This window comes from Zosterops lateralis (genome assembly GCF_965231275.1).
Source record: "Zosterops lateralis genome assembly, chromosome: 12".
In the NCBI taxonomy this organism is placed as follows: Eukaryota; Metazoa; Chordata; class Aves; order Passeriformes; family Zosteropidae; genus Zosterops; species Zosterops lateralis.
Window position 1 is genome coordinate 14,642,901 of NC_139772.1, and position 143,469 is coordinate 14,786,369.

Below are 143,469 nucleotides of genomic sequence, written 5' to 3' on the forward strand. Positions count from 1 at the left end.
TGAGCACAGGATGCCAACTCCATCCCACTGGATCATTCCATCACCTGCCACTGCTAGCAGTGTGTTGTTTTGGAAAGACTGAATTTAAATTGTGATATTAACTGGAGAATTGCAAATAAAAGTAACTGGATTCATAAAAATAGTATTTTTAAATGGATATAGTTTTTTTAAATGTTTAAGAAGTTGCAGTGTGTGCGATCTGCCTATGAAACTGAAACCCCACTGATTTGAGGCTTGGCCTTATGAAACTCTGACAAGGTTAGCAGTGCCCATTTACCACTCATTTCCATCTCCTGTTCACATCCCTGAAAAAGTGTCATCAAATGCTGAGAACAATCACTGCCCTGCACTGCACTGAATTACCAGAGGCAAATGGTACCTGCAGAAGTGAATTAATCAAATGCATACAACAGCAGCTTCTGACTTTAAAGTTTTACCATTTAAACCTTAACTTAAAGAAACCTCATCACACACATGGAGACAGACCTTTATTTTAGGCAAAAAAAATGAACTTGTCAGAGCAGTTTCACCTGTTTTTACATACAAAGAAGACACACCTGCACATTTTTCTCCCTACAAACTTAGGAGTGCCTTGAAACCCAGTGTGAGCAATGGCTGGGACACTGAGCACTCCAGTGTGAGCAGTGGCTGGGACACTGAGCACCCCAGTGTGAGCAATGGCTGGGACACTGAGCACCCCAGTGTGAGCAATGGCTGGGACACTGAGCACTCTGGCATTTGGTGCTCACAGCAATAATGGCACTGGCACATCAGCCCACCCACCAGCCCTGCTGCTGCCAACTGCTGGGTGCCCACTACAGGCCTGCCTGAGTTCTTAAAAGGGTTCATTTCCTTTAAAGCAACACAGAGATCACTGTCAGGCTTTTATGAATATTTTAATGAAAACAGAGGACCAGCTGTACAGACTGAGTCAAGAAATGACAATCTTAATCCTGGGGCTAATATCAAACTGGCAGATTCAGCTCCCCAGTTTTTAATGCTTGTCACACCCTCCCATTCCAGGGCACAGGACCTCGGTGAAAACTGAAAGTGTTCATAGTTTGTTTTCCTGTTACCTGAAATTTTGTTTAAGTATTTGCTTCATTTCTTATGCAAAAAGATAACTCAAAAACTACAATAAAAATGTGACAAAGCAAGCATGGATTGAGTTTGTTGAGTTCACAGTAGAATAATATACTTCCTTATAAAACTTTCCTTTGCAGGGCAGAAACAAACAGCAGGTAAAATTTTTCAAAGTGCCCCAGCTACCTTGGCACTTTACGTGTTATTTACAGGGAAAAAAAAAAATTCAAGCACTTAAACAGAATCAAGTCTCCTAAATAAAACAAGCTGTCTTTGAATATTTTCACAAGTGACACACTGGCCTAAGAACATCATGATTCCCTTCAGCAATTTGAGTTAGTCCTAGTGCAGAGCAATCCAAAATTACATAGCAAGTCAGTGTCATGATAATGCAGTTGTCTAATACTAACCTTACAAATCCACACAAAATAAAAATGATAATGAAAATTTAAAAAACCCCAGACACCAAAATCAAACACTCAAGAATTACTTAGATTGGCCTATATTTATAAATAGTACTGATAACTAGTAATTGTTGTGTTGAAGATTCACAGCTCTGGGAGTAAAATTCATTCCAGCATAAAAAACCTGCTCTATAGAGGATTATTCTCCATATCTTATTTGTGCTTTTAGCTCATTGGTAAGGTAAGTGGTCAGCACTCCTAACAGCTTGTCTGTGAGACTGGAATTTGCCATTACAAGAGCAATCAGGTGAGCAGCATCAATCCAGTTTAAGTTCCTGACAAGAGCCGTGGCTTCAGCACAGAGTTTCTGTTTCTCAGCAGCAGGCAATTCCACTAAAATCTGAGGGACTGACTTGAACTGTCCAGAAGTCATCCATCCAATCAATCCACCCAGTGCTCCTCCTAGGAAAGACAGTTAATCATTAGTCTTTACCAGTTAATGTTAAAGCCTGAAATTCTCTCCACAGCCTTCACCAACAATGTTCCCACCTTGATTAGAAATCAACCTAGAGTTGTATATGTGTCTGCTTTAACCAGATTTATACATGATATTCAAAGTACCAAAAAGGATTTTAAAAGCTCTTTACATCCACAGCAATCATAAATAAACCCTTTATACCATAAACAAAAATAGTTTCAAGCTAGAAACCAGAAACAAATACTCCCTGAGTCACTCTCTAAGAGTAAGGTCTACTACTAAATAAAACCTTGCCCAAGGAAAACAGCAGACCAACAACTGCCTTACCAGTGTTATATCAGAATTATATCAGAGTTCTGCCAACTCTCTCACAATGGTGAGGTGGCAGAACTCACCCTGCCACCCCCAGTGACTGTTCCTAAAAAGTCATCTCGGCACTCACAGGGATGCAGTTTTTCATTAGACAAAAATTCTTAATTTGCAGCCTCTACTCAATTAGCAATTTTTCCCATGAAAAGCCTACGATGGCTGAATTCATCTTCAAGGGACTTTTATGAGAACATCAATAACTGATTTAGGGGCACTTAATGCAAAAGCCACTACCAGTATTGATGTCTAAGCTCCTGGTCCATTGAGACAAGATTTGTTATACGATCACACTTTTCTCCCCAAGGAACAAAGTCCACTGTGCTCAGACCAGAAATTCCTTGGGAAGCAGGAGGACTGCAAGGTTCTCCAGCAGTGCTGCACATGGCAGGTAACTCATCCTCATTCCTGGGGCAGAGCAGCAAGAGGGACAAGCCCTGCCATGCAGTCCCACACCTATCCAGGATGTTTGAGCAAGTCAAGGTGCATTTGATTGTAAATGTCTCTCTAACTGTTTGGCTTACTTACTTTTCCAATTTAAAACGTTAAATAGGAAGGTTACGATTTAGTTGCACTGTAACTGAGTCATGGCTTTGAGTTTAGTTAATACTTATTACTCTTATTAAATATGCTTATTATTGTATACTTTCAATATGAGATAATAGGAATACTTGTTCCAGTGCCTTCCTCAGTGGCTGAAGAACATCTATAGAGACTGGGAGACACTGTGAAAGCTCAAACAAACACTTAAAAGAGGAAATACATCCACTTTATTTCTCTTCATCTCACTCAAGAATGAGGCCACTCTAGATGACTACCTTTACTTCAGCTTACAAAAGCTTAATTTCCCTTTTTTGTTCCTGATAACTGCAGTCATATATTTGTCTAAATACTATTCTGGCTATTAATTAAGTTCTGTACCTGTAATAGCAGCAAATACATAGCTTCAGTTTGCATTTTCTGTTATCACTCCTCACAAAAGCTTTGCTTGTTTTTGTAACCTGATGGAGGCACATTGCAGTTCACTCCAGAATCAGTAAGCCTGTGAAATTCCTGCACCTCAGGACATTCAAGGGCCAGGGCCCACATGCCTTCAGTCACAAGGCAGCTTCCAAACTAGACACCTCTTAATTCCAGAGTTACAGAGGAGAAATAATTCTTTATTACTAGACTTTGGCTTTCCTGTAAGAAGAAGAAAAGCAAAGTGACAGGGAATAATGAATCCCAGTGGAAAAAAACAAGTTCATGAGGATGTGGATATCAGGAACTTTGAAAATACAGAAATAAGCATCATTTTTAGCAAGACCATTTGGAAAATGATCCTGTCCCATGCAGAGGCTTCTTCATCCTTACCCCAAACTGCAGTAGAAAATCTCAGCACTGAATGTCCCTTTCCTTCAGCCCAAACCTCCTCATTTCTTCACTCAGTGATTTAACCTTTCTTTTGTTCCTAAAGCAAAGCACACTTACCTACAGCAATGCCAGGGGGGCCTCCCAGCACTCCTCCCACAAAGGCTGATGCTCCAGTCACCAGGGCTCCGCGCCCAGAATGTGCCACAGCAGCTTTCATGCCCCTCACCTTGGCCAGGTGGCTGAGCAGTGCCATCACGTCCTCGACAGGGATCGGCATCTCGCCCAGCCCAAGCCCTGCAAAAGATGTTTTGAGTTATCTTCTCACCACTGCAGCTGAGACTAAACCTAGCTACTAAATGAACTGGAGGGGAAAAAACCCCTAGCCTGCAAGGACAAACACAGGAAATTATATCTGCTTTCTCTTTCAGTTCTCATGGTGGAAAACCACCCCTCACAGTAATTGCTGAAGGTCACGAAAACTGCCAATGAGTTCTCAGGCTAGACCAGAAAATCAAAAACAACAACAACAACAACAACTATGACAAGTTCAGAGATTCTACAGTATCAAATTCTTCAGTACATTGCTTTCGGCCTGAACAATTCCCATGTGTGTTCAGCATCACACACAGCTCTGGGAAAAAGAGAGAGTTTCATTCTACCACAACTAGCAGATTATAAATGACAGATCTGTCAGGTATCTTCTCATTGTCCTAATTTTTATCACAGATCAGTCAATTATTTCCACATATCTGTTCTTCTCCCTGTTTTGTTACATGTTTAAACACATCCATGCTGATTTCTGAAGGCAGGAGGCTGCCTGTAGCACCAAGAAGTCCCTGAGGAAGTGTTGGAGGAAAGACCTGCTCCTGGGACATTTAGTGCTCAGGGTGCTGTGGAGTCAGGCCATCAGAAATGTAGGGGTGGAGGGATAAGGCAGTCAGGACTCAAAGCAGAGGTGCCAGAAGAGTCTCATGGAGGAGGGAGCAGATCTCACACAGGACAGACACCTGTCCCTGAGAACAAGCACTCTGGGACAAAGAAAAAGACTCTCCACCTCATTCACTTGCTGCTCATTACATAAAAACTTCCCCCTATGCACACCACCTGAGGAAAGGGCTTCCAGGGATAATTAAAAACAAACAAAAAAGCGTTCAATAGGATTAAAATCACATCTACACAAGTTGCAGATTTCTCGTTGTACATGTAATGTCAGCACTAGAGAACAGATGAGCATTTGGGGTTTTTTCAGAAAACCTCTTATCCCAGTGTGTGTGCAATCCTTTCTCAGCCCAAGCCGGGAGTGTTTTAGAATCTTTCCTGAATAGATCTCCTCCTCTGTGCAAAGTGGAAGTGGAGTGGTATCTCACTATTTTCCAGATTAAAAATTAACTACTGCACCAGAGAAATCTTTCTTTTGCACTAAAATGGCTGACTGCAAATCATCCATGTCACCACAGGATTCAAGCAGTGCTGACACTGAACAAAAGTCTGGGTTTTGGGAAGGGACCACGTGTGCTCCATAGCTGCAAAGAGGCAGAGTAGGAAATTAATCAAATAGTTGATTTCTCTCACTATTTCATTCATATTTGTGCCAGCCTAAAGAAAACATCCAAGTTCATCATTTTACCACTGTTGCTTTTAGGTTTTTGGCAGGCTGGTGACACAGGAGTGGCTCAGAAGGGCAGTGAGTGCTGGTTAGGGACAGCAGAACCTCCCACTCTGCTTCCAGAGTTACATATTATCTCACTCAATAGGGCTCAAGCTCCAAGTCATGAACAAATGGCTGCTCTGGCTGTCCCAGAGCAGTTGGGAAAAAAACCCCAAAATACACAACAGGTACAGCTCCCACTGCCAGGCCTGGGAATGATGGAAAATGAGACAATGAAGTGTTTGGTTTTACCTTTCTAACAAAAGGTGAGCAGCTTTCCTCTCCAAGTGACATTCACACCAGGCCTGAGCAGTCTGAAGTGCTGCAGGACTCATTCCCTCCTCTCAGACACTGATTTGTGCTTGTGCTTCACCTCCATGGCACGTCCTCGGACTAACCCAATGTGCTGGAAACAATTTGTATCTCCTCTCTGGGCTGAATTCAGTGAATGTCTCACACAAAGCCCTCCAGAGTAGGAGGGCTCTGCAGCAGGGGTGGGGCAACACAAGTTGGAGAGCTGATAACACAGGGCTCTCACTGACAGCAATGTCATCAGCTTTGCCCCCTCAGACTGAGGGAGTGCTCCAATTTCTTAAAGCAATCTAATTGCACCAGATGTGAAATGATGTTCCATGAGCAGACAGAGGTGCAGCTGAAGCAGGAGGCTCCTGCACTGGGTTGAAGCTGGGTGCCCAAAGTCACCTGCATTACCATCCTCCACATGGCCAATGTGCCAGGTGTCTCCTGGTGACACGGCAAAGGTGACACAGTGCAAAGGTGATCAGCCACCCTTGGTGTCTCCACGGAAATAAACCACCCTTTATTAAGTAGTTTCATAGTGTAGTTGACTTAAAGTTAAAAATCAGCCAGCCCATAACAAAAGCACTAATCACCCTGCTGTCTGGTGCTGTAGGAGTCTGTGTCAAGGAAATTTGTAACTCCTTAGTCAGGCTCAAGATAAAGCAGGAATTTTTTAGGACTCAGGAAACTGAAAGTAGTTTTCCCATACTAAATACTGACCATTTCACTCCCGTCACAACTTCCCCAAAAGGAAATTTCTACTTGCAAAATTTACATTTATTTGGGCATTTTTGGCTTGACTGAACAGGGTTCTTGGCGGAGCAGAGCTGTTCCTGCTTAATTCTGGATGTGAGCATCACACTCCAATCTCTCAGAGACTTCACAAGGAGCACTCATTTTCTCCAAACTCTTAGAAAAAGTTTTTCTGGAATCCCTTGTCCTGTTCACTATAATTTAAGTCCTGCAGAGAACATTACTGAGCACAGCACATACATGTTTGTTTTTTTTTTTACACTGTACATACAGAGCACTACTAGGATCATCTGAAACATAAACCAGGTCCTAACCGGTAAAGTAATCCCAGACCCCTACATATGGCACACAGAATTATGAATTCCTTGAAAAAATTCAATTAACTTCCATTAAAGAATCAAGATGATCAATCAGGCAATTGTCAGTGAGCAGGTATTTATTTAACCACACGGGCCCTTAAAGGATATTTTGACCATACACTAACAAGCTGCAGCACAGAGACACCACAAAAGCATTTAACCTGCAATTAGCATCAGCAGCCCCTACCAAAAAAATAACTAAATAACTGTCAGCAGCCAGTCAGCTTGCTCAGGAAATCAAAACAAGAGGCTTCTAAAGCTCTGCAGCTGCAAACCTCTAACACCTCTGTAAAAACCCAACTGCGACAATGTGGAGCACAAAGTTGTCTCTAATATCAACCTACTGATGAGAATCACAAGCGAGCAGAAGAGGAAGCCAGGCATGTTGCAAAACACCAGTGGTGCTACAAAGGAGCAAGGGTTCTACCCCAGAACAGCACAGAAGGAACTGTAAACTTTGTGTGTTAGAGGTGCAGTCACGATAGCAAAAAACATTTATAAACTCTGATGGTGTAACTGAAAGTAACTTCATGTGGAGTTTGATTCCAGCACCAAATTGTTCCCTACTGAATTCGCCCAGGCATTAGGAAACACCAGGATTGTAAAATACTGGATTTGGTCCAATGAAAGGATAGAAATGTCAACATCCCTAAAATTGTGGGCAGCCATCAAAGGTGCTAAGTCCCCACAGCTCCCACTGACTTCACACGGTACCAAGAACCTTCAGGACCTCAAGAAAAAACCCAAACCCAGGAGTTGTAGAACATGAAGTCCCTGAGAATCCAAGCTTTGTTCTGCAATGTTTTGTTCTACTGCACTTCAGTGGCTGCTTTCCTCGTGTCCTTATGGTTTTCCCAAATACTCATCCAATGTCTTTGATTCTGTATTTCAGTTGCTGCTCCCTCCCTCACTTCCACCCCAAGGACAGGGGAACAAAGTGAGCAAAGCTCCTGCTCTCCTTGCCCAAAGGGAATGGTAAGATCCTGTTACAACAGCTCAACTTTGAACCTACAACCAGCAGGCTTCCTTGAGAAGAAAAGTGCCATAGGAAGAGTGAAAACAACAACATTGTACCCAACTCACTGAAAGTCCTGCTAATACAAATAATTGAAGATGGTCCCTCATGGTGTGAACCTCATTTCAGCTCTTTCCAGTTTAACATTCCCATCCCATCACCCTACTGCCCCCTGGACCAAATGATGACTTCAAACAAGCCAAAGCCCTCCTGTCCCTGGGCTCACTGTCCCACTTAGGGAAAAACGAGCCTCTTCCCAAATGTCCACAGAGGAGACATTCTCAGCAACAGCCAGCCTGCCCCACCACCCAGCTGTCCTCACCTTACAGCTTCTTGCTGAGAGCACTGAGTGACCATCTCTGCCAGGGGCATGTAGCCAGCACAAAACCCCACCCACAGTGCACATCCCAAACACAGCAGGCCGTGAAGATACAGAGCTCAGTCCTCTTACCTGCAGCTGTCTGTATCATGGTGGACATCATATGGTGATGAACAAGAGGTGTGAGGTGAGAAATTCTTCTGTCTCAACTGTACAGCAACAGCTCTGCAACCTTTGATAAGAAACATGAGAACAGCACTGCAGCAAATCCAAGCACAAGGTACTCAGACACTGAGACAGACCAAAGAGCACAACTTCACAAACAACAGTGTGCAAGATGTCACCTGATTGATTAAACAGGCCAGGAGTCCATCAATTATTTCAATAACAGCTGGTGGACAGACAGGGACTCAAGATATTCCCATCTGCAAAGGAGGACTATCTCACCACTGGTCCTTACACATCCTGGAAGCACGAGCAGCATCTGGCTCCTAAATCATCACTTGCTGAAAATCCTACCTTTAGAGCCTGGTCTAGTACTTGAAACCTGCAAGGCTGGTGGTCTGTCTGATATAAATCATGATTGGCATCAGCAGCCAGTAAATATACCAGTTGTGAACCTGCTCTGCATTTGCAATCTTCATTGATTTAGCTAAGAGAGGGTTTACTCCTGCTTGATGGCATAAAGGTTAAAACATGCTTAATGCCCTTCTCACCTCAGTATTTGGTACTCCTCTTTCCTACAGTGAATAGGGATTCACTATATCTACAAACATTTACTGTAATATGTTACTATGTATTTACTCAGATTCCTTTTAGTTTCAATTACATGAGGAGATGGTAAGAAACTCTTGTATTTGCCAGACAACCTGAATTCAACTGAAATGCATAAAAGAGCATTTCAATATTGTTGTGTTAGAATTGAGACCTTAAGAGCATTGCTCTTCTTCTGTGTATTTATCAAAGCATGTAAGATAATCAAAGCACTGAACTGGTTTATTTGACACAAGAGGTAACAAATTTACTCATTAGATGAGCAAACTACTTGTAGGCACCTAGCAGCTGATTTTACAAGGTTCTTAGATGCCTAAAAATGCAGGCAAATATTCAATGGGAATGATCTCATGCCACTGAGGCAAAAGGAAATTTGGCACCCAACCTGTGTAGGCACTTGGGATACCCAACTTACCTGGTGTGCTACATTACAAAGCATCTGAGAAAGACTGGCCATAACTCCTTCCACCCTTGAGTTTTTATAGACCTATTCATTGTCCTTCTAATTATAAACTAAGAGTGATTTCCCCCCCCCCCCCCCATTTCTTAGCCAGATTCTCCATTTTGGAGGCTGTATTCAAAGAAGTTACTGGTCCCTTTCATTAGCTAGCTGATACTGAAGCCGATAATCAGACTTTCTGCTAAGAAAGTGAACAGAGCTGACAGTCAGGAACACAAACAGCAGAGCTGTTCCCCTGCAGAGGTACTCAGCACAGCACACCGTGGTGATATCTTCAAAATCTGAACTGAGCCTGAAAATTAAAGATGTTTTCCCTGACTCATTGCAAACCCATAAAACTTCATCTCGTTAAAATTAATCAGCACGTTCTGAATGTTTTAAAATTTATTAAAAATGTTATGACTAAAATAGGCTGAGCATAAAATGTAATTATGAATCCTTTCAAATAGCCGAAATTTAATTACACCGCAGCTATTTCTTTATTTATTTTCCTGTCAGTTTCAGGCTCACTACAGCTGCAGCGCTGCTCCAGCCGCACTGGGAGCACTGGGGCCGGGGAAGTCCTTTCGGAGCCCATCTGGCCGCGTTCCCTCTCACCCGCCCGGGGTGGCCGCGCCTGGGTTGTGGTGGGTGATCCCAGAGCTCCGTCCCCGCCATAATGACTCGGGGATTCTGTGGAGCTCAAGGGCGGTTCAGTGTGGCCTGGAGGCCTTTGGGGCCATTAGCGCCGCACCCAAAGCTCGGCCCGGTGTCCAGCCCGGCCGCAGGGCCCGGCGCGGCTCCCCCGGCCCGCGGACACACCACTCCCGCGGGCCGATGGCGCTGCCCGGGGAGCGGGGCCCGCACGGACAGCGCCAGCGCCGCGCTCCGCCGCCTCCTTCCTTCCCTCTTTCCCTCCTTCCCTCCCCCGCCTACCTCCGCCGGCAGCGCCCGGCTCCCGGTGGCCGGGCAGGACACAGCGGCGGCGGCGGAGGAGGAGCCCCGCGGAGCGCCGGGCGCGGCCCGCCCTCAGCTCGGCCGGCCGGGGAGCGGGGCCCGGGGGGCGCTGGGCCCAGTCCGCCCTCAGCTCGGCCGGCCGGGGAGCGGGGCCCGGGGAGCGGGGAGCCCAGTCCGCCCTCAGCTCGGCCGGCCGGGGAGCGGGGCCCGGGGAGCGGGGAGCCCAGTCCGCCCTCAGCTCGGCCGGCCGGGGAGCGGGGCCCGGGGAGCGGGGCCTGTCCGTCCGCCGCGGCCTCGGGGCCCCCGCGCCTGTCCCGCCGCCTCCGCCCGGCGTCACTGCTGTGCCGGAGACCCGCGGTGGTCAGAGCCGGTCTGCAGCCTGTGCTACAGGCAGCTGCTGGCGGAGGAGAAGAAGGAGGCAGAGGCGGATCGCGGGCAGGCGGAGCCGATCCGCTCCGCCGTGGGCTACGAACCCTCCAGCGGCGATGACAGCGACAAGTCTGACGACGAGAAAGCTGAGCAGTGGCCAGCAGACACTGAGTTTTATACCTCAGCAGTATCCTGGTCATCTTTCCACAGCTGACCTCCCTGGAAGGCGTTTAGACACTGGGAAGCCAAGCTCTGGCCTCCAGTGTGTCTCTCTGGATGTTTTCTCTGGAGGCCGTGCCTGGGAAGGTGGATCTTGGCCCCTGTGTGCGGTGTCAGAGCAGAGATGAGGGTACCAGCCCTCTGAGAACCCTCATACGATGTGAGCACAGAGAGAACAGCTCAGGAAGAGCATTGAGGCCTGGGGCAGAGCCCTGTGAGTCAGTCTTGGCCAAACGAGCTCACCTTTGGTGCCTTATTCTTCCTCTCTGCTAAAACACAGCAATGTGAACATCTCATTTGAAATGTTTTGAGATTGGCTCTTGGGAGAAAGAGGAGCAAGAAATCCCAGAGCTGAGCAAATTTGCCTGCTCACAGTGTGTTCCTCTGTCACAGCAAGGGACACTCTGGATGCTGCTTCCCATGAGCATTCTGAGATTGTCAGTGCAAGTGTGCCAGCCTGGGGGAACAGCTGCCCATCCCTGCACTGCAAGGCCAGCTCGGGCTTCCCTCTCTTCACCTGCTTCTCTCCAGGCTGGAAACACTTCAGAGAATGGTACTTTGAGTGCAGGGAGCTTGTGTGAGGCTCAGTGTGAGCAGCCCCAGCAAAGCACTGGAACATCCAGCTCTCTCCCATGGAAAGAGGCCGTGCCGGTGGTACTGGGCCAGGAGGAAGAAGGAGAGGGGAAAGGGAGAGGGAAAATGACACTGAGCAGTGAAATATGGAGGGGGAGAGGTACCGCGGCTCATTCAGTAACTAACTGCAGAGCCCAGGTCTCAAACACAGGCAGTTCTACCAGATTACTAGAAACTTGAAACACTGGTTTCCAATTTCTAAGGGTATAGTAAAAAGCATTTCAAAGAATACTCTTAGAGTATCACAGGAGAGCAGAGGATCAGAGTGAAATGATCTAAACTCCATCTACATTTCTTACAGTGATACAAGTGATAAAAATCCATTCATTACCAAAGTTTGGGCCCAGATTTATGAACATCTGTAAAATGGGGGTCTTGATATTGATGTCTGTGTCAGGGTCCGCAAATATACACGGGGAACCTGATGGTTTGTTTTAGGGATCTCAGAGCGCAAAAGACACAGCGGGGGACAACTCAGTTTACTTAAACAAAAATGCGCCTTTATTTAGTGCCAACAAATGCCATAGTGGGGAGAGAAAATAAAGAATAGTGAGAAAGATAGAGAAAGAGGGGAAGGGGATTATAGCTATCAATGTGGAGGGATGAGTCCTCGAGGCCTAGAATTGCCTATAGATGCGATCTTCTCCAGTGGGATGTACACAAAAGTGAGTGGGGGTCTCCAGGGTTTTTTTAGGAGGTCAAGGTGGGGACCAAAGCGAGGGGCACAGAGCCAAAGCAGGAACCACCTGTGTTGAGGTTTGGTGCTCAGGAACAAGCTGCAAGCTGTACCTCTGGTAAAGACTGACCAGTTTGGACAGGCAGCCTCGGCTCAGTCCATGGTGACCAGTTCCATTGTTCTTGCACTCCATTCTCATTGAGATGCAAACCAGTCCTCAAAGACTTGGCAAACATTCCACTCAGCCAGGCCAGGGCCTCCCTTCAGAGTCTGGAGTCCCAGTCCTCAACCATCGGAGACAGTTGTGAGGCATATCACATCCTTGGACAGACTCTGACAGTCTGAAACCACTGAAACTTGTAAAGGTCTGTTTAAATACTAAATACCATTAGAGATGAACAGGAACCCCCATTTTTCCTCCAGCCTGCTTTACAATCAGTTTCAGCTCTGTTCATTGTGGGTTTGAAGAGCTGAGCTCAGGATGCCAACTCCATCCCACTGGATCATTCCATCACCTGCCACTGCTAGCAGTGTGTTATTTTGGAAAGACTGAATTAAATTTGTGATATTAATTGGAAAATTGCAAATAAAAGTAACTGGATTCATAAAAATAGTATATTTAAACGGATATAGTTTTTTAAATGTTTAAGAAGTTGCAGTGTGTGTAATCTGCCAATGAAACTGAAACCCCACTGATGTGAGGCTTGGCCTTATGAAACTGTGACAAGGTTAGCAGTGCCTATTTACCACTCATTTCCATCTCCTGTTCACATCCCTGAAAAAGTGTTATCAAATGCTGAGAACAATCACTGCCCTGCACTGCACTGAATTACCAGAGGCCAATGGTACCTGAAGTGAATTAATCAAATGCATACAACAGCAGCTTCTGACTTTAAAGTTTTACCATTTAAACCTTAACTTAAAGAAACCTCATCACACACATGGAGATAGACCTTTATTTTAGGCAAAAAAAAAAATGAACTTGTCAGAGCAGTTTCACTTGTTTTTACATACAAAGAAGGCACATCTGCACATTCTTCTACCTACAAACTTGACTTAGGAGTGCCTTGAAACCGAGTGTGAGCAATGGCTGGGACACTGAGCACCCCAGTGTGAGCAATGGCTGGGACACTGAGCACCCCAGTGTGAGCAGTGGCTGGGACACTGAGCACCCCAGTGTGAGCAATGGCTGGGACACTGAGCACCCCAGTGTGAGCAATGGCTGGGACACTGAGCACCCCAGTGTGAGCAATGGCTGGGACACTGAGCACTCTGGCATTTGGTGCTCACAGCAATAATGGAACTGGCACATCAGCCCACCCCACCAGCCCTGCTGCTGCCAACTGCTGGGTGCCCACTACAGGCCTACCTGAGTTCTTAAAGGGTTCATTTCCTTTAAAGCAACACAGAGATCACTGTCAGGCTTTTATGAATATTTTAATGAAGACAGAGGACCAGCTGTCCAAACTCAGTCAAGAAATGACAACCTTAATCCTGGGGCTAATATCAAACTGGCAGATTCAGCTCCCCAGTTTTTTATGCTTGCCACACACCCTCCCATTCCAGGGCACAGGACCTTGGTGAAAACTGAAAGCATTCATAGTTTGTTTTCCTGTTACTTGAAATCTTGTTTAAATATTTGCTTCATTACTTACGCAAAAAGAGAACTCAAAAACTACAATAAAAATGTGACGAAGCAAGCATGGATTGAGTTTGTTGAGTTCACAGTAGAATAATATACTTCCTTATAAAACTTTCCTTTGCAGGCCTGGAGCAAAGAGCAGGTAAAATTCTTCGAAGTGCCCCAGCTACGTTGGCCCTTTATGTGTCATTCACAGGGGAAAAAAATTCAAGCACTTAAACAGTATCAAGTCTCCTAAATAAAACAAGCTGTCTTTGAAAATTTTCACAAGTAACACATTGGCCTGAGAACATCATGATTTCCTTCAGCAATTTGAGTTAGTCTTGTGCAGAGCAATCCAAAATTACACAGCAAGTCATTGTCATGATAATACAGTCATCTAATACTAACCTTACAAATCCACACAATATAAAAATGATAATAAAAATTTAAAACCCCTCAGACAGCAAAACCAAACACTCAAGAATTACTTAGATTGGCCTATATTTATAAATAGTACTGATAACTAGTAATTGTTGTGTTGAAGATTCACAGCTGTGGGAGTAAAATTCATTCCAGCATAAAAAACCTGCTCTGTAGAGGATTATTCACCATACTTTTGTTGTGCTTATAGCTATTTGCTTAAGTAACGGGCCACCACTCCTACCACCTGGCCTCTGATAGTAGGATTTGCCAATACAAGACAAATCAGCTGGGGAGCATCAGTCCAGTATAAGTCCTTGACAATAACCTCAATTTCAGCACAGAGTTTCTGTTTCTCAGCAGCAGGCAATTCCTTTAAAATCTCAGGGACTGACTTGAACTGTCCAGAAGTCATCCATCCAATAAATCCACCCAGTGCTCCTCCTAAGAAGGACAGTGAATCATTAGTCCTTACCAGTTAATGTTAAAGTCTGAAATCCTATCCACAGCCTTCACCAACCATGTTCCCACCTTGATTAGAAACCAACCTAGAGTTGTATAGGTGTCTGCTTTAAGTGGAATTATACAGGATATTCAAAGCACCAAAAAGGATTTTAAAAGCTTTTTACATCCACAGCAATCATAAAGAAACCCTTTATACAATAAACACTTCAAGCTAGAAACCAGAAACAAACACTCTCTGGCACACTCTCTTAGCATATTAATATATAAAATAGGAGTTATTCTTGTTCCAGTGCCTTCCTCAGTGGCTGAAGAACATCCATAGTGACTGGGAGACACTATGAAAGCTTAAACAAACACTTAAAAGAGGAAACACATCCAAGAATAACTTCATTTCTCTTCATCTCACTCAAGAATGAGGCTACTCTAGATGACTACCTTTACTTCAGCTTACAAATTTCTTACAAAAGCTTAATTTCCCTTCTTTGTTCCTGATAACTTCAGTCATATATTTGTCTAAATACTATTCTGGCTATTAATTGAGTTTTGTATTTGTAATAGGAGTAAACACAGAGCTTCACTTTGCATTTTTTGTTATCACTCCTCACAAATGCTTTGCTTGTTTTTGTAACTCAACCTGATGGAGGCACATTGCAGTTCACTCCAGAAACAGTAAGCCTGTGAAATTCCTGCACCTCAGGACATTCAAGGGCCAGGGCCCACATGCCTTCAGTCACAAGGCAGCTTCCAAACTAGACACCTCTTAATTCCAGAGTTACAGAGGAGAAATAATTCTTTATTGTTAGACTATGGCTTTCCTGTAAGAAGAAGAAGAAAAGCAAAGTGACAGGGAATAATGAATCCCAGTGGAAAAAAACAAGTTCATCAGGATGCAGATATCGGGAACTTTGAAAATATCTAAATAAGCATCATTTTTAGCAAGACCATTTGGAAAATGATCCTGTCCCATGCAGAGGCTCCTTCATCCTCACCCCCCATCGAAGCATGAAATCTCAGCATTGAATTTTCCTTTCCTTCAGCCCCCACCTCCTCATTTCTTCACTCAGGGATTTAACCCCCATCTTATTCCTTGTCACCCCTGACTTTCTTGCTTTCAAGTGTTAGAACCTTTGCAGCACCATTCTCACACTGCTTGATATAAACAATACGTATTTTTAGAATATATCTATGTGTTTTGCATAATTGTTCTCTGAGAGAGAATTTGACTGATGGTCATAGTGACCAATGGAGTCAGGAGGTTGTAACCTCCTTGGGCCAATCCTGGCCCTCTGTAAAAATTGCATATAAGTTGATTGGAGTCAGATAATAAAGGAGCCTTCCATGTTTGATCCTGCTGCTGCCTGCTGTCCTCAATGAGGGTCCACACCCACATCGCAACATGCTACCTCTCAAAGTGAAGGGGTAACAGTTCCTAAAGCAAAGAACACTTACCTATAAAGATTCCAGTGGGGCCTCCCAGCAGTCCCCCCACAAGGGCTGATGCACCTGTCACCAGTGCTCCCCGGTGAGAATATTTGATAGCAGCCTTCAGGTCCTTCACCAAGTCCGGGTGGCTGAGCAGAGCCATCACGTCCTCGTCACGGATCGGCATCTCGCCCAGCCCAAGTCCTGCAAAAGATGTTTTAAGTTATCTTTTCACCACTGCAGGTAAGACTAAAGCTAGGTGCTAAATAAATTCAAGGGGAACAAAACCCCAGTGTTCAAGGATACAAGCAGGAAATAGTACCTGCCTTCTCTTTTCATTCTTGGAAGACCACGCCTCACAGTAATTGCTGAAGGTCACTGAAACCAAACTGCCAATGAGATCTCAGGCTAGACCAGGAAAAAAAAAAAAAAAAAAAAAAAAAAGGATTTATGACAATTCAGAGATTCTACAGTATCAAATTCTTCAGTACATTGCTTTTGCCCCAGCAATGCCCATGTGCTCAGCATCGCACTCAGCTCTGGGAAAAAGAGAGAGTTTCATTCTACCACAACTAGCAGATTATAAATGACAGATCTGTCAGGTATCTTCTCATTGTCCTAATTTTTATCACAGATCAGTCAATTATTTCCACATATCAGTTCTTCTCCGTTTTGTTACATGTTTAAACACGTCCATGCTGATTTCTGAAGGCAAGAGGCTGTCTGTAGCAACCAAGAAGTCCCTGAGGAAGTGTTGGAGGAAAGACCTGCTCCTGGGACATTTAGTGCTCGGGGTGCTGTGGAGTCAGGCCATCAGAAATGTAGGGGTGGAGGGATAAGGCAGTCAGGACTCAAAGCAGAGGTGCCAGAAGAGTCTCATGGAGGAGGGAGCAGACCCCACACAGGACAGACACCTGTCCCTGAGAACAAGCACTCTGGGACAAAGAAAACCATCTCCACCTCATTCACTTGCTGCTCAATACATAAAAACTTCCCCCTATGCACACCAGCTGAGGAAAGGGCTTCCAGGGATACTTAAAAACAAACAAAAAAGTGTTCAATAGGATTAAAATCACATCTACACAAGTTGCAGATTTCTCGTTGTACATGTAATGTCAGCACTAGAGAACAGATGAGCATTTGGGGTTTTTTCAGAAAACCTCTTATCCCAGTGTGTGTGCAATCCTTTCTCAGCCCAAGCTGGGAGTGTTTTAGAATCTTTCCTGACTAGATCTCCTCCTCTGTGCAAAGTGGAAGTGGAGTGGTATCTCACTATTTTTCAGATTAAAAATTAACTACTGCACCAGAGAAATCTTTCTTTTGTACTAAAATGGCTGACTGCAAATCATCCATGTCACTACAGGATCCAAGCACTGCTGACACTGAACAAAAGTCTGGGTTTTGGGAAGGGACCACATGTGCTCCATAGCTGCAAAGAGGCAGAGTAGGAAATTAATCAAATAGTTGATTTCTCTCACTACTTCATTCATCTTTGTGCCAGCCTAAAGAAAACATCCAAGTTCATCATTTTACCACTGTTGCTTTTAGGTTTTTGGCAGGCTGATGACACAGGAGTGGCTCAGAAGGGCAGTGAGTGCTGGTTAGGGACAGCAGAACCTCCCACTCTGCTTCCAGAGTCACATATTATCTCACTCAACAGGGCTCAAGCTCCAAGTAATGAACAAATGGCTGCTCTGGCTGTCCTAGAGCAGTAGGGAAAAACCCCCAAAATACACAACAGGTACAGCTCCCACTGCCAGGCCTGGGAATGATGGAAAATGAGACAATGAAGCGTTTGGTTTTACCCTTCTAACTAAAGGTGAGCAGCTTTCCTCTCCAAGTGACATTCACACCAGCCCTGAGCAGTCGGAAGTGCTGCAGGACTCATTCCCTCCTCTCAGACACTGATTTGTGCTTGTGTTTCACCTCCATGGCACGTCCTCGGACTAACCCAATGTGCTGGAAACAATTTGTATCTCCTTTCTGGGCTGAATTCAGTGAATGTCTCACACAAAGCCCTCCAGAGTAGGAAGGCTCTGCAGCAGGGGTGGGGCAGCACATATTGGAGAGCTGATAACACAGGGCTCTCACTGACAGCAATGTCATCAGCTTTGCCCCCTCAGACTGAGGGAGTGCTCCGATTTCCTAAAGCAATCTAATTGCACCAGATGTGAAATGATGTTCCATGAGCAGACAGTGGTGCAGCTGAAGCAGGAGGCTCCTGCACTGGGTTGAAGCTGGGTGCCCAAAGTCACCTGCATTACCATCCTCCACATGGCCAATGTGCCAGGTGTCTCCTGGTGACACGGTAAAGGTGACACAGTGCAAAGGTGATCAGCCATCCTTGGTGTCTCCAGGGAAATAAAACACTCCTTAATAACCAGCTTCAAAGTGTAGTTGACTTAAAGTTAAAAATCAGCCAGCCCATAACAAAAGCACTAATCACACTGCTGTCTGGTGCTGTAGGAATCTGTGTCAAGGAAATTTGTAACTCCTTAGTCAGGCTCAAGATAAAGCAGGAATTTATTGGAACTCAGGAAACTGAAAGTAGTTTTCCCATACTAAATACTGACCATTTCACTCCCGTCACAACTTCCCTAAAAGGAAATTTCTACTTGCAAAATTTACATTTATTTGGGCATTTTTGGCTTGACTGAACAGGGTTCTTGGCAGAGCAGAGCTGTTCCTGCTTAATTCTGGATGTGAGCATCACACTCCAATCTCTCAGAGACTTCACAAGAGCACTCATTTTCTCCAAACTCTTAGAAGTTTTTCCTATGATCCCTTGTCATGTTCACTGTAATTTAAGCCCTGCAGAGAACATTACTGACTACAGTACCTGAGGCACAGCACGTACAGGGGGTTTTCTTTAAACTGTACATACAGAGCACTACTGGGATCCACTGAAACATAAACCAGGTCCTAACCGGTAAAGTAATCCCAGATCCCTACTTATGGCACACAGAATTTTGAATTCCTTGAAAATTATTGATTAAGTTCCATTTAAGAATCAAGATGATCAATCAGGCAATTGTCAGTGAGCAGGTATTTATTTAACCACACGGGCCCTTAAAGGATATTTTGACCATACACTAACAAGCTGCAGCACAGATACACCACAAAAGCATTTAACCTGCAATTAGCATCAGCAGCCCCTACCAAAAAAACAACTAAATAACTGTCAGCAGCCAGTCAGCTCGCTCAGGAAATCAAACAAGAGGCTTCTAAAGCTCTGCAGCTGCAAACCTCTAACACCTCTGTAAGAACCCAACTGCGACAATGTGGAGCACAAAGTTGTCTCTACTATCAACCTACTGATGAGAATCACAAGCAAGCAGAAGAGGAAGCCAGGCATGTTGCAAAACACCAGTGGTGCTACAAAGGAGCAAGGGTTCTACCCCAGAACAGCACAGAAGGAACTGTAAACTTTGTGTGTTAGAGGTGCAGTCACGATAGCCAAAAACATTTATAAACTCTGATGGTGTAACTGAATGTAACTTCATGTGGAGTTTGATTCCAGCACCAAATTGTTCCCTACTGAATTCGCCCAGGCATTAGGAAACACTAGAATTGTAAAATACTGGATTTGGTCCAATGAAGGGTTAGAAATGTCAACATCCCTAAAATTGTGGGCAGCCATCAAAGGTGCTAAGTCCCCACAGCTCCCACTGACTTCACACGGTACCAAGAACCTTCAGCACCTCAAGAAAAAACCCCAACCCAGGAGTTGTAGAATATGAAGTCCCTGAGAATCCAAGCTTTGTTGTGCAATGTTTTTGTTCTACTGCACTTCAGTGGCTGCTTTCCTTGTGTCCTTCTGGTTTTCCCAAATACTCATCCAATGTCTTTGATTCTGTATTTCAGTTGATGCTCCCTCCCTCACTTCCACCCCAAGGACAGGGGAACAAAGTGAGCAAAGCTCCTGCTCTCCCTGCCCAAAGGGAATGGTAAGATCCTGTTACAACAGCTCAACTTTGAACCTACAACCAGCAGGCTTCCTTGAGAAGAAAAGTGCCATAGGAAGAGTTAAAACAACAACATTGTACCCAACTCACTGAAAGTCCTGCTAATAGAAATAATTGAAGAGGGTCCCCCATGGTGTGAACCTCATTTCAGCTCTTTCCAGTTTAATATTCCCATCACCCTACTGCCCCCTGGACCAAATGATGACTTTAAAAAGCCAAAGCCCTCCTGTCCCTGGGTTCACTGTCCCACTTAGGGAAAAATGAGCCTCTTCCCAAATGTCCACAGAGGAGACATTCTCAGCAACAGCCAGCCTGCCCCACCACCCAGCTGTCCTCACCTTACAGCTTCTTGCTGAGGGGACTGGATGTAGGGTATCTGTCCTTTAATGCTGTACTCCCGTTGCCATCGCGCCCACTCTTACACAAACGCTGATTCCTCTGCAGTCTACGGACATCTGCTTCTTCCGGGAATTCTCCTGGGAATCTGGTTCTTCCGGGAATTCTTCCTGGAATGTGGTTTACGGGAATCTGGTTCTTCATGGGAATTTGATTCTTCGTTGGAATCTGGTTCCTTATGGGAATGTGGTTCTTGCACCTGCAGGCCAAGCCAGGGCTGTGCCCGCGGTTGGCAGCCGGGATGTGCCGGGATGTGCCCGTTGCTGTCCTGGTGAGCTCAGGGATGCCGTGTGTGGGCACAGCTCTCACTGGCTGGGCTTGGGCTGGATCCCGCTGCTGTTTCGGGTGTCCCCGCGATGGGTTTTCCGCGCCCCAGTCCCGCTGCCCGGCGGCTCCATCTGGCGGCAGCCGCGCCTGGGGAGAGCCCGGAGCTGCTCTGGGGGACCCGGGGAGAGCCTGGAGCTGCTCTGGGGGACCCGGGGAGAGCCCGGAGCTGCTCTGGGGGACCCGGGGAGAGCCCGGAGCTGCTCTGGGGGACCCGGGGAGAGCCCGGAGCTGCTCTGGGGGACCCAGGGAGAGCCTGGAGCTGCTCTCGGGGATCCAGGAAAACCCACAGTTCCTCTCATGGCTCTGGAAAACCCACAGCTCCGCACCTGCAGCTCGGGAAGAGCCTCCTCAGCACAAGCAGGGACAGCTTTGCTCCGGGTACAGACCTTCGTGGGCTTTTAATTCCAGGAGCTGGTGGAGTGAGAGCAGTTTAAAGCAGGCCTGATGCACGTCTGATCCTGTCAATAATCTCACTGTATTCTCTCTGTATTTGGGGACTGGAGCATCTCTCTCAGGAGGACTGGATTTATTCACACCATGATGTTAAAAATGGGCGGAGATAATATTTTTCTCCTTAAAATGCCTTTATTAATCAGCTCGTACAAGGGTGGCTTGAGGGCCCGGCAGCCGGGTTTGCCCTTGAGGAGGAGGGTCTTGGTCAGCTTTGCAGCCGGAAGTTCCTGCGGAGCTGGAGAACCCTTTCCTCAGCGGAGGTTTCCAAGGAGTTCTGATTTCTGTTTGTTTGCCTTGGGGTCTTGCTTCTTTTTGGGTATTTTTAAGTTACAGTGAGTTACAAAAAATTGTCTATAATACTCTAGGGTATACACGGTTTAGTACTGTCTTTTGTGGGTCTAAATCTTACATGTATTTAATTTTATAAAGTTTTTTTGGTGTTAAAAAGTGTCCCAGAGTGCACTGGGATTCTTAGTTTACATGTACTACGGGGTCGCCCCGGGGGGGGGGATATTTCGCAATCAGCGCTGCAGCTCATTACGGGAGGGGGCCGGGGTTTGACAGCAGCGAGACGGCCGCGCTACACGAGGAGCGGGCGCCTCGGGGGTCTTGCGGTTCCGATGAGGGGGTGTGTGTGTATGCTTTTGGCCGCTCTGCGGCGGGAGCGGTGTGGGAGGGGACAGCTGGTGTCTGTGCAGGCTCTCCCCGACGGCGGGCAGCCCACTCCGGTGTCTGTCTGGGGGGGGGTACAGGCTCTCCCTGACGGCAGGCGAGCCCGCTCCGGGGTCTGTGGGGGGTGCAGGCTTTTCCAACGGCGGGCAGCCCGCTCCGGGGTCTGTGGGGGGCTGCGGGAGGCCTCCAGTGACCAAGCAGCCCCCCCCCGCCACTGCCCCCCCCAAGGGGGACCAAAGAGGTGGCTCCTTACTGTTACATTACAATTCGAAATTATTAATATTTAAAATATTAATACACTTATTAAATGACAATCAAGGGTTTCAACTCTTCAAATCTCCAACATATATTTAGGAGCTTTCTAATTTTCACTCCTTTCAATGAGGGCTTTTAAATTTCTTTTTTTTAACTTTTTTGTCATGCATGGAAGACCAGCAGGAATAAGTGATTCCACAGAGTTTTCTTTGGTTCCTGCCTCAGCTCTGGCCCAGAATGGAGCTGTGGGGAGTGTGTGTGTCTGTAACCAATCCTTGAGAAACCAGGTGTGCAGTCAGAAATGAGGCTTCCTCTCAAGAGCCTTTTATGCAGATCTATGGATCTGTGGATCTGCATAAAATCAGGTTCAGACCAAGCAGTTTTCTTTTGTAAGGGCACAAAGGGAGACTGGTAAAAAGCACAACCAGGGAGACCCGGCTGTGCCTTCAAGGGCTTTCCATTGCTGCAAATTGAACCATCCCACTATAGGCTGGGCTGTTGAGAAATGAGGTCAGAAAGTTTGAAGATTTTATTTAGAAAGGTAACAAACCAAAGTGAGGAGTGCTGATGAGATCACCTGGACCCTCAGATTGCAAGTGTGCCAGCCTGGGGGAACAGCTGCCCATCCCTGCACTGCAAGGCAAGCTCGGGCTTCCCTCTTTCACCTGCTTCTCTCCAGGCTGGAAACATTTCAGAGAATGGTACTTTGAGTGCAGGGAGCTTGTGTGGGGCTCAGTGTGAGCAGCCCCAGCAAAGCAGTGGAGCATCCAGCTCTCTCAGATGGAAAGAGGCCGTGCCAGTGGTACTGGGCCAGGAGGAGGAAGGAGAGGGGAAAGGGAGAGGGAAAATGACACTGAGCAGTGAAATATGGAGGGGGAGAGGTACTGCAGCTCACCCAACCAACTGCAGAGCCCAGGTCTCAAACACAGGCAGTTCAGCCAGATTACTAGAAACTTGAAACACTGGTTTCCAATTTCTAAGGGTACAATAAAAAGCATTTCAAAGAATACTCTTAGAGCATCACAGGAGAGCAGAGGATCAGAGTGAAATGACCTAAACTCCATCCATATTTCTTACAGTGATACAAGTGATAATAATCCATTCATTACCTGTGCTTGGGCCCAAATTTATGAACACCTGTAAAATGGGGGGTCTTGATTTGGATGTCTGAAACCACTGAAACTTGTAAAGGTCTGTTTAAATACTAACTACTGTTACAGATGAACAGGACCCCCATTTTTCCTCCAGCCTGCTTTACAATCAGTTTCAGCTCTGTTCATTGTGGGTTTGAAGAGCTGAGCACAGGATGCCAACTCCATCCCACTGGATCATTCCATCACCTGCCACTGCTAGCAGTGTGTTGTTTTGGAAAGACTGAATTAAATTTGTGATATTAATTGGAAAATTGCAAATAAAAGTAACTGGATTCATAAAAATAGTATATTTAAGCGGATATAGTTTTTTAAATGTTTAAGAAGTTGCAGTGTGTGTAATCTGCCAATGAAACTGAAACCCCACTGATGTGAGGCTTGGCCTTATGAAACTGTGACAAGGTTAGCAGTGCCCATTTACCACTCATTTCCATCTCCTGTTCACATCCCTGAAATAGTGTTATCAAATGCTGAGAACAATCACTGCCCTGCACTGCACTGAATTACCAGAGGCAAATGGTACCTGCAGAAGAGAATTAATCAAATGCATACAACAGCAGCTTCTGAGTTTAAAGCTTAACTTACATAAATTTAAACCTTAACTTACATAAACCTCATTGCACACATGGAGATAGACCTTTATTTTAGGCAAAAAAATGAACTTGTCAGAGCAGTTTCACTTGTTTTTACATAGAAAGAAGGCACACCTGCACAATTGTATACCTACAAACTTGACTTAGGAGTGCCTTGAAACCCAGTGTGAGCAGTGGCTGGGACACTGAGCACCCCAGTGTGAGCAATGGCTGGGACACTGAGCACTCCAGTGTGAACAATGGCTGGGACACTGAGCACTCCAGTGTGAGCAATGGCTGGGACACTGAGCACCCCAGTGTGAGCAGTGGCTGGGACACTGAGCACTCTGGCATTTGGTGCTCACAGCAATAATGGAACTGGCACATCAGCCCACCCCACCAGCCCTGCTGCTGCCAACTGCTGGGTGCCCACTACAGGCCTGCCTGAGTCCTTAAAGGGTTCCTTTCCTTTAAAGCAACACAGAGATCACTGTCAGGCTTTTATGAATATTTTAATGAAAAGAGAGGACCAGCTGTACAGACTGAGTCAAGAAATGACAACCTTAATCCTGGGGCTAATATCAAACTGGCAGATTCAGCTCCCCAGTTTTTTAATGCTTGTCACACCCTCCCATTCCAGGGCACAGGAACTTTGTGGAAACTGAAAGTGTTCACAGTTTGTTTTCCTGTTATTTGAAATCTTGTTTAAATATTTGCTTCATTTCTTACACAAAAAGATAACTCAAGAATTACAATAAAAATGTGGCTAAGCAAGCATGGATTGAGTTTGTTGAGTTCACAGTAGAGTAATATACTTCCTTATAAAACTTTCCTTTGCAGGGCAGAAACAAACAGCAGGTACAATTCTTCAAAGTGCCCCAGCTACATTGGCACTTTACGTGTTATTTACAGGGAAAAAAAATTCAAGCACTTAAACAGAATCAAGTCTCCTAAATAAAACAAGCTGTCTTTGAATATTTTCACAAGTGACACATTGGCCTAAGAACATCATGATTCCCTTCAGCAATTTGAGTTAGTCCTAGTGCAGAGCAATCCAAAATTACACAGCAAGTCAGTGTCATGATAATACAGTCATCTAATACTAACCTTACAAATCCACACAAAATAAAATGATAATGAAAATTTAAAAACCCCCAGACACCAAAACCAAACACTCAAGAATTACTTAGATTGGCCTATATTTATAAATAGTACTGATAACTAGTAATTGTTGTGTTGAAGATTCACAGCTCTGGGAGTAAAATTCATTCCAGCATAAAAAACCTGCTCTGTAGAGGATTATTGTCCATATCTTATTTGTGCTTAAAACATTTTGTTTAAGTAACGGGCCAGCACTGCTACCACCTGGCCTCTGATAGTAGGATTTGCCAATACAAGACGAATCAGCTGGGGAGCATCCTTCCATTGTAAGTTCTTGACAATAGCCTTGACTTCAGCACAGAGTTTCTGTTTCTCAGCAGCAGGCAATTCCTTTAAAATCTCAGGGACTGACTTGAACCGCCGTCGAGAAGTCATCCATCCAATCAATCCACCCAGTGCTCCTCCTAGGAAAGACAGTGAATCATTAGTCTTTACCAGTTAATATTAAAGCCTGAAATTCCATCCACAGCCTTCACCAACAATGTTCCCACCTTGATTAGAAACCAACCTAGATTTGTATATATGTCTGCTTTAAGTGGAATTATACATGATATTCAAAGCACCAAAAAGGATTTTAAAAGCTTTTTACATCCACAGCAATCATAAAGAAACCCTTTATACCTTAAACAAAAATAGCTTCAAGCTAGAAATCAGAAAGAAACACTCCCTGGGACACCCTCTTAGGATAATAATATATAATAAGAGGTATAGTTGTTCCAGTGCCTTCACAGATGGCTGGAGAACGTCCATAGTGACTGGGAGACACTATGAAAGCTTAAACAAACACTTACAAGAGGAAATACATCCAAGAATAACTTCATTTCTCTTCATCTCTCTCAAGAATGAGGCCACTTACATTATTACCTTTACTTCAGGTTACAAATTTCTTACAAAAGCTTAATTTCCCTTCTTTGTTCCTGATAACTTCAGTCGTATATTTGTCTAAATACTATTCTGGCTATTAATTGAGTTTTGTATTTGTAATAGGAGTAAACACACAGCTTCACTTTTCATTTTCTGTTATCACTCCTCACAAAAGCTTTGCTTGTTTTTGTAACCTGATGAAGGCACATTGCAGTTCACTCCAGAATCAGTAAGCCTGTGAAATTCCTGCACCTCAGGACATTCAAGGGCCAGGGCCCACATGCCTTCAGTCACAAGGCAGCTTCCAAACTAGACACCTCTTAATTCCAGAGTTACAGAGGAAAAATAATTCTTTATTATTAGACTTTGGCTTTCCTGTAAGAAGAAGAAAAGCAAAGTGACAGGGAATAATGAATCCCAGTGGAAAAAACCAAGTTCATCAAGACAAGGATATCAGGAACTTTGAAAATATCTAAATAAGCATAATTTTTAGCAAGACCATTTGGAAAATGATCCTGTCCCATGCTAAAGCTCCTTCATCCTCACCCCCCATCGAAGCATGAAATCTCAGCACTGAATGTCCCTTCTCTTCAGCCCAACCTCCTCATTTCTTCACTCAGGGATTTAATTCCCTTCTTGTTCCTAAAGCAAAGGACACTTACCTATAAAGATTCCAGGGGGGCCTCCCAGCACTCCTCCCACAAAGGCTGATGCACCTGCCAGCACTGCTCCCCATTTAGAATATTTGTAAGTAGCTTCCAAGTCCTTCACCAAGTCCTGGTGGCTGAGCAGTGCCATCACATCCTTGACTTGGATCAGCATCTTGCTCTGCCCAAGTTCTACAAAAGATGTTTTGAGTTATCTTTCCACCACTGCAGGTAAGACTAAACCTAGCTGCTAAATGAATTGGAGGGGAACAAAACCCTAGCCTGCAAGGACACACATAGGAAATAGTACCTGCTTTCTCTGTGGATTCTCAGAAAACCAGCCCTTACAGTAATTGCTGAAGATCAATGAAACTGCCAATGAGATCTCAGAGTAAAAAAAAAAAAAGTGGGTTTATGACAAATTCAGAGATTCTGCAGTATCAAATTCTTCAGTACATTGCTTTTGGCCTGAGCAATTCCCATGTGTTTTCCCATCACACACAGCTCCGGGGAAAAAGAGTTTAACTTTACCACAACTAGCAGATAATAAATGACAATATAAATGTCAGGTATCTGTAGGAGAACGGGCATCCTAACTTATTAAGCATAGTCAAAGCTTGAACAAGACCTGGAGTAAGGAATGACGCTACATAAAGACCTGCATCAACACAACTTGTTAAATCTCATCATGTCACTGACACAGGGTCTTGCAGCATGAGGAAAATAAAAATGATATCCAATGTCTCTTGGGGAAATTGAGATAAATGACCATTGTTTAAAGTCCAAATAGTTGAGACTCAAGAGAAAGTCCATCAGCTGGAAATGTTGATCTTTTTTCATCACTGGATATCCTTTTGGGAACCTGGAACAGGAAATAGCTGAAGAAGGTTAGTAGGAACACTATACCACAATGTTGACATAAAGTTTTTGTTGACAAGTTTCTTCTGTAGAGTCACCAGGCACAGCCATGTTCTGGCAATCTTAATTTTGCTTCTGTTCTGATTGTGAAGGCTGGGTGGTGATGAAGTCATTTCTCTTCTCACTGAACCTCATTATTAATAACACATGTGAAATTAGGTAATTAGCAATCTCTGAAATACTCTACCATCATCCCAGAGTCTGTAACAGCTGATAAACCTCAAATCAATGCAGATTTGGACAATCATTCTCCAGATAATGGTTCGCCAAGCTCTTGTCAAAGACAGGTCCAGCTGTCACATTCATAGGGTCAAATGGCCAAGTCAAGGCAACTTGAATATTGTTTTGAGGCAGAAAACCCCTGGGTCTGTTGGCGAACTTCTCATCCACACAGAACTAAGGCCTGGCCACTGCCTGAGTTCTAACTGGAAGAGAATTCCCTTGACCTATTTTAAAATAAAGCTCTTAAGAATCTTAGGGTGAAAGACTAATTGAACCATCTAGTAGCCGGTTCCCTCCAAAATTCCCTCAGGATAGGGATGCATTAAACAGAGCAAATTGTTGCAGTGCTTCTGTAATGAGAACTAAAGGTCCAAATATCATCAGTTCAGAGGAGGCTTTCAATGAAGCTCAGGTATCATTTCTTGGAACTCTGAAAAATACTTAAAAATTATGAGACAGCACTGGGTCAAACCCCTGAGCTACTTCACAGACAATCTAGAGAGGTAGCCTGGTCTAAGAGATGTATAAGCAGCTAGAGAACAAACTCACAAATTTTTAAAACAAGGTCCTTAACAATAGCAGTTATGAAATGCTTAAAGCAATTAAAAAAATAAACTCTTGAAACAACATGTGTTTTTTAAGATGCCAACTATAAAACAATAATATCAATTTATGAATAATGTCTATGATAGTATCAGTAAGTTCACGCTATGGAATTAATATTCAGACCTCACGTTTGAGATAGAGATGGTCAAGCCACAGACTCTTGTCTAAAAATGTGAAAAGGTCCTGGTTTATTCTCCTTTATAATTCAGCTATCCTGATCTCAACTAGTCACTGACTTTTGACTGCAGTAAACTCCCCCTGTAGGGTTCTTTTTGCAGACTCTGACTGCTGGTTATTCCCTACTAGAATATGACTGTATTGAATTCTGACTGAATTCTGACTATGACAAGTGTCTCCTTGCCTCCTCTCACTGCAGGCTTCACCCAGCTCAGCTTTCACTGCAAACTCCTACTGCAGGGTCCAACTGAGACTCAGACTGACTTCATAGCAGATTCCTCACAGCAGCAAGTGCCTCTCCTATTTGGTCAGTCTTCTAGCCTTCCCAAACTGTTCTTGCCATACCTTCAATTCCTTCTTCCTCAGGATCTTCTCGTGACTAGCTATCTTTTTTTTTTTTACTCTCATAACACAGCTGTGACTTATCAGGGATGAAGCCATCCATAACCTTTTCTTGTAAAAATATATTGGTTGTAACTATTTGAAAAAGTTGAGATAATCTATTCTAAACATTCATGTATTTATAACAGTAAAACGAAACAAAAGGGAGGTAAAATGATGAGCTCTTTCACCAAATGAGCTGGAGTCTGAAAAACAGGATGGAAGCAAAAAGAGACTGCACAGATAAACCCAATCTAAAGCTAAGAAGAAACACAGCCTTCCACAGCAAGGATGGACAACAACACTCCATGAAGAAAAAAGGCTGGAGAGTCCATCCACCACGCAGAGCAAGGTCCCCAAGAGCCTCTACCTTTCTCTCAAGTTCAAAAATATCAACAGGCTCAGAGAGCCCCTAGAAAACACAGAATAACCCAAAAGCTCTGCCTCCAGCACAGCCTGCACGGCCACAACCCAAAGGTACTAAGAGGCATGAAAAAGAAAACACTGAACAATTTACCAGTAAAAGCTATAATAACTCAGATGAGACAACACTCAAACTCAATAGAAATTAGTCTAAAGAAAACTTAGCATCTGGATACTAAAACAATAACATATAACTTAACAGCACTCTGACTAAACATAGTAGCTTAATTGTGCTTAACTCTATCAATCCTTAATTAAATATAACCTTGAGTATAATTCATAGTAAGTGCAGCTTTACTAAATAAAAAGAGACAACAACCTAAAGTTTGGTAAACTGCTATTCAACTTTGCAGCATTTTATAGAAGTGTGTACAATATATTCATGCTTCTTCTATTTCCCTCTGCATTGCTGGGCAAGTTTCTGGGTTGTTGCGTTGCTGTTATTCTCTTCTTTGAGATTCCCGACAAGAGTTGGGTTTTGTTGGTTTTGTTGTTGTTGTTTTGTTTTCTTGCGTGGTTTTTTTTTTTTTTTTTTTTTTTTTTTTTTTTTTTTTTTTCATTTTGGTGTTGTGGTTTTTTTTTTTTTTTCCTTTTTTCTTTTAATTTATTTATTTATTAATTTTTTTATTATTATTATTTTTTTTTCCTCTTCTCCATGATCTTACACGGGCTGTCTTGGCGGTGGCTGTGTTCCCCATGGCTGTCCCCGGGAGGGACGCCGGGCAGGGGCCGGGCCGGGCTCTGCCCTGCTCCGGGGTCTCGGTGTCTGCGGACACCAAGGCGAGGGCTCTTTTTTGAATTTCCTGACAAGGCACAATTAAAAGCTGTTCATTTACTACATCGAAAACTCTCTCTTTAATAGCTTTCCATCTCACTTCAGTCCAATTAAATTGATTTCAAACCGTTTCCTGATATAAAAAACGTTGAGGGGTGGGGGGTGTGTGGGGATGGGTGTCCCTCCTCCTCCGCAAATACGCATCGCTGTCGGGGCACAGCGCCCCGCGCCGTTTTCACACTGGGTTCGCCCGCTCGCCCGGGGAACATCCCAAGGCGGGGGACCCCGCAAAAGGGTCTCCGGGACTGGGGCGGGCCGGCAGGACTACCTGCGGATTCTGCCGGGGAGCCAGTCGTGTGACTGCTCACTGGAGCCTCTGACTTGCCCATAACTTCATTAATATGCGGCACGCAGGGGGCAAAGAAGCTGTGAGTTTATCTGCCTTTATGTACCTTCCGGGAGACTTTTGGTTACCCCGAGCAATAAATCTTTTATTTCTTGCCTCAACTTGCAGAGTGATTCTTTTCTTCTTTTGGTGTCAATCTAGCGATTTCAACTTTGTTAGTCATTTTAAGACCGCCAGCTCATATTTAACTTCTCTCTCAGAGAGAATAATCGTGGGGACATTTAGCGGCGCCCGTTTTCCTTTCGACAGTGCCTCTCTCCATCCCCCAGCCCCGGTCACTCACCTGCATTTCGGTGTTTCCGCTGCAGCGTGTTGAGTATTTCCACCGGAGCCTTTTCCCAGGAGGGTTCTTGGCTCCCGAGTGGTATTGGACTCTCCCAAAGATTGCGGCTGTCTTCTCTGACCCAGCATTCTGCCTCTTCACTTCTCTGCCTGTCTTCATCATATGCAGGCTTGGTCTCCATCGCTGTCCCCACCCTTTGCATCTTGTTGTGGATTCACCGATATGCAGGAGATGGGAATCTCAGCCAGCCCAAATCCTGCAAAAGATGTCTGAAGTTATCTTTTGGCCACTGCAACTGAGACTAAACCTAACTGCTAAATGAATTCAAGGAGAACAAACCCCTAGTATTTAAGGACAAACACAGGAAATAGCATCTACTTTCTCTTTGTATTCCTGGAAAACCAGCCCTTACAGTAATTGTGGAAGGTTATGGAAACAGCCATTGAGATCTTTGAGCAAGAAAAATGGGTTAACAAGCAATTCAGAGATTCTACAGTATCAAAATCTTCAGTACATTGCTGGGAAAAGGGAGAGTTACATTCTACCACAACTAGCAGATTATAAATGACAGATCTGTCAGGTATCTTCTCACTGTCCTAATTTTTTATCACAAGTTAGTCAAATATTTCCACATATCAGTTCTTCTCCCTGTTGTGTTACATGTTTAAACACATCCATGCTGATTTCTGAAGGTAGGAGGCTGCCTGTAGCAACCAAGAAGTCCCTGAGGAAGTGTTGGAGGAAAGACCTGCTCCTGGGACATTAAGTGCTCGGGGTGCTGTGGAGTCAGGCCATCAGAAATGTAGGGGTGGATGGATAAGGCAGTCAGGACTCAAAGCAGAGGTGCCAGAAGAGTCTCATGGAGGAGGGAGCAGATCTCACACAGGACAGACACCTGTCCCTGAGAACAAGCACTCTGGGACAAAGAAAACCATCTCCACCTCATTCACTTGCTGCTCATTACATAAAAACTTCTCCCTATGCACACCACCTGAGGAAAAGGCTTCTGGGGATAATTAAAAACAAACAAAAAAGTGTTCAATAGGATCAAAAATAAAAGCACATCTACACAAGTTGCAGATTTCTAATTGTACATGTAATGTCAGCACTAGAGAACAGATGAGCATTTGGAGTTTTTTCAGAAAACCTCTTATCCCAGTGTGTGTGCAATCCTTTCTCAGCCCAAGCCAGGACTGTTCTAGAACCTGCACTGGGTTGAAGCTGGGTGCCCAAAGTCACCTGCATTACCATCCTCCACATGGCCAATGTGCCAGGTGTCTCCTGGTGACATGGCAAAGGTGACACAGTGCAAAGATGATCAGCCACCCTTGGTTTCTCCAGGTAAATAAAACACCATTATTAACAAGCTTCAAAGTGTAGTTAACTTAAAGTTAAAAAATAGCCAGACTATAACAAAGGCACTAATCATCCTGCTGTCTGGTGCTGTATGAATTTGTAGCAAGCAAATTCGTAACCCATTAATCAGCCTCAAGACAAAGCAGAAATTTATTGGGACTGAAGAAACTGAAAGTAGTTTTTCCATACTAAATTACTGACCATTTCGCTCCCCACACAACTTCCCCAAAAGGAAATTTCCACTTGCAAAATTAACATTTATTTGGGCATTTTTGGCTTAACTGAGCAAAGTTCTTAGCATAGTCTCTTCCCAAGTGTCCACACAGGAGACATTCTCAGCAACAGCCAGCCTGCCCCACCACCCAGCTGTCCTCACCTTACAGCTTCCTGCTGAGGGGACTGAGTGAGCATCTCTGCCAGGGGCATGTAGCCAGCACAAAACCCCACCCACAGTGCACATCCCAAACACAGCAGGCCGTGAAGATACAGAGCTCAGTCCTCTTACCTGCAGCTGTCTGTATCATGGTGGACATCATATGGTGATGAACAAGAGGTGTGAGGTGAGAAATTCTTCTGTCTCAACTGTACAGCAACAGCTCTGCAACCTTTGATAAGAAACATGAGAACAGCACTGCAGCAAATCCAAGCACAAGGTACTCAGACACTGAGACAGACCAAAGAACACAACTTCGCAAACAACAGTGTGCAAGGAGATGTCACCTGATTGATTAAACAGGCCAGGAGTCCATCAATTATTTCAATAACAGCTGGTGGACAGTCAGGGACTCAAGATATTCCCATCTGCAAAGGAGGACTATCTCACCACTGGTCCATACACATCCTGGAAGCACGAGCAGCATCTGGCTCCTAAATCATCACTTGCTGATAATCCTACCTTTAGAGCCTGGTCTAGTACTTGAAACCTGCAAGGCTGGTGGTCTGTCTGATATAAATCATGACTGGCATCAGTAGCCAGTAAATATACCAGTTTTGAACCTGCTCTGCATTTGCAATGTTCATTGATTTAGCTAAGAGAGGGTTTACTCCTGCTTGATGGCATAAAGGTTAAAACATGTTTAAGGCCATTCTCACCTCAGCATTTGGTACTCCTCTTTCCTACAGTGAATAGGGATTCACTATATCTACAAATATTTACTGTAATATGTTACCATGTATTTACTCAGATTCCTTTTAGTTTCAATTATATGAGGAGATGGTAAGAAACTCTTGTATTTGCCAGACAACCTGAATTCAACTGAAATGCATAAAAGAGCATTAAGAGAATAAGTTTTAAGATAATAAGTTAAGTTTTAAATTAAGTAAGTTAAAGTTAAGATAATAAATAAGTTAAAATAATAAGGTAATAAGTAAGATAAGTCGGTAAAATAAGTTTAAGATAAGTTTTAAATAATAAGTTCTGTGAATTTGTCAATTTTCTATATTTATAGCTGAGTTGTTATGTGCTTTAGCACTTCCTTTTAACTATCCATAAGACACGTGTCTCTTCAGGATCCTTCTCTGTGTTCTTTAGTTGCTTAAGCATTTAATAATTGTTGTTGTTAAGAGCTTTGTTCTGAAAATGTATTAAAGGATATTACTTTAGATAAGGCCAGGGTTTTGGCCACACTTTGACTTTAACTAGGGGAGAGATGTGTTCATCAACAAGCACAGATGTTGCATGTGAAACTTTTCCTGATGGATTTCAGGTTTGAACAAGAGTTGTGCATTTTCCATTAAAGTACAGTTTTTAACTAACTTACGGCAAAGAGCGTGCTTGTGTTTCTGCAGATACAGAGCACAAGTGAATTTCTGCAAAGAATGGGGAAATCATGTCAAGCGCAGAAGCTCTGATGGCTTCAAGAGTGGAGGAGAAAACATGCAAATGGGAACCAGTGTCAAGACTGCAGACATCTTTTGTTCTGCGTGCAAGGACTTATAGCTTGGGTTTTCTTTTCATTCTGTATTGCATGAATTGGTCAGATGGTTCAGAATCAATTCATGAGAGCACAGAGCGGTTGGGAAATGGAGTGAACAAACTCGGAGAAGAAACCGGATCACAGATGAATGGCATGTTTGATTTCTTCAACTTTTCGCGGTTGTGGAAGGAAATTTTGAAAACAATTGTATGTATTTTATTGAGACTTGTAATTCTTCTCATGATTGAGCTGTGTTTGCTTTACTGCATACTGCAAGCCATGGACAGAGCAGCCAAAGAGGTGTTTTTTGGTGAAAACAGAGGGGGAAGATGTTGGAGTCCAGGGCATCCCTCTGGGTGCCCTGGAAAGTCACAGATCCCAGTAGAGAGGCCTGGGACCCCAAAAAGAGGGTCTAGGGTCTGTGCAGGGGGGTTTGACTGGCACAGAGCCTAGAAAGACACAATCTTTGATTTTGGTCCATGTGAAAAACATCTAACAGAGAGAAGAATTGCAAGTCACAAAGATGTGACAGAGAGTAGTGTAGTTATCACTGTGCAGAAGATTTTGTAGTTTTGGATTTTTAGAATGTAGATACAAAGGGACAAGATGGAGATTTTAGGGCGATGCCCTGGGTTCTTCTTCTTCTCCCTTGGCATCCATTGTCTGCAGTGACGTGGGCACAAAGTAGTTTCAGTGGATTGGGGCAAAGTAGAAATGACCGTGTTAGTACAGATGATAGACATTGGCACAGAATTGTAAATAACGGGTACGTAGTTATCTGTATAAGAGGTAGTGACCTCCCATCACACAGGGGAGTCACCTCGTGTCCAGGCTGCTGTGAACACCTTGGCCGGACACACAGAATTGTAAGATAAGAACTAATAAACAATGCGAGAAACCAAGAAAACCAAGACCTTGAGACTCCCTTCATTCTCGCGCCGAACACCAAGCACCGAGCTCAGCACAGAACACAGAGACACAGAGTCAGACAGCAGACCCTAAATCCTTCAGGGGTCAAGAGGGAAAATCACTGCCTCAAGCCCACACGAACCACCAGCCTTGGAATCCCAAAAAAGAAGAACAATTAAAACCCGAGAATGATTAGCATCAGCGGCCAGTAAATATACGTTTTGAATCTGCTCTGCATTTGCAATTTTCATTGATTTTGCAAAGAGAGGGTTTACTCCTGCTTGATGGCATAAAGGTTAAAACATGCTTAATGCCCTTCTCACCTCAGCATTTGGTACTCCTCTTTCCTACAGTGAATAGGGATTCACTATATCTACAAATATTTACTGTAATATGTTACTATGTATTTACTCAGATTCCTTTTAGTTTCAATTATATGAGGAGATGGTAAGAAACTCTTGTATTTGCCAGACAACCTGAATTCAACTGAAATGCATAAAAGAGCATTTCAATATTGTTGTGTAAGAATTGAGACCTTAAGAGCATTGCTCTTCTTCTGTGTATTTATTAAAGCATGTAAGATAATCAAAGCACTGAACTGGTTTATTTAACACAAGAGGTAACAAATTTACTCATTAGATGAGCAAACTACTTGTAGGCACCTAGCAGCTGATTTTACAAGGTTCTTAGCTGCCTAAAAATGCAGGTAAATATTCAATGGGAATGATCTCATTCCACTGAGGCAAAAGGAAATTTGGCACCCAATATGTGTAGGCACTTGGGATACCCAACTTACCTGGTGTGCTACATTACAAAGCATCTGTGAAAGACTGGCCCTAACTCCTTCTGCCCCTGAATTTTTATAGACCTATTCATTGTCCTTCTAATTATAAACTAAGAGTGATTTTTTCCCCCCATTTCCTAGCCAGATTCTCCATTTTGAAGGCTGTATTCACAGAAGTTACAGGTCCCTTTCTTTAGCTTGCTGATACTGATGCCAAGGGGACAGGCATTGTGGCTGCCCCATCCCTGGAAATGTTCAAGGCCAGGCTGGACAGGGCTTGGAGAAACCTGGATTGTTGGAGGAGTCCTTGCCCATGGCAGGGGGTTGGAACCAGATGTTCCTCAAGGTCTCCTTCTAAACCAAACCATTCTATGATGCTCTGATTTTAGGTCTGTGGTTGTGGCACAGAACATCCCATTGCCATCTGGGCTGGGATGAGGGAGGAGGAAAGGGGCTGCCTGCCACAGAACAGTGTTAGGACATGCCTGGCCCTACTCGGACAATTTAATCTCAGAATATTTTTGCATGCTTGTCATGCAGGTTTGTTTCAGTCCCCAGCTCAGTAAAATGCAGCCTGCTGGTCTGACAGAGCACCAGGAGCAGTCAAAGGAGCATTAAAACAGCTGTGTCACATATGGCTCCTGAAATATCACACTGGTTCCTAGTACCAGTACAGTCTTGGAAAAGTTACTGCCCAATGTTAAAAATGCTGCCATTTCCTCAAGAATGGTTTAACAACAGAGGGTTTTGGCTTTGTAAACTAAGCCTTTGTTATGATTTAATTTCTGATTTAAGATAATCCATCTCCTATCAGTTCCTTGTTCAGAAATCGAAAATGCAGGATGAGCAAAGGAAGGAGAAATACAACTGACTATTTTTGTCCCTTTCCTGTGGCTGCACTGGGGACTTTTTAACCTCCCCATGCTTTATGTGACCACATAAAATAACTGTCTGTGTAACAACTCAAAATGTTACAGGTCTACTGATGCTCTTGATTTTTATGATTTGGATGTAAAGCACAAATGTAATTCCTAAAATGAGCAAAGAACCTAAATGCCATGTGCATTTTAAAAAGTAGCACCCCAAATTCCAGCTGCAAGCAGCTTTCCAAGGGGCAAAATTAAAAGCAGTGAAGTCTGCTATCCATCAAAGGAGTGATTTGTTATCACTGTGCTAAACTGAATCATTACTTCAGTACACACGGGATGTTAGGGCTACATCAGTAGGTATTTATTAGGGTTTTTAGTATGATAGAAATTACTAAACTCGAACTGTAAGGTAACAGTGTAGGCTATCTGTCCTTTAATGCTGTGCTCCTGTTGCCATCGCACCCACTCTTACACAAACGCTGATTCCTCTGCGGTCTACGGAAATCTGCTTCTTCCGGGAATTCTCCTGGGAATCTGGTTCCTTATGGGAATGTGGTTTACGGGAATCTGGTTCTTTATGGGAATCTGGTCGTTTACGGGAATCTGGTTCTTCATGGGAATTTGATTCTTCATGGGAATGTTGTTCTTGCACCTGCAGGCCAAGCCAGGGCTGTGCCCGCGGTTGGCAGCCGGGATGTGCCGGGATGTGCCCGTTGCTGTCCTGGTGAGCTCAGGGATGCCGTGTGTGGGCACAGCTCTCACTGGCTGGGCTCGGGCTGGATCCCGCTGCTGTTTCGGGTGTCCCCGCGATGGGTTTTCCGCGCCCCAGTCCCGCTGCCCGGCGGCTCCATCTGGCGGCAGCCGCGCCTGGGGAGAGCCCGGAGCTGCTCTGGGGGACCCGGGGAGAGCCCGGAGCTGCTCTGGGGGACCCGGGGAGAGCCCGGAGCTGCTCTGGGGGACCCGGGGAGAGCCCGGAGCTGCTCTCGGGGATCCAGGAAAACCCGCAGCTCCTCTCAGGGATGTGGAAAACCCGCAGCTCCGCACCTGCAGCTCGGGAAGAGCCTCCTCAGCACAAGCAGGGACAGCTTTGCTCCAGGTACAGACCTTCGTGGGCTTTTAATTCCAGGAGCTGGTGGAGTGAGAGCAGTTTAAAGCAGGCCTGCTGCACGTCTGATCCTGTCAATAATCTCACTGTATTCTCTCTGTATTTGGGGACTGGAGCATCTCTCTCAGGAGGACAGGCTGAGGGAACCGGGCCTGCTCAGCCTAGGGAAGAAATGACTGATAAGGGACCTCATCCCTGTCTGCCCGTGTCCAAAGGGAGGTGTCAGAACATGGGCCAGGCCCTGCTCCTGGGGCTCAGCAATGGGACAAGAGGAACAGGCAGGAACTGATGCCCGGGAAGTTCCACCTGAACATGAGGAAGAACTTTGCTGTGCAGTGACTGGGCACAGAACAGGCTGCCCAGGGAGGGTGTGGAGTCTCCCTCACTGGGGATATTCCTGAACTGTCTGGACACAATCCTGGGTCCCATGCTGTGGGATGACCCTGCTTGAGCAGGAGGTGGGGCCAGATGACGCACCGTGTTCCCTTCCAACCTGACCCATTCTGTGATTCTGTGTTCACTGCCGTGACCTGGGCTCTTCATAAAGACTAGATGTCATTGCTCTTCCCTCATCCCTTTTATCGGCACTATTTCATTTCCTGTATCAGGATGTTTTAGATATTTTTCCTCTTCAGGTTACTATGATCTCCATGCTTTAAAAATCAAGATAAAAACCATATTCCTTTTCACCCCCCAAAATTCCTTATTATGTGCCAAAACCAGGCATCAGAAATCAACCACAGCAGTGGTGCACTGGCATTCTGGTCTGATGAGCCACTTGGCAGATTTCTATCAAGGGCTTCCCTAACATACAGCAGAACCCAAAATGACTGCAAGCCCCTTCAGTCTGTCCTCAGCCTCATGTTTGCACAGCTTTTGACATACTAAGAGATAGGCCAAGGGGCACCATGAATTGTTTCAGTTGCAGATGGGCTGTTGCTACCAAAACAATGATTCATTCTGGCTTTCAGCCTGTCCTTTACTACATCTTGAGAAAATGCTCATCAGAAGCAGGCTCAGTCTGGAGAAACTGCCCAGAGACAACTGATCCAGTTATCTGAAACACCTATTACCTTCACAGGAAACTCTGACAGAGTCTTATTTTTTTTCAAGATGAGACACTTAATCTTGTTGCACAGAAGAAACATTTGTTTCTCTACATTTTATTCTGATAGAGAATCCCAGAGAAAACATGAAGATTAGGCAACTGTATGTGACAGAATTAGTTTCATCATTTCATCAAGTTGCACCTTTTTTTTTTTTCCCCTTAAAATATTTTAATTTTTATTATCACAGTGGCAGGACAAAACAATCATTCCAAGCTTGAGGCATGCATGAAGTAATATTGATGTTTGTCTAAGTTTGCAAAGCACCTAAAAATACTCTCAAGGTTTTCCTTTTGTGTCCATGCATTGCTTGGATATGGGTGAGGATGGTTGAATTTACAATGTTAGATCAAAGCAAAGAGAGGAGAGGAAAAAGGAAGAAATGTCATGTGTTCTCCAGAACATGTGGTGGGAGTGGAGAAGAAACAGGATGGAAGATGTAACAAAGCAAGTTTCTAATCACATCCCAGTTGAGGAAGGTATGAGATTCCTGTCATTTTCCCCCAAAGTCTAGAAAACACTGTGCTGCAGTGATGAAAAGCTGCTTTCCTTATCCCTCTCTCTGATGTCTCACCCTCTAGCTTCCATCTCTCCCTAGGTACTGTAATACCTGGTATGTTTGCTAATACAGGGTCACAGCAATCACAGCAGCTGTTCTGGAAGAGTCTGCCACTTCTGCTTCATATCACAGTGATCATTTGAACCTTCCCTTCTTGACAACACAACAGTTTTATAACTTCTGAGCTCCTCACAATATACTCAGGATTGCCAGGAGAATCGCAAGCCTTCACAGGATCAAACAAGGCACAACTCTATCAAAGAAGAAAATGAATATGGAAGTAATGCTACAGCATTTAAATCCTTAAACACAGCTACTTAGTAAGAGAAATTTGCAACTGCAAAATGGCTTTTTAAAAGGAAGGAGAAAAGGCAACATTTCTGAGAGCAGGAACATAACTCCAGTTGTCACCTATTAACACTCTGTACCCCTGAGCTGGAAGGTGTAAATAATGCAGTAGAAATGACCGAGTCACTGCAGGAAGACACAATAGCAGGTTACTGAGATCCACTATGAGCAAAGCATATGCTTGATGGCAAATCTTTTCCCCATTTCCTACATTAGATATTCATCGGGGTCTGACTTCTAATTGAATGCAAATAAAGAATAACAGGTTTTTGCATATGAAGTGAAGCTATAGAACATCTGCCTCTTCACAGCCTTTCAATGTACCTTATGTGATATTAAGCAAAGAAGAGGTTTGCCTCATCAGCTTGTAAGAAACGGTGAATTTGAAGAACAGTGTGAAGAACTAAATCATTCCACTGCTGCTGTAAAAGGTGTCTCTTTGATCTCCCCATGTACTCTCAGGTGATAAAATGCCAAGTTGGGCAAAATCATTTTCAATGCCAAAAAGATGGACTACTGGTGCAGAAGGTCACAAAACACTATTAATTGCCTTATATCATCTCAGTCTTGAAAGATGATCCAAAAATATAGGCTGGTGCTTTGGAACAGAGCATACATTGCTAGCTAGCACTATCCAAGCAAGCTGCTAAAGGTACTTTAGGCATGCTCTTACCTGCAAATGGAATAACCTATCTGCTGCTCTTTTAGCCTCTTTTACAGTAGTCATTTATGCTGGTTTTTTACTTCCTCAGCAACCTAATTCACTAATTTTGTTTACTGGTATAGTCATTTTGTGACCTTTTCAGAAAAAAGCTACAGTAATCTGAATGTAAAAGTCAGTGTCCTGAAATTAGCTTACATGTTTATAGGTTATAGCATGGACGAACACTGATGTGGAAATAAAAACCTGCTTAAAAAAGAGCTACATAAAATAGCAGAGAAGAGCTAGAAAGGTTCCTGGAGAGGAGCTAAAAAAATCCCCATCTCCTGCAGCCACTCTTTTTGCAGAGTATGTCTAAAATAGTGCACGTGAGGTTTTGTCAAGACTCTAATTAATGACATACATGAAGTAGATAAATGTAAAAATCAGATTTAAAATGTCTACTGTACATTCAGTTAAGGAACAACACATTTGAGTATCAAGGATAGATGACATTTGAAGGTGCCCGGAATAACATCAGCAATACATTTCTATGCTTGGTACTATTCTGTGGTGTGAGAGATGTACGCTGGTGCTTCTGGAGTCTGGGAACAGTAAGTGTCCAGCTGTGTGTAATTCTGGCCCCCAACACACATTACTTTGGAGAGATACTGAAAGTGCAAAGGAGCTGATTTCAGTCCCAAAAAAGCTGATTTCACAGCCAAGGGTCTTTGGCTGACTTGACTTCCAACCTTACACCCACTCCAGAGGTGCTGAATGAGTTTTTCAAAGGAACACAGAACCATTCTCTCCAGCATTCCTGGATATGAGTTCTGATAATGTGGCAGGCAGGAGGGGAAGTGGCAGGCAGCTGGGTACTAGAGTGAAAGAGGCCAGCTTGTACAGATTGCATTACCTGATTTTCTTTGATCTTGGTAAGTTGGAGGCAAAAAGATGAAAAGGTGAATTTGAATCACTCTCTACAATGATGGACCAGATTTGAGGCTTCCAGAAGTCACTGCAAATACTCAAATAAGTTAAAATGGGATTTTCAGACTTAGAGAGTTTAGCAGATTTTAATACTGTCTCCTGGGTCACCCCTCAGTGTCACATGCAAGCACAAAGGTGTCACCCTGTGGGATCACATAATGCCTATGTGGCTGCAACAGGGTTCTCTGAAGACCTAAGGTGAATGAGGAGTAGAGCACTGTTTATATAACATTGATATTGTCCTCTAACATGAGCTAGACTTTGGAAACAAAATGAACTTTGGAAAACAAAAGGAAACTTTGCAAACTACAAAGGGACCTTTTGGTGGCTTTCTGCAGCCCTCATTTTGGGAGCCACTGCTTTAAAAATGTCACAAATGACTGTGTCAGTAAATAATGCAATGCAAATGAGTAATGGGCATAATTTGTACAGAACAGCTAATGCTGAATGGCTTTATGGACAACACTGTGTGTATACACAAGGCAAATGCCACAGAGGAGAGGGCACTGCCCAGGCAGGTGACTGAATGCTAGAAAGGGAAAGAACTGGGCAGCTCTTTCTCTACAATAAGTTCCAGGAAATTCTTTATTTTTCCCTAAGCAGACAAGCATTAAGTTTTCAAAGTCTGTTGGAAAGACTCACAGCAGGATGTGCCAATTCAATCAATACCACAGAAGAATAAAAGGCCAAGACTTTGCTGCAGTTAGAATAAACAACTGTCCTAAATTTCTGACAAACAGTAGCAGTGTCTCTTTGCTAGTATTTGAGACGAGTATAGAATATTGTTAGGGTACACATCCACAGCCAGCATCATCACCCTTTTTTTTCAGCTGATATTCCCATCATGCCTCAGACGTGACAAAAAGAAATACTGAGTCCAAACCTGAGAACAGAATCTCACAACAGCAAGAAATTATGCAATCTACTGAAGAGATTTTCTTCAAGGAGATCACAGGTCTCATGCTTTAGTCATGGCCCATTCCTTTGGCAGCAGGTTCACTGCGAGCTAAGTGATTTCTTTCACGTAATCTGCTCACGACGACTACAGAAACCTCCAGGATTACAGTGCACAAACAATGGGAGAAAAGCTGCTTCCAATAATACACCCAGACAATGGAGTTGCCATTATGGTGGCAATGCAAAATATAGACAGGGATTTAAATGAAACGGGTGATATCTGTATACTTTGGAGGGCTCACGTGTGCCAAATTTGGCAGCGTGAGTGTTCATATTGCTTGTTGCTCCACCTCCTGAACAATGAGGCTAAACCCCATATGTGCAGGAGTTGGTAGAGCACAAGCAGTTTTGCTAATCACGCTGCATGCCAAAGCAAAAAGACAAAGGAAACTAGTAATGCTTAGACTAGCATTGGGGAAATAATTAAGCATGAATGAAATATTGTATGTGGATTTGAAATGAATGTTCTCGGAAACAATTGTGCTGTTTCAGTTGTGCTGCTTTCCCCCCTAAGTTTCACAAAGTAATTTGCATGTCATTTAAATAAATACCATAAATTATTGCAAACTTTTTGTTTTTATTTACATAAAACAAAATACTCATTTCCATTATTGTTTGGCTTACCTGACAGGAGTAAAATGCAGAGGTCTGAGAGGAACCCTGTCTCTCCCTAAAGTATTACAGATTTCTCATGCGTGAGAGAACCAGAAAGCAGGACCTCATATTCAGCTTTGCCTGACATAGACAAGGAATGCTCTGTACATGAAACAGAGATACGGGATCAGATCTTCCAGCTGAGCCAAGCTGGAGCTCATATTGCTTTCACTTTCTTTCAGTGTCATTCACATTTCACCTATTTGATTTCACCTCTGATAAATATTTGCCTTCCTTCTTGACTACCTAATTACACCTCTTTGTCAGATTCCTTCTCAAACCTTCTTTCTCCTCCCATCCCATCATGGGGTCAACAGCAGCCAATTCAAAACCCTTAACAGTCTGTGTGTTTAGACAAATCAGAAGAAAATAAATGACTGAAATACAGAAATCCAGGAAAAACTGAGCAGACGATAGCCTAAAAAGTTAGGAAGGTGCATACAACTCTGTAGGATCATATGGAGCCTGATGGCCACTCAAAATTAAATAAAGGTACCACCACCTGAAAAACCAAGTGACCTAACATCCTGTAAAAGGAGGAAATTAATACATAGCATAAATTTTAATTTTCTAAATAAGAGAGTAAATGATCATAAGGGGGTAAATAAGAGTAAATGATCATTTGTGCTTCTGGCCTATGAAATTTGCCTGCAGGTTTCTTCCACAATGCTTTTATTTATATCTAGTTGCTCTCTCGAGTCTAAATGGGAACCCAAGAGATATTTCTCTCTTCTCACATAACCTTGGGCTGCTTTTCCCCATGTTGTTAAACATGTCAAATATTATAGATTGCAAGCTAGATGAACTCATTATACAGATGTTCTTTTCACAGAGGACTAGCCTGTAGTCTCAGTTTCTAAGGCTGTTTTTTGCTTTATAAACCCACTTCCTATGTTGGATACAAAGGCATTTAGACATTTACTTTCCTGGACTTTTTGTATTGGAGTCCTAAGATGTGCTTCACCACAAAGGAAATAAAATTCACTGAGTGTAACTTCATGATTTCCAGATATCACTAGGGTGTGCTGTAGATCATGAAATTTCAGCAAAGCACCCTTAACAGGGAAAAATCTAGCTGCTATAATAAATATTTTAAATTAATTACAAACACAGAAGCAGCTCTCCACTGACTTGAATTCCTCTTAAAACAACATACACACACAAGAGAGGTAATGTAACATCTAAACTATTTAAAATATTTTTTACACAGGCTTGGTCATCACTCTAGCAGAAAACTAGAGTCAGGCAGATAATCACATACCTAAACTGCACATAGGCAACTAAAATTCAGGCATGCAGTCTGGTGGGAATTAAAAAACAGGACTGGAACCAATATCCATAACAAACCAGGTAACAAGCAATAACATTGAAGTTGAAAACTTTCACTAAAAAAAAAAAAAAAAAAAAAAAAAAAAAAAAGCGTCTGTGTAAGTCACCAAAACTCACAAAGGTAGTGCAGAGTGAGGGGATGAATGATGAATTGTAGTTATTTTTACATATTAATTAATTAATATAAACAATGGTGCTGAAATTTCCAGTGAGGATAACAGTAGGACTGAAGCAAACTCATCACAGGAGACTGCACCTCCTGGGTGTCAGCTCTGAGTGAAAGAGGAGGAGGCTGCAGCTTTGGGAGGAAGGAAGGCATCAGCTCCCAGCTCTGGGCTTCCACCCACTCAAGCCTCTGCAGAAGCTGGGAATCCCTGTTGCAAACTACACCCAGCAGATGCTCAGCACCTGGGACAAAGCACCTTCCTACTCTTGCACCTCCTACCTTCAGCCTGGGAAAGAAACACCCTGGCACCCCATCCTTCAGCACCCACCAGCTCCCAGTGCAGGCATGGAGTGGTGGTGGGACCATGAACCCAGCACAGTGAGGATGCTGAGTCAGAAGAGTTTTAAGCACAGCTGACTTCAAACATAGACATACACCAAAACCCCTCAAATGCAAATTTAAAAAGTAACACCTATTGAAACACGAACAAAAACTTAACTGGTTTGCTGCTGAGACCCCAACTATCAAGACACATCCAGAATGCTACAGTCAGTGGTAACAGCAAACAGAATTATCAAGTGATGCTTTCAAGCTCTATGAACTGAGTTTGGTAGTCTTACACCATGAACCATATATTCATTATTACAACAAATTGTATTACTATTTGTAGCATCTAGGGAACCCCAATCAGGGCTCTATTGTGTGACAGACTGTACAAGCACAGAAAAATAGGATGGCTTTTATAATGAGTACATCACAAGCCCCACTACCATAATTAACATTGATTAGCATCGATGCAAACAGCATGGGAAGACAAAGATTGAGCCAGTTTGGAAGATGAGGTATTCTCTCACCCTTTAAGGTGGCTCCTTTTGTTCCCAACTGCAGAACAGAGGGGAGGCTGTTTCAGTGGGGAAGGCTGCAGTCCCAGGAGCACATTCTAGGACATGGGATTCAAAGAGGCATCTTTGTCACTTACTAATTCACTTTCTATCACAGGCAAAGCCACATGGCAGGAGCACCATTAATTCTGATAAAAAAGGGTAGTTGGCCATATCCAGTCTACTCCGTGTACTAGAAGAGACCCCAAAAAGCCAAATTCACTTAAAACAAAATCTCAAAAGAGTGACATGGGATGTGTAGTTGCATGTAATAAACTTCCTGCAAAAAAACAGCCCTTGCCAGATCTGTAACTATCATATGCATCTCCTTATTCCAGTCTGTGGCATTTTCCCAGACTTGCTTTGGATACTAATGCAGTTTTTCTTTTTTAACTGTAGGAAAGACTTGACAGTTCTGTAGTGCCAGCAAAAAATGGATACTGTGAAATCATGGAGTTGAATATGTTGATTGTGTGTTAATGTAATTATCTTCACTAACCAAACAAGATTCCAGACCCAAAACCTTCCTATGAACTCTCCTCTCCCCCAAAATGTTTCTACACTTCTTTTACTGCATAACCTGACAAAATCCAGACACCTGGAATTTTTCTCCCACATTCAGCACCATGGAAAACATATAGACAGAAAATATAATCACATTAGAAATTTTGTTCAGTTCCCCATGCCATAACCTAGCCTGCAGTCTGCTGTCTTTTCAAGAGTTCTCATCCGCATTAAACTGAACATGTATGTAAATATTTGCAGGACTAAACTGTAGCCACAATTTCAATGCAATCAGGATATGTTGTGCTCAACTGTAGTTGGGGTCCAGTGTTTTTGCTATTTTTTGCTGTTCTGGTGAAGTTTCTTAATTTGTTTTTCTTCTAAGCTACTTCCTACAATTTCACTCACAGGGAAATGAAACATAATTCTATAAAGCCTAAAAATAAACTCAGATCTGCTAAAAAATTCATCATTTCACTCCCAGGCTTCCACCAGCTGGGCTTGTCTGCTTTAGGTTTGACACCCCTGAGAGCTACAAGCATGACTTACAAAGATGAGCAAGTTTACATGAGAATGATGAAAAGATCCATTTTTTAAATCCTTGCTTTGCCAAAATACCACACAGGGCATTTATTACTTGAAGACATTTATTTTTGGCAATTTCTCACTCCCTCTTAATACCGCACTTAGGTTATTGGCAAATTTGGAGTGGTAATACCCAAATCCATATTCTGCTTTCTGTGTAGTTCTTTCAGGCTTGCTCATTACATTCGTTAAACTATTTAATTCTCGAGGATCTACTAGAGATACAGTGAAGACCCCCTGAACACCAGTTAAGAATAAACCTGTAATGAGAATAAATTACACACGCATATCAATTGCTTGAAGTCCTGTAAGGAGTGAGACCTTTCTACATAAACATCTGCTGCGAAATTAAATCTGATACATTAATAAAAGCCCTCCCCACCCAAACCAAACAATGGATGTGTAACAGTTACTGCACCAGTTAAAAGAATAAACCTTTTAAATAAATAAATTTGCGCTTCACCAATTTATGTCACTGTGGTACTTAAGGCGAAACCTTTTAAAGGAATAGATTTACTGTGCACACAGATCTCCACTGGGTATGTGTAATTATGCAAAGGAAAGGCATTACTTTTAAAGTGGATGAATGGCTGATACTTTTTGATTTACTGCTAGAAACAGAAAAATGGTAATGGCATGAAATAAGCATTTGCAAAACCGTTTTGGCAGACGGAAAATGTTTGATTTACCTAGGGCATCTATCAGGTTCTATATTTTAGATCAAAGTAGATAAATGGAAAGGCAAATGGATATTTGGAAAAAAAAATCTACTGCTTTTCTGTCAGCCCTGCAAGTAAGTTAAATGTTTGAAAGAGGAAAAAGCCCAAGGCTCTTTGGATGGAAAGAAATCATGATTCATCACTGCTCTGGCAACTACAGCTTTCTGTATTTACCTGAAAAGGTGACATGGAAGTCATTGTCACTTTCTCATTCTAGGCTTGATTCTGAGAAGTGATTTTAATGGCAGCTGGCAGAACTCAGCATTTTCACCTGACACTTAAAGTAGACAATGCATACCCTGGGTCATATTTCCATCTCAACTCCACATTGTTCGCTCTCCTTTCTGGTTTGAATTCCCATTGGTGAAGAAATTACACTTTAGTTAAGACACACAGATGCAAAATCAAAAGCCTTCTCAGTTCCTTCTGAAATCTATGCCATAGGAAAGCACCCTGAAGACAGGGTAAGGCTGACTACACAATTACCTGTAACAAGTCAGGAGGCTGAAGAACCTGAAAAATCAGCTTCTTCCTAGGGCAGAATTCTTCCTAGGGGTTCCCAGTAAAAACCATGATTTCTGATTGTGCCATGATCCTGTTGTGAACTCTTCCTGCACTCAAATACATCCCCAGGAGCTGTGTGGTAGAAGCACAGTGTCCAACCCCACCAGCCCAGTGGTACATGTGCTGCACACATGGTCTGAACACGCAGAGTTAATCCAAAATGTTTGGATCACATCCAATTGGTTGTGTTTGTGGAAATCCACAGGAGGGCACACGCACAGGACCCCCAGCCACATCAGATGCAGAGGGAGTGTGCACACCACGTGCAGGGGCACTTCCAGGGAGTGTCAGGTTTGCTCTACAGGCACAGCAGGATTTGCTCGTGTGCTGAGAAAAGGCTGAGGTTACTTGACATCTGGAAATCCTGACAAACACATAACCTGTTGATAAAATGTCTGGTGTGGGAAGGACATGTCTGGAGAAATGCAGCATGTGTCCCTCTGCCTGCTCTGTCAGGAAAAGATGGAGAGTAGGGTCTGGCCTCTCCAGCTCTCTCCACAGCATTATGAACATGAGCAGCAAATCCATCAGCTACTTCTGCATGCATTTATTCTGTGAAAGGGCTGACCAGCTCTTGAAGGGCCAAAGTGCAAGCAAAACTCATATCTTTTGCCTAGACAGGTAAAAAGCCAGCAAGGCTTATAATTACACAGGGAGTTGGCTGCTCTCTGGGATGCAAAATAAACAGATACCTGGTCCTGCTGACTTACATGGCCTGTATTGTTAACTCAGTAGCTTACCCTTGACCACTGAAATACTGGAACAGGTTACCCAGAGAGGTTGTGTTAACACTATCTTTGCATTCTGACAAGATCCTGAGCAACCTGATCTCACTGACTGCGTTCTGAGCTGGTGGGTCAAAACAGATGCTCCTTCCAACGTCCACTGTTCTGTAATTCTGTGGTGAAGAACTCTCCCTTCAGTTTTGTAGATGCACTTCTCTTCTAAAAAGTAGCTGATTAATCAATCCTACCTCTACCTTAAGCTGTGGTTATCACTGTGGACAGAGTTCAAAGATGTTGTGTTTGTGGAACAGGCCAAATCCTCTGCAGTGATCAATCAAAAATGACCAAAAAATATGAAGTTTCACCAACAGGAGAGCAAGATGCATGATGTTGGCCCTCTGCTTCATTCCATTACCTGTGACTGCTAAACAGCCTGTATATGAAGGGTTTTACATGCACAGCTCCACAGATGAACAGAAAGCCAACACATCTTCACACCAGGCTCAGCAAGCAGCACCCAGACCTTTTGCGCCCACATGCCCTTCAATTTCCCCCCATCTCTCTCCCCAAGCTTTAGTTATGTCTCTCTGAATTAGCAATCCCCCTATACAGACTTTCACATACATAAACTCCTAAAATCAAGACTCATGACTCTAAAGCCACCAAAAGCCGGATGCTTGTACACCCATAAATCAATGTACCTCTGCGAGCTGAAGATTTGTGCCCATCCAGGGCTAGCTGGAAGTCTTACACTTTGTCTGTAGAAAAAGCTTCCATGCAAGGAATAAAATAAGTGTTAAAATACTGAGCCAGAAGTAAGGGCAGGTCATATTTTTCCTCCTGTAATAAATCAGCACTATATGTATATATTAAATCCAATCCCTTGATGTGTCCAGTTTCAGTAATAAAAACTTAGTGAGCAGGGCAAAAGTTATTGGGTAGAGATCAATATTCTTGCTTGTTGTCCTTGATTGGCAATAATGTGATGCTTTCTCCTTGACTGTAAGAGGTGCTTTTGTGATTTGGGAGCATAAAGAAATTCTGTACTTGACAGATTTATACAGTAGGAATACGCTAATGTCCTTTGACCCGCTTAAGAATAAATATGACCTACCAAATTGTCATTTTTATGGGTATTTACAACTGAGGCACTTTGTAAACCTTAGAACTAATATTTCCCAAAGGAAATCTGTGCTCTCGAATCTTGATAAATTATTGAAAAATATAAGCCACTACCAGCCCTACAAATTTCTTCTTCTCTTCCTCCTATATTTGGTTATATAGGAATTGTCAAAGCAGACTGGACCACTGATCCATTTTGCCAGGTATGCTGCTGCAGCCATGGTTAGTAATTCAGAGGAATCCTATAGATTTCTTTGCTATTTGATAAAGGTAGAGAAAAAAAAAATCCTAAAACTTGAAGGTTTTCAGTGCATGACTGAAATATTAGTTATAGAATTCTTTAAACTCTCAAATTACTGTTAGAAGAATATTACAAACTATAATTTCCACAGCCCAAATGCCACCAGCTGCATTTGCTCTCATAAATGCTTCAGCTGATAAACAAATAACACAAGGAGTAGAATAAACCAGCCCAATTCACCCAGATGCCAGTGCTCACAGCCTTGTGGGTGTAGTGCAGATATTCCTTAAATTTACTAATTGCTGCTAACCAACATCCCTATTTCCTTAACTCTGCAGGCCAAGTGACCTGGAGCCTTCACTTCATTGCTCTATCTCAGCTCCACTTCACCTCACCTCCCCACCCAACTTGCCACACAATTTTTTTCCACCACATTTATACTGTCCCTGCCCTCAAAGGTTTCAGAAAAGACAAATTATTTTCCCACAGAGATGCAAACTAGTGAGCTGAGGACCTCTGCCCTTCAGAACCCTCCTCTGAGGAGGAAGATGACAGCACATGACTATCTCTATAGCTTGGTCTTAAGGAAAGAGAAGTTTTTGACACAAAACTGAATATTAATAGCTCATCCATATCAGAGTTATGAAAGCTATTTCCTTTTATCCTTATTTGCCATCTGAAAACTGGAAAAGAGTCAGCACTGCTCAGGACAGTATCTAAGACATGAGACTTACAGAAGCTTCTTGCTTCACCTCTTGGTTACATGCCTGCACAACAGTACAGCAGCTCTCAAAGACTTGCAACACACCAGATTTTGAGTAAAGCATCCTGACGTGGCACTCAGCTCTACTTTTACTCCATTTCTAAGGGCAGCTGCTTTTCTGTTTTTCTTTGCGCATCTGTGGACAACAAAATCTTTTCTCTCTCACAAGAATGTCTTCATTAAGTCAGTTTCTGCCTTCAGCTCATTCTTGTGCATACTATAATCTGTGTATATGCACAAGAAAGGCTTAAGAAGCAGACTGAAAAAACAGGAAGCTGGAATAAACAATGAGGCAGGAACTGCAGGAAACTTAAGCATCTTTTCTTGCCCTTATTGTGCTGCCTTCCTTTTCATCTTTGTTTACTGCTGAATTTGGGATTCCTCCTACATTTGTATGAAACACGATTTCAATGGTCCCTGTTCTGTGACCTCTTTCTGAAGCAATATGACAGAGCACACCTAACACAGTGACCAAGCACGAAGGCAAACAATTTTGAGTTCAACTACTATCCTGAACACTTGGTTTCAGATCAGATTTGCCAAATTTAGATGTATAATTTTTTTTTCACTTAACTTGTATTTTTACACTTAATGCTGTTCACCGAGTAATAAAAAGGACCTAAATAACCACCAATTCAGCAGCTCCTACTCCCTACACTGAATATTCCATCTCCCTTTGCACAGGTGGCAGGGTAGAGGGAGAAATTGCATTTTAAAATATAAAACACCCAGTAACCCAGTAATCCATGCCCCAAACAGCATCTCTGTCCCACTCACGAACATCTCTCATTCATTCAGTACTCATTTTTAAAGGAGTGATATCATTTTAAGACAGAAATTATGAAATGGTAACATTTGCTGGCTGAAATTTACTTCATGAAACAATGAAAATTTAAGTGACAGGAAAGAGAGGAGTTAAACACAGATAGAGAGTAGTAGTTTAAGCCCAAATCAGCAAAATCCCTTTTTAGCACCTTGAAAAATACCTATTTAAGATGATCAAATTTTTTAATCAAGATAATTACCCTCACACATCTTTTCCTATCCTTAAGTGTTTAACAAGAAACATCTTAGGCTCTCCTTAGCTCTACTGCTTCTAAAGCTTCTAACTGTAAGCAAAGAAACAGATTATGCTGTGAACTGCAACCCCTTTACTTCGTATGAAAGGCTTTCCTGTTTGCACTGCAGAGGGACTTTTTTCTACCTTTAATTATCTGTGCTTTTAAAGATTAAAAAACCAAAAAATCTACCGCTCTCAAGATTTCACTAGAGACCACCTGGCCTTTTAGTTTGGCTGCACCAGGAGAGGTTTGGATATCAGGAAAAATATTTTGGACATTAGGAGAAACATCTTCACTGCAGGGGTGGTCAGTTCTACTACACACCATGGCACTTCTGCCCACAAAAAGAGTATCTCAGCCCAGTTCTCCATCCTTTCTGAAAAGACATCCTTTAGGTCACAGAGATAAGCACTGTAATCACACAAGAAAAAAGCCACAGTCAGTTCTATCCCTAAACTCAACTTCCTCAGCACAGCAAACACTGCCTGGATGTCAGGGCAAAGTAAGTGAAGGTTTAACTTAAGTCACCTTTAAAGGTTTTTTTTTTGAAGATACATGCTTCTAAATCTGCTCTTGAACCAAAGGGTTGTGAATTCCAAGCCTGGATTTCTCTACAGGCAGCACTCCCCATATCACCATAATTACCTTGCAAATTCTGCTTTCACTTAGGAAAAAATGTCTCCCTAAGCACAAATACAGCAAAGACAATCTTGGAAACATAACCTAGGTGCAAATTCACAAAGCCTTAACTGAAGAGGCTGCAAAAAACCTGAAAGTAGAGCAAACACCCCCTTCACCTCTCCCAGGAGAGCCATGCAATGTAGCAACTTGTCCAATATTCTGCTAAAGCCAAATATTTTGGTTTCATTTGCTCTTCCTGCTCTGCCAGGGCCTGGCTGTGAGTTCTCACATTCCTCAGTCTCCCCCTAGTGAGGAGTGTGCTGGGATAGGTGTGAGAAACAACAACTGGACTCCAACTTGTGATCAGGGAGTCTGTGGAGTCAAAATAATGGATGAAAGAACAGTCCAGCAGCTGGACCAGCTGCTAAAATGACACTAAATAAAATCTTATAAGTTTGTATATTTTCAATAGCAAAATAGAAAGAAAGATGGGTTTTGACTTAAGTCCACCTAAAAATATTTGTTTTATGGATGGAATGAGAGTTTATGAAGATTGATACATTGATTCAGACCACTATTATTAGTATCGTGTTTTATTCACCTATAATTTCACTGAAGAGACTCCATTTCACTATGTATCTTTCCTGGTCTAAAGGTGATACTGAATCTTCATATAAAATAATTTTCCTACACAAATGGAGACTTACATTCTCTGCTGGTTCACAGGTTAACAGCAGGACCCACCTGTGAAGTTTAGGTGGGCAATTGCTATTATATTTTCACAACCTATTGTCATTTTTCTTTCTGCTCAGCACAGAACAAACACGAGAACTGCAACTATGCAAGAGCAAAACCTGAGAGAAAGAAGAGATCCAACAAGAAATGGAGGCCACTATCTGACATTTTAAAAGGGCAAATCGAAAGCAATCAACACCCAACAAAACGCTCAGTGTAAGATGAGGTGATAGCTTAGGATATACTTAGGGTTGTGTAATGAGGCTAACAAGTGCTGTGTGTTTTAATGTAAATTAACACAAGATAATCTCTTCACATATTTAAGTGATGCACTTCAAGTTAATTAATACATATTTAATAGAAGTCTTCTTGAACAGCTGTTATTTACTTCTGGAGTTTCTACACATTAGCACTGGCTGCTTTGTTCTGCTCTGAAGTTGTTCATGCTCCAAAGTACTTTTAACTTGGGCTCTATAAAAATTGAACAGTCTTCCCAAAAGAGTCAGCCTTTCTGATAACTTAATATCGTCACGTTAAATATTCAAACACTTGCTGAACAAAAGGTCAAATTCTACTTACAGCATCTGTGTGAAACAGGCAAGCAGATGCTTAATGCTGCTAGACAAATACTTTTGGCACGAAGAATGATACAGAGCTGGTGATCAGTCACATTTTCAGGCTTGAAAATCAGCTTTCCTTTACTTCTGTTCCCCTAAATTCCTCACTTACCTTTTATATGTAGCAATACAGACCCAAATTATGACCTGTTCCTTCCACAAGTGCTGGTGTTCCTTACACAGTGGTGTGCTACATGAAATCCTGGCAGGGAAAGTGCTGTCTACAGTATTCACTGCATTATTATGAGTATTACACCAACTCATTGAGGTCTCTGTCTTAAACAACTACTGTGTATAACAGGACTGCCTTTAGACCTTGCATACAGCACTGAGGAAGTTCTCACTTACCCCTTCCTTTTACACAGATGAAAACCCTCGTGAGTTTCAGCCACTGCTGAGTTTTTAGGATGTAAGTAGAAACCAATTCAAGAAACACATTGGCAAACACAAATTTCTCATATAGTGGTGAATGTGACTTTGAACGTGACAAGTTGTTTTCTTTGAAAACAACTATCACCACTGAACAATCCTTATCAGTGTATCTGTTGTAGTTTTCAGCTGACTAAAGATTTTTATTCCTGTAGCATTAGAGCACCAGTGCTCACTGCTTGCATGTCAGCCTTTCAAGCTCACAGATTTACTGAAAATTACTTCCAAACCTGGTAACAATTGTCTTAGTGCATACCTGTTGGGACAACCTTCACTAAGTCTTCCCTGCAATGCTGTATGGAAACATACACAAAACACTCTTAAATGCACAAAGATCAAACATATGCAGTGATTTAAATAGACTGATATTACTGCTATCTAAGTGAATTTACCTTTATTTTAATTTAATATGGTGTTTTTCACAATACAGATGACATAAAATAACATTCATTACTCAGGCTAAGAATTGTAAGACTACCTGGCAAAGATGCTGTGGCTGTGTGGAATACAAATTCAAAAAGCATCTTCATGATCCTTAAAAAATTCTGCACTGCCTCCACCAACAGCCTGGAGTGAGAGGTGCAGATGCAAGGACTGAGTAAGATGACCTCAATTCTCCCCTCCCCACCCTCTGAGTGTGGCTGGTACAAGCTGGGTTAGGTTCCAACTAGAATCATTCTCCTGACTCCTGTAAGGCCAGCCACAAAGTGGTGCCAGCCACAACAACCAGTCATCTGGAAGGATTTCTGTGCACTGAAGCTGTGTCAGTGCATTTAGAAGAAAAAGGGAGAAAAAGCCATAGTTGTCACAGGGCCTAAAGAACCTCTTTTCCAGCAGGTCAACACACCAAAGAGATGTTGTGGCTTTTGATGGAAGTCATGTGGACAGAGCAGTCCAGAAAAAAGAAACCTGAGAAGACAATGTCATACTGTGATGTTCTGGAATCACTATTGTGTTAACAAAACTGAGTATCTTGAAAATCTTTCTGTCTTTGGAAGGAGGATGTATCTTGTTCAGAGAAGCATGGGTGCTCTCCCAGCTGCCACAAACCCCATGGTTGTGCACTCGCTTTGCAGCCCACAATTTAAATTTCACTGGCATCAGCAGAAGCCTGATGTGTACATGTCAAGGGAAAAGAGAAATCCCAGAGGACAAACTGAGCTCCCAGTCCCAAGGAATGAAAACATGTGTCCACATTTTGTGCAGCCATGACATAACAAGTATTCCTTGGGTTGTTTTAAGATTCCTTAGAGGTAAAGGATCAAATTCGAGGGGAATCTCTTATAAACATACCCAGTGAGACTGTAATATTTTTCCTCTACATTTTACATGAAAAATAATAATAAAAATTTTTTTACTGTTTACTTGTGGCTTTGGTAGAAAGGTTTCTATTGTAATTATATCTTGTATTCCAAGAAAGTTTTTTACATCACTAAGAGTTACAAAGCTGCAGGTGCTTGGTGAAAAATAATAAACCTTTATTAAAATTTCCAGTTTTTGCAAAAGCATTTTGACTACATTCCAAATCTACTTAAAATGTAATTAAATATTTACATTTATTCTCTAATAAGTATTGTAAGTAAATCAATACCCCAATTATCTTAAATTTTTGTGCAGTATTAGAAAAACGTAGCAATTGTATAAATGCATAATTCTAATGAAAAAATAATGATCTTGAACTTTAAAAGAGCCCTTCATTTGGAGAGATGAAAGTGCTGTACATTCGTTCATTCATTATGTCTTATGGCCTCTGTGTGATGTAGGTGCTATTATCATCATTTTACAGATGGAGAAATTGAAAGGCTAATTAACTTGCCCAATTTACAACACCTTTAGCTGTAAACTTAGGGCACCCTATTGCACTTAAAGGCAAAACAGAACTCAGCTCACCTGTGACGAACATTTTTTAAAAATTCTTCAACTCCATAAGCCTTTCACTTACAGGAGAGAACATCTCACACAAGATTTCGGAGCTGGCTTTGCACTGATGGCAGCTTTGAGCACCACAGCCGTGTGCTGCCTAGAAACAAACATCAGGGCACCAGGTTATTGTGAAGTATGTCACCAAGCTCCCCAGCTAGGTATGGAGATGATGTGCATTTTTATTTGGTGTTATTTGCTGTTTGGCCACAAATTTGTGCTTTAATTTCCTAGGACATACCATACTGCATTTCTACAAACAAACAGTGTTTGCTGACAAACTCATTCCCTCAGTTTACTGATGTGTTCCATGAATTGCTTGACTCGGTCAGGATCAACAGGATTTGCCCAATATCCTTCTTTCTTGAAATATGAACCAATTATTAGAGCATCTGCATCCAGGTAATTCCTCACATTCTCCAGAGTCACTCCAGACCCAACCAGCACAGGAATCTTCACAGCATTCTTAACCTCTGAAGAGAAGAAAACCAAAATCAGGGTTAATTTCTGTCTTTGAAACTCTCGCCATAAAGACTCTAATTTGCCTAGGTTTTCAACAGAAAAATAAAAGTATTGAGAAATTTGTGACTGTGGTATTTATTACTTCTGCAAAATGAAACAGGTTCTCTAGAAAAAACACCTTTAGCTCTAAACAGAAAAAAAAAAAATCTTACTTTTTACATTGTATTGTCTGGAATACTTCCATATATTTGCTTGTGTGAAAGAGAGCGGGGATCATACAGGCACCACTGACAGCTCAGCTAGTTTTTCCAGAAAGAAAAGTGGTCTTTTATCAGTATGAGGAATGACAATGAAATAAAATGGCCTCTTATTTTTCCTATATACAGTGTTACTGAATCATCTGACCGTTTACCTGTTTTCAAGAGGAGAAACAGACAAAAACAAGGCTCAAAACACAGTACTAGCTTTGGGAGGAGGAGAAAAAGCCTAGTTCAAGAATTACTTATGCATCCTTCTCATCATTTTATGTCAAACTGACCATCCAAAGAGTGACTCATAGGACTGGATGCTTCATCCCTTAGAGGAATGTTGTGAGCCATTATTTCTGACCTTTAAAAACATATAAATTGGCTTAATTAGTGATAAGCTGATGGTAAGGTAGTTATAGCTTGAGGTAACTAGGGAAAGCACACATGCAACAAATAAAAGTCTGCTTCAAAACACTGTTTAAATGAAGTTTCATCAGAAGCCTAACTTATTAATTATGCTTCAGGGAAGACTAATTATTTATCACCTTCTACTTTACTGAAGAAAGGGGATCAATTAAAATGCTCCTGAATCTCTTTTTAGGTCACAGGCTCTACCATTTTTCCATCTAGGTACAATAACTCCTTAAAGAGATTTTAACATAAAAATAAAACCATTCAACACAGCCCTCCCTGAAAATGTAAAACAAATCAGATGGATCATGCATATATGATTAAAACTTTAGTTATTTCTATGCATATTTGCTATTCTTATTCTCATTCTGCTTACAGCAACAAAATAATTAATTTCTAGTTACTTAAAGCATTATTACTGATATCCTGTTCTAAAAAACCCAGAATTTTATTTGTATAATATCTATATGCTCTTAGGAATATCCTGTTTGCTTTACATCAATGCCAGTGTATGATTAAGGTGCATCTGACCACAGATTTGTGACAGTACTTGACTGAATCCCCAGAAGAACCAGGCTCCAAGTCAATATTTGTTCTTACAAGTGCGTAAAGCACATTAGCAGGGAGCTGTTTCATAATTATTTCACATCAGCAGGAAAAACCAAGAGCCAAATAATTAAACAGAGCATGTTCATATGGGTTTGAGACAACAGCTCAGCCCTGCTGGGCAAAGGGAAAAACCCAGTGAAACTTAAGACTTGATCTGAAACTGCAGAATAACCCAAAGCCTTCCAGGGTGGGAAGGTATCAAGGGCTGCTGTGATCTCTGTGTGACACACGGAGTGCACACTCATCTCCTGGGCTGGAGGTTTATTCACAGTGACAATGTGAAGAATGGCAAAGGGAGTGCTCAGTGTGCAGTGAGATGTGTTACCTCATTAAGTGTGCTACAGATGCTACTTTTAAGTCCTTTCCAAGCACATCAGGGCCTAAAGTTGATTAGTAGAAGGTGATTTGTCTATTGGCTGTGCTAATACAGATTCTAACCTGTAAAAGAAAATAAAGCAACAGCAGTGAGATGCGCTTTTGTGTGGCAATGTTCAGTCACTGTCAAAATATCTCTAAACACAGAGCTCTGCTTCAAATCTCAACAGTTTTCCTGGCATTCTTTTTCTGACTTTTTTTTTTTTTTTTTTTTTTTTTTTGACACAGTGAGAAAAAGGAGACAATTTTGTGATGTTACAGTAAGAAGACACAGAAGTTTACCCAGATTTCTCTGTTCCAGTGGACTGTAACTAGAGGGCACTGTGCTCTTTCTTGTGGCAGCACAGCTGCACATAGGTCTTTAATAAAACCCAATGAACTCGTGCTTGGTTGCAAAGCACAATGAAAGCATTTGAACTATGGTATGCACAAGTTTTGTGAAATAAAGGACAAGTGCTCCTAGCCTGAAAACAATGGCAAAGAGTGGTGTAAAAATAAGCACCACTCTGCCAATAACTTGCTCCACTACTCTTCTTTAACAGCTTTCTCATTGCAGTGATCACTGTACCGTACACAACATTATGTTTATGGTAATGCTCCACTCTTAACACATTTTAGGTTTTTAATTCAAAGGACTTTTTCTCTGTCATTAAATTTAGGGCTTCAACAGGAGATGTGAGTGATCAGTACTTTTTCTATCTCTGAAGGTATCACACAGGAAGCAGCCTCTATTTTGGCCATCAAAAGATGAGAGGGTGAGTCAGTCCTGAGGCCCCTTTTATGAACAGCAATTAAGGAGGTGACAGTCACAGCCAGCTGTTGGATTTCACTATGTACTTGTTTTCCACAGGTTACTCAGCTGAGACGTTTTGTTTTGTTCAGAGAGATAATTCAGCAGTCATTATGCAAAGCTTTGGTCACTCAAAATACAAACTGAATGCAAAGCAAGTATTTCAGCAGTTACAGCCAAAGAAAAAACCTGAGGAGTTCACACATCCAACCACAGAACATTCCACAAGGCAGCAAGCTGGAACTTCTATAACCTCTTAGATGAAAAGATGGTTTATTAATAAGCTGCAATTCAAAATGTTCAGCTGTAATTCTTGCTCCTTAACGACATGAAGCCTGATTTTTCAGACCTTGTACTCCATCGACCTCTGGTGCCCTGGAGTGCCCAGGCAGCCCTGGAGCAGAGTCTGCCAGCCCAGAAAAGGCAGCAACACAAACTGCAAACAAAACCTGACTGAACACAGATCTCTGCCTTGACAGGGAAACACTTCCCACAGCCCATCACAAATCAATCAATTCTACACAAAGACACAGAGGCAAAACCACTTCTATATTACTGCACAACAAAGCTGAAAAAGAGACATGACAAAAATCTCATCTGTCTCTCAGCTTTGCTTTCAAGAGCTGCTTTGCAGTGTGATGAAAGGTGCCCAATTGTATCACCGTAATACAGCGCTGCATAAATTCCTGAAATGCAAAATCTCACTCACATCAACACCAACTTTGTAGATTGTAGATCTGATCCCTTTCAAGAACCTCCTGACATAGATATGCCTAATTTGTCATTTTCCTATACTGTGGAATGCTGATTTTTAAGTTCTTCCCTTAACTGTTTTGAGACATCTTTCTCATGAGAGGGCCTGCTAACATCCAAAATGCTGTGATCTAAGTACAATAAACCCATGAACTGCACATTCTTGCTTTCATAACACAAATCCAAACACAGAATTAATGTGTACTTCATTACAGCTGCCAACTCTGATTCATTTTGTTCTTTGGACCCAGAAAGAGAAAGAGACTGACAGAGATGAGTTTGTTCACATGAAAGAAAAGCAAAAGCTACAGTCTTGTCTGGTTGGGTCCTGTGACAAAAAAAGCCTCAGGGCCTACAGGTCAGGTTTTGCTCTCTGATCCAGGAAATCAATGGAGGTTGCATGTGCATACATGAAAGCACAATTTAACTTAGCACTTTGCACAAAGATGTATCAAATATTTTTTTAAAGTTATGTAATCTGCATTAGTAACAGTGGAGACATTAGGTACAAACAGGGATGGATCTCTAGATTAACAAAATTTTGCAGTCTCTAAAAGCAGGCATAGCTTCCAGTATCACCTGTTCCATGTATCATTTCTAATTTACTGTACCAAAAGACCCAACTAATTCAAGAGGCTCAGTGTTCACACCAAGCCTTGAAAACACTGAATGATTTTATGTTGTTTCAAAAGATACAAAAATACACCAAATACAAATGCTGAGGTCCAGGTTGTCTCTGGCAGATAAAGTATGTTTTTCATGCTGATCTGCTAACTTAAGTTGAATACAATACAGTGCACTGGAACTTCAAAACATGACAAGTTACAGCGTGTCAGGTAAAGTAAAACCTAAAAAAATGCACATTCTATTTTATGTAGTGAGACATTCAAATTCAAGCCATTGATCTAAATTGAGATTAGTGATGAAAATTAAATGTCCCCACGATAGAACTTTAATTTCAGCATGGGAGCAATACTGTTTCAGGAACACAGCCCAAACTTATGCCAATAGAAAAATATCAAGAATCATAGCACTTCTGCAAAGGTCAGAACTCATAAGTCAAATGAGTCTCTCTTGACAAAAAGTCCACACTATTTAAAAATTATTTTGATGTTAATATCTTCCTGTCTACCAAAGAACTTGTATTCTTTTTGAAAATCTTCCAAGCAGTATTTTCCCTGGTATTAATGTTTGGAATGTTGCATCACCAAAATGCCCTTTTTCTCGCAGGAATTTCATTTTCACTGTGAAAGATAAAAAACCCAAACTCTTCAGCGGAAAGATTTATGGCTAGCTAGTTAGTTAAATACGGCTAGTTTTAGTATTACTGTTTTTTTGGGGGTTATAAAGTAGCTTTTTTAAATATTAGGGCTTTTTACAAATGAAACAGTATTTTCTTTCAGCCTCAGGATCATTCGGTGTTACAAAAGCTTGGAATAACTGTCATTTTTGCCCTGCCAAAGTGTTGCATAGAAATATACCACAGCCCATCTAAGTGACACGTCAAATATACTCATTCTGATGAGATGAAATCCCACAGTCAGAGTTTCTTGTCTCATCATTCCCTTTCCCTGCTGCCCAGCCTGGGATCTGAGTAACCCCCTGAATATGTTCATTCTGATCAGATGAAACCCCACAGTGACAGTTTCTTGTCTTCCATCCTTTCCCCTTCCCTGTAGCCAGGCTGGGATCTAAGTAACACCCCAAATATGTTCATTCTACTGAGATGAAACCCCACAGGGAGAGTTTTTTGTCTTATCACTCCCCCGTCCCTGCTGCCCAGCCTGGGATCTAAGTAACCCCTCAAATATGTTCATTCTGATCTAATGAAACCTCACAGTGAGAGTTTCTTTGTCTCACCCTTTTCCCTTCCCTGTAGCCAGGCTGGGATCTAAGTTACACCTCAAATACGTTTACTCTGATCAGATGAAACCCCACAGTGGCAGTCTCTTGTCTCCCATCCTCCCCGCTCCCTGCAGCAGGCGGGGTGTGGTGCTCTCACCTCGCAGCTGCCCGGGGTCAGCGGGGTGTCCGGTGGCCGTGCCGGTCAGCACCACGCCGTCGGCCAGGAACAGCTGGGCAGTGGCCGCGGTCTCGGCCACACTGACATCGGCCGTCAGCGCGTGGGCACTGCAGGGACACACAGCCTGTCACACACGGTGCCACCCACGCCCTGCCTCACCACCCTCCCCCTGCCAGAACGCCCAGGGGCAGCTGTACATTGGCAAGAGTTAAAAACAAACTTTTTCCGTCAGAGTACCCAAAGTGATGGGTTATTGCTCCGGGTCTCCTGGCTCCAGAGACGAGCGTGCTAAGTGTGAGCCACCAAGAGTCAATTGAGACAGCTGCTTACGTGTCAAGCACCTGTATTTCAGAAGTGTTGAGCACACAGAGCTCTCTGACTTCAAGTGGGAGTTGTGGATGTGCCCTCATTCATAAATCAGATCCCGTTGCCGAGAACCTCCACAAGTCCAACTAACAGAAAGTATAGTTAATACCTCTGATATAACCACAGGAATCATCTTACACAGCAATTACAAACATCAATTACACCTGCATCCCAGCTGTTCAACAGCAGGTTTTGATGTATGGGTGACACACTTTGTCTGAAACCTTTCACAATAGCAGCTATTAATTTATGTGGTCCCAAACTTGGAAAGAATTCCAGCCATTGCTGGTTGAACATCCGACACTGTTGTTTCTGTATTTAAATAGAAAACAACAGCTATGGCAAACATGTTGCACTACTGAGTGGTGATGGCACAAGAACAGTTTCTCCTCATTTAAAGAACAGGAGCATAGCAGCTTCCAGTGGCAGCTGCATTTTTCTACATTAAAAAGCTCAACCAACAAGTCCTTCAACAAATTCCTTCTGAGCTTATGTCTCTGCCTGAAACAAAAACTTCTTTGCCTCTCTTAAAGGCCAACTCTTTGAAAAATGGGAAGTATAATCCAAATAGCAATTCATCAATTGTCAAGAGAGTAAGAATAAAAATGACATGATGAAATTTCATTTACAGAAAGTCTAATGCAATGTATTTGCATTTTTATATATATGCATATTTATATGCATATATATACATTAAAAAATCATCAGAAAGAAACTGCTCTGAAAGGACCTAAAAAGCTTCATCTGACCACCACACTGCATTGTTTCCTTTCTCTTTTGAAATTTATGACCTGCTTATTACATATTTAAGATCTTCCAAACTTGATTATTCTCATGATTGCTCACATACTACACACAAACATTTTAATTAGGTTATTTAGCATGTATAATACATAGCACTTGAGCAGTTTGTCTGGAGAAAAAAAAAAAACAAATCCAAAGAGTGACACCTAAATAGCTGAAAGTACCATGTGACAGGTAAGATAAAGTATAAGCAGAAAAGAAACTAGATTTATCTGTCATAAGTTCCTTCTGTTTGATAATCACAGAACATAACCCTTACATAGACAGCACTGATTTAAGTAGCAGGAGTCAGTATTATTGGCAGGAAGGAGAAGAAAGAGAAGAGCTTTTTAAAATGCCAAAATATTATCACTTGGATGCTTTTATATGGCAACTGCCTTCATAACTAAAAAATAACCTTGGATACCTAACTTTCAGAAACAAAACTTCTTTAAACATAATAGATATATACACATGAATACAAAGTCTCAACACCAGATGCAAGGCTTTCATAGCTGGCATACTAAAAATCTGAAGGTTAAACAATTAGAAACTCCACAGATAAAGCAACTTGCAGTTGCAAATTTATTTTAAAATATATCCCCTTATAGCACTGCAAGTCCGTGCTTAAATAATAAACTTTTCCCTATATGATTAACTTTTCTGGAAGAAAATTGACATTAAAAAAAGTCAGAAAATGAAGAAAAATATAAGATCATGATTGCATTCATATTTACATATAATTTTGCTTGTATTTACCTATGTTTCTTTTTAATATCAGCAAAAATCTGAATGTTTTCTGCCCCAATGTGTTTCCTGTATCGTAGCAGGTCGCCTGCACAGGCATTTATAATCCCTTCATCAGCCACATGAGAAAACACAAACCCTTCAGCCCGGATAAAATCAAGACCTGAAAAGAGACAAAAGCAACACTTTAGCTAAAACTGAGAACTGGAAAAGAAAAACATTAAAACCAAATGAAAATCCACCTAACTGCCCTTCCTATTTGATCCCAACAGAAATTGTTTCATGTGCTCTAGGGCTAACCAACATCACTTTTCCACATATTTTCCATTCTTTATTTTTGCCTCTATGTTCTCTGACTTCTTCCCATCTCACAGCTTTCAGCTCCCATCTCTCCCACTGACCCCACCAGGCTTCCCCCAGCCCCTGGTCCCCTTCTCTCCCTCAGCCCCTCAGTTTGTTCCTGTGTGGCTCAGAACAGGCAGTTGCACACACTGTCCTGTCTCCCGACACTTGATGTGCCAGACAGAGGAGTAGATGGGTCAAAACACAGCTCCATTATTCTAATGGCATGTTTTCTCTCCAAAAAGTGTCATTAACTTGCATCAATTCCCTCTTTCCAGAAACCTTCATTGTATTATTGCTTTTCTGACATCTATTCGCCTTTTAAATATGCCTGAAGTTGGCCATCAAGTCAAAAGCATCAAGGCTATGTACACAGAGGAATAGCACTGTCATCTTTCTTTAAGAAATTAGGCAAGAAAACACAGCCTGATACATGTTATACGCAACCCATGTGACTCCATCTGAATGTAGCATGTTTCCTACACAACACCACATCAACAAATTGCTTCTAGATCTGTGCCAAAGGCTTAGGAAGAGTCAAACATTTCCCAGTCTACTCCAGCCATCAATCCTGCCATGCTTTAGTAACATAGGTTCCACCATATTCATTAAGTTTTGTCACTAGGAAGGTTTTGTGGGATGGATACTGAAGAGGAAGATTATGAACTTTAATTACTTCACATGGGGCAAACACTGACATTCAGGGCACCTCTCCACAGCTTTGAAACATCTCTGTTGTAGGACTGAAGCCTTGAACCACAGAGCAAGCTGTGAGGCACAAGATTTAATTCTGACTCCCTTATTGCACACCTCACTTCTCTCTTTCCTTTTATAGCCTGTCACTTAAAACCTGCCTCTCTTACATATCTGCATAAAAGCTCTGCACTCAACTTGTACAGTTTTGCTGTTCTTCCAGTTTGCTTTGGAGGTCTCTTCCAAGCCCTTCTGAAGCTCTGCTACTGCTCCAGCTTTGGAGTCAGATGCACATTTAATTAGAGCTGACATCATCCAAAGGAAAGCAATGCATGTGGAAGTAGTCATCAAGAATGCAATCTTACCCGCCAGAGAACTGATTAGCAACAGAGGCATTACCTTAGCACATTCCAACCATAAACATAGATGATCTTGAAAATTTATTTACCAAATGACAAGGTGTCTGTTTATTCTAAAATTTCAGTTTCATTCCAAAAGCCCTGAAGTTGCAGAAACAGAAGCTTACGCCTGACACAGAAGAGCCTGCATTGCTTAGCAACACAGACTCCAGCTAACAGGAAACATCACAGATGGATGCCAAATCAAATGCAAGCTGTCCTGTGCCTTGAGATTAGCGGGTGCAAAGCATGGGGTATTCTCAGCATCCAAAGGCAAGAGTGTGCCACAAGTACCACTGCAAGTGCTTGTAGACACTGGGTGAGAAACACAGTGCAAATAGCTGAGATTTCTACATCTAGGAACAAAAGCTATAGCTTCTAATTACATCACCCAAGCTGACAGTACAATTCAGAGTTATATAAGAATAATTATTTCACTAATCATAAGACTATGAATGAGCCTAGAGACATGAGACACTTTCACAGCAATCAAGATAAAACTCAGGACAGGGCCTATTCACTGAGTAATTTCATTTATTGAAGTTACTGCTTATACATTGTTTGTTGATGCTTGGTTTGTGTTTCCTTGGTGCAGTAATATAAAACTTTCTGCTAAACATTGGATTGTACTTAGTTTAACAAGGCTGCACTCACAATCTGGGTTTTTGGAGGCCATGAAAATACAATTTTTAACCAAGTGTAATAGGTGCAGGCACAATATCATTACCCTTCTGTTTTATGAAGCCATAATCAGATTCTGCTAATGAATTCATTTTTATGCTCATAAAATTGTGAGAATGATACTACTGCTTACTTTCACATTTGGCAAGTTGAAAAGTAATAGCCATTGAATAGTTAATAGGCAGTCCCATTTCTGACTTATGTGGGAACAACACATTTTGTAGTTTCACTGGAGAACAAGAAAAAGGAATATGAAAACTAATAAAGAGAACACTTAGAGGAGCACTGATTTTGTCTGCTGTAAGCACTGGAGGCACAGTGTGTCTGTGCTGCAAAAACACTTCTCAGGACACTCTTGCAGCAGCTTCTCCTGTGCTCAGCATGGGCTGCAGGCACAGGGTCTCCAGCAGCACTCCCTGCCTTCTACCTGTGGGTGCTCCCTGCTGCAGTTCTCAGCTGGGCTGCCTCCCCTCACACTGCATTAATATGGTGGCAGTTAAAAAGGACAGCAAAAACCATAGTGTACAACTCTGCCTAATTGTGTCTTACCCTGAACAGTATTGTGGATGATAGCAAGTGAATTCCCACTCTGCTGTTGCAGGAGGGAAGGGAATGGGCTCAGACAGCAAAGCTGTGTTTACAAAAGACATGGAGAGATCTGGGATAGCTCCTGACATGAAGCCTCATTTATTACCTATCAACTGTGTCATCATCAGTGATGAAGACTGATTCAGAACTGGAATTTCAGTAACTTGATTCTTAAAGGAAAAAGGGCAGCTTCAGGTAGAGATGGGAGTTGGACTAGATGATTGTTTCAAGTCCCTTCCAACTGAACCATTTTCTCCTAAATTTATAAGGTAAGATAAATTTAAAAATGGAGCCCTGATTCACAACGAGTGACTTAGGCTCACCCAGGCACAGAACCCTACAGTCCTCGCTCAAGCTAGTTGAGCTCCCATTCACACTGCAGACCTGTGGATTTCCCCTCACCCTTTGCAAAATAACCTTCTCCTAGAGACCAGTTATAAATTCCCTGTGTGGTTCTCTTAAGAACAGTTATTCATACCAAAGACAGTGATTTCCACAGGGAAAATGAAATGATTGTATAGCAGGCAGAAGATGCTACATATGTTTTTTAGCTGAAACACCTTCAGCAAGTTATTTTTATAGTGAGAGCAGACAGGATTTTCTTTGTTAATAGCCACCTGTCAAAACTGTATTGACATTAAAGTCACTACTAAGTTGCTACAGAAAAACTATTTAAAGATTTGCTACCTACAAAGTAGTACCCACTTTACTACTTTGGGTTTTGCTTAAAGTGATTTTCTTTTTGCTTCCCTGTTCAGTGAACTTGAGACAATCATTTTTAGAGAAGTGCAATGAAATGCATTAAACACAGCCCCTTCCTGGTTGGTGTTCCACAGTTACAGAGGAAATAGTGCAGAACAGTAGCAGAGCTGAGCAAAGCCCAAGCCCTCCAGGAATTCCCCCCTTCATTAATAATTGCAAAGAAGAGAAATACATTGTTTCCAGACTATATCCCTTATTTAGTGATGATTTTTGCTCCTCAAAGGATTGCTTTTAAAAATAGGATATGTGCTATTTTCCAAATACCTATGCACCTCAAGTGGCCCACATGCAGCAACCTCTGAAAACTAAAGCTGATTCAGTTATCATTTTTATTTAAGGTTTTCATATAGGTTCTGATGCAGCAATAAAAATTAGGTTCTCTCATTTTGTCAAGTGGCTAGATACTTTGAAAATGGTAATGTCTGATTTTAAAGCTCACAAAACACATCTCAATTGAAAACATATCTGTTAAGAATTTAAAGTTTTCAGAACATATTCAGCATAATTAAAACTGCCACTGCAGATGGGTTAACCTGCATGATCGTACCTGAAGTATGGCTTCCAGTTAACACCAGCATTTTCTGCCTGGTTCTATAAAATTTGTACATGCAAAAATGTGCAGCCTTACCATAATAACAGTCAATTTGGCAAAAACATGCATTAACCCTCAATTTACAAATTTGGGAAGTATAGGCTTTGCATATTAAGCCAGTCTTCATCTTTACATCATGGAGGGTTACATATGAAAAACTAAAATTGCTTCAGCAACCAGTAGGAGCAGGAAGCTTAGCAAGTCTAGGATTCATGCAATAAAGCTAGATTAATTTATATTTAATTCCCCCAAATGCAGTTTAATTTCAAGTACTTTGGCTATCTGTACACTCAATTTTTGTCATTATATAAAATGCTTCATTCTACTCATTCATTAAAAAAGACAACGAAAACTTAGTTTTAATGGATGACAATAGCAGCAACATTATATAAATGGATATAATATATGCTGAATATAATAGAATCTATGCATCATATAATAGATGTTGAATCAGGATGCTTAACCACCATGGGTTAAATTGATCCTCACATATAATATAACTGAAGTAAACAAGAGTTACAACAAAGGCAGCTTTCAGACGTGAGCAGATTTAAACTAATTTAGACAGGTTTCACCTAGAAAGCTGTGGTGGCAGCACTGGGATTTTTAGCAGCCTCCAACTGAAGCAGTGCATGAGGACCATCCATTCTAATCAAGCAGGCATCTTTCTCAGAATCTAATTGCTTCTTTTTCAGGGTATAGTGAGATTTCCATGGTATCTATGCACAAGGTATCATGGTATCACTGCACAGGGTGCAGTTTGTGGATAGCAAATGCCACAGCAAGAGCAGGAATAACTGATGAGCCCTCTCCTTTACCTGCAGCCAGAGCAATGGCTATGGCCTGCTGGTTGGCAGCACAGAGCACCTGGACACCCAGAGGGACCTGGGGACAGCTCTGTCTCAGGGCAGCACTGAGCACTGCCATGGCTGCGGTGACCTCCGGGCCCGGGCGCACCGTGTAGGGCACGTCGTGCATGTTCTCCACCATCAAACCATCCTGGGGAAAGAATTACACAAAAACATCACTGCACCCTGCAAACGTGGCTAGTTTAACATGATATATTGTGTATTAAGACACACAAATGTGAAGGTTTTCCTTCAAAGGAAGGATTATCTACAGCAAGTTGTGCTGATGCATTTGGTGCGCACAACCACTTAAGAAAGTGCTTTCATCAACAGCGTGGTGTTTGCAGTGAAATCGTGAAGAGAAATGAATGTGATTTTAATTATACATTCATCAATTTGGGTTCCTTTGATCCATCCTAAAAAGTGAACTATAGGCAAATGAGTTAAATCTTATAACTCATTAAAAATAGTGTTAAGTCAAACTTCAATTATCCAAGGGGAATTCAGGATATTGAGTATGTTTGGATAACAGAGGACTCTGAGATAATCAGGGCAATTTTCAATTCAATTAATGTCAGAAAATAAGTGTTACTTTGGATAAATAAAGGAACTTTTTGCTTGACTATTATTGTGCCAAATGCCATAATATGAACTATTGATATTTCTCCCATTCTGTATTCAGAATTACTGGAAGGAAGATATTACTATTTATTGTCTATTATACCTCTCCATCCACATGGACATACTCTTAGCAAAGAATGGAGTGATGATAAAATACTCTGCTGATACAATTTGTACATTACCTGCTGGCACTTTTCCAATCATTGCATAGGCTATACTAAAACGTTTGCAACAACTGTAGATAATATATAATTTTATCAAGGATTAAAAATGAGTAAAAGTAGAGCCTTGAAACATATTCCATGCCTGGTACTTTGAATTAGCAGTGAGAAGATAAAAAGATATTTCTCACCAGCCTAATTCTAAAAATGCAAAAAGTTTAATAGACTAACTGTATATGCAGCAAATAAATTCTGCTCTCTCTGGAGTTTTATCACACATCTTTATCCTTTAAAATGAGAACTTTACCTTTCACAGATATTGTAACTGAACAAAAATAGAAGGAACATTTTTTGAGAAAGAAATAGAATTAGAGATTAAACATTGAAGCTTCGTTATTAATAACAGAGGATCAGGAACGGGAAACAAAAAAGTTTCTTTTTAAAAATCTTTTATATATAACACTTCTCCAATCTTTATTGTACTGTGGAAGCCCTTCTGGCAGTAAAAGATAAGACAGTATATGAAATAGTGTCATCATTTAATGGCTGAATTACAGGCTAAGGCACAGGCATCCTCAATGAACACCCAACACAGAGACTGGGGAAAAGTGAGCAGGAAACAATCCAGTGGAGCAACACAGTCATTCTAAGCACACAACCTGCAAACATTCAATGCACCAGGGCACAGCTGCCTTTCCCAAATTTCTCACAGCCGAGTATTTAAATACACAAAACACATGCTACCTAAAATGCAAAGGGACACAACCTGCTGATGGAATAGGTGACCTAATATGATGACACTCCACATCAGACCCTTGCATTGTGTGGTGCCATTCACCAACATATTTAATTACATAATTCCAGCCCAAGAAAACCTGAATTAGGCAAAGAAACACCAGGTAGGGCAACCAGCCAAAACATCTGTGCTTTTGTTTGTGTGTGTAATTCAATATGTAACATCCACACTTCTGTACCTGTGATGGGAGGCAGCCACGTGACAAAGGCGATAGCCTGTCCTAAGAAAACCACAAAAAAAACCAAAAAACAAACAAACAAACACCCCACAATTTTTAGTATTTTTTTCTGGAACGAGGTTAGGACTGTTCCAACAAACCTCAGCTGACCAAATGGTCTGGTATGTGAGGCACAGCTACTGAATCCTTTGTGGTACCAACAGAAAGAGAAACCCTGTAGCCTCTTGTTCTCTCTACACATAAATGTATTAAGTCAGCCTAAGCAAGAATGCAAAGTTGGTCAGTAGTTGCATGTCACAAAAGGACTAATGTAGAACTATAATACTTTAACAAAACAAATTCAAAAAAATGCAATGAACCATCAAAATCAGGTAATTCCTTGAGGCCAAAAAGCCTGGAAGCCTTTGGCTCAAAAATGCTCTATTTGGCAGACTTAAAATCTGGGTGTCAGGGAAACTCCAAGCTTATCATAAGGACCAGGAGCCAGGATCTGCAAAACTGAATCCCCAGGCTTCCAGGCAGTCAAGAATCAATCCTAACAGGAAGAAAGGCAACTGGGAATGGGACTTGGGCATGCTCAGCTCCTGAAGGGCCACACTAGCAGCCAAAAAAAAGCAAGAGAATGGGCTGGCAGAATTCCACAGAAATTCCACAGTTAGACTGAGCTTTTCACAACTTGCTATGACTTTGACAGTTCTGGATTTACATAAAGCAAATTATTCCATTAGCTACATTAATGAATTAATTCATTTAATAAATTATAAAAACCCCTAGCCATAGTACTACACATAAAAAGTGTCTCATTGAATTCTAACTCAAAATGCAGGCATATGGGAGGACTGCAACAGTTCTCTCTCCTGCTTTAAATTTACTATATTCGCTTTTCAGCAACTGCCTCTTCCTATGGCCTCAAGGTCCACAGTTACAGTGAATATTTTTGGTAAAACTTTAATAATGTGTTATTCTTTTGGTACCATTCGACTGTTCTCTTGCATATTATGCTTTGTTTAATTAAAAAGAGAACAACATATGTTCTGCAATACAGAAAGCTGAATTACAGATGCATTAAGTCAAAGCTTTCTTTCATATTTTATATAAAAATATAACACCACAGATTTGTGTTTACTGAATTGATATGTATATGAAACAAACTTCAGTACTATCAGACAGCTAATTAAAATGGGGGAAAGAAAACAGTTATGCTAAATTAAAATTCTTGTAACTTAAGCTTATGGTTTAGAAGCCTATGGAAACAGCTTCTGCATTATATCCTCCAAAGCAGGATTTATGTAGATAGTATGAGATAAAACTCTTGCAAGTACCTTCTGTGTTCCTTTTTCATTGAATATTAAGTTAATTCAAGTGTTCCTTATATGCAATAGCCCTATTATAAGTAATTTTCAAACAATATATTTCCTTTTTACTTTGAATGACTTCTGAAGTGCTACACATGTGAAGTGCCCTTTGTATCACAGTTAGCTACTGAAAAACAGGTCATTTAAATAGCTCTCTAACTATATGAAAAATAATTGCCTTAGCTGTGCTCCACTCACAGAAATAACCTCTTAAAACACTTCAACTGCACACATATTACAGCAGAAAAGCCTCAAAACAGTAATAACACCATAAACCACAAGTGATGTAACAATTGCACAAGTTTTAACTCGGCATATACCTAATGTAACTTTTTCCCACGGCAGCTTTAACCCCACTGTTTCTCCCCAGAGAAAGGCTTCACCTGCAAACACGTGCACCCCAGTACAAACCCCTCCAAGCTCATCACCTCCACTCCTTCCTCCAGAAAAGGAAGAGGTTTGCACCATCCCAATTATTATACAGGCTCAGGTGGGGGCTAAGACAATGACAGCAATTACCCCCACACCCCTCATGTGCCCCTTACAAAGGAAACCAGGTACCTTTGCAGAACATTTAATTGCTGTTTGTAACCACAGCTCTTAGCAATTTCTTTAAAAACTCACCTCCAGAGCAGGAGATCACTGCCTTAACAGAAGTAAGCTGCTATCTCATGTTCTCCTGCACGTGCCATAGGAGGTAGCTGTGGGCAGTCTGCTATTTTATTTTCCTGTAATACAGCTGAGATTTCAAATGTTAACCTCTGTAATCCAAGTGAAAGCTACCTGCATGTTTCTATGCAGAAATATTACTACATTCTGTCTCCACTGTTATTAAATTCTAAGAGTTGTGAATTCCAGTTATCACTGTAGTTATAAGAGTAATAGGCTTAACACTCTTTTATTTAAAAAAAAATCAAGCTAAAACATACACTAGTAACTTTTTAATGTCAGCTACTCCAGTAGCTACAGCTAGGAACAGTAACTAACAGTCAAGTGGGAGCTTATGCTCTATTTTCTAGCCACAAAACAAATGTCAGCCAGGCTGACTGGAATGAAAACAAGTTAACCTGAACATACATATATATTTTGCCTCTTTCTTAAAGAAAAGCAGGTACAAATTGAAGGGATTATAATGCCTCATAGCCTGCTGGTTATAAAATCTTGTCTAGGGAATTTCATTGTTTAGCAACACACAAGTACAAAGCATATACATTTTGAGCACAGATGGCTTCCTAACTGAGCACTCACTTGTTTTCATTACTGTGCTCTAATATCACAAATCTTTCATATTTATTATGTGAAGCTGCGAATGTGCCAGACAAGTCACCTTACTCTGAATATACCAGGATTTACTTCCAAGTGCAACACAGATGGAGTGAGCAAGACCATATACTTTATTTTTAAATGTTAACACCAATTTGAACAATTTGAGACAATATGTAAACATTTAAATAGCAGCAAATGGTTACGTATTTTCTTAAGGGATGCTGCGGGCAGCATTTGGGAACACTGTCAGTACAAATAACCATGGGAAAAAACCCTTTTTTCTAGCTCTTCTTCCACAAGAAATAGCTGACAGCTTAACAGTTCCTTTGAATACTGAACAAGAAACACAAATATATTCCCATTCCAGAATAGTTTGGCAGTGGTGATCTCTGTGTAAAGGCTGGGAAGCTCCCAAAGAATCTATCATGAAAACCTGCATTTCTCTTAAAGCCCAAAAACCTAAAGAATTGAATTGCAGAAAGTGTTAAGCAATGCTATTGATATTTATGGAGACTCTCCTGATTAACTCTGAGAATTACCTCCTTAATAAAGGATTTATTATATTGCTCAAACACTGTTCTGTTCTCTAACACTGTACAGACTTTTAGAATGAAGACTGGTGTGGAAGTATGTTGATGTTACTGTGATTTCTATAGGAAAATGGGTTAATTCTAACTGTAAGCCCTGAATTTCTCCAAATGTGTAGAGAAATGACTACATTCACCTTATGTGTCTACCTGACAGGTAGGTTTAAAGATATATTCAAGCTCAGAGACTGCAATGCACTTGCAGAAAAGGTAAAACAGTTAGAGCTGGAACTGCAGAATCCAGTAGAATTGTTGAAAAAACAAAGTATAAAAGCCAAATTAAAACTTTGTGTTAGTACTGATTTTACAGTTTATCTCAAAGCTGCTCCTGCTTTGTGCATGCCAGAAGTGGAAATAACTGCTTCCATACCTTCCTTCACCTTCAGGAATATCTGGTGTCTTCCCCCTGCTGCTGAAGGTTTCAATGTGTAACTATTATGTAAGGAAATGGGCAAACAGGCATTGCAGTGTGGAGCAGTGACTTTATGAGTTATAGATTACTTGTGCAAGCACTTCCTCTGGCACAGGAAGGCAGAGATTAGTGTTTGCCACCCTTCTGATACAGATCAAATCACATTATACCTCATGGTGATACTGCAACAACGAAATATAAAAAAAGCACAGTACAGAATACAGAGTTATTGCACATCTGTTCTTTCAGGAAGAATGAAAAGGAAGAAAACTTCCTTGTTCTGTTCAACTTGCAGTCAGGGACTATTCTAACTGGGTGAGCATCTGGATCACAGGTACTGCAGCCCACCAGGCTAGCATCATTTTACCCCAGTGCTGTTTATCCTGTCAATGATTGCATTTTCAGCATTCTTTCCTCATTTAGCCTTACCAGTGCTCTGCCCATAACCCATTTTGTATGATTTGCCTTGCATTTTGACCTTGGTCTTCTATTCTTTAAACTAAGCTCTTGTATTCAACTTTGTTCAGTCTGTAAAGTATCATTCTAATTTATAGATGAAAAATGTTTAAACCAGCTTGTTAATAAAGTTTTTCTGAAAACAGCAGCTTGGAACAGTGACACCTTGTTCACTGAAGACATTTTTAGACATTGGACATCAGTACAGCACCAGAAAATGTTCATAATGCTGTGGGCAGGTCAAAGAAGAAGCACATCAACACCCCAAGACAAGGTGTAATGAAATGTTTAAAACATACCTGACCTTTCAAAAGGACATACACCCTGTTAAAATCTACTGACTTATGAAGATTACCACACCACTTTAGGTGCAACAGCAATTCTGACAGCAGTCTCTTCTTGCCTCTGGCTGAGACTGGCCTTTTGGGCCTGCTCTTCTGGACGTGCAAAGCAGGGACTTTTGCTGCCAGGGGCCTGGAGAGAGGCTTAGAGAGGCCAGAAAAGGGCCTGAGCCTTTTTTTTTTTTTTTTTTTTTTTTTTTTTTTTTTTTTTTTTTTTTTTTTCCAGATCCTGACTTATCTGTGCTGTTTTGTTACAAACACAGCTGTGGGCTGATCCTGCACCCTCCAGGTTCCTGAGGTAGGCATGCAGTGTATCAGCTGTGCACATGGCATTCCTCCATGACCTCAGGAAACCAGAGGCTTGTACAGAGCTAAAAATACAGTTGCTTGTCAGACTGGATTGATGAAGCATTCTACAGCCAGAGACCTTGAATGCCAGCAACAGCCCATGTATCAGGCCATGGGTTTTTTTAAAACTCCTTAAATTGACTTGATTCATCCAACTCAAACACCCTGAATTGTACAATTTGAATCTACCCTTTTTCATTTGTCTAGGGTGCAGGTGATCCTTATCTTAGGGTTTTTTTTGTAATCTAGGCCTGCTTTCTATGTTGAAATAAAATACATGGATTTGAACAACTCCTTAATCTATGAGCTTCAAGATGCTTTTGATGAACTGTAGGCTCAATTTAAAATTCTGGCTTTCCAGAAGTGGTTTTGTGTAATGGCCATCATGGAAAGAAAAAACCCAAAACTTACAACTCCAGCATCCTTGTAAGCTTCTGCCTCTTGACAAGCTTGATCAATGATCTGGGTCAACGGAAGAGAACTTCTTGGTGTCCCTGCAAGAATAATGCTGCTTACCCCAGGGCAGGCACAAACTAAACCCATGGACAGTAACAGCTTTGGGCAGGACACCCATGGGGATTGCACACTGAAACAGGGACATATAGGGCAAACTTGCTCAAAGGCTGCCCTATCTCCTAGTGACATGCCTTAGGGACATCTCTTCCATTACCTGAACTTGGCAGAGCTGCTGTAACCATTCAGCTTCTAAATCTAGCGCACAAAATGAGGAATGTCTGCTCTAATCCACTGCTGCACCAGGTCTGCTCTTAGCTTGCTGTTCATGCAGTTATAATTTACCCTGCATTAGTGATGCTCCAGACAACAAAACCTATGGCAAGACTGACCTCTAGGTCAGCACAGAACACCTATACTAAACAACAGAGGGTTTAAACCCAGTTAAAGCTGTCCTTAATCTGCAAGGTTGGTTGTATCTGATCTTCGTGGCAGAAAAACACACATACAGATTTTGTTGGAGTTTAGTGAATTTCCTTTAGGACCAAAGTGTCTTCTGATATTTGGGCTCCTAAGGTCAGGCAGTGGGAGTCTGAAATGGGGACTGTGCTGAGCTCTGTGTCTGCCCTGATTTCATGGCACAGGTGAGGTGCCTGGGAGCTGCTTCTGGGAAACCGTGGGGCACCCTGAGCTCTGGCATCAGCCTGTCAGGGGCGAGGTGGGATGTCCTAATCAGCTCTGCCCGCCCTGAGCCCCTGGGAAGGTGGACGAGGAGGCCAGGCTGGAACATCCTGCCTGTTTGAGCTTCCCAGTGCCCCTGAGGGCATGAGAGAGTGCTCTATTCAACCTCCATCCTATCCCAACGCACACCTGTGCAACTCTCTAAAGTTCACCAAACCAAAGCCCTTGTGCTTTCATCCCAGGTTCCTTTACGGAATTGTTTCCCGCCTTTTTTACCTCTCAAACGGAGAGCGCCCAAACTTCCGGCGCTTCATGAGGGGCCCGCGGTTGCAGTGAAGGGAAGTGGAGCCTTCAAGGGGGACCGAGCCGGGCTAAGGGCTGACCCCGGCGACCCAGACCCGCTCCCGGTGCTGGCCTGGGTCCCGCCGGCCGTGCCGCCCACCCGCGGCTTACCTGGCAGCGCTCCCACGTGCACCATCCCGACCACCGCCGCCCTGACCCGCCCGAACAGCCCGGGCCGCTGCATGGCCTGCGGGAGGGAAGGAGGGCAGAGCGGAGCCGGGCCGGGCGCCCCCCGCTGTGACCGGGACAGGGACCGGGCCGGAGGACAGGGCCGGGACCGAATCGGGGAGAGGATCCTCAGCTGGTTTCGGTTCGGTTCGGTTCGGTTCGGCCCGGCCCGGCTCACCCCGGCGCGGTCCCACGTGCCACAGCCGCTCCCGCCGCTTCCGCGCTCGAGCCCCGCCCCCGGCCCCGCCCCTCCAGCCCCGCTCCGCGCGGGATCCCTCAGGCCCCGCCCCTGGCCCGCCCCTCCGGCCTCATTCCGCGCGGGATCCCTCAGACTCCGCCCCTAGCCCCGCCTCCCCGGCCTTGTTCCGCGCGGGATCTCTCAGGCCCCGCCCCTGGCCCCGCCCCTCCTGCCTGGTTCCGCGCGGGATCCAGCAGCCCCCGCCCCCGGCCCCGCCCCCCCGCCGCGCGCGGGACTCCGCGCTGCTCCCGCGCCCCGCCGGCCCCGCCCCGGCCCGCGCGGGGGCCACGTGCGCGGTGGGGAGGCGGCCCCGCGCCGCCGCCGCGCGTTTAAATGTCCCGCCGGGCGCGGCCCGCGCCGCGCGCAGGGACGGGAGCGGCCGCGCCGTGAGGCAGCCGGCGCCCGGCGGAACCCGCCCGCGTCCCGCCCTGCCCCACCGGCCCGGCACCCGCCGACCACCCGCTCCCGGCCGGCGAGGGCTGGCGCGGCGGTGAGTGAGCGGCAGCGCGGGCGGGCGGGGGGCGGCCGCGGGGCGGGGGGAGCCGGTGGGGCCGGTCCGGCCGCCCGTTGCGCGCCTCTGCCGGCCTTTGCGGGGGGGGGGTCTGCGGCCCGGGCCCGCTCGGCCGCGTCCCGCGCGGCGCTGGGCTGGTCAAGGCTGGCCGAGGCTGACCATGCGCCGGGAGAGGTGAGTGCGCGGGGCCCGCTCTGCGCGGGGCCTGCAGGCCGGGCTCCCCGCCGGGCTCCCCGGGACGCTCCCGCTCAGCTTCCCCTCTCCCCGCAGCGACTGCGCCGACGAGAAGGGTCCCGCCGAGGGGGACACGGGTGCGGAGTGCGCCATGCGAGCCCGCAAGAGGAAAGCTGATGTGGCCACGGTGAGTGCGGGCCCGGCGCGGTGCCCGAGGGGGGCTGGGCCCCGCGGCCCGGCTGCCCTTTGTTGGGGTGCAGACCCACGCGGTGGGCCAGGGCCGGCCGGGCCTGCGGGGCTCCGCTGCTCCTGCGGCACCGGGCGCGTGTCACGGCGGCCAACAGCTGCTCGTCCCGCGGTTTGCACTCCGGAAATTATATGTCGCCTTTTGTAGTTCTTACAGGATCCTGATGAAGAAATTGCCAAAATGGAGATGACTAGAAAAAAGCCGTGTGAAAAACAGGTAATTGAATTTGCTTTATGTGTAAATACCGTGATCTTACTTAACCCTGCTTTTACTTTGCAGTATCTCGTTACTCGTGTTAGAGTGGTGAAACAGGTATGCTGCCACATGCTGCATAGCACTGGGCAAGGGGGACTGTTGGCCCTGGTTGATGATGGAGTGTGCAAAACAATTCAGTTCATGTATATAGTTTTGAAGCCTTTGCAAGACACAAGGCCTGTGTTGGTCTGAAACCTTATGTTAACGCTCAAATGAATTCAGCTGTCCTGGGGTTACAAGGGTGCACCTGTCAAGCCTTTAGACCTACTCTGTATTTACTCCTCTAGAGAGGTGCAAAAGTTCAGTCATGTGCTTATATACCTTGTCCATGTGCTCCTATCACTGGCTGGCCAAAGCACAGGACACTTAAACATGCAGACAGACTCATCTCTTGAGGTGGTTCTCTTTGCTGTCATGGCTCTACTTCTCTGTTATCTGGGAGAGAACAAGGCTTCCTCTTCCAGCATGAGCTGGAATATTCCAGGTGACAAGGGTAATTATCAAAGTAAGAGGCTCCCTATTAGAATTTGGAAGCATATACTAGATGCTCATGGTATAGTAAAATAGGCTCTGTTTCTCTGCAGAATGAAGGAATGTTTCTGTAAAGTCACTCTACCTGTGGAAATCAGTCCTACACTGGAGGTTGATAATGACCATTGGCATGTAGAATGAACTGACTTCTAAAATCAAAACTAGCTTTACTGGTGTCCTCTAGTTCCCTTTGCGTGCTTTCCATATCCTCAAAAAGCAGATGCTTTTGGTGTCTCTGCTGGATGCTGTACTGGTGTGTGATGTTGAAAACATGATGCTTTTGTACCTCGAGTGGCCTGTGTTCTGGAATAGGTTCATTCCCCTCCTTTTTTCCCTGAGCACACACACACCTGCTCAGTCACTGTCACAGCCCTCAGGCTGTCACTGCACACGCAGGGTGATGCTGAAGTTGCAGAAGTCACGGTCAGGGTGTGCAGCCTGTCCTCATTTGGTAGGCGAGGCTGTGCATAATGTGGCACATCTAACCCGAAGTGGCAGCTGGAAGTTCTAAGACTGAAGTGCTACCATAACAGATGGGCATCATTGTTTGGAATGGCCTCTGCTTGTTGCAACTGCGTACACTAGTTATCAGTCAACATATTAAGCAGGGCTCAAATGGTGAGCATTTAATGAGGGGATCTCTCCTTCCCTTCTGTCTTTCTTTTGCACAGTATATTAAACTAATTCCTCACTTCTGACAAGGAAGAGCTGCCTGTCCTTCACTGCAGCTTTCTCCTTCACCAGAAGATTCATTCTGTTTAAACTGAGCAAGACCTTCTTGTTCATGTTTATTGCATAATAACAAGGTATTTGTTAGAAAAATCTCAATGGGGGACCCAATTTTATTGTCTTCCAGAAAGACAGTGGAAGGAAACTTGAAGTATCTTTTGCATATGTTGACCTTCAACTTTGAAAACAGATAAAGACTTCCAATTTTGTCTTCTTGTTTGCGCTCTTGGCCTGGTAGCCATTCATTGTTACTTCAGGAATGATAGGTAAACTAAAACTTAGATAATTTAGGCAGTAGGCATCACAAATCTTTACTTGGGAGTTTTTCAAGGTAATCATAGGATGCTGGTGGAATTCGACCCTTTCGTTCTATAAACAATAATAGATACTGTGCCTTATGTATCTTTCCCTACCTAGAGAAGGTATTTTTTTTTGTGACAAAGTAGCCAGATTGTTCCAGATCTGGTTAAAAAAGCTAACATTTGGCTGCACAGCAGCAGCTCTTCAGTCTATGGTGTGACACAAGCTATTCTCTGATATAAATTGCCATGGACCACTAATGAGAATATGTTTACGGTTCCAGCAGCAGTATAGCAGGCTGGAATGATAGCCAGGGCGACAGTTATTCTGTGGAGACACGACACTTCTAAAATGCAAGCAGCTATAAATCCACTGTAGCCTATACCACATGACCTCTACATTAAATAAATTGTTTACTGACACTAGTTTATCCACAAGGCAAAATATCAGAGTCACATCCCACTTTATGACACCTTCATAGTCAATTCATTAGTTTGCTTCTGTGGAACATAAGGCCCCAGTTCTTAATTAGGATGCTGTTACCCTTTATGTGCTGAAAGGGTGGCTATATCATCAGGTCTGTGACAGCAGAATATTGCATAAATTCTGTGTTTGATTTTGGAGAACTGACACTGCTGTAATTCTGCTAGCAATTCTCATACTAATTCTGGCTGCTTTGTGGGGATGAATACACTTCCAAGGCTCCACGTAAAACAAAATTCATCTAACTAGATTAGAATAATCTGTGCAATTGTGATGTAAGTTGCATGGTCACCTCCATATAAAGTGAAGAATTGAATCTAGAAGTTAGTTTCTTTAGATGAAACTAGCTAATGTCTTCACCTGTGAAGGTGAAATAGACTCTCTGGAAGGAGTTTTGATCAGTTCCTTACCAGACGTTTTCCAGAATCGGATTTTAGCATTGTCAGTGTTCCAGCTAAGTGTTTTGAACATACCCTCCAAAAAGTTTCTTTGACTAATCTAGATTAATTTTTGAAGTTTCAATTTAAAAAGCAAAATAAAGCCCACAAAAAAGAAGTGTAAACCATGCCGAGATTGAGAATCTGACTTGGCTTTAATCTGGATCAGGACATTTAGACTCTTATTTAAAAGGAGGAGAAGCTCCTATGCTATCCCAAGAGGATTGGAGCAATTTAATAGTGCGAGTTCTTTTCTGTCCTGTTTACTAAGTCTGGAATTCCCTTCTGATAACAAAGAAAAATTCAATACTTCAAAGTAATGCATGCTATGAATGAAATATGGCTGGAATTATAGGTCCTGCTGTTTCTGATGGGCAAACTAAGGCTGTGGACTTGGAAGTGATACCGTTGTCCATAGTATAAAGTTGCTGCTTTTGGGGTGACAAACACGTCTCTTCCCCTGCCATTGATTTCCACGCTGAAAAACCTCTGATGCTGCTGTTTGAATGCAGTTCTGTGTCATTCTCTTCCTCCTGTTGCACTCCTTGCTTGTCAGTGGAAGCTCATGCTGGTGGCTCTTAGCTCACACTGAGGTGCACAAGTGTTTCAGCAGTTTGTATTTCTAAGTGTTTCTTCTTCACTGATGGCCCTGCATGGCCTGTAAACAATAACCCCAGTGGTCACTACCTGCGCTGTTTTGTGTCTAATCTATATCCTGAAGGGTCAAAAAGATTAATTTCTGTGAATATTTGATGTATGAGTGAATGGTGACGTGCTGCAGGAAACTGAAGCCTGCTAACATTTGAGCTTTAGAAAGACTCCACCTCTGAACTTTGGGTTTTCTCTGGAGCTGTATGGGTTTGGGTGCTTTAATGGGCTTATCACCCACCTTCTGCCCTCTTGGCACCTCTTCTCCTAATGAGCCTTCTCATGTGCTTAGTTCAGTTTCTGTGGTCTGTGTCTTGTTCTTAGGTCTGAGATAGAGATCTGCAGCTGGTCAGTTGCTCCTGTAGCTGGATCATGACTGTGGGTGTCACCAAGCTTTCTTGCTGGGCTCCACACAGATTTGAAGGGGCCAGTCTCCACACTGATTTTCTTGCTTGTGTGCTGCTTCAGCTCCTGTTTGTCTCAGAAGTAAGCTCAGGACTGTAGTATTTCCTCTGTTAGGCTGCACAGATTCTGGGTAAGATCTGTTGCTTTCTGACAGATGTCAGAAAAGTCTCTACTTTTGGATTGGGTCTGTGCAAGCCCAAAGGAAGTTCTTCATGGTTTCCTCATACCCTCCCCACCTTAAACTGTTCCTTTTTTCAGTGGTGGCTCCTATTTCCTTACAGTTGCGGTGTGAGGTAATGCAGTTTCTTGATGGTGTTTCTTACTTTTGATTGAGTGTCTTGCTAAGTCTGCTTTAAAGACTCAAGAGCCTGATTGATATGTTCATTCTCTCAGCCAAAATCTGTGCCAGAACTATGGTGCTCCCTCACCTATACTAATTAATTCCTGTCTCCTTCTCCAATAGGCTGCTTTCTTTTGAAGCCCTGCACATTAGTTTTGTTCTTGTCTCTAGCTAAGCTGTGTACTTGCAGTGATACTCACATCTTTTCCCCAGTGTCTTGTTAAGTGACATTATGTTGTCAAAAACTTTGTTTTCCCTTCTTTTCAAAACACCTAATAGGCTCTCAAACTTTGATTTCTATTTCCTTATAGAAAATTCAGGGTGGTGAAATATCTTTAGTCTTGTTGCATGTGATGTGTCTGCTTGGAGAACTTTGTGAGCAGGTCTCTTGTCCTTCAGAAACTGCTGGTGCAGTAGGCACCTTTAAATAGATACTGTAGCTTTTCTGTTTGCTGATTAACTGATAAAACAGCACTTCTCCAAAGGCTGTTGGCAGCTGGGCTTGCTGTGCAGTTTGGAGAACAAAGTATGGCTAAAGTCTAGTTTTGATGGAGGGCAAAAATTAACTTCAAAATGCTGATGTGACATTTTCATTTGAACTTTCAGTTTCTAAGGCATCTGTCATTTTTAAGATAAAGATACTAGTCCCTTGTTTTGCCTTCTTCCCACCCAAATTAAATCCTGGCATGGCTGAGTATTGTAGCTATGCTATATTTGCATGTAGAACTCCCAAGAAGAAAAAAGACTGATCTGTGTGTCAGCAACTCAAAGTGCAAAGCAGTCTTAGCTGTGAGAGAACTGTGAAATGTGGTTTTTGTTTCACCAAGTCAGTGGTTTCTGTTTGTGAAACTGGTGCAGGGGGGAGCCATTTTGCTGGAAATGTGATGTCATATGTAAGAAAGATGGCAAAAATCAGCTGTGGAAGCTTTTTTGCTAGAGGCAAAATTTCACATAGTGTTTTACTTGATAGTGCCTAATGATTCTTCTGAGCTTGCTTTTATTTTTTTTTAGCACATTAGAAATCTGTTAAGGAGTTCTGTCCTTTTAGTGGTGCAGAACTGATCAGTTTGTAGCAAGATGGCTGACTTCAGTGAAAAACAGAAATGCCAAATTTTAATTTGCTTAGGCATGATGACAGTGCTGGCTTTGTATTCTACTGCAAATAAAAATAGTATTTTCCTGGGGTGCTGTGTGAAGTGTACAAGATTCTGTTTAAGAGTTAGATAGTTAGATGGTAGAAGAGTAAACCTAGACTTAAGTTCTGATCCAAATGAAACTTGAAAGGCCATGACTGGTGAAGTGTTGGATATCTGATGTTTGCAGACCATGGCAGATCTTGCCATATAAAATTATCAGCTTGATAGTTTAGTAACAATTGCTTAAAATGCACTTGGCTGTATTCTGAAAATTGGGTTATATATGCTTTGGGGTTTAATCTTAATTCTACTAAATTAATTAATACAAAATTCTACAAACTATTTTGCTGTGTTCACTGTCTGAGATGCTTTGCATGAAAAACATGGCTTTGGGCATATTACCTACATATTTCTTACCAGAAATCCTGGCCTCATATTTGGGTCTTTTGAGTTCCATCTGCTTGTTCTTTGCCTGAGGGCAAGTATATTTTTGGTAAAAACAAAATGCCGCATCAGAGTAGGGGGTTCTGACTTGGGTGTCCTTCCATGAAACAGTTGTGGTCCTTCAAAAGGAGAGCAGGGTGAATGTTCTTCAACTTTTGTTCCAAACTTTCTCTACTGTGCTTATAAGCAGCACCCTCTCTACTCAGCAGAGGTGAGGCCACATCTGTAGTGTTGTGTCTTGTTGTGGGCTCCCCAGAAAAAAAGAGACTTGAGCATACAGGAGAGTCCAGAAAGGTCCATTAAGGTAATTCAGGGACCAGAGCATCTTGCCTATAAGGAAAGGCTGAGGAACCTGGGACTGTTTAGCCTGGAGAAAAGTTTTGTGGTGATTTGTGTCTATTGTTTATAAATATTTGAAGGGAAGATGTAAAGAAGATGGAGCCAAGCTCTTGTTTGTGTGATGGGACAAGAGATGATGGACACAAACTGAAGTAGAAGAGGTTCCCTCTGAATATCAGGGAACCCTTTTTGAGGGCAGCCAAGCATAGCACAAGTTGTCCGAAATAGTTGTGGAGTCTCCATCCTTGAAGATACTCCAAAGCCTTCTGGACATGGTCCTGGGCAACTGGCTCTTGGTGCCCTGTGTGAGCAGGAAGGTTCGTGAAAAGGCCTAGAAGTGCCTTCCAGCCTCTACCATTCTATGCAGTTCAAAGAGATAAGGCATCGGCAAGGAATTGTGACAGAAGTTATGAGTATTTTCTATTTACAACTAAAGCCATTACTTGAAAAAGCAGAGTGTAAAATCTCGTGTTTGGTTGAACAGCTGTCCTGGAATAACAGCCATGAGAATGCCCACATGCTGATTCCCACTCCGGATAAAGACGACGATCCTGTTCCTGTCGATTACTCGCGTTTCATCCATCTGAGTGTTGTTCCCACCAGAGCTACCCCACTGCCAGCTCTAGGGTGAGTGTGCTGGGCTGCTGCTGCTGCTCTGCCTTCCTCTTGTCTATGATCAAAGACTAAACATTGATCTCTCTTAGCTGGGCAAATAGGGATGATGTATGGAAAAACATGATAAACAAAGAAGAGACCTATGTGAGAGATAAATTCTACATGCAAAGGCACCCCCAGCTGCAGCCTAAAATGAGAGCCATCCTTCTAGACTGGCTAATGGAGGTAAGCTTTGCTGTGCTTGTGAGTGTTTCAAGTGTGCTTTTGTTGAAGTGCACTAATAACTGTCATGAGTGCACTTCAGGAGCACGTTTAGCTCAAGATACTTGTCTTCATCTTAAATTTTGTTAATGAATGGCACCAAACTTAAAGAATATATGATGTATTGAGCTGATGATTTGCAAACTTGACAGTATATTCTGTTATTAATTTAGATTGATAGTGGATAATAATCAATTTTTCCTTAACACAGGGTAAGCTTTTAAGGTCACACTGCAGACAAAGGCTAAACAAATAATTACAAAAGTCATTGTAAAAAGGAAGGTGGGTAGCCCTGAGATAAGATCCATCTCACAGCCTTAGCTGGTTTTGTAAAGCAGAATGTGCTACAACTCCTTGTTTCTGAATTTTTTTTGCTGTTTGGATGACTTGGTGGCGTAATCCCTGTTCTTAGTTTTAAAGTGCTTGTGAGAATTTTCTCTTTTGAGGTGTTGGAATGATGGATCTTTGCAAAAAACGAGGAACTGATGTTCTGACATTGTTGGAACATGCGCTTGCTTTTCGTAGAAGGGTTTTCACTCTGATCTGTTTTTTTCTTGGAAGTTACTGTAATGACAGTTCTCCTGTGTCAAAGGAAACTGTTTAACTCTTGCACTTAGTTAACATGTTACTTCACAATAGCAGTGAAGTAGAAACCCAATATAAATTCTATGTCTATCTCATGTCGTTTTGGTTTTTTTTTTAATAGATATGTAGCATCTAGTTTTGACTTTTTAACACTGTTCTTGACCTTTGTAATCTCTGTTGTCTCTCCAGGTTTGTGAAGCCTACAAACTTCATAGAGAAACTTTCTATTTAGCACAAGATTTCTTTGATCGCTTTATGGCAACACAACAGGATGTTGTAAAAACACTGTTGCAGCTTATTGGTGTCACTTCTCTATTCATAGCAGCAAAGCTTGAGGTAAGTGTCTCCACCTTTACTTAACATCAAAATGTGAATGGACACACAGCATACTTACTGGATGCTGGACACATTGTAGAAAGCTTTATAGAGTTAGTTGCTATCATTTTTTTTCAGCTGGGAGACAGAAAAAAAGATTTTTTTTTTCCTTTCCAATGTTCTTATTTTTTAAGAAGTTTTTAAAATTATACTGTGATGTATAGCTAGTTTTCTCATTAGAGAATTCAGTGCTAGAATAAATCTAAAGTTTCAGTTGCAGTTGCTAAATGAATTTTTGGCTGGCTGCTGTATACAGAGACCACTTGTTGAAATTTCATTGCAATAGAGTACCTACTGCATGATAGTCTGAACTATTATTTGCTGGAATAATTACAGTGCTGCTTAAGTTCATAGTCGTTTAAGAGAGCTGCTGTTCAGTCTGTTTTTAAACAAGAGATAAATGGCCTTTTCTTTAGGATGTTTAAAAAAAATCTTGATTCAGTTATGATACAGTCACAGTGATGCTGTAGTTAAACGATGTAGGTTTGTACTGATCCATCCAAAGTGAAAGTTAAGGCTATGATGAGCAAGAAATCTGTCTATTTAAAGGCAGAGAAGACCAGGATTTAGAAAGGGTGGGATAATTCCTTATCCCCCCTCTCTTTCTGTTTGGAAGGCTGAAGCAGTGTTTGTTCTGTTTATTTCTGTATTTTTTGTTAAAAGTAACACATGAAACTGGTTGCAACCTGTTCACAAATTAAATACTTGATCTCCTATCTTTCAGGAAATTTATCCACCAAAGTTGCACCAGTTTGCCTATGTTACAGATGGAGCCTGTACAGAAGATGAAATCATCAGTATGGAATTGATCATTATGAAGGTAACATTTAGAAGTGGAATTAGTCTTTTAAAAATGTATAGCATAATCAGACTAAAAGCAGAGCTCCTCAGTTAATCTTAGGTGCTGCTAAGAGGCACAATTTCTTTCTAATTAGAAAGCAGTATTTTCTCTAGGTAACAAGTGATCTAAAGCATCCACCAGTATGTGTGTATGAACGAAGTTATTTGTTAATAACTGTATCAGCAGGATATTTGTAATGACTGTATCAGCAGGAAGATATACAGGAGAGTATTTGGTTTGTGTATTTTAAAGGTGCCTTAACCAACTGGGATTAGAGCTTCTGATTGTTAAACCATCTTGCACGGTTTAAGTTGGAAACTTAACTTATATTGGCACTGAAGTCTTGTGTATGTCTGTTCTTTCAGGCTCTTAATTGGAACTTAAATCCACTGACAGTTGTATCGTGGCTAAACATCTACCTGCAAGTTGCATATTTAAATGATCTTTATGAGGTAATGCTGCCACAATATCCACAGCAGATATTTGTACAAATAACAGAGGTAAGACTGATTTCCTTCAAATACTGTTTCACCTGGAAAAGAGTTTTTTGTATCAGGCTTACTAAACATCTGTTGTCTTGTAGCTCTTGGATCTCTGTGTGCTGGATATTGGCTGCTTGGAATATACCTATGGAATACTTGCAGCTTCTGCTTTGTATCACTTCTCTTCATCTGAGTTGATGCAGAAAGTTTCAGGTATTGGCATTTACAAACTTGAATCATGTGTGTTGGCAAATGTTATGCCTTCATTCAGGCAGATAAGCATGTGTCTTGTGTTGCAGGTTATGAATTCTGTGAGATAGAGGACTGTGTGAAGTGGATGGTCCCTTTTGCCATGGCTCTGAGGGAAGTAGGAAGCTCCAAACTCAAACACTTTAATGGGATCGCTCCTGAAGATTTGCACAATATACAGACGCACATTAACAGCTTTGATTTGCTGGTATGTATGTGCAGAGTGAAGACAAAAACCTGTCTGTAAAATCTGAGGTCTTGTTTCTTTGGTTAGGGCATAGAGTCAAGTAAGTGAAGCATTAACAGGTTGAGAGTGAGTGTATTTAGATGATAAAAGGCATAAGGTTGTAGTCCAGATCCAAAATGCTTGAGACAAAGACTTGTCTTGGGACTGACTTGTTCAGTATTTAGTTGAAAAAGATGATTGTGCCCTCAACCTCTCATCTCAAACAGCACAGAATTATCCCAGAAATCAGAAGCATTTCTCTACCCTTTGGGATATTTCAAATACCATGTGTTAGACCTTTCTCTCTAGGAAATACCATTAATATAGTCTTGTCTGACCCAGAGGAGAATAAAGATTGATCACTTGAGACTGATCCAGTGGGACTCTTATGTGACAGTGGTCATTGACAAGCAGTGGAGCAAGAGTGGTTTTTAGTGTGAGAAATTTGCGGAGGATCAAAATCTTGTTCAACAAATTGTTATTAAAGCTATTGAGGTATTTTTTCTCTTTAATTTATTGAGTTGTAGGTAAAAGTTAAAGTTCTTGTTCAGTTGTTTCTGAATTTTGCTTTCTTGAAGGTACAGGAGTTGCTTGTATGTTATGAATACCTAATGCTAATCATCAGATTCCAAAAAGTAATACTGATCTCTTGGAGTTGTACTACAAGTAACTACTGTGTGATTTATCAGTTACTATTAGGACGGTTAGATATGGATATGCATTTCCAAATTAACAATCTGTCAGATTATTAAACACTGGATTCTATTGATCTGTTGCATAGACACACCAAAGTTAAGAATTTTTTTTCTCTTTCATGTGCTTTCAGGACAGAGCTCAAGCAAAACAAGCCATATTGGCTGAGCAAAATAGGACTTCACCTTTCCCCACTGGTGTCCTTACACCACCACAAAGTAGTAAGAAACTGTCTTCTGGACTGCAATCAATATGACTTTAGGAACTGTTGACAGACAATTTTGCTGAAGTGCCTGTTCTGCTGGTTTTAGCTCCTGCTCCATTACAGAAATGCTGCCAGTGAAGTTCATAAGCTTTCATGGAATCTGAAAAGGAAACCTTAACTTTCATGTGACGGAAGTTTTTCTATTTGAAATAGTTTTATTGAATGTTAAAATATTTTAAAGAAATGGATCAAGTACACCAGCCACTTGAAAGAACACTGAAGTGTGCTCCAGATGCTGCTACGGAGGGTGATGCTTGATCAACTGTTCAGAAAAAGGGCTTGAAGTTTAGATTTGTTACTGTGCCTGTTTGTCCTTTGGATAATCTGCAGATTTGTCCCTTGTTGACAAATAGGCAAAAAGTGCTGTGGAAGACAACATTTAAAGCCTCTTTTTTGAATGGTTGGCTTACAACTTGATGCATTTTAAAAAACTCTTTATTGTAAAAGCTGCTATGTCTCTGTGTATTCATTTTTAATAAAAATGCTGTCTAAGACAGCTGGTTTTATGTATATTTCTATATTTCTTTTAACTATGATCAGTTAAATTTTTTTCAGACTGTGACCATTAATAAGTGTGGGAGTTGGGGATGAATAGTGTAGTAACTATTGCTTTATTTATTTACCACTACTTATCCATGGAAACTTCTTTATTTGGATGCTAAAATAAAATTGTCATGTTGGGCTACTTGGATTTCCTTAGCCAGGTACAGGAGGCTGGGGAGGGGATAATAAACATGACAAGTACATGGGAAGTCCTTCCTTAACACTCTGTAATAATCAGCTTACTGGGAAATTCTTGAATCAGGTTGTCTGGATTGTTACCCTTAGGTGATGCTCAGTGAGAGGTGATCAGGAGGAAAAGTCTACCTCTTAAATAATCTTAAACACTGGGGGTTTGGCACAGTCTTTGACAAATAATCATGTGTGCAGAGTTATATTCTGGAGAGATATGTGCCTTTTTACAGGAAAGTCTTTGACCTTTGCAATGTCTGAGAATCACAGAGGTCCTAATGGGAAATTTTTCTGGAAATTTGTGGAGTTCTGGAGAAGAGGGTGACAAAGAAATAAATGGTTCCTTGTTTTTTGCATGTTTTTTGGTGCTTGCTTTGAAGGACTGTTCAATAACACTGAAAACTTTTGTGAGACTACCAGGGTTCATCATGTCCTGCTGCAGATAACTTTAATGCTACAACACCTAATATTTCAGGAAACTCCTCTTCTGTTGTTAATTTTTTTTAACAATAGTTCCCAGTGAGGCTGTTTTTTACTATTTTTTAAGGTTATTCTGCTTTTTTCTCTTCTCTGACCCAGTATTTTGATAAATGTTAAAACTTTAATGTAATAAAAATGCCTATGGTAATCAATGGTAAGCAAGTTCTTTGGTGCTGCTGGCTTTTTTTCCTTGCAATGAATGGTTATAAGTTCTGTGTTAACAAAACAAGTGCAAATGCGAGCTGAACGTGTTTGCTGGTGCCAGTTTAGAGAGGTTTTAATTTCTCAGAATTGCATGCCTTAGACAAAGGAGATGTAATATTTGCTTATTATTGAAGGATTTGCCAAGACATATTTTAGTGCTTTGTCCTTAAATGTAGAACACAAAGTGGGGGTGGATGAGGGAAATGAATCCTTCTGAAAAGGTAGTCTATGGGCTTAGTTCCTAAATCACCAACCATGCTTCAGTGCTAGGCCTTTTGGTGTTTGTTTTCAGATCTTAGTCCCTTTTAGATGTTTCACAACAAAACCACAATTCCATTTTTTAATTTCTAACTGCTCTCTTAAAAATGGGGATTGCATTCAACTGTTCAAGAAAATATCCTGTAGTAACATTAGAGATATGGGAAACTCTTTAACTTTCAGTTTAAGCTAAATATTTAACTATGGTCAATACCTCTGCAAGAGTGAATGTAGATGTTCCATGTGTTTCTGGGCTGTGTGGGAAACCAGGGTCTTAGAGATAGATACACCTGTGAATGAAACTTGTTCAGACAACAGGCCTCTCTCCAAATGTGATCTCTGCTTCAGATGGTAATCCTGCTAATTTTATAATTCTTTCTCTTGGGAAAGGTCAGCCTCCTTTATTCTGATGGAAGGCAGTGTGTTCAGAGTGTGGAGATGGTGGCTTTGCAGCTCCCCAGCAGGAATGCAGTCATGTCCTACAGCTGCAGCACAAACCAGCTGGGGGGACTTGCCTTGAGAGCTATTTTCTTACTTTCTCATCTTTTATAAGAATCTGTTTTTTGTTGATTGCAACATGTGGATACTGTGTCTGGTGCTGCCTTTCTAGGATAGCTTGAAAAAGATTTGCAGTGGTTGCTACAAGCTGAAAAGAAGTCTTTTAGAGAGGAAGTGTGCAGGTACTTTTAAGGAAGATAATTGTCCCTGTTAGGGAGGCAACTCCCTCTTGAAAGTGTTTTTTTCTATTTCTTTGCTTGTGGCTCCTATTCTCCTAAATTCTGATCCTGGCCCAGTCTGGTGGGGGGAAGTAAGAGGACAGTTCTGCCTGGCTAGGTAAGAGAAAAATGTTTGGGGTGTTTGGGCTGAACTTTGTGCAACAAAGACAGGCTAATACCCAAATATTATATTCCTTTAGGGTCTGACCCAGATGTGTTACCCCTAAAAGTGGGGAGAGGCCTCCAGGGGTGAACAGCCCCAGGGTGATGCAGGAGGAGCAGCACTGGACAACCCTGAGAAAGCAATTTAGCTGTGCAGTGCTGCACACTCCTCAACTGGAAACTGTCTCTCTTTAATAGCTCCAGACCAGCATAAAGCATGCTGCAAAGTAAATTGAATTTGCAGTAACCCAGGTGGTGCATGATTATCTTCTCCTCCTGAAAGGTTTGTCATAACAATGCATCAAACCCTCACCTTGGTCTGAAAGCTGGGGGCATCAGAGAAACTGAACAACAGAAATGAATCCAGTGCTAATTTTGCTTTACTGCTACTGTAAAATTGGAAGTCAGGAGTTGCTGTGGGTGTATTGAAGGAAGTAGCCCCAAATGAGTGAGCTGAGGCTGCAGTTGTGAGCTGGACTGGAGAGGAACAGTGTTGGTGGGCAGAAAGGAGGGAGGCATGGCAGTCCCCACTGAGTCAGCCAGATGCTCAGCTCTTGTAAATGCTGTAGGTACCTAACAGAAATAGTTACTGGCTTAAATAGCTCACAGAAATAGTTCTGCATAGCTTGCCTGCCCTGAAGCAGGAGGGTGGTCTTTCTCTGGTTCTATTTCTAGGTCTCAGGTCACCATCTCCTCTTGGTTCTCAGGAATTACAACACGAGGGGTTTATTGCATCCCTGCTTGCATAAGGTGAAGGCAAGAGCCAGCCCTCATGGCCTCTGTTCCTGAGTGCTATTTGCTGCCCAGAGAGTGCAGCAGCAGCAGCCTGAGGAGGCTGGTTGGGTGGGACCCTTCCTTCAGACCTCACTGCCAGTGCATGTGCCTTACAGCAGCATCTGCCCTTGGGGGGAAGTGTCAGGGAACCTGAACTTCAGCTTGGGAGTTGCCATAGCCTACAATGGGCTCTATTCCTGACCTTATTTGGAGTAACACCTGCAAGGTAAAGGCTTCTGGAACAGTTGGAGGTCAGTGTGCAGTGCAGCAGGGGACTGGTGAGTGTGCAGGTTGGCATTAGATGTACCCAATTCACCTTGCTTGTTTGCATGAACCTTCTCTTCTAGTAAGTCAGGGAACTCCATTTAAAGCACCAGATCATTCATACCCTATCTTCCACAAGCCTCTAACACCAAAAAAAGAGAGACACTGGCATATGCTGTGAAATAACACAGGTTAGATTTGTCTGGCCTTGAATTTGTTGGGAATTAAGAACAGCTCTGACTTGCTGGGAAGGCCAGGGACAGCTTGACCTGGGGTCTTGTAGTCTCTGTTCAGGTTTGGCATTTAAACGGGGGATGTAGCTCTGTCGTGCTGCCTGTGGCAAGAAGCAGCAGGGCTCTTCCCCTTCTGGTCGTCCTGCCCTTGCCCCAGCCATGGGGTGGCCACTCAAGGTGAGCAACTGAGAGGTTTGGGGCTTTATTTTATTTTGTTTTTGTCTCTGTGAGATGGCAGGAGAAAAGTATGTACAAATATGAGAAGATTTTAATGTCTATTTCTTGTTGTTATAGCAATTTGTGAAACTTCTGTGCTTTGAAGTTAGAACTAGAGCGGAGCACTCACTTGGCTTGAGTTGATGAGCTGTAAGTATTTTGATAATGGTCCTGTGCTCTCTCAGCCACACTACCTGCAAACCAGCTTTAAAGTACAAAATGTGTTTCTCTTAAATTTTGAGTAGTCCACTATTGCCAAAACTTATATATAATCATCAAACATTTAACTAAGGCTGCAGAATATTGCAATGCTATATGAGCTATCTCCTTTCAATCTCTTGAAATAATAACTTTATGCTAAGCACAAAGGGTAGGTTTGTATATGAAGCTTTTTATTTCCATTAAAGGTGAGTTTCACACTAGAAAAACAAAAGAAGTATTCTTTGTAGGCTGAATAAAACCAGGGATTTTAAAACTCCACAGACTGGTGTGTTTGAGGGCAAATGATATGAGATGGCTATCAAGGAAGGACGGAAAACCTTTCTGATCCCAGGGGCTTTGGTCCTACAGATGCTGGCAATTCAGGGGAGCACACTGTCTACTGGAAGTGCAAATCTACTTGAAAACTGGGTTTGTTTTACCAAGCCAAACATATTCTCATGTAACTCAAATAGTGAGAAAGCAAATACATTTTTATAATGTGCTGATTTTTTTTTATTTTCAGCATGATGGCAATAATATCCAAGGAGGAAAAATTTGAAATCCTAAATTTTTGCCTCAGCCTATGTGTTTGCCTGGGATATGAGGAAAAATTATGTGTAGAGCTTCTCCCACCTGGTGCCTGTTCTGTCAGATGCGCCCGTGCTCCTGGGATGGAGAAGAGCAGGAGCCTGGCAAGAACTGTATTTGAGGGGAAAAGATTTCTTTTATCAGCCTGTGCTCCTGTGCTCTGAGTCTCAAATGTTAGCTTCTGCCTCGGCTTGGCTAAAGAAATAAGGGTTTTGTTGCTTTTTAAAATTCCCATGACTATTGAAAGAAGTTACTTTGTTTATGGACAGTGGCTGGGAAGGGGAAATGCTTCTGTAAATCTAAATGCACTTAATGTCTTTCTGGCAATATTACAGTTTGTCACTCTTCATTTAAAAATCAGTAGTTGGTCACATATTTTATACTTTTATACTACAAAGGCAACATCAAAGCACCAAATGTTTGGATCTCTCACAAACTGTATACAGTAGCATTCCTTGAAAATGAAATGATAATGGGTTTAATCAAGAGCTAAACAATTTTCCTTGACAGAGAAAAGCAACAAGCCTGAACATTTTCTGGAAAATTGTGCAGTTAACAGCCACCCCACAGATGTGATTTTCCTGGTGCTAAAAGCATAGCTGGGTCTATTTTCTTCCTTTGAGGATCAGATTCTTTTATTTTCTGCAGGGTCAGGAGCCCAAAGTAATTTATGTACAGATGTGAGTTTCCAGAAAGAAGCTGTTGGTGACACGAGGGTGTGAAGTCCACTAAAGCTGACAGGGTGAGACTGGCTGGTCTGCATGAGCAGGGAGCAGATGCTCTGGATCTGGGATTTTTGCTTTTTTCTTAAATGTGGATGGAAGAGGCCTCCCATACAACTATAAATAAGTGGCTTGGCTGGAAAGAAGAGAGTAAAAATGTAATGAAACTGTGTAGGAATGTGTTTGGGCTCCTCCCAAGGCAAAAGAAGGAGTAGGGACAGCTGTGATTTGCTCAGGTTATCATGTTCAGACTCCAGTTACACAAACTTACCTATGGTGTGCTCTGCATGCAACCAGGATAAATGGTTTGAGCTTTCTTGGATTGGATCCCAGAGCAGCAACATCAGATGGAGAAGAGTAATATGGTGCTTTATTTTGCAGTTCTGTGCAAGGTGTTTGGATTTTTTTGAGGGGGGGCACTCTATTAGGACACCAAGCCTCTGCAGCTCAGCACCTCAGCCCATTTTTTCCACATGTCAAAAATTATTGACCATGACAAGAGTTAAAAGATAACCTTTATCTTTTCACCCCATTATCCATCTTCCAGTTCTTGCCAGATGCCAATGTCATTTTTGGACTGTAGAGCTCACAGTGAGGTTTGGTTGTTACACTTGGGTTTAAGATCAGTCTGAGAATAAACAAGTTGCTTTCTCACCTCAGCCAGACCTGCCAAATGCTGCTGTCTGATGTGGGTAAAGCTGATGTTTCTGGGCTCGCAGGAGGCACCCCCCTTACCTCTGCCAGAATGATGATGATGAGGATGTTATTTGAGCACAGGAGAGGGCAAGTGAAATCCTTTTTACATCTCTGATTGGGAAGTCTGGTTGTCAGCCTGGTGAGAGCAGAGAAAGATGTTTTTGCTTTGGCCAAAACCTTGCAGAATGAAGGATGCTCTGAGGAAAGGTTAGCTGATCCTGCGTGGTGTTATTAGTATTCTGGGCTTCAGTCAGGAGATTAATAATAGCCACAGACAGTGTCTCTTCATATTAAAGTGTCTTCACATGAGTAGTTTGGGTGAGTGCAAAAGGACTGCAAGGCACAAGCAAGCTGTCTTGTCTCGCCCCAACTGACAATGAGTCAACACTTTAATATAAAGAACAGACAGTTGGTAACAGTCATTAACATAACAAAGTACCCTATAGATCACTCCAAATTCATCTGACTGTTTTTAAGCAAATGTTTTCCCCTGAGAAGTGGCAACGGAACAATTTGTTGAATGTTTTGCTGCCTGGGCCACCCTGCTCTGCTGGGAGTGGGAGAGGTGCTGCTTGTGGGACGGCTGGTCTAGAAACCCCCTAACAGGGGGTGGTATTTGCTTGCAGTGACTGAGTTGGTTGGTTTTTTAAACCTGATTTCCTATCAAATCTGGACTCATGGGGGTTTTTTTTGTGGTTCCTCTCCCCACTTCCCTGTCTCTTGGCTTCCTCCATTGGACAACTTAAAGAAGATCTGACTTCTGTTAATGCAGGTAAGAAGAAAGAGGAGTCATAGAAGCTACTGATCCTCTGTGAAGGAGCAGCACAGGCTCAGGCACCGTGCTCTGTGCTTGGCCACACCCTGGATGAGCGATGGTGGAGGCTGTGCCGGCAGGGTCACGGGTGGGAAGAGAGGAAGGAGGAACTGGAGCTATAGCACTGACAGCTGGGATGCACATCTGGCATTGAAGCGGGATGAGCCGAGCCTAAGGGTAGCCCCAAGGAGGGAGGAAATGCCATACACAAAAGCAGATCTGTTACTGGTCCTCATGGAGAAATTTGCATGACTTCCTCGCATACCATAGTGCTGGGAGGATGCAGGGAATGCACTGGTGCAGCACACCAGGAAGTCATCCTGCATCTGCCCAGAGCAACCTGCTGCTGTTGTTGCTGTAACTTCCCTGTGTTCTTGGACTATGGTAGGACTCCAGGTTTCTCCTGCCATTTCCAAGGACAGTCTGCCACTGTCAAAAGGTCTGGAAGTGCCAGCAGCTGCAGTGGGTTTTGATCCTGCTGCTGCCCACTGGACTTTCTCCCCAGCTGCCTGCCTAAAGAGAAACCACCTCTCCAGGCACTGCTGCCACGGAAAGGGTTGACTCCAGAGATGTAAATTGTGAGAGTTTGGGACACTGTGCTGGCTGAGTGGCACCACAGGTGAGGTTACTACAGCAACCCAGGCAGGGGCTGGTTTTGAGAGGCATCACTTCCCCTCTATAACTGTGTACCTGACTTTGCTGAGCGCCTACGGATGGATCAGCACCTCCAGGGCAGCTGCAGGTGTTTGGGATGGCACAGGGTGGTTAGGGAGGGCTGTGTGTGCTCGGGGACCTGCTGCTCACCTGCATGAGAGAGAAACCCCAGAGTCTCCCCAGCTGCTGTGCCGAGGGGAGCTGTCCCAGCCCGGTCTCTGCTGCCCTGGCAGGGTGGCCGTGCGTGCCGGGCGGTCACTCTGGAGGTGTGTGAATGTCCCTTTGTGCAGGCCTGCGCTGGGGGCTGTGCTCCCCCAGGGCTGCCCGGGGAGGCTGCAGGATGCCCGTGCGGGCCGGGCCGGGCCGTGGGGAGGGATGGCAGGCTCAGCTCAGCGGCCCCACGCTCATCGAGTTAATTGTGGCTGCGCCGCGGGGCCGGAGGAACGCGGGACGGCCGCGATTCTCACGGCGCGGGGAGGCTCCCGCCCGGCCAAATCATTAACGTCAATTAAGTACAGAATGTGTGGATTACTGACATGTTATTGTTACGGCTCTAAAGGAAATATAATTAATAAAACCTCCCCCCCATCAAGAGGCAGCCCTTTGTGCTCCCTGCCGGCAACGTCCATCTCCTTCCTCCCGCAGCCCCGGACAGCCTTAACATTTGAATTAACATAAAATCACTTTCTGAAATCTGTTAACATTTATAATGTTGCTGTACTTCGCCTGATCATTGCAATTTTTTTTCTGTCAGTTTGAGCTCGGTGAGGGGTTTCTTTTTTTTTTTTTTTTTTTTCCAGTGATACCAAACATAGACCCATTATGCTGCAAAAAAAAAATCTCATATTTGTTTAATGATTTCCCATTGGTATCTTTGTTGCTATGAACCAAAGCATTAAATAGAAGCCAGCACGTTAATGCCGTGTTGTTCTACATAATAAATTTGAATATCCTCCAATGAATATTTTTAACAGGAATTTTCTGAACAAAATGCATATGTGCCAGGCTACTACTAATTACTTAAAATCAGTTTTTGACATTTAATGTTGACATCTGAAATATTTCCTTTAATTTTTGGTTGCTTCTGCAAACAGAAATGATGGCATTTGTCCTAAGGAAGGCTGGGTGGACAAATAATGCTTTTACTCACAATGAAATGAAAAGCAATAAAGAAAATGTGTTAAATGTCAACAGTAAAGCATATCTTCTCTCCACGTATTAGGAGGAGACTATACCCCAAAATATGCATACAAACAAAAAAAATCCTTCAAGTGACTTAATACGTTTGAATATTAATGGTTTGAGTGTTAATCCATTGCAATGGCTCAGTTTTTTTTCAAAATTCACTATTTAAATACATTATTAGCTCCATAAATTCTCTGTGGTCACTGTGGTAGCCATAGCATGAAAAATAATCATCATAAATCTGAATTTACAAAATATCTCCAAAAAATTGCACAGTTTTGCTGAGAGAAATGGAAGATGAAGTGTGCATTATTTAACTCCATATATTTTGTCCTTGCAGGAGTTGCTTGTCTGAAAAACCAGCAGATGGAGTCTGCTGGAGGACACGAGGGTCTGGCAGCAGCCTGAGAAACCAGCTCAGCTTTGTAAGCAAGGGGAGACTGACAGCCCTTAGCATGTGAGATGTGTCTGGAAATCTCTGCTAAAGAAGTGGGTGGATGCTGCAGCACCTGCCCCTGCAGAGAGCAGCTTTGCAGACCCCCAGGTGGGTCACTGCAGGGTCCCCTCCCTGGTAAAAGGGATTTGGCCAGGAGTGCTCAGAGGGCTGTCACTCTCTCCTTCTGCTGAGTGGTGCAGACACACCATGCTCTGATGTCAGGGCAGGCAGCAGGTCCCTGCCAGTGTCAGCAGCTGTGCAGGAAGCTGCAGGGCAGCCCCAGAGCACATCCTGGGCTGCAGTGAGCCCTGCTGGGCCATGGCAGCTGCCTGGATCTGCTGGAAAAGTCCTGGGTGGGCTGAGGGGACAAGGGCTGTCGTGTCCTCAGCTCCCAGCACCAGCTGCTGTTCAGCACCGTGACACGTGTCCAAAGGCAGTTGTGATGTGTCACAGAGCATCTCCAGGGTGCTCAGGGGCAGAGCCTGCACCAGGTGTGTGCATTCCCATTGCCTGGGAAGCCTCTTACCTCTCCTTTTGGATTTTAAACTGTGTTTTTGTTAAAACAACCATGAGGAAAACCGTGAAGTACTTCCACACTTCTGCATCTCCCAGTGTCTCTTGTTACAGGTGTTTGTTCCTGAATGTCCTGGGGGTGTTGTTTGTGGTCAGCAGTTGCTGGGATGTTCCTTGCACAGAGCTGGCCATTGCACAGCAGTGTGGAGAAGCAGAGGGAGGGGGAGGATGCTGTGGCTTCTCAGTGCTCCTCTTCACACTTTGCCCTGACAGAAGTGGGGTTCTGATCTTTATTTGCAAAAAGCAGTGGCCAGCAGGATCTGCAGGAGAATCATGGGCATCACTTGTGTCCCAGAACAGTGACATTTGGAAATAACATGATAATAGCAGTATTTTTTAACAGAAAGGGAGAAGACTGCTCCATCCTGACTTTATTCATTGCCAAGATAACTATTCCCCATAATTTTCAGCTTGTGCCCCCTGAAGACTGCTCTCACCCACACCTCAAGGTCCTTGTGCAGGTGTCTGGGGATGTAACCTGCTTTTGGATTTCTTTGGCTGCGTTGTCACTCAGCTAATAGTGTTCCAGAGAAGTGGACCCCAGGGAACCACAATTTGCAAAGGCTGGAGAAATACTGACCTGTGGTAACCAATGAGAAGTTTTGCTGTTACTCTTCTCTTTCACTTGAGCTCTTACAACTGGAGTAACCTGTGCACAGTGTCTCAGACAGAGGATACATCCAGGTTGTTCAGCCACATATGTGGGACGAAGACAAGGAAAGAAATCAAAGGTCTATTGAGTCCTTCCCAAGAAGGGGGACATTGCAGCAACTTGTGAAAGAATGTTCCCAGGCAGCAAGTACAGCACAGACACCCCCTTTTACAGGGGGCCGAGTCCAGACAGACCTGTGTAAGCAGGGACTGATCCTTGCCTAGCCTTGGAAGCATCTCTATAGGTTTAGGAATACAGCAATGGGATTAGCTTTGCTGTTAAACCCTCAAAAAGCTGAGCACCCTATGAATTACAGCCTCTCCTTTCATATCTGCAGCTGAGTTTGACATATGTAGCTGCAGCTGGCCCTACCTCAACAGTTTTATTTGATAAATCTGATTGATGAGGGTTTTTTAATTCCTCTCAATCTATTTAAATTAAAGAAAAAAGGGGAGAGAGAAGCTGAAAAGTGCTGTAATTGCGAGGGAGCACAAGAGAAACCTACAGCCAGCAGGCATGCTTCAAAGGGAATGGGGCCAGCCAGAACCCTTTCAATTGCTGGCTAGTGAGGGCTTCAAATGTGCCCACAAGGTAGCTGTGTTTTAATTTTGATCCACACCAAAAGAGCTTAATTGGAAGATCCTGGGGGGTTGATGCGTGTGGCCTCTTCAGTTTGATGAGCAGGGGTTGTTCCTGGAGCAGAGGCCAGCAGTGGTCCCTGCTGTGGTGGGGTGGCTGTCCTGGCCACCAGGAGCTCCCTGCTAGGCTCCTGTGTGCAGGAGGGCACAGTCCTGCCTCCTCTCCTGCCCCCGGAGCTCTGCTGTGTTTGCTCAGGGACACACTGAGGAGAGCTTTGCTCCTCAAGGAGAGAGGGATCTGCTGGGGGCACATACAGACAGGATACTGCAGAGTGGCTGGGGAGCCCACCTCCCTCGGGTCCCGGGGCACTTCATGTGTGCTCCAACCTCCTCGGGCAGTAGCAGGAGCACAGCTGCCCAGGCACTCTCACCTGAGTCACTGCTCTGTGCTCCGTGCCACCCACACGGTGATGCGCTCCGTTTCTGGGCTCCTGGGCGTGTTTGGCCAGCTGCACAGCCTCCTCCTGCTGCCTGCACCCCTCCTGCTGCCTGCACAGCCTCCTTCCTGCTGCCTGCACCCCTCCTGCTGCCTGCACAGCCTCCTCCCTGCTGCCTGGCTGCATCGGCCCCATCCCATCTCTCTATGCCCAAGGAGAGCAGCAGCCTTGCCTGGCTTTCCCACTGCCTTTCCCAGGATGCTCCCTGGTGTCACTGGCAAATTAAGCAACTAATTTTCATTAGTGTCAATGCACCTTGCACCTAACTCTAAACTACCAATTAAAGTTATCGATTCTGATCAGCAAAAGTACTAAATTCCCGCTGGAACTGGAAAAGCAGGAACTAAATGTAACAGAGAAAATCTGTTTAATGCAGCCACGGATTAAAGCGACTCATTCATCATCTTTGTATCCTTGCAAACACTAATCCTGGGGATGTGTGTCTGGACACACTCCTGTGTGTTTGGAGTCTTCTTGTTTCATCTGACTGGGACAGGTTTGAGCTGTGAATCTCCAGCTGCTGCCCCTAACAGCTCCTCAGAAACAGGTTGATATTTTTTGGTTCAGCTGATTCATTCTACAGGATGATTAATTATTGTGTAAAGATAATTTTGTGTTTATTGGTTTGGGATATGAGGATTTATCCCTCTATTTCTTGATCCTGCAAGCACAGGCAGTGGCAAGGGGCTACTCTTTTTCCCTGACTTCTGCTGTGGATTCTCATGTTGCGTTTCTCACTCTGCTCACTGAATTTGGTCCTTAGCTTGCATTCCACAAGGCATCAGTCCATATATCTGCACTCTGGAGAAGATTTTTATATTCTAATTGCATCTGACTGAAGGGTTGCATCCAAACAGTTATTGATTGTTAGGGTAATTTGTCCTGGAATATACAAAAAACAGTGCTTCATCCTCTGTTATTTGGTCTGAGCTGATTCTGAAGGCAGGACCTTCAGCATTCCTGTGCAGCAGGAGTGACCTGTGTCTGCCCAGTGCATAGCAGTAGTTTAAGTAGCTAATAGCGTGTTCGAGCTAAGAGTGAGGGAGAATATGAAAGAATATTATAATTGTGCACAACAGAAATTTCTATAATTAAAAATGGAATTCTCTGGCATTGGAGCAGAAATAGCAATTTTCTACCCAGTGAAGCTCCAAATTATTTTAAAGGGAATTAGATGTATTCTCCTGGACTGTGATCACTCTCAAAGATTTTTTGATGCTAAATGGTCTTTGGATATTGGAAAGAGCAAACTGCATTGTCCTCACCTGCTGCTAGCTTAGAAGTGAAATCATCACAGTCAGAGTATCATGGCTTTTGGATTTGTTGCACAATTCTGCACTCTTTGAAGAACTGTCACATAATTATACCATGGGAAGTACATTCAGTTGTGTATTTTCACACTTTTTTTACTGTGTTTGAGACAAGATGAATATTGGCTTGCAGTTGCATCCCAAGAAGCTACTTTTATAAATCAGTAGTTAAAAGGTGCAGGAGCTTCCATGTACAGGTCAGGGAGCTTTGTGTGACCACAGACCTGCAGAGCAGGCTGAGGCACTGGAGGATCCAGGAGTTTTGTGGCCCAGGGACACCCAGAAGTGCCATCCCACAGTCCCTGCAGTGCAGTGCAAAACTGAACAACCGCTTTATTTTTCTTGTGGGTTTTTTTTTTTTTTCCTCCATAGGTTTGTTTTTTTCCTCCTCCATGTGTTCAGAATTGTCCCATGTTCTAATCAACCATCTCAGCACAATTCCATCTCCATTCCAATTCCCCTAGTACCATTCTGGATGTTTTTTGGCTCTCCCAAACCTGATTTTCTGCATACCAGAAAGCTGCCTAGATGGGCTCTGGAGATACTGGTAATGAAATATTTGGGATGTTTGAGCACTGTCACTAAGTTGCCATCTAGTTTTATTTCCACTGCAGTTCACTCAAGGCTGTTGCCATCTAGCCCAGGTTTGTCCAAGCAGTGTTTTCCAGGCTGGGAGCCTCATGTGGCTCAATATCAGCCCTGGGGTAAGCTGTGTCTGTGTGACTCATTTTATTGAATGTTTGTCAAGTGAGTGTTTGCTCACATGAGAAAATACCCTGCAGGCTGGCTCTAGCCTGGTCCCATTGCTTTGGGGTGCTGGTTTTAGAAAGGTGGTGGAAGAATGGTGTCCTCTGGCTCAGCTTGGCTGTGGTGTGTTGGGAGTAAAATCATAGAAAAGTGATGGGTGTTTGCCTCCATTAGCTCTGATATAAATACTGCTGCTCTGCCCTCGGTGCTGACAGCCAGTGTTTCCTGCTCAGCAGCCCAGTGCCAGGCTCTGACAGCCTGTCCCAGTGCAGGGAATGCCTGACCCGGCCTCTGACCCAGTGCTGTGGACAAGAGGGTTCAGTCTGTGCTTAATGTACTGGGTGGATACCCAGGGGAGCCTCTGCAATTCCCTGTTCTACCACTAACTTCTACTGTGACCTGGGATAAATCTCTTTCTGCAGCAGCTCTCCCCTGGGGAGAGAGGTGGGAGCAGCAACAACAGGCTCCTTTGTATTGTCTGCTTTAGGACTGTATTTGTAATAAAGTGTGGCACCAGATATCTACTTCAAGAGTTGCCTTCTGAAAACAGGTCTGTTTTTACTTGCCACTGAAGACTTAAACCCACACCTGCCCAGGGCCTTTACCTCTGTTAGGGTACTGGGGCTTTGCTGTGATGCAGCAGGTGATAGCTCACTGCTGCACAGTCCTGTTGGTCCTGCTGCTGCTGGTCCTGCCACCTTTCCCCTGGCTGGCTGTGCCCTTCTTCCCTCAAGGAAAGTCTCCAGCTGTCCCTTGGTGTCTGTGTTAGAGCAAGAGCCAGCCAAATGCTGTCCTACCTAGCAGCATGGGGAGGTCAGGCAAGGGAACATATTTTTCTTGCAGAGCTGACATAATTGTTTAAAGCAAACAGACAGCTCAACATTTTTGCTAACTTACAAAATCTGGCATCTCGGGAGAACGTGTTTGGACTCCGCAAGGCCATTTTCACAGGCAAAGCATTGTCATTAATCTGCATGTTTGGCATTGCTGCTGGAGAGGCTCCTTTTTGCTCTGAACTAGATGTATATTCATGGACTGGAAGTTGCCTGGTTTTGTTTCCATGCTGGCCTTGTGGGTTTGCTGGGCTGGGATGTCCGTGAGTAGGCACTCAGCTCTCCCAGCTGCACCAGCACAAAAGCTCTGGTCACTGCTGCTGGATTGTCAAGCAAAGTGTGAGCTGTGATTGTATTGAGGCCAATGCAATCATATCACCTGCCAGTCTGGGGAAAAATAGGGTCTAAATAAGATGACGAGTGAATGATGTGGTCAGAATTAAAAGGATCAACAGCATCTTTCCCTTAATGAGCTCTGTTTAACATGTGAGAAACCCCACACATGCTTTATCTGTATTCTGACCAGCGAGGAGCCTTGCCCAGACTTCATACAACAATTCATCACGGCCGATTTGTGCAAGGCATATTTGAGATGTAAGATGTGTGACTCAACCTCTTTTATTCCCTCATTAATTTTCTATTCTGCCTGAAATGGGTTCTTAGAGTGCTCATCACCAGGGTTTAAGCTGGCGAAAATGGGGCGTTGGGATTTCTGCTCTTATTTTTGTCGCTGTGGTTGGATAAAGGGGCAGATGTACAAACACCTGGGCTGGGCAGGCTGGGAGTGCTGTGCCACCAGCACCTGCCTCCACCTGCAACTGCTCCCATGCATGGGCAAGTCTGAGAACAAGGCTGGTAATTGCTGTTATCATTGACAGTCTTTCCAAGAAAATTGGTGGCTGAACAAAAGGAGTTTGAAGTTTTTAGCTCATGTTGATATTTCTGAAGACTTTACCCGAAAGGGCTTGAAGACCTGGGATTTTTGGTGAAGTTTGTACATCTGTGTCTCTCATGCAGATTTGCTCTCCTGCTCTGGTTCTTGTCTCCCTTTCAGCACTCCTGCAGGTGTTTCTACTGTGTCTTTGTGCTGCATGCATTATATGTCTCGTTGCTGTGATGTGTATTAGCTTCTCAGACTCCCAAGGGCCTCAGAAGATGAATGGCTTTATCTATAGGATTCCAGTAATAATCCATTTGTGTATGAAACATGCTCCCCAGTATTAGAGCATTGCAGAGGGCTGGCATTATCTGATAGCTGCAGAGGAGGCTGCACACAGCAAGTATGATCTGAGCTGCACCTCGGGCTCTCCTGATAGCTCCTGACAAGTCACTTAAATCCTCTCTAGTGCACTGGATCCAGAGGCAGACACAGCTCAGCTCTACAGTTATCTGGTGTGCTGCGTGGCTTCCTGAGCTAATTAACACCTGTGAAACACCTCAGCCTCCAGGAAAGGGCAGCTGGTGAGTGCTACACTCATGGCAGTGAGCTCAGGCACCTTCCTGGGAGATACATGGTGGTGTCAGAGGGCTTGGTGACACTAAGTGTGCTCTGTGGGGGTGTTAGAGAAGACCCAGCCTCCTGCAAGTGCCCACCTCTGATGGAATTGGGGTTTTCCACCCATTTCAGGTAGCAGCATGGCAGTTCACTCCAGTGTGCAGGGGTGTTGTCCACTGGCTGCTGATTTAATTTCAGTCTAGGCAAAAAAAATGTCGCCTGTGCCAATCAAGAGCACAAAGCACACAGTAAGCACAGTTCAGAAGCTGCATTACCCTTATCTATTAGTAATGATCAATTAGCATGAAGGTCAGTGGGCAGCCTGGAAATGAGTCAGATAAGAAGGGCAGAAGGAGGACTTGAATGGAGAGGAAATTTTTGATTCATATTTGGCGTTTAAAGTCATAACTCTGTAACAGTAGGGGCGGAGGGTAGCGTTAAGTAGTCCTGCTGTCACACTGACTCAACCAGAGTGTAAATCATGCTGGGAGAGTGCTGTGGCTTTTTCCTGGTGCTAAAGCATTATATTGTACCACAGAAGGTATTATTGCAAGCTGCAAGAAGTCCTCCTTGCCCTCCAGCCCACCCTAAAAATCCTTGGACAGTTTAACCCCCCTGGCATGGCACAGCACCATGGGGCTTAAAATCCCTGGCTTGCACCAAAAGGAGTAGAATTGACAGTGAAGGGTAGTGCAGGACAAAGGGGCCTCAGTGGTCACCTCAGGGCATCATCCAGTTAGGAGGTACCATTGAGGGCACTGGTACTGGTTGTGGGAGGGAAGAAAGAATGGCTTGTAAGCCTGACAGAGGTCAAGAGGCATTTGAACAACACTCCCAGGCACATGGTGTAACCCTTGGGGATGGTGCTGGGCAGGGCCAGGGGTTGCACTCGATGATCCTTGAGTCCCTTCCAACTCAGCTCATTCTTTGATTCTGGTGCCTCAGGAAGGGACCTGGCCCCATCCAATTCCCCCAGGCCAAGTAAAGGGCATCTTCCTCATAAGATACATCAAAGCTCTTCCTGAGTATCAGAGCTGATGTCTGAAGCAGCTTCTCTGCATTAAAACAGACATGCGAACAGTGGTGCTTGCCACAAGTTTCAGACACTGTGATACAATCTTTGTTTTCTCCTGTTTCTCTGTTGCTGTGGGGCAGGTTGGTGGATGGGTGAGATTCAATCGGTCACATTCCAGTCTGTGAAGTTTATTTCTACTCATTTGTCCCACACATATGTACACATGCATGAGTGCCAAGGCTTAGCAAAACACTGCACCTCCTTTCACACTGGGTGAGTGCAGGGACACAGGAGCACTGTGCCTCCAGCCTCTGCCCCTGAAATACCATATGATCTGGCCCATGAGCTTAAAACATCCTGGTGAAGTGATGTTTTAAAGTGGAGAACACTACACACAGGGTCTCTTCTGTTTTCTGGAGGCTAATTAATCCCCTTAAAGAGAGAGAGGGCAGTGAAATAGGTGCTCCTGATACCAAGCAACTGCACTGCCTGTTGAAGATGATGAAACATCAGTACAAAAGAGAATAGGTAGGGGTAGGTTAAACCCAGTGTTCCTGCCTCTGACAGTTTACTTTGATGAATGCACTCATTCACTCAGCTTCACCATTTGGATCCTGCATAATCAGAGATAACAGGCGGATGGTTTGCATGAATAACTAAGTTTGTCATGTTTAATTTTCTTTAAAAAAAGAAACAGCAGTTGCTTTACCCTCATCCTTCAGGCCCAATACATATTTATAAATTGTCAGGAAATGAAAAGCCTTTTAACAGCACGCAACAAGCATGCAAAGCTACCAGGAGAAATAACTGGGAGAGCAGCGAGTGCGGGGAGCAGCACAGCCCACCTGCAGCTTGTGTGGGCTCACCTCGTGTCACCTGGGAGGGTGGTGTGGGCAGAGGATGCTGAGCAGGCTGTCTGAATTGTTAGGAAGCATGGCACTGATGTTTGTTTTGTGTTCTGCAGACAGTGTCTTCTGACAGCTTGACACTGTGCAACAAGAAGCGTTAAAACTGAAAAATAAAGCTGCATTTGGCAGTTAGCTGGTAATTCAGCAACTGACTGTGCTGCTTAATATTTGATAGGGTGCTTGCTTTATAGTGCCTATCCCATCACTGACAATTCCTTAAAAACTACAAGAGGTCCAGCTGGAGTTTGCATGGGGCAAAATGGTGGAGGAACATCTTGTGCAGAGCACTGCTCCCAGCAGGCACCATCCCCTCCAAAGACAGTCCAGCTGCCCTGGGAGCTGTGCATGGTGAAAATGTGAAGGTGAAAGCACTGACTCACTGCCGTGATAGCTTTGGTCCAGGACCAGCCCTTCCCAGCCCATGCCAGGTGTAGGTGTGGGCATTGTGGCTGCTCTTGAACACTGCTAATGTTACAATTAAAAAATATCCAGTCTCTTTATTAAGCAAATGATTTCTGCAGAGAATAGCGTGATATATTAAAATGTCTGTGTAGAAAGCTCCCAAGGGAGAAATTCAGGAGAAGAAAGATTGGATCACTAAAACTGAGAGAGAAACCAAGATCCGCTAATGTGACGCTGAAAGAAGATGGCCAAATCTAGTTAGAGGGTCTTCTAACCAGCGTGGCTTTTTTCATAATCATCCTATCAAGATGATCATTGCAATAGGCGACCTCTGACTTTGGTACCAATATATATGTCACCAGACACAAATCCCTCAAGAGCTAACTCAATGATATTTCAAGTAAGAACTACTAGGCAGCAGCACAATTGGATTACTGGCGTGTTTGCAGCCTGGGAGGCACGGGAGATCTATGAGCACACACAGAGCAGCACCAGGGCAGCAGCACACCAGGCCCCTGCTGGCTGCCCACCCCTGGCCCTCCACAAGTCCCACTGATGGCACGTGCCTTGTTACCACAGTTCCCCAAAGAAGTAAAACCTTGAGTTAATTAGGGATCCCCCTGCTGGATTATAATTTGATTTTAGCATCAATTAGAACAACCTCGGACTTGCTTCAAGTTGCAGTCAGTTTATCGCACCCTGAAAAGCCCCAGATCACTGGCAGGGTGGGTGCCAGGGTCACGTGCTGTCCCCAGGGAGCCTGAGTCCCTAGTGTGGGCTCCACGAGCTCGTGGTGCTGAAAGGCACTGTCAATGTGTGTTAGAGTGCAGTGTTGGATCTAATGGTAAAACCGATAAATCCTACCAAAAATACCACTGAGGTGACAAGTACGAAGTGTTTGCCACTAGTGGTTGTCTGGGGAATAGAGAATAATAAATTAGCAAATTCAAAACCACATGGGCCTGTAAAATGTTGTTTCCCTGCTGAAATTATATTACAGAAAAATCTTTAAAACATCAGTCCCCTTCACTTTTATAGACCCCACTTCACCAGGAGCTTCTGCCTGTGCTCAGTTTTCAGCGTTGAGCTGTTGTGCCAGTGCTGTGGGAGGAGTGCAGGCTGAGATTCTGGCATGTGGGAATGTTTGGCTGGATCAGCCTGTGGCCAGCACTCGTGGGAGTCTGGCCAAGGGTGGGTGTGAGGAGCCTGATTCTCATTTACCTCGAGGTGGCTGTGCAGGGCTCCCTGGGCGAGCAAGGCTCATGCAGTGAGCCTAAGTGTGTGCTAAACCATGTCATTAATTTAAAACCCCCTCAAGTTAACCCAAACCAGTCCCACAGAGATGTCGCGGTGCTGGCAGACCACAGGCACGTGCTGGCTGCACCCTTGTCCTTGCCAGAGAAGGTGCTGTGCTGGCAGACACCCCACCGCCATGGTGGGGATTTTTTTGCCCTCCTACCCTGGCCACAGCCCTGTGCACTGCCCCAGGAGCCCATCCCACCCCTCTGCCCTGAGCAGCTCATCTGCTGTCTGGACTGTCTGGAGAGCCTGGTCTCAAACAGAGACATTAATGTTTCCATTAATAGGGATCTCTGTGTTGCTACATAGTCTGAATTGGCCTCTATTACTTATTAATGAAGATCCAAAAGTGCATGTACTTAAGACCTTGCTTAGCTAAGGGGAGTCTTCTAGGGCCAATTTGAGTCCTATTTAATGACTAATGGCTATTGAGACATAATGTCCACTAAGCAGACATCACATCCTATTTAGTATTTAATGTTTAAATATTTAATTAATTAAACACTGCCAAATATTTAATTAAACACCATCAGAGCCATCCTGACACTTCCACTATGCATAATGCAAAGGAAATCAGGGCTTTCCTTACCAGCCCCACAAGTAATGCAGATTCAGCCTTACTCAGAAATAACTGGGGTCTGCATAGCCAAAATACCTGCAAACACACACAACAGAGAGGGTGGCTTATTAAAACCTTCCTTATTTTTTTCCTTTTTTTTCCCCCTTCCAAACAAGCTGAACTAAATGCTTTGTTAGTAAATCAGGCTCTGAAGTGACATGTAGGCAGAGCAGTGGCACCGTGTGCCGCACTGCAACAAGAATGCTATGCTTGTATATTGACTTTTAATTATTTAAAAGTAAATGATTGCTACTTAGCATGGCATACCTGCCAGCAGTTTACACTAGTTTTGCTTAAATATTTACTCTGCTATTCAATAAAAAATGAGTCTACTGAAGCAAAAAATGAGAACATACCGTATCACACGACCCCTCTCCTACCTGTGGCATGCCAGCTTCACAAAGATTTATTCACAAAGAGATGCCAGATTTTGATAGTTTTCCTGGGCTAACCCAAAAATACATGTTTAAATTAACCAGATAGATATCCCTGTACAACCAGGTCGTAATTACCAGCTTCTAACTTTCGGTTTCGTATTTACTGATGGAAACTTGGCACTTACAAAATATGAAGATCTTTGAACCCCAGTTTCAAAATCTGGACAGTGAGCATCATTTAGGGCTGAATTGCTTATTTGAATATTTTATTGCCAAGCTCCATCCTCTGATGCGTGCTGAAGCTGCTAGGTCATGTTTCATCACTCCCAGCCTGTGTGGGGTTGTCTCACTTTAATGTTCCCACATGGGATCTCTCGCTAACAAGGAATGTGGCTACCAGTTGGAAAAACCATTAAAGTCACATCATTTTTATGCTTGGATTCAAGCCATTTATTAATGAAATGAGGATACATATTTTGGGCTTTCTTTAGAGGATCTTACACTATCTTATTGGCTGCTCCAGACAAATTATCTTTCACTGTAAAGAGCTGATGCTTCAGTTGCTCAAATTGGGTTTTACTTATACAAACAGGAAAAAAAAATCGGACTCAATGCTGTAAAAAGCCTCTATTGTTAGGGGACCTTTATCTCTCAAGTTCAGTGATGCTTTGCTTTGTCCATTTGCATTTATTGAACAATCAGTTGCCTGAACAGCCAGGAGTTTGCCTACATCTATAGGCTGCTGGGATGTTTTGAATTTTCATGTTCTTCTGCCCACTCAAGCAATAACCTCAAACTACATTCATTCCTTTCACTTCTCTGCCCCTTACAGTCTTTTAAACAAAGGTATGTTGCCACCCAAAGTGTGGAGGGGGAGGTAAAATGCCACTGTGCTAATGGTTTGCCCAAAAATAAACGCTAAAACTGGGCAGGATGGAGGACCCATCCACCTCATTTAACGTGACAGGCGCTGGATGGTCTTGCTTGATGTAGGTCAAATATTTTAATTACCTTTTACTTTATTCTCGCTTGTATGGAGAACCACCTCCCCGAGTCATTTAAAGCGGTCCGTGTGTCCGAGGTGCAAAGGTGGCCCCTGCGAGCAGAGAGGGGACGAGTGGGGACAGTACTGGGTATTTGTGGCTGGGTCCCCGCGCTGGGTGGGGAGGCAGGGAGGGCCAGGGGCTGGCGATAAAGCCGCTCTCTTCAGGCGGGGCCGGGAGCGCTCCCCCAGCGCGGCGTGTGCCGGCTGCCCCCGGCACATCCACCAGGGGCCTCGGGCCAGCTGCAGCCCAGGCCTTTCCCCGCTCATTTATTATTCAGCACGTCTTGACTGCCTAATTGCGGAGATGTGTAGGAGTCTCCACCAGCGCGTGAGCTCTTCTGGGGGGGGGGGGAAATCAGTGTGGACAGCAATTCCACGTCTGCATTTCCCAGTTTGTAAAGAAACTCCTTCCGCCATCTGCCATCACCCCGCAGGTCCCCAGACACGGTTGGCAGCCGCTGAATTTTGCCTGTGCCGCGTTTGGGTTCGCAGCGCTGCTGGTGCCGTGCAGCTGTAGCTGATGCCAGCCCGTCCCGGAGCAGCCCTGACCCAGCCGTGTCCCAGCCGTGTCCCAGCCGTGTCCCAGCCGTGTCACAGCCCTGTCCCAGCCGTGTCCCAGCACTGTCATAGCCCTGTCCCAGCCCTGTCCCAGCCCTGTCCCAGCCTTGTCCCAGCCCTGTCCCAGCCCTGTCCCAGCCTTGTCCCAGCCCTGTCCCAGCCCTGTCCCAGCCGTGTCCCAGCCGTGTCCCAGCCCTGTCCCACTCCTGTCCCAGCCCCAGCCCGGGTCCCCAGGGCAGCGATGCTCCCGCAGGACGGAGCACAGTGCACGGCTGCTCGCTCCTAATTTTGCCCCAGCAGGCAGATGAAACAGGAAAGGGAAAGAGAGGAACCTGTTTTCGCCCGTGGCACACGGGGTGGGCGAGGGCCCGTGTGAGCCCCAGCGCTGCCCCGCTGTGTCCTGAGCAGCCCCAGTGCCCCGAGAGCCCGGCAGGCTGCCCCCACTGCCCCCGAGGCGCTGTGCCCGCTTCAGCTATTCCAGGGACAATTTCCGCCTGTTGTGACGTTTAAAAGATCTCGACAACATGAAATTCCTTCTCGTTCCGGCAGCCCCGCAGCGGCTGTGCGGGAGGGGAAGGGAAGGGGCGGTTCGGGCGGGCGGCAGAGGGGGCTGGAGACCGGGGCTGAGCCCTCTGCGCCTCGGGGCCAGCCCCAGGCACCGCCCGGGGATGCTCCGGTACGGCCCGGGGATGCTGTCCCTCCTCCCAGGCACCGCCCGGGGATGCTCCGGCACCGCCCAGCCCTGCCCGAGGGCCCCGCCCGGGCGGGCCGGTCCCGCTGCTCCCTGGAGCCGCTCCGGAGGCGGCGGGGCCGGGCTGTCCCGGCAGAGCCTCCGCCCGCCGCCGGCCCCGCCGCCGCATTCCAAAGGGTCTGCTGCCACCTCGTGGGCCTCGCCGAGCCCCGCACGGCCCCGCACAGCCCCGCAGAACCTCCCGCCGCGCCCGCCCCGCGTCCTCCCCGCGGTACCGCATCCTCCCCGTGGTACCGTACCCCCCGTGGTACCGCATCCCCCCCGTGCCTTCATCCTCTGCTCAGTACCGCATCCTCCGCTCGGTACCGCATCCCCCGCGGTATCCGCAGACTCCCGTTTATCCTCCCGCCCCTCCATCCCTCCCATTCCAAAAAAACGAGTTTCTCGTGCGGGAAATTTCTGGCGGAGCAGCCCAGCCCTGAGATCCTCACGCGGGGCCACAGCACAGACACGCGGGATCTCTTGGGCCATTAGAGGATTTTGTTCTCCATGTGAATAAAGTTTGGTGTGGAAGAAATTCACTGAGGCACAACCACTGTGTCCTGTAAAACTGCTGGTGCAGAAGGGGATTAGTATTCTCCCCACTACAGTGACTAAACTAAACCAGCTCACTGTGTCCAGTGTCAAAATACAAAGCTCAAAAGTACTCCACTAATTTGGGGTTCATCTTTTTTTTTCCCCTCCCAGGTATGTGAAAATACTGGGAACACAATGGTTTTGGCTGTATTTGTTTATGGTCAGGGATTTTGTGCTTACATAAGGACTTCAATCAATATGTAGATGAAAAAGGCTGGTTTTTTTCTCCACAGTCTTAAAATGTACATATTAGAGTTCATTGTCTCACATAAGATTTTATCAGGCATGTTGTTTCCACTGCACATCCTGACTTAATGCAATGTGGCCTTCAAAAATTAGTCATAATACAGCGCATCAGCCAGGAAGAGACAAACATTTCCATAAACTGCATGTTCCATCAGCGTTTCATTACAACCTATGGGCAGATGGTTTTGTCCAAATTCAGTGGAATCACATGTTTTCCAGATGGCTCCATGTTCCTGATGTATTCCCACACAGCTCTGACCGGGACACGGGTCACCCTCGCTCTCAAGGCAAAGGTATATTAGTAACAAATGCGCCACTCCTCCTCCCCACCCCATTTCTGGGTGAGCACACTACAAACCCTTGTTATCCTAAATACAGGCTCTAGAGTAGTTGAAGATCCAGCAGCTTTGATGTGGATTTGTTGGTTCCTGGCTGCCGTGATTGCTCTCAGGGAGGATCATGTACTGCAGAGGCCACAGTCCCCCGGGCTGCCACAGCCCCTCCAGCTCCAAGGACAGGCGCTCTCGGTGAGATCCCAGCCACTGTCCTGTCCCTGTGAAGCCCACCTGGTCACAGGTTCCTCTTTGCTCTGGGGCAGTGCTTTCCATGCATGGCGCTCAGCTCCTGGGAGGTGTCTCTGGGCACTCTCCGGCTTTATCTTCCCATTTTCCAGCGCCCCGGGAGCTGCTCTGGCCATCATTCCCCGTTTCCCAGGGAAGCCGGGCTGGCAGGGCCAGCAGGATGGCCGAGAGGGAATTTGGGGGCCGGCAGCTGTGGCCGCCGTGCCCGGACCCCCCGCGCTGCGTTCTGCGGGTCAGCTCCGCTCCTCACCACGGAAATGATTGTCAGTTGATCCTTCACTCCTTCAGCGATGCTGATCAGCTTTTGAACTGCCGCAAATGAGGCCAATCAGCATTACTTTCGTTTCATTACTTCAAGAGCTTACTCATAAATTTCCTCTTATCCTGCTTCCCCTTTGGTCTGGAATTAGCCACAGCACTTGCTATGAGCTGCTGTACCCAGTTCTCCTCCAGTGGAGCCGTTTGATCTTTCCCAGGTTTAGTAATCAACTGGCAAACACACCTTATCTTGTTTGACTTAAAGCGATACACCTTCCTCTTGCCCATTTTTCTCCACATGGCACGTGTGGTGCTGCTGGGGAAGCAGAGAAGCTGCAGCACCCAACTGACCTCCCTATAACACGGGAGAGAATGAATTGGCAACGAGTCCATAAAATAATTAACAACATCTTTCATTTAGCTGTGCGAATTTTATTACTTGGATGTTAGAAATGGGGAGGATGGATTTCACTGCAGATGAAAGGGTGGTCCCCCCCTGTTACCACCCAGCACAGCTCAGTGCACAGCAGGGATGGGTTTGACAGAAACACACTTCTGGGGTGAAGGTCAGCATGTTCCTGAAAAGGTACAACTGGAATGTAAAATATTTCCATTTTCACACTGTTTCATTGATGTTGGAGTAAGCTGAAAGGAGGTGATGGATGGTTCCAACCACATTGCTGTCAAAAGTGTACCAAGGAGGACTTGGATGGTTGGTCCAGGGAGCTCCAAAAGCTCCCCCAGATGACAGCAGATGATTAAAAACAGTGTGGGGCATAAAAGAATTCTAACAACTTCATATGTGTTTCCCTGCCAGAAGAGAGAAAAAAAAAAAAAAAATTTCAGAGGTATTTTGCCTCAATTTTCCTGATACATAAAGTAACACAGCCTGCTTTCCACAGAGAACAAGCAGCAACTCTCTTTCTTTTAAACAATTAATTTTTCATAAAATGCAAGCTAAAAAAATTATTTGCTTCCATGGTATTAGGATTTCTTCTAAAGGTTTATGAAGAAAGTGAGCACTGAAACTGCTGAGACAGGTAAAAGGCAGCAGGGTGGATTATCTGTGTAACTGGGGCTGAGCCCAAGCCTCCCTGGCTGCCACAGGCAAGAGGGTGAGGGAGCCCTTGGGCAGCACCACTCCCTCCAACCTCCACCCACCTGTGCCTGTGGGATGGGCTATTTCCTGATGAAACACAAATGGCTCCACCTGCCATAAATTACAGAGTTTTCAGAGGATGCTGAAATTCATGGCACCTGAAGGAAATCAAAACCAGGAAAGGGTCCTGTGAGGCCTTTTGGGGCTTCAGCTCTTTCTCAGCACCCCTTTGTTTTGCAAGCCTGGCCTTGGAGTAGACCCAAGGCAAATAATTATTGCTTCATGCTGTGCTGATGGCTGGAGAGGCAAGGTGTGACCTCATCTTCCCTCGGTGTGGATCTGCAGGGATCCCCAGGGGCAGGGAAGCAGCAAGTAGGAGCCTGGTGCTGGGCTGTGTGTGAGGGCTGGCTCTGGCTGTGCCCTGTAAAGGCTGGGAAGTTTCCCATCTTTCTGCTGTTTAGTGTCTTTAGGTCTTTACCAGCAGAAACCCTTTTCAGAGTGCTGTGGTGTGTAGTGCTGGAGCACAGCTCACAGGCTCTGGCCGTGCTGCTCTAGACACATGCTCGAGGGAAGCTGAATTCTGGCGACTCCAGTTTATCATATATAAAGTGGGGATAATAATAACCTATGTCACAGGGGTGTTGCAAGACTTAATTAATTAGTATTTGCAAAGAGCTTTCAGATAATTGGATTAGAGGTGCTATATTAACACAAACTGTTATTGTTATTATTTATTTATTATGTACTTGTAGAGTTCATCTGTGCAGGATGTTTTTGCTGATGTAGCTTGCAGATGTAAACAGAGGAGATTGCGTTGAGTTAAAGGGAGCAAAAGATACAAATTTCTATTCTAGTTCTTATTTGTGACCTCTTGAAGGCTAACCCACACCCAGAGGCTGAGAAAGAGTTACAGGGAAGTTTGGAGTGGTGCCTCCTGCACTGGGAGGATATCCATATTTCTGGAAAATGCCCCAAAAATGGGTGGGAACAAATTCCAGTCTAGGAGGCTGTTGTACAACATGTTTAGCTTTTCTTCCCAAGTGCCTTCAGCCCCTGTGTCAGGCAGGGGGTGACGTGGAAGGAATATTTCGTCTGGGAATAAAAGACCCTTGTCCCCATCCCTGTGTGAGATTTGCAGCCCAGCAGCAGCAGGCTGTGGAAACTGCGGCACTGCAACGTGTACAGGTTATTGAGGTTGGGTACCTCTGATTCATTTTTTATTTTGGAGTACATTTTTAGGGCTCATTTAAAATGGGAATACATGAGAAGAGCAGACATGGTCAGCAGGGGCAGCACTGTGGGGATCTGGTGCTGCCACGTTGGGTCATGGCACAACATGCACCAAATCTGCACTTGCTTCCACAAAATGAAGTTATTGGTGAATATGTAAAATAAGCTTCCTAAAGCTGCAAATGCTTTTCCATCTGACTCCAGCTTCTCTAGGTAATTCACCCCTGAGGTGAATACTTGGGTCAGAGTTAAATAGAGCTGCTTTGGGATTTTGTGGGTATGAAAACAGACTAATTTGGTGCATAAGTCATTTTTAGTGCACTAATTTCCTGTTTTACATGCAGAAATGGTCCATAAATGGCACAAAAGTCTTGAGGAAGCTAAGCCTAAAGCATCTTGTTCAGATAGACTGAATGCTGGAGTCTTCCTATTATGTGAAAACTCTTGGTGCTTTGCTTCTTACTAAAGACCAGCAAATCTTTATCAGTTTATAGCTCTGCATAGGTTATTAGTTGTCTCAGGCTTGCATAGCTCTGCTTTTCTTCATTAATATTAGGCTTTCAGCCTTTGAATTTTTTTCTTTTTGAAGAGCTCCAAGCCCATGGCTGAAGATCTGAAGTCTTTTTTCATTAAAAAGAGCAACAACAACTACAGTGTGCAAATGAGATATTTAGAGAAACAGAGCAGAAACTGCTCTATCTGGACTGGGTGGCTCTTCTGCAGCATCCCCAGGTGTTGCAGCATCTCCCCCTGGGCCCTGAGCTGGGTGTCCTCAGCTCTGCAGCAAGGCAAGATGCTGCCCTGCAGTGCACCAAGGCTCCAGGCCTTGGGTGGGAATGCACCAGTCCAGGTTCAAATCTGCCAAATGGCTTTACAATGAGGGCTCAGTCTCAGTCCTGTGGCACAAGATTCCCATTAACTGTGGACACTTGAATCAAAACCCAGGAGGGAGAGGCTGTCCTGGGGGGAGGTGCTGAAGTTTGGAAAACTTATGAAAACTCTGAAGTCCAACCAAGCCTGTATGAAAAACTTTGGGGTAAAATTGGTTTCTAGTTTCTGGTGAGGTAGCAGTGGGGACAAGCCCTTGGCAGAAGCCTGGGTGAGGATTTCACAGGGTGAGAGAAGCAGCCTCCTTGGAAATGTTCTGGCTCAGTTTTTGGGCTGCAGCCCCTGTTGCTTGCCATGATCTGGTCGTGCATCGCTCTGCGCTTTCCCCAGCCCAAACCTGAGCCTCCAGCCACATTTCCCAGCAATATTGGGCTGTGTCGATGGATCCTGAGGGCAGCAGCCCCAGCAAGATGCAGGTGTGGAGAGCTCAGGGGCTGGCTCGAGTGGCAGTGAGTCCACAGCAGGCTCGGCGTGCCCAATTTATGGCCATTTACATGTGAAATTGCGCTGATCTAATTTGCATATGCAGTCATAGTAATCGTGGGCCAATTAAACTTGTAGTTCACAAAATCTGGGCCCGAAACCTTTACAATTCTTACAAACATACTAATCTGAGTGTATATATCACTTCATCAAATTCATGAAACCATAAATTGTGCCTGTCTGGCATCACCAGCTGCACGCGGGAGTCTCTGGGGCTGGGCTGAAGGAGCCATCGGCCCCATGCAGCGGCTGGGGAAGATATTTTTAATGAGCTCTTCCCTATTCAAGGATTGAATCAGAGCCGTTAGGATGTCAGGGTAAGATTCATTGCAATATCTATGGGAGATTTATCTTTATTCTTCCACTTTTTAAAAAATGTAGTTGTCCTGGAGGAGTTGTTACAATGTCAATAAATGTGTCATCTACATTTGTTAGTGCAAATGCAGTTATAAAATGTCAGAGATTTGTCTCAAGTTTTCTATTTCTACCTTAACATTGAGGAACAGAAGTGGCTTCCAAATGGGCTGGTGGCTGGCTCTGGCCACCCCAGCCCTGGAGATCCTGCTTCCCTGATGGGTAATTGGGTGGTTGGGTCCCCAGCCCCAGGATGGGGACAGGGAGAGAGTGTGGAGGTGTTTTCCTTGGGCAAGTGGAGCTGGGTTCTGCATTGTCACCCTCCCTGGCATGGCTGCTCCCAGGAGCTGCCTCCTCCCCAGCTGCAAACATCTGTGAGCACCCAGACAGCAACTGACCCCTGTGAGAGCAGATTTAAAACACGGAGTCTGTCTACTCAGCTTCAATGATCCTTCTCCTGCCTCAGTGAGGCACATGCTCAGCACCTTCTCCGGCCTTCCCAGAGGACACCTACTGTGTCTCCACTTACCCCTTTGTGCAGTTCAGCTTCTCAGGCGCATCCTGCTAATTTAGCAGAGCATCTCTGAATAGTTGGTGTTGGAGCAGGGCTTTATCATAGCCAGATGCTGTTGATGACTTGAGGTTTGGCTTTTGTTCAGTGGGAAGAGCTCTAGCTATTGAAGCACTAAGTCTGGGGCTGGCTATTGCTGAGCCAGATGGTTTCGTTCCAAATGTTTAAATTCTATAAATCTTTAATCCATAAATTCTGTTGTCACTATGGAAATGATAGGTTAAATTTTGCAATCCTTGTAGATAGTTACCCTCTGAGTAGATATCATCAAAGATTAAAAAGTCATTATTTCTTGGCTTTTTATATATTTTTCCTTCTTTGTCATTTTTGTATAAGTTCCTACAGGGGAAAAAAATTATTCCAAGTTCTGAGTTGAAGAACATCAGAAATCAGCTTCTCTGAACTGAATTTGAAAGAATTTTTTCCAATGCATTGCTCCTCTTTGGTCTAGATGCAATGTTGAAGGCCTCTGTGTATTTGTGTATTTTTTTACTATTCATATTCCAGCCAACTGCAGATTTCATTCTCTCGATGACATTTTACACATTTTGCAGAAAAGCCATTACTCATTTCACTTTTACTCTTGTATTTTTAGTTTTAGGCCTGTAAGCAGCACTATTTTTCTTCCCTTAAAACCTTGGTAGGCTCTGGTGGTGCTGCTCATGGCTTGTGGCTGACTGCTGAGGTTGAGGGGCACCACGCTGTACCTGTCTGTCAGCAGCATCACTTCTGCAGAACAATGTGGCTTGAAAACCTTGGAGAAGTCCTGTTGTCTCTGCTCAGACTCACCGTGCTGAGGGCTGGGGAATGGCTGCTCTGGGGTGGTGGGGTGGGCTGTGTGCCCTGCTGAAGGATTGGGCTGCACAGAGCCAATGTTGGGATGTGCAGTGTGGATTTGGGGGCTTGTGGCTTTCCCTGCGAGCACTGCCCTGCCTGCTTGGTTTCACCTGGGCCATGTCAGGAAGTACCTGGTGCCCTGCAAGGCATGGGACAGCCCCACTGTGCAGCAGGTTGTACCACAGCCTGAGAGGATGCTGCTGTGGCTGAACACAACTGAGAGCCAGCAAACCTGATGCTTTTTAAAGCAATCCCTTAGTCTTGCATGGGGTTTAATTTTATACTTGATCAGCTATGGATTTGGGAGATGAAACACACTTTCTAGGAAAGAGAAACAGTTACCAGTGGAGCTAGGTGATTTCACAGATCTGACCTAGAGGCTCAGTCAAGGGTAGAAAGATTTTTAGCCTGCTCCAGCCCCAGTGTCCCGATGTCAAGCCTCATCTCTGTGTGTCCCAGAACTATCTCCTGCTCAGTGACTGCTGCAGGTAATGTGAGCCTGATCAGCTCCTTAGGGACCTAACACCAGGCTCCAAAATGTGGGAGTGTAACAAAACAAACTGCTTGGGGTCTGAGCCTGAGAACTTACCTGCAATGATAAAACCAGTCTGGGCTCACCACGTGGTTGCCTTGCTGTGAGCAGGCCTGTGCCCATCCCTCCCAAGCATGCTGCAGGGCAGAGCCCGGCCCTGCTCCTGCCCACGCTGCCTGCCCAGGTGGGATTGAGCAGGGAGAGGAAAACCTGCCCACTTTAACCAGCCCGCAAGGCAGCAGCTTGCAATGAGCTCTTGGTGCTGGTGTTTTGCTCCAGCATAACTTTAAAATTGTTAGGGACAAAGCTTTCAATGTATTTGCCTGAGTTTATGCAAATGTATTAAAATGAATGCAAATTGCAATCTATTGATTTTTTTAAAACGATATTGGCAGGCATGAATGAGGCAGAAACACACCGCACTGATTTTTCACTATCTTGCATCTTTTCAAGCACTTTACTCTTGTGCACAGTGAACAGAAGTGTCTGAAACTCTGTTTTATGCTTGCTTTGTAAAGGCCAGAAAGCTGAACACACAGTGGAGAGAAGCTGAGCCCAAAGCCATTAACCATTTTGAAGCTAAAGAGGATTACTGTCACCAGACCCGTGTATCGATGAACAGAAAATACATGCGGAGGGGAGCAGTTTGTGCTCGATGTGTGAGAGATCCAGGAGAGCTGTAACTCGTGTGTGCTGGGGAAAAATCCCAGGGAGGGAAAGGCTGGGGGAGGTCTCAGCAGAGGTGCAGAGGATCTGCACTGGGCAGCCCTTGAGCGGGGCAGAGGTGGGGAGAGTTGTGTTGGGAACCCCAGGAACGTGCTGCAAGGGAGTGCTGGTGACAGCCCTGATGTGGAGAAGGGGCAGGCAGTGATGGCAGCCTGCCTGGCCTGGGGGCAGGGCATGGACCTGCAGCTGAGCTGCCCAAAACCAGGGCTGGGCACCTGAACCACACAGAGAGAGGTGAGGGAGCTCTGGGATGCAGAGTTGTGCCCCCCAAAGCTCTGCTGCTCCTCGGCTCATGCAGAGGGAGAGATGTGGCCCCAGCCCCAGCTGCAGCTTGTACTGAGTGACTTCGTGGTTTATTTTGGAATTCCTTTTCAGTTTATAATAACTGGCCTGAACCTTTGGGTTCTGCATCTCCTATCCAAGTCGTTGTTTTGAAGTCTTTCTTATAGAGTAATAGTGTCTATCAATACCACATGGCTTTTATTTACGTGAGTTTGTTAAAGGATACACAAAAAAAGGTGACTCTTGATCTAGTGTGCAGGACAGGCAGGTTGGGAAGGTGCTGGTGGGGGAGTGATTGATGCCATGACTTAGCTGTGTGCTGAAGGACATCAGCCCTGTGCTTTGCTGGTGGGACAGTACATGGGAACACGCTGAAAGATTTTTATAATTTAATTTCAGTTTCTTTGTTTGAAGAATGGTCTCCTGTGTTTTCTTTATAAGGTAGAAGGGGTGTTCCTTGCAGATGGTTTGAAGATGAGGGCTGGAAGGCTTGGGGAGGTACAGAGCAACCCAGCCTCTTGTCCGAAGTTTTTTGGCAGCTGCAGTGAGAGGGGCCAGGCAAGTCTGGGGGGTGCCTGGCAGAGGCTGTACAGCAAAACACAACTGAAGTGACTTTGGGGCTAATGCTGTGCCCAGAGACAGAGCTTGACATTGGAGGGACTCAGCTCTTGGTGACCTTCCTGTTGTTATGTGGTTATGTGGTGCCCCTCACCCTGACACTGTTGCCCAGCTTCCACCTGCTGTGGCTGGGTCAGATGTCAGGTGATGGCTGCATGGTGACCTGTGCATGTGTTGCAATCTCAGTGCACTCCTGGAAATGTGCAGAAATATCTCCAATTACAACTTGAATTTGTGAATTTGTTGTGGTGCGTGGTGTGAATTTTTTTTTTTTTTTTTTTTTTTTTTTTTTTTTTGGAAGTCCTTATTGCAACCCTGCAGCAAACCTCTTTCATCTGAACCATTTCCTTTCAACATCAAGGCACTACAGGAAGGGTTTCATCCTGCACAGGCTCCTGTCCAAAAGTTTTCATCATCACTAAACTTTTGTGACAAGCTGAACTCAAACATTGGTGGGGGAAAAAAAGCACAGGAGATGTGTTTGGTGTCCTTGGTATTGTAAATAATTGCTGGACAAGATGGAAGTAATGTGATGAAGAAGAATTGATGACCTCTATCAGAAATGCTAATGAAACATTTCTGTTAGAAGGGAATTACACGGTCATGTTTGTATGGCTTTTCATAGGAAAATATTTCATATTAATTGGCTACAGTGCAAACCTTAGGATAGAAAATGGCTCCTTGTGTCTGGTTCTATATAGAAATCAACGAGGTAGAGCAAATTTGTTGCTAACCTGCAGCTTATATAATATTGCATTTATCGGGGAGTCTTAAATCCTAAACCTGCTGTTATATACCCATTTATGGAGCAAACACCTAATGCTCTTCTACTGGTTTAATGTACTATTTGCTTAATGGACCATTGACATAATCATTTGATATAGATTCCAGTCATACTATGTTACCAAGCCATGATATATTAATATAGCCCCATATTAATGGTGGAGGGCAAGCATGCTATATTATTATCCATGACCAATTAGTTTCTGGCTATCTTAGGGACACACTTCTCTAGGTGTTAGTCTTTATGGACCTGATTTTAAGAAGTCTGAGCATTCCTAGCTTCAACTGAAGTGAATTGTGTTTCCTGATGGATCCATATTTCCAGGTTACTCAAAGCCCCCCAATACAACCTGTGAGCACATCACTGTAACTGTACATTTCCACTTGCACTTGGAAATTTTTAAGTTCCTTTACTGTTAATGGTTTTCTTCCATTTTTACTTGATGGATAATCAAATAATGCTTTTCTTTCCCTTTTTCTCTTTCTTCTTGATCAATCAGAAGATGTCTATAAGCTCAGAAGGGACTGTTTATGTCAGGAAAGCATGTGCTGCTGCAGGCTGAAGACAAAGTAGCTGGAAAGCTGCCTGTGGAAAAAGACCTTGGGGTGCAGGTTGGCAGCAACTGAAGGTGAAGCTGCAGGTGTGCACACAGCCAGGGACACCTGGCCTCTACCAGCAATAGTGTGGCCAGCAGGACAGGGCAGTGATTGTCTCCCTGACTAAAAGCATTCTGAGGAGCAGCTACGGGGGACTCAGCCTGGAGAAAAGGAACCTTGGGGGAACCTTATTGCTCTCTACAACTCCCTGACAGGAGGGTGCAGCCAGGTGGGGCTTTAGCTCTGCTCCCAGGGAACAAGTGAACAACAAGAGGAAATGGCCTCAGGCTGTGCCAGGATAGCTTTAGGTTGGATGTTGGGAAAGATTTCTTCACTGAAAGGGTGGCCATGCCCTGGATCAGGCTACCCAGGGCAGTGGGGCAGTTGCCACCCCTGGGTGGGTGTAAAAGATGCGTAGATGTGGTACTGAGGGACATGGTTTAGTGCTGGGCTTATTAGCGCTGGGTTAACGGTTGGACTCGATATTAAAGGTCCCTTCTAACCTCAATAATTGTATGACTCAGTGATTAATATAGATACATTTAGTTGCTCACAAATAGGATTATTGTGCTACAGTTATGATAGCTAGTGTAGAGCTGTACAGCAGCAAATATGATCTCTTCCGTCTTTCACCCCCCTCATGCTCAGATTATTAATAACAATATGAAAATACGAGGGACCATGCAGATTCTGCTCTTTGTGGGGTGCCTGCAAAATTAAGTGATCATTATAAATAGGAGGCAAAATTGGCATTTTATCTGTCTCATACGCTGTAATTAAGTAGCTGATTTCTTCCTGATGTGGCAGCAATAGCGGCTATGGAGAGAAGGAGAAAGGGTAATAGTTTTTCCAGTCATTTCTGTGAGGCTGCCTTATACAGGAAAATAAAGATGTGAAGCACAGGTGACAAGGGAACAGAAGAGTTAGTGATAAAAGGACTAAAATAAGAGGTTTGATTTGCACAGTTTGAAAAGGATGTAGAAATGTTTGAGTGGGCAAAACCAGGGTGGAACAGTCTGGGTTCCTGGAGCACTGGAGGCAGTGTATATGAGCCAGAGGGAGGACAGTGCTGGAGGGGAGAAGCAATGAACTTGGATGAGTAAGGAGTTCATCCAACTGTTTAGGAGGAGATAGTTTTAATATTCTGGACTGGTTTTAACATTAAAATCCAACAACAACAACAAAAAAGGAACAGACTTCTTGAAGAAAAGCAGGCTCGGTTGTTGCTTAACAGTTACCAGAGAAAGCACCATCATGCCCATCTCACCTGCTCTGATGGTGATGCTCACAGGGAGCACAAAGGCTGCTCTGTGTAGCATTCCCACCCTGAGAGTGATGAGAGGCACCTCCTGTGAGTGCTTCCTGCAGTGTGAAGGCTGTGCTATGTTCCCTGCTAAAATCCTGGCTGTTTTCCTTAGGGTATCATGAGGACTTGTAGGAGCATCTTTAGGAGAGACTCTGCTAAGCATCTTCAGTTGGGTAATGTCATGTGTATATGTACATATTTCACACTTGCTAATTCAGAGAGTGCTATTCATGCTGTGCACTGGATAATGTAAAATCATGTAGAAAGTGTAATATGGGAGAATATAATTAAAACTATACGATGTGGCTGCACCAAATAACTTAATTGAGGTCTTAAAGGAAACCAGTTTTCTGTTTTCCCAGTTTTTAGCTTTTCATATTTGTTCCTTTTTGTAGTGCTGCCATTTTCCTAATGTTGGTGTTTGTAAATAACTTTCAAAGCTCCTTAGATGGAGGAAGTTTCCCCTTCCTTCCTTTCCAAGTTGTTCTGTGTACATAATGTTGGAGGAAAACACATCAAACAGGATCTGAGGGCCTGAGAGAGGTGAAGCTGCTGCAGCTTCATGCTCATGTCCAACCAGCAGCAAGGCTGAAGATATATTTACAGTAGGCAAATGCATGTACCACAAAGAGATGTATAGCTAGATAAATAGAGGTGTGTGTGTATATATACACACAGAGCTGGGGATACAGAGCAGACAAGTACAGAGTGCTCACACAAATGCACACACCACTGAGAGCTCCATCCCAGTCTCCTCTTTGGTTGTATAAATAATAATAATAAAATAAGATATAGATAGACACATGATGCAGCCCTACAGCAGCAGTGCTCAGACACCCAGCCTGGCTGGAGCCCTGCCTGCCACCCTCCTCCTGTGCCTCTCTGGGTTCAGGATGGGCTGCTGGGTTTGTGATGGGCTGATGCCCTGCAGAGCTGCTGCTGCAGAGGGAGGCCAGGCACCTTTGGTGACCAACAGGAGTTACCAAGGGCTGCCCATCGCTGTGGTGCTCCCCTCTGGGGGCTGGCTGGGGCTGCCTGTCTCCTGGGGTTCTCCCTTTTACTCCCCAGCATGGCTGGAATCTCCTCTCCTCTCCCTGACCCCTCTGGTGGGTCCTATCTGGACTCCTCATTCGCAGAGTCTCCTGGACCTGCTGTGGGATGCAGCAAAGACAGTCCAAGGCTCTCTCCAAAAAGTCCCTGCAGAGGTTGGGGGAGGAATAAGGATGTACAGGAATTATCCCGCTTGAACTTGGACAACTGGCAGCCATATGTGTAAGCAAACAAAGTTTTACTGCTTCTCTAAAAGAGATGGTTTTAAAAGCTTTATTTTCTTGCCAGTTGGCTAAGAAGAGAGCAAGGAACAATAGATTCAAGCTGAAATAATTTGCATTTATGATGAAGACAAGGAATATCTACCTTGCATTTTCCTAAAAAAGAAAAATTAAACCCCATTTTTAATTAACTGATAAACTATTAATCAAATTTTTGCAATGTTAGGTGACACATTATTCATTTAGATAGAATGACTGTGAACTTAAACTAATCACATCTGATTTGCCCACATATGCTTGATTGAAATACATTTTAACTAGCATATACAAAGAGAAAATCTTGGATTTCTTACCTAATCTTCAGAGTATACTGCTGAGTTAATAAGGGCAGTTTTTTTTAAATGAGACCACCATTTCTTAATCTGCATATCAAAATCAAGAGCAACTTAATTGCAAAACACATATTCCTGAAATCTAATCATTATACTGCTTTAGGGTATTTTATTGAAGCATGTTAAATTATGGACAGAATATTAATGATGAAGCTAATCAAACCCAATTAGTCACTTCTAACAATAGTCACATAAATATACAAGTCAGGTACTAAAGTACTGTAGGTATGGTTTTAAGGTTTTTTTTTTAATATAAAATTTATGTGGTATATATGAATTATATACTCGTTATTTTTAATCTAAAAATCTAGGACAAGTCATTTCAAAGAAAATGTGATATGCCAGAAGACAATGGGACTTGTCCCTTACCATTAGAAGTGACAGTGCTGATTTCTGACTATGTGAACGTTGCTGTGACACGAGGCTGATGGGCACACAGTTAATAGGACAGAGGGGTGGATCCGTGGGCTCCCAAACGTGGGAAGTCGGACGTGCACGTGCAGGTTTGTGCTGTGACTGCCACGGCTGCACAAACTCGCCTGTGTGCTCAGCCTGCTCTCAGCCTGCACGCTGCAGCATTTGCATATGCTGCTGCAATAATTGTAGTATATAATAATTACAGATGTATTGTGTCTGCATCAAAAATCAGCGTCTTCCTTTAAGGCCAGTGCAGCATCTTGTAGAGATTTAAGCATAGTGCTTATCTTCATGCTGATTCGTTTGTGTGTGCTTTGATATTGATATTTTGGGTGGCTTTCAGTTTGTTTCTGCCTCCTACTTGCTAATTATGAGAGGGCAGCTGTCATCTTACTTTAGGTCTATCTATTCCATCAGAAAATTCACACAATGCAGGGGTCACAGATGACCTTCTACTGATGTATTTTTGAAAGACGATGTGTTTTGAAAATCCTTTTAAATTGCAAGTCTTACATTTTCCATAATTATTCAGGTCACACAAAAGAATGACTTAACATATTTATAACCCCTCTTTGCACTTTCAGATTTAAGGACATGTATTTTCTAATTTGTAATCATCTAATTTTAAAAAGGGGTATCCATAAATAATAGGTATGGTTTTAGTGCCAGACAGGGAAGCCCTGACAGGATTTGTGATGCTGTCGGTGCCAGTGGCTGTGCTCTGTCAGGGAACTGAGCAGCTTTTTCCTCCTACAAGCCACGATTACCAATGGCTCAGGCACGTCCCTGCTGCATGGCCCTGTGTTCCATGGCCAGGAACGGGTTTTCTGTGATGAGCAAGGAGAGCTGCTGCCACGGGCAGTGAAGCAGGAAAGGGACAGCAAGGCTTTCACTGTCAGGTATAGCTCCAGAGTCTGGGCCACCACTGGGCATCAGCAAGGGCAGGGATTGGTTTGTGTAACCATCACAGGAACAGGCTGCTGTGGAGGGGACAGCTGGCACACACCTGGCTGTGAGCAGGTCTGTGCACCTGTGCCATCCCTCTGAGGGGTGCAGCTCTTGGGAGATGCTACATGTGCCACCAGAGAGGAAACTTGCTTTCCCACACTGACTCCTTTAATAATGAGATCATACACGGGTGCTTATGCTAGAAACCAAGCAGAGCATGCTGGTTCCTGTGTTCAAAAAACAGCTCTGTGTCAGAGGTCTGGGCAGGCACTCAAGAAGGTGCTGGGAGGGGAGCAGCCCCTGTCCATCAATGACTGTGCTGGGAGCAGTCAATGCCCAGACATTGCAAACAGTCTGTAATGACACTGGGACCTGTAAAGGGTTTTCTCAAATCAGTGGAAGATTAGTTGAAATCTACTCCTATAAAAAGAAAATACTTCAGTGAAACAAAAGCTGCTGTTAAAAGTAGTGCTGGAGCTTCGGCTTTAGACAAGATTTACCTTTTACCTGCCATGCAAGTCCAAATTGCTTTGTCATAAATAGAGCTCATGTCCGCTCATGTCCACCAAAACAGGCTGAGGGACCAAGGGCTATCTGAGCTGATACATGCTTATGTGCTTTTTAATGTGAGTATACAGCTTTTCCCAAAAGGAATCAAAAGCTTCTGGCAAGTTTGAAAAGGGAGATGACTGATACTGTATTGTAAATAGGGAAATTAAGACTTCCTCTACTCCTTCATAAACTCCTCTGGAAAGCTGCCTATGCTCTAAAGGCCGCAGGCTGTTTTATTCTATCTTTCATTATAAAAAGAAGATTGAGAAGTGACTCAATTATAATGTATAAGCACCTTCATGGGAAGAAAATACAGGATACCGGGGCTTTTTCAGCTAGCAGGGAAATGTGCCAGAAGAACTAATGTCTGTAAACTGAAGGGGAAACTGGAAATAAAGCTGCTGTTTCAAAGTGCCTGCTGGAACTCTGCTGGGTTTCATGATGGGTTCTGCCTGTCTTGGTGGTCTTCTGACAGTCACAAAGTGTCTCTGAACAGTATCATTTAGTTATGTAAAAGCTGTTGATCAAAGTCGAAAGTATTAAACTTAATGCAAAGCTATTTTTGTGGCCTAGGAGCTTTTGCTGTGCAAGTTGGGGTAGCTGATCTAATAATACTGTCTTGCCTTGACATAACCAGGCCTAGCCATTGCACTTCCTTGTTCATCATAACCAAACTTCAGCAAATATTTGGTGCTGTCTTGTGAGTGCAAGACAAAATTACTGGTTCCTTGTTTTTTTTTCACATTTCAGTTGCATAACAAACCATCATCCCAACCAAAAGAGCACTTGCAAGTAAAGAATCCAGTATTTATTTCCTCTCATTCACATAATATCTGGTTGCTCCTATTATTGCTACAGGAAGAGTTAGTTCTCTCCAAAGTCTGAGTTTGTGCAATACTCCAAATGCACTGCAGCTGTGTGTACTTGGTGGTAGCTGCCTTCAGCCTGGCCCATGCCCAGGGGACAGGGACTGTCTGTGCAAGCCCTTGGACAAGGGCATGTCTGTCTCACACACAGCTGAGTGTCTGGGGGTGCTGAACATGTGGCAGGGAGAAAATCAGTTCACAGTCTATGGAATCTGGGGGAAGACCCACTCCAACCATAGCTTACTGCAGTGTTTTATAAGAATAAATGGGAAACTGCAAATTAGTTAAAGCTTATCAGCTGGGTGGTTATTACATCATGCCTCTAGTGAAAAAAACAAAAATCCTCTGCTCCAGCTAAACTACTTCAGCATGGCTCAAGTACAGCTTCACTCCCACTGTGTGACTCTTTGGACCCAGCAAGCTGCATATAGTGGTATTTTAATTCATCAGTGTTTCAAAAGAACATTAAAATTTAACAAGTACATTTAACTAAAAAATCTATACCTAAATAGCATGGAGGTAGTGATAAAAAGGAGGTAATTCAGGCCAAGATATTGCATTAACTTCCCTGTGAAAGGACCTTTCAGACAGCGTGGAGCCGGGTTGAAGTCACTGAACTAATGCCAGTTTCTTTACTCAGAGCCCAAGGAGCCTGTGCCTCGGTTTAGAGGGGTGACTCTTTGACTTTAATATGTGGGTGTTTTTGGTTTTTTTGAGATAAGTTTAAAAATACACAAACAGAAAACCCAAAAACCCCTCCAAAATATAAAAACCGGAACAAAACCAAATTTGCAAAGAAAGAAGCCCCCAATTTTTAGGGGGTTTTGTTTGCTAGTACTACAAAGCTAGTTTGGTTATCAGAATCATCTTTCTGGAAAGCTTTCATCCCCAACAGATTCACTGAAAAAGGGCAAGAGCATGGCCAACCCCTGTATTACTCCAACCTTACCAGTGACTTTATTAAGATTAGTTTCTATCTCTGTAATAACTGCATTTTATTTCTCTTAGGTGAGGTGAAAGTTCTGATATAGTAGCAGAAATGTTAATTCCATATGACTTTGCATGATTCTTGAAACTGTCTACTGCAACAACATGGACAAAGTCTGTCCTTTGCTACCTTCTTCCCACCTCACGCTGAAATTTTTCCGAGGTGCTAAAGGAACAAAGCCCAGACCCCTTGAATTCATTGAATCATGGATGAAATTAAAGTGCTTACACAATATTGTAGAGTACTCTGCAAACACTGAGTCACCACAGTGAGTTGTCAGTTCTCCTATAAAAATTACTGAAAATCATTATTGTGTGATTTATTTCCCTGACAGTTTATCTAAAAATAAAAATCGGACCCAGATTTCCTCAAAGCCTCTAAGTCTCAGCTGTTTCAAAACTGAAAGTTAATAGTGAAAGCTGCTGCCTGACAGTTTTAAATCCCTTTTCCTATGTGAGCTGGGGGTATGAGGCATTAGGAGCTCCCAGGGTTGTAGTAGGGGTGGGAGCCATGCGCATGGCCATATGCACAGACCATTCCTCCCCAGCAGTTCTATGCTGTGTGCTTCCCCTTTCATCTCAGAAAAGCATGGCAGAATTGCAGGTTGAGGTGTTGTGGAGCAAGTCTTCTTCTGTGAGAATCTCCTGCTTGGCCTGTGGATGACAGGAGGTTAATTGGGAGGTTTGGCTGTAAAGGAAGGCTGGAGAAGGTTTGTTGCTGCTCAGCGTGCTGCTGTTTATTACAGATGTATGATGAATGACACTTCCTCTTTCTGAGAGCTGGGAGTTGCCAGATGTTTGCACCCAAGTTTCCAGGCTCTATAGGTTGGGGCAGAGCTGGTTGGGCTGTAAAGATTTGTGGGTGCTCTCTTTTGGGGACATATGGGTTAAAGCAGAGTCTCAGAGTAAAAGCCTGACTCTATTGAAAAGAGTGGCAAAACTCTCATTCACTCTGGATTGTCAAAATGATCTGTAGAGCCCCCTAAGATTTGTGTTCTGTTAATAATTATTACTTGTACATAAAAGTAAACTTCTATATTTAAAACTTATAACTTGGCAACCACGGAATGCACATGTCTATAATGAATAGCCATGTGAGCCTATTACTTCAGCTCTCTTCTATTCTCATCCTTTTCTATATTTTACCTGCTATTCATCTGTCCAAATTTCAGACTGTAAGGTCTTCTGGGCAGAGACCATTTTTTCTGCTGGCAAAGTGGCTCTGTGTCAAAAAAGGCAAGTATTTTAAATCAGGGGAAACAAATGTTCCTGCGTTTGACAGTTTCTGAACATGAATGCAAGTGATCAGGCATGCGTGTCTAGAGATGTGCTTTCTACATACACATATTGTTTCCTTTTAAAGACATCTGCATCTACTGAATTCAGTCCAAAATTTGGCCTAGAAGTTTACCATTATTATGCCTCAATTCAGCAAAGCGTGACTGTAGGGAGACTTAAAATTAAGTATACATGTAAGTGCTTTGTTGGATGGAGGCCTCTAAGATTTTGTGCATTTATGCTCTTGTAATTTTAAAATGAAACATATTATTCAAAGTCTTCAGTTCTTTATGCTGTCACTTCCTCACTTATTTTGATTTATTATATATGTATGCATGTCTCCTAAATTGTAGACGCTTTTGAAAACAAATAAATTCAAAATACATTGAAATCAAATATAAAAGTAGTATCTGCTCTTAACTGAGCCACAATAATGTCTTTGGTTCACCAGCATCACTTTTGTGCCTTAGCAGCAACTTCCCTAACAAGGCTGTGTCATGTCAAAAACTTGGTTTTTAGCCAAGATCAAACATATCTGATCCAAAGTGCAGGGCTCTTCATGGACAAGCAGCCCTAACATCTTTATCCCCAAGAATGGCAAATGCTGCCTCTTCTGTTCCCTGAGCTGCCACCCTCTTGTTGAGGAGGTGTTCAGAAGTTCTGCCCTTCAGTCCTGCCACCATAGCTGAGGATGTTTTGGACTTGCTTTTGGGCCAGCTATAATTTTCCATGCAAATTTTAAACCACAGGTATGCCCCTCAAGGATGCCTGCAAGCTGTTGCTGTGGCAGAATGGATCAGGTTTGCATGGAAATGAAAACAGAAATGAGGTGAGATGGGCAGGCAGGACCTTCCTTGCAATGGATCCCAATAAATGTGAGTAGACATCAGTTAAGGCTCTTCATGTAAATTGATATGGAGCCCAGTTCACGTTATTAAAACACTCTGAATGTCTCCAAAAGTGAGTGAGGTCAATTACACTTGATAAGCCAAAGGATGTGGAAAACCCATTTGTCTTTAGCATAGGAGTCTAATAAATCCTAATTTTCTGTGTTTTATAAAATTGGTATTGTTTGTACATGTGTCCTGAAAACATAGACTGAATCTTTTGGAAGTATTCCCCTCTTTGGGGCTCATTGTTGCTTCCTTAAGTGTAGGGGTCATCTTACTGATATTTGCTTAAATATTTGGTGTTTACATCACTTTGCTTCAAAAAATATGTACTTAAAGTCTTTTATTATTTTTTCTTTCCCTAAATAATGATCATAAACATCTCATGGAAATCTTCAGGGATCGGAAAAAATGAAGACAACTGACTCTGTTGCATTTCCTTTGCTAAAAATGCTCTGCGAGTTCAGCAAGAAGTGGAGTTACACCGCTGAGCCTGCAGACCTCCATTTGAAGTGCCACCTGCAGTGGTGGTTTACGAGATGAGGTTTGCTCTCCTAGAAGTTATAATGAGACCACCCAGCCCCGATTACATATGCCATGGATTAGAATTCAGATGGTAATAATTTCTCACTATTACCAAGGCCAGATTTGATCTGGTTATGCAAAAAAGAGTTCCAATTGTGCTCTGACTCTCCTCAGTCTACAGCTTCCAGAGAAACTCTTTCTTAGGCAATTCAATGAATTTTTCTCTCTTGAGAAGAGTCCAGGATCATGAAGTTACTTTCCCTGAAGCCACAAGAACTGTGTCTGTAACTGGGATTATATGCTTAAGAAAGGACTTGCAGGAAGAAATTGTAGGTATAAATTGTAATATGCTTTTGGTTTGTAGCAGCAGAAGTACAGGACCGTGGTTTCTGGCTTCCTTCGGTTTGTCATATTCCCATCCCAGTTGTTTTGGTAAAAAGCAATGTAATGGTCAATATAATTTGTGATTTTACTGAGAGGAATTAAACAAAATTGGAAGGATATCTGGAAGGCAAAGGTGCCTTTAGCAACAAAACGCAGTGTTTTAAAGTAGAAAAAATGCCAAGAAACAAAGCAAAAGGTGAAATGAAAGGGAAGTTGAATGATAGGGAAACAGGTTTAAGCTTGTCAGGGAAATGCCCTGTTTTAATATGAGTACATTTGTTAAAGTGTATAAATAAATATATGTAAATATATGTAAATAGTTCCCTGAAGTGAATAAGAAATTACAATTAAAAGGATAGACAAAGTTATTAATTGAAAGTAATGATAAACCCAACCTTTGTAGTTACAAGCTTTATTTCAGTCACAGAAACTCAGGTAAAAAAAAAATTTTGAGAAGCAGTTTAGGGCTTCTGTGCTGGCTTGCTATATTGTAGAGACAAGAATGCAATTATTTGGAGAAATGCCCCTTGATCACTTGGAAAGAAGGCAGTGGGAATGCCCACTTAGAAAACACCCCTCCTACAAATTGGAAACCAGAGGAAGAGTTTTCTGAGACATTAACAGCATAAACTGGCTGCCTGTGCTACAGCAAAAAATAATGGTGTATAACCTGCCCTTGATCAATAATGGGCAGAGAAACATACCCAGTAAAGAGTATTTAACAAGGCCACTTCTGGTTGAGAATTGTCTCTGGCTGTGGCCCAGCTGGCTCGTGCTGGACCTGATGCAAGACCTGTATTAAACACACTGTTGTGGGCCAAGGTTTTAGTTTGCAAAAGTGAAGTGCAGGTTTTGCTTTCATACAAACTTTGTGCTACCAGCTTTGCTTTGTGTGTGCTTTTTTGACAGTTGCTATATTAGAGAGAGAGAGTTAGTGACCCAAACATCAGAAAAGATGTGCATTTGTGGTGTGGGAGACCTCTAAATCTGCCCCTTGAGTCTGTGCAAGGGCTGGTCTCATGCTGCCACCCTCATCACCACCTTAGCACAAGGGAGTAAAATTTGTGAGAAAGACAGACATCCTTAATGTCACAATCTTCTTGTTAATGGAAATGTGCATTTGGTACTGTCTGTTTAACAAGCTAAAAGAGTAAATTTCATAGTATCCCTCATATGAACCTCAGAACTTGATTCTTCTTTCACTAATGCAGGTATAAATCACAGTGAAGTCAACAGAGTTATTTCAGCTTTAATTCTGGGACATATGAGAGGAGATTGAGGCCCTTAAGGTATTTGGTATCTAGGCTATCTTTACTGATACACTGCCAAGATCAGAAAGCTCTCCTCCTTTACAGGGAGAAGATGAGGGGAAAAAGCAAAGTGACACTAATCTTTTCCGAGTCAGGCTTTCCTCTTGGGTGTGACTACATGCAGAAAAGCAGGGATTTCCAGGTGATACTAATCAAAGATGGCAGAAGCAACTACAAAGCATACAAATAAAGCATCCAAGTTTCATGTACCAAACCAACCATGACAGTACTCACAGAATAGCAGCTAGACTGCAGTCAGCTGTGTCGCTACAAGGGGCCCAGAACTCCACTGCATGATAGCAACACAAAAACAAGCTCTGTTGTTATTATTAGCAAACACATAATGAGGTTAAAGCATAATGCACACTAATAGTTGGTTGTCCTGCCTTATATATATTTTGCACAGATGCCTTTTTTATCATGAAAAATGAAATTTCTACAGATGGTCTCACCAGACAGGTCACAGTCTGCCCCAGCTTTTTTTTTAACTAGCTGCTCCTAGATGTGTGTGGTAATGTGTGTCTGCACAGGTATAGGCTATTTCTGACAATTTTCTATATCCTGACTGAATCCAATACACAGATCCAGACTCCGCTTCATCACTACCAATGTGGAAACAAGACACACTGTATTGATGGACTTTAAGGTCCAGTAGCTTCAACCAGAAAATCAGGCCCCTTGTTCTCCCTGCAGAAACAAATGAATATCAACGTACTTAATACTCAACCCTTCTAGAAACTGAACCTGAGGGGACATCAGTTGGGTGGTTCTCAGATATCAGAATATTAAATATGGGATAATTGTGTGGATGGATAGCAAGGGTGAGGCTAAGTTGGTGACACAGAGCACATAAATACTTAGCTGTCACCTAGTGCCCCTAAACTTACATTTCAAGCATGAGTTAAGGTATTTAAGTATGTAACCAAAAAAAGAGTAGCATGTTGGTGTCATCCCCAAAGCCTCTCATCTTTATCTAATGAGAAAAGACAGGAGAGAGGGATATGCCAATGTCAGTACCAAGATGTTTCAGAACAACCATATAAAAACCTTACTTATTCTATGTCTGGACAATGAAAGGTGTCTAGTAGTTTGACTCCATTGTCATTATCTGAACAAAAACCACTGGCTGTTTCAGGCTGATTAAACTGAGGGAGCTGCAGGCTTTGACCATGGTTCTGCAAGCATTGCAGAGCTTCACTCCTCTAACTAGCTCAAGTGGAACTGGGTTGCTTTCCTGACTTACCAAAGGAGGAGGACTCATGGCCCTATTTTTCTTTTCTTCAACAGGAAGGCCCAAAGTGACTCACCTGCAACATAAAGAACATTCATTAGAAAAGTTAATAGTGGTTTTATTCAGAATAAAACTTTTGGATAGAAAAAATATTCAATTATTGCTGGCAGAGTGGAGACAGTTATTCTTAAATATTTTCTGGGGCACTTATCCTCCTGGCAAATCACAGCAACAAGGAAAGGCTTCTAATCTTTCACAGGAATTTAGAATCACTAGAAGTTCATAATAAGCATGCAGGGTGGGTGTTGCAGCCAGAATTATATATACAATCCTAAGATGGACTCGGTCTTACGGCATTTTGATTATGAGTTAGCTTTAACAAAAGGATACTAGTTGTGTTTTTTTTTTTTATTATTTATTTCTTCATTTATTTTTATATATATATATATATATATATTTTTTTTTTTTTTCCCATCAGTTCTAGCACGGGCTTTTCATGACAGAAGACTGAGTATGAAGTTTACCTAAAGCAGGTCAGGGAGCCTGCTCATGGCCTGGGGAGTTGATTCACTATTCCTGTTCTCAGTCTGTCTCCAGGTGCTGACAACAGAGATGGTCATGTCTCTGACCACAGGGGTCACATCTTGTTTCCCAAAGATGTATTCTTCTCATGGGAGCTCTGTCTCAGGATAAATTTTTTCCCATTTGATAATAATGAGCTCCTTGTTGCTTTTCCTCTGTACCCAGCATCCAGCCAATCCCCACACAACTGTTGTTCTTAGCACAGCTCTGCATGTATTTGCACAGGTGTGTGAGCTCCAAGAGTCTTAACTCTCTTGTCTTAATCCAAAACTTCTTGTTGCAATCCATGTTTTAGATCTAAGCCTCTAGTCTTGCAAAATAGAGGGATCATAGATTCAGCTTTGTTTCTCTCTGCAGAAAGACTGGCTGGGGCATTTTCTCCCATGTCTCCTCTTTTTGTTCTCTCCTTTTCCTCTTCCCTTGCGACTGCTGTCTTTGCAGAGTGGCAGTGAATAACTTTGAATGAGTATGGGAGAAGGCACAAACTTCTTTGCCAAAGGAGAATGTCCTTGAGACAGAGCCCTGGTGCAAGGTTTACTGCTGCAAACTTAACTTCACCTGTCCAAAACTCTGCTTCTAATGCACTGCTCTCACAGGTACAGAGAGTTTTGACCTGTTCATGTCGAAACTGAAAATACGACACTGATTTCTCATTCTGAAAGTTCATCCAATCTGACCAGCTTGAGGTTTGGAAAGAAGCTCTGCCAGCAGCCTTGTCTTCAGCTCCAGTACGGGCATGTCTGCTGAGCACTAAGCCAGACACTTGGAAGAGAACATGTAATCTTTGCTTATTTGCCTTTCCCTCAATTACAAAAAGTCCTCCACAGTTTTCTCCAAGGCTTTATGAAAATCATCTGTTAGGGCATCTAAAGATTTAATGTTGTAAACAAGTAAACAAAAATCTGCAGCTTAGAAGGCCAAATTTCAATTTGATTTATTTTATAATCCATAGAGTTTCACTGGTGACAGTGGTTCTGTAAAGGTTATAAGTGCAAAAGAATGTGAGAAAGGCTTCATGCTCATCTTTGGCAAATGTCGTATCCCATCTGTTTGTCACTATTCGAACATTTCTTCATTGGCAGATGAAAAACAAAATGTACAAAAGGATGCCATAAACTATTCCATACTATCATCAGCACAACCAAAGGCAAGAAGTCATTACTCTGATAATGATGTAGCCTCTCACTTTGGAACTGTCAGAGGCCTTCAACCCAACACATTCAGTGACTAAACGGTGTACTGAAGGCACAGGAAATGGAGAAGTCTTTGGAAGAGGAACCAAGAGAAATTACTGCATGTCTTTACATTCTATTTAGAAAATAGTGTCTTGTGATACAGAATTCCAACTTTGTGGCTCCCCTCGTTACTTAAGAGTATGTTATGTCAGGCAAAAAATTAAAATCTCAAACAAGGTACTGTATCTTTATATAGTACATGTGTTTTATCTTCCAGTCTAGTTGAGATGAAATGGAATCAACCAGAACATTTAAAAATGACCTGTATTTGCAGTATCTCCTCTGTGAGCCCTGAAGTGATGTTCCAAAGAGGTTCTGAGTAGGCTTAAAAGGAGTTCCTTACAGTGGGCATTTAGAAGGACTGCAAGATTTGTATAACCTGTTTAAACTTGAGATATCCCTTTGCTGCTGAGCCATTTTCTGATGACAATATATAGATGTCCCTTGTCCGTTTAGAGGATCCAGAATCCCTCCCTCAGTGACAAATAGGTGCCAAAGATTTTAGCTAACTTTCAATTATTCTTGAAGATTATGGATGTAGTTATTTCAAAAACTGAACTACCCAGCTGCAGTTGCAAATTTTTATTTGCAATATTGGAAGCTATAATAAAGTCTGGCTAAAAGCTAACTTCCAGCTTGAGTAACCATGCTTTGAAAATTGTTTCTAAATTCCTCATCTGTAGAGTTTTAACAAGCTCTTCAAGGGGGATGGGAAGATGGATTTACAAAAGTGCACAGCAAATACTGTGTCATGCGTATAACACAAACAGTTGTTTTGTGGTGTGTACAGGGTTAGCTCTGCTCATGGAAAGGAAGCGTTGATTCTTTGGCTGGAGAAGGAAACCCTTGATCTAAACGTAGGCATGATGCCCCTTTGTACCTCCATCCTATAACATACTTACTAATCCCTGTGGGGGAGACTATATGAGCCCCTCAATTCTACTGGCAAACATAAAACAATACAAAAACCTCATTCCTTCAAGGGAAAGGTTCAGCACTAAACACAAGGTCTATGACTGAGCACGGCTCTGTGGTGTTTGGAGTGTACAAGTTGAAATACACCTGCTGGGGTGGCACTGAGCACCATGAGAAGCTGCTCAGGCCTTCAGCAGTGCTGTCATCCAGCACAGTGTTAAGGCATGGCTCCCTTCCAGCACCAACGTGTTACACTGGAGGTGTCTAATGGCATCCACAGAAATAGCTTGTGAATTTATAACACATAAATTCCTCTGTGGTATTCCAAGGGTGGCTGTAACCACTCGCTTCCCATGCAGCGAGTTTTCCACGTAGGCAAGTCTGAGTGCTGCTCTAAGTGACTTTAATGAATATTTTGCAATGTGCCAAGTCATGGCAGCCCACTGTAGAAAAAGGGCAAGGCATAATGGGTAAAAATTGAAAGAGCAGAAATTTAAGTTAGAAATTCTTTCATGTGAGAGTGGTGAGGCCCTGGCACAGGCTGCCCATAGAGATTATGGATGCCCTTTAAGTGTTCAAGGCCAAGTTGGATAGGGCTTGGAGCAACCTGGTCTAGCAGAAGGTGCCCTTGCTCATGGCAGGAGGGATGTGGGGATTTGGATTAAGAGATGTAATGAAGTTTTTTCATTGTTTGGGTGCTCAGGCATTGGGATGGGCTGCCCAGAGATATGATGGAGTCACCATCCCTGGAAGTGTTTAAGATGTGTCTGGCACAAGTGCTGGGCGATGTGGTTTAGGAGTTGGGTTACAGAGGTAGTGCTGAGCAGATGGTTGGACTGGATGATCTTGAGGGTCTCTTCTAATCGTGATGATTCTATTCTATTCTATTCTATTCTATTCTATTCTATTCTATTCTATTCTATTCTATTCTATTCTATTCTATTCTATTCTCCTGTAAGCTCCTTTCTATGATTCTAGGGTTGCTCACGGCCAGCCGCCCTGCCAGCGCACACACACACACACACACACACACACACACACACACACTCCCCAGAGCCGGCATCCCGCGGGCAGTGATGTGACAGCACCTCGCAGTTACAAAGAGCACACCGCTCTGTCTCCGCGTGGATCCGGGAGCGGTGCAGGCCCATCCCAGCGCCTCACGGCCGCTGCTCCGCTCTCTGACGCCGCGGCCTTGGCGCCCGGGGCCTGCGCTGGAAGCTCGGGCCGCGGGGACAGCGGGGCGGCCCAGGGCAGTCCGGGGGGTGCCGGACCCGGGCGCGGGGGCCGGGCCGGGCCGGGCAGGGGGTGTGGAGCGCCCGCCTCTCGCGGCTCGCAGCCGGGTGCCTCCCGCGGGCCGCGTACCCAGAGTGCAGCAGGCGGGCGGGCGGCGGCGCGGCCGGACCCGGCACCGGCACCCTCGGCCGGCTCTCCCCCGGCGCCGCGGGAGCCGGGCCCAGGCGGCGGCGGCGCGGCCCAGAATGCGACACTGAGATGCTTCTTCCCCCGGCAGCGGCGGCGGCGCCCCGGGCCCAGGCGGCGGCGGCCCCCGCGTGGATGAGGCTCTGGAGCCGGCGCTTCGCCCTGCACAAACATTTCTATAGGACTCATTCGCCCTGCTGAGGAGATCGGCCCAGGCCGGCCGCTTTCCCTTCCCCTCCCTTTCCCCGCTCCCCCGGAGACCGCCGGCGCGGCCCGGCCCGCATGGAGGCCCCCGGCGGCGGCGCCTCGCCGCTGAGCCCCGCGCTGGTGGGGCGGCTCCGCCGGGAGCACGAGAAGGTAACGAGGGCACGGGGCCGGGCCGGGGGCGCGGGGGGCGCGGGCCGGGCCCGGGGGGCGCGGGGCGGGGAGGGCACGTGGCCCGGTGACGTCACGGGCGGCGGGCCCGGCGGGCCGGGGCACCCGGGGACCCCCGGGACAGAGCGGCCCGGACACGGGGACGCGGGAGAGCGCTCCTGGTACACAGCCCCCCGGGACACAGCCCCCGGGACACGGGGACCCGGGACAGAGCCCCCGGGACAGAGCACCCAGGACACAACCCCTCGGGACACAGATCCTGGGACGGAGCCCCTGTTACACAGCCCCCCAGACACAGCCCCCCTGGACAGAGCTCCTGGGACACGGGGACCCGGGACAGAGCCCCTCAAACACAGCACCCCGGAACACAATCCTCCGGACACAGCCCACCGACACAGGGCCCGGGAGGCGGCAGGAGGGAAGGCCCTGCCCGCACTCCCCTCCCCGCTGCTCCCCCAGGCTGCCCTGGGCACCAGCGCGGCCCTGACCGCGTGTTTTTATCCTCTTCACGCCTCCCCGTGATTTTTCCGCCCTCCGGGACAGTCACGCCCTCGGAACTGCCCGCGCAGGGCCCAGCCGTGTGTGTGACCTGCATCCCCCCGGGGCCAGCGTGCTCCTGGGCCGGCTTGAAGAGACCCTGTGTCAAAGCTTAGTCGTTCATGACTTGCCTTAAGAATCATTGGTTGTGTTTGAAATGGGTTCCAAAGAACCAGATTTTTTTCTGCAGAAATTGTTCCCAAGAGTTCAGGGGCTGGTTCCACCTGAGAGCGTAGCACAAAAGTCAGGATACTTCTTCCTGTAGGTTGCACTCATGATCTAACTCAAATTGGTCCTGGAAACTTAAGGAATGCAATTTGGTGCTTGTAGATTCCAGCCTTGCAGTGAGCTCTGTATTGGGAGCAGGAGTCACTGTGGAAGTAACTTGTGGTCGTGTGCAGGGTGTTATTGACACAAATACATTTGCCCAGTCTGCACACCTTTCACTTTTTATGAAGCTCATGTGATTAAATTTTTTTTAAGCAGATTGTAAGGTGCACAGTAAAGTTCCTCAGTTACAATGGAAGATTTTATCTCCAGCCTGTATTTTGTCACATGCTGGTTTAGTTGAGAGCAAGTGAGTAACACCTGTGTGGTATAAAATTGTGCCTTGTCTGGAATATTGTGTGCACAAATGCATCTACTTTTGAATACCCATTAGATGATTACTAAAAGACCTGTGTAGCCAACTGACCGTGTATGTGGATGAACAGTAAGAGGCTCTGCTGGAATCCTCCTCATCATCTGTTCTGCATGGATTGGAACCCATTATGCCAATAATTGGTGATAGGAACTTGCCTGCTTGGGCTCCTTGGGTTAATTTTCAAGGTGGTGGAATCTGGTGAAGAATAATTTCCCTGGTACATTAGTGTCAGGCCTAATGTGTAAGCACATGTCTGCCACAGCCACAGAGAATTATTCCCAGTTCATGGTAAGACCCCTCTGTAAGCAAGTTTAAGACTCTTCTTAAACAGATCTGCTCCAGTGGAAAAGAGGCCCAGGAGACCATTAATTAAGGCTCTGTTAGGCTGATGTACCAAAGTTATATTTTATCATAGGGAAACTTTACATAATTTCTGCAAATTGGCTGAAAAAAATGGAACGCTTCAGCTTCAATATGAAATTATACTAAAGAACTACATATCTTGGTTACAATGGAGTGTCGTGATGAAGATATAGTAGACTTTCCCTCTATGCAATGAATATATATAATTGGATTACAACGGTATTTTCAGTTACAAAAATATTGTATTTTAAGATGGAGGAGGTCCTTTCATTTCAGCTGCCTCTTCTCAGAGATCCGTATTTTTCCCACAAAATCACTGGAGTTGAAGGCTCCTGGTTTGTGTCGGCACAAAAATGAAGGAGAATTAGTTACCAGCACTTTGGTAAACTAGTAATTGTAGTGTGAGGATCATAGAAAATAGTGAAGTTACTTAGCCAGAATGATGTCTCTGTATACTAGCAGGCAAATACATTTCTGTTAATTACTGGGGTGTTGTGCTGTCCTAGTGATGCCTGATTAAGGAAACTTACTTATTCCCATTAATCTGAAGGCAACCTTTAGTGAAATTGTGGATTATAGCAGTACCTATCTGCAGCATTAAAGATAGTATTTGAATTTTGGTGGGTTATTTTAACACCCAGGCCATTGTACAACCCTGGTTCAGCTATGGGTTTGAGCTTTTGAGAGCTAAAGAGCTGCCCTGGAGAACTTGTGAATTGAGGCTTCCTTCCTGCTTAAAAATACTGAAAGGAGAGGATGTTCATGGCTTTCTGTCTTTAATCGGATGGAGGCTGCAACTTCCAGGTTTAGGACCCCTGGTGAAAAGTAATATTAATTCTTGTTTAGGACTGCTTGCCTGTTGGACAGATTTCATCTTGTTAATTTGTGGTGATAGTAAGACCAAACTGTTAAAAGCAATTTTCAGTGCTCCTACTAAAGGCACTTTGTATAAAAACATGACTTAGAATGTGTATCTTGGGGATAAATTATAGAAGAATATCTAGTAATTTTCATGATAAAGACCATCATTGGAAGCACAATGCCTGCGTAAAGTTTTGAATATTTCTGTAAGAAGAGGATAATGTATGCATCATGGATTACTTGTAAAGGCAATATATGTTAGCTAAAAATACTGCAATAAATCTATTGTTAGTATTATTATTAAGTTAGTACAGGAATTATAAAATGAATATTTAAATAGTAGGTTTCTCATGCTATAGGGCCTGCATTTAAACAATATTTGATATACATTTATTCCTGCAATCAAGTGGGTTGGGATTACTAAGTGATGGGAAGTTGACAAGTCAGATGTGTATGATTTGGAAAGACTTGTGTAGACAGTGAATTTACAGTGGGATGATATGTTCTATAGTTTCTGAGCAATGCAATGGCAATACGTGTAATGGGAGACATTACAGAACCAATTAGACCCAAGAGACACTTGCAGAGTGCAGACACAGGCATGGAGAATCTGAAGGATTCCACTATTAGATGGCAATATGATTTTTTTTGGTATTGCACTGACAAACACAGTATTTTATTTTCCTTTTAGAAAAACTAGGACAAGGAAGTGACTCTCCTGTCACTCATCACAACAGCAAAGCACAGTTGGATAGAGTGCCGCTCTTACTGTAACTCACTGGCCGTTGTGCATTATGACACATTCTTAATTTTCATGAATTTAAATAGTAGAGCTATATGATCTTTAATTTCCAAATGCTTTTCAAGATCCTGAGTAGTTAAAGTTTTTGGACAGTTAAGCAACTTGTAGGTGGATTCTGAAGAAACAAATCACAGAATCCTAAGCTTACACTCTTTCAAATTGTTTTCTCTTCTTACATGATTTACTTCTGGGGCTGACTGCTTTTGTTTGTCTTTTCCAAGTAATATCTGTGCTATGAAATCAGCAACTTGGCAGTTTTAGAGCTGTTCCTGCAGTTGGAAAAGGAGCAGTGAAGCAGAGTAGGGTCCTGTACGCTTGATGCTGCTGCAGGAGCCGCTGGAAATCTGGAAGTGCTTGTGTGTGAACTCACAGATGAGTCTCAGATGTGCTTTCCAGTGCAGTATCTCCCAAGGTTTGCACTTTTTCCAGCCAATGTCCAAATTCACAGAATCCAGAGGAAGCCTGGGTATGAGCCACCAGTGCAGAAGGACTTCATTTTGCGCAATAACTGTTTGAGAAAATGGAATAGAATGTCTGAAACTTGGTTTGACATGCTCCTTTTTTAAAAGAACCTGTGTGGAGCATTATTTCCCCTGTTCTTTTTTAAAAGGTACCTGGACAATTACCTTTTTGGAAACTTGTGATGACATACACTCCACTCTGTCCAGTGGTTCCAATAACGCTTTTTTTATGTGCTGCATTCAAGTAAAAGGGCTAGTTCTGTCATTAGCTGGAAGCTTTTTATGGAATACTAACTATTCTTCCAGTGTTAATTGATCATCACTTTTACTTTTTTAGTCAATATTTGTCCATGTTCTTATTAGTATGAGTTAAATACCCACTAGTTTATATAGTGTCAAGAGTTGTGAAATAAATCAACAGATCTTCAGTAGGTTTTTTAATGGTAATTGAAGGAGACTATTCACAAAAGAGTTTAAAGAGCATTGCCTTTATTGTGGAGAGGGCAAGTCTGTGTGTGTCCAATTTCATTGGTAACTGAAATGTAGATGAGATTATATGCACAAAATATAAATGTTACTGAACTGTGCTGCTCTTCCAGCTGTCTGCAAATGCTGTGAGTAGATGCAGTGACCAAGGTGCCATTTGGTTCCCAATTTGGGAATCACACTCAGTATCTTTGCAGATCTCCATTCTAGAAGTTAAGCTTGTAACCTGTCTGAGGTCCGTTTGGATGCTCCTTGACTCAAGTACTTCTTTCATCCTCTGAGGTTGCGAAATTGTGTTTTGTTTGAGTCTGAGCCTCCAGTGTTGCAGGTGGATCTGCTGGCTCAGAGCTTGCCTCTTGAGGCCCTCAGAGCAGCAGGTCACTAAAGCTTCATGTTTGTGTGGTGAGGGCATTGGGACACTGCTG

General features: G+C 43.6%; 4 protein-coding genes and 1 long non-coding RNA gene across 18 annotated transcripts in view; 2 read left to right on the plus strand and 3 right to left on the minus strand.

Moving 5' to 3' along the window:
• Nucleotides 1-875: 875 nt before the first annotated feature.
• On the minus strand, nt 876-11,510 carry LOC310914007 (protein C19orf12 homolog). 4 transcript variants are annotated; one of them, XM_083869891.1, is made up of 4 exons: nt 10,798-11,510; nt 8,211-8,310; nt 3,802-3,978; nt 876-1,949 (listed from the first exon to the last, which is right to left on the minus strand). In XM_083869891.1, the coding sequence occupies exons 2-4, from the start codon at nt 8,239-8,241 to the stop codon at nt 1,687-1,689; spliced, it is 471 nt and encodes a 156-aa protein (XP_083726017.1). In that variant the 5' UTR covers nt 8,242-8,310; nt 10,798-11,510; the 3' UTR covers nt 876-1,686. The 4 variants fall into 4 exon arrangements, with proteins under 4 accessions (XP_083726017.1, XP_083726019.1, XP_083726016.1 ...); XM_083869893.1 differs by lacking the exon at nt 10,798-11,510 and adding an exon at nt 10,722-10,744; XM_083869890.1 differs by lacking the exon at nt 10,798-11,510 and adding an exon at nt 10,228-10,301.
• Nucleotides 11,511-13,269: 1,759 nt separating this feature from the next.
• On the minus strand, nt 13,270-20,473 carry LOC310914009. Of its 2 annotated transcripts, none has more exons than XR_014590942.1 (4): nt 20,380-20,473; nt 16,403-16,484; nt 16,104-16,280; nt 13,270-14,633 (listed from the first exon to the last, which is right to left on the minus strand). It is a non-coding gene; the product is annotated as an uncharacterized lncRNA (long non-coding RNA). The 2 variants fall into 2 exon arrangements; XR_014590943.1 differs by having other exon boundaries at nt 16,399-16,484.
• A 33,995-nt stretch (nt 20,474-54,468) lies between these two features.
• On the minus strand, nt 54,469-76,766 carry LOC310914383 (uncharacterized protein F13E9.13, mitochondrial-like). Of its 9 annotated transcripts, none has more exons than XM_083870488.1 (7): nt 73,711-74,715; nt 72,112-72,226; nt 70,273-70,390; nt 68,347-68,527; nt 63,485-63,635; nt 61,556-61,683; nt 54,469-56,378 (listed from the first exon to the last, which is right to left on the minus strand). In XM_083870488.1, the coding sequence occupies exons 4-7, from the start codon at nt 68,516-68,518 to the stop codon at nt 56,188-56,190; spliced, it is 642 nt and encodes a 213-aa protein (XP_083726614.1). In that variant the 5' UTR covers nt 68,519-68,527; nt 70,273-70,390; nt 72,112-72,226; nt 73,711-74,715; the 3' UTR covers nt 54,469-56,187. The 9 variants fall into 9 exon arrangements, 7 of the variants coding, with proteins under 7 accessions (XP_083726614.1, XP_083726611.1, XP_083726615.1 ...); XR_014591021.1 differs by lacking the exons at nt 70,273-70,390; nt 72,112-72,226; nt 73,711-74,715 and adding exons at nt 56,580-56,779; nt 57,961-58,073; nt 75,309-76,383 and having other exon boundaries at nt 56,266-56,378; XM_083870485.1 differs by lacking the exons at nt 70,273-70,390; nt 72,112-72,226; nt 73,711-74,715 and adding exons at nt 75,309-75,391; nt 76,485-76,766.
• A 669-nt stretch (nt 76,767-77,435) lies between these two features.
• On the plus strand, nt 77,436-88,860 carry CCNE1 (cyclin E1). Its single transcript, XM_083870445.1, has 11 exons — nt 77,436-77,464; nt 77,561-77,651; nt 77,859-77,927; nt 84,243-84,385; nt 84,463-84,598; nt 85,409-85,555; nt 86,319-86,414; nt 86,801-86,935; nt 87,019-87,130; nt 87,217-87,374; nt 88,219-88,860. Exons 1-11 carry the CDS (start codon nt 77,451-77,453, stop codon nt 88,339-88,341), a joined length of 1,224 nt encoding a protein of 407 aa, XP_083726571.1. The 5' UTR covers nt 77,436-77,450; the 3' UTR covers nt 88,342-88,860.
• A 49,937-nt stretch (nt 88,861-138,797) lies between these two features.
• Nucleotides 138,798-143,469, plus strand: part of URI1 (URI1 prefoldin like chaperone) — a gene marked incomplete at its 5' end in the record, with an annotated part of 41,030 nt that continues 36,358 nt past the window's right edge. The window contains one exon of one of the 2 annotated variants that reach the window (XM_083870135.1): nt 138,798-138,873. Coding sequence is in view for 1 of the 2 variants with exons in the window: in XM_083870134.1 (XP_083726260.1) it covers nt 138,799-138,873 (75 nt within the window). The remainder of the gene's footprint in view (nt 138,874-143,469) is intronic. The other variant, XM_083870134.1, reaches the window with a different exon arrangement.

Bases quoted from the DNA above. Each gene is read 5' to 3' on its own strand.
- LOC310914007 (XM_083869891.1), bottom strand. From the start codon at position 8,241: ATGATGTCCACCATGATACAGACAGCTGCAG. The intron at 3,979-8,210 runs GTAAGAGGACTG...CATCTTTTGCAG, and splicing joins CATGATACAGACAGCTGCAG to GGCTTGGGCTGGGCGAGATG. The intron at 1,950-3,801 runs GTAAGTGTGCTT...TGTCTTTCCTAG, and splicing joins CCCCCCTGGCATTGCTGTAG to GAGGAGCACTGGGTGGATTG.
- LOC310914383 (XM_083870484.1), bottom strand. From the start codon at position 75,542: ATGTCACTAGGAGATAGGGCAGCCTTTGAGCAAGTTTGCCCTATATGT. The intron at 68,528-75,308 runs GTAAGTTTTGGG...TTCTTTCCCCAG, and splicing joins CTTACAAGGATGCTGGAGTT to GATGGTTTGATGGTGGAGAA. The intron at 56,379-61,555 runs GTGAGAGCACCA...TCTTCTCTTCAG, and splicing joins TGACCCCGGGCAGCTGCGAG to AGGTTAAGAATGCTGTGAAG.
- CCNE1 (XM_083870445.1), top strand. The intron at 86,415-86,800 runs GTAACATTTAGA...CTGTTCTTTCAG, and splicing joins TGGAATTGATCATTATGAAG to GCTCTTAATTGGAACTTAAA. The intron at 87,131-87,216 runs GTATTGGCATTT...CTTGTGTTGCAG, and splicing joins GTTGATGCAGAAAGTTTCAG to GTTATGAATTCTGTGAGATA.